Source organism: Musca domestica, unplaced genomic scaffold (genome assembly GCF_030504385.1).
Source record: "Musca domestica strain aabys unplaced genomic scaffold, Musca_domestica.polishedcontigs.V.1.1 5, whole genome shotgun sequence".
NCBI lineage: Eukaryota > Metazoa > Arthropoda > Insecta > Diptera > Muscidae > Musca > Musca domestica.
In genome coordinates this window covers 1-115782 of record NW_026712346.1, presented here as the reverse complement: position 1 = coordinate 115782, position 115782 = coordinate 1, and the positions used below count along the sequence as shown (strand labels likewise).

The window sequence follows — 115782 nt, the reverse complement described above, 5'->3', positions numbered from 1 at the left end:
TTTCACGAATTTCTGTAAAAATGTTCAGAAATATGCAACTAGCAAACAAATACATTAAAAGTCGTTCCGACAGTGGCGTATGCGATTCTGCATCATCCATTCTGCTATAAACTCATTGGTTCTATTTTTTCTATGGACAGTCAAAATTTTGGGATATCGACATTTTCACGAATTTCTGTAAAAATGTTCAGACGTGTGTAATTTGCAAATAAATGCATTAACAGTCGTTCTGACAATGGCTTATGCGATTTTGCATCATCCATTCTGATATAAACTCATTGGTTCTATTTTTTTGGAGATTTTGACATATTCACAAACTTCTGTAAAAATGTTCAGACGTGTGCAATCAGCAAACAAATGCATTAAATGTCGTTCTGACAATGGCGTATGAAATTCTGCATCATTCATTCTGCTATAAACTCAATGGTTCTATTTTTTGTATGGACAGTCAAAATTTTGGGATATCGACATTTTTACAAAATTCTGTAAAAATGTTCAGAAATATGCAACTAGCAAACAAATACATTAAAAGTCGTTCCGAAAGTCTCGTATGTGATTCTGCATCATTCATTCTGCTATAAACTCATTGGTTCTATTTTTTCTATGGACAGTCAAAATTTGGAGATATTGACATTTTCACAAACTTCTGTAGACGTGTGCAATCAGCAAACAAATGCATTAAATATCGTTCTGACAATGGCGTATGCAATTCTGCATCATTCATTCTGCTATAAACTCAATGGTTCTATTCTTTGTATGGACAGTCAAAATTTTGGGATATCGACATTTTTACAAATTTTTGTAAAAATGTTCAGACGTATGCAATTAGCAAATATCTGTATTCAATGTCGTTCTGACAATGGCGTATGCACTTCTGCATCATTCATTCTGCTATAAACTCAATGGTTCAATTTTTTCTATGGACAGTCAAAATTTTGGGATATCGACATTTTCACGAATTTCTGTAAAAATGTTCAGACGTATGTAATTTGCAAATAAATGTATTAACAGTCGTTCTGACAATGGCGTATGCGATTCTGCATCATCCATTCTGCTATAAACTAAATGGTTCTCTTTTTTCTATGGACAGTCAAAATTTTGGGATATCGACATTTTTACAAAATTCTGTAAAAATGTTCAGACGTGTGCAATTAGCAAATAACTGTATTCAATGTCGTTCTGACAATGGCGTATGCATTTCAGCATCATTCATTCTGCTATAATCTCAATGGTTCAATTTTCTCTATGGAAAGTCAAAATTTTGGGATATCGACATTTTCACGAATTTCTGTAAAAATGTTCAGACGTGTGTAATTTGCAAATAAATGCATTAACAGTCGTTCTAACAATGGCTTATGCGATTCTGCATCATCCATTCTGCTATAAACTCAATGGTTCTATTTTTTCTGTGGACAGTCAAAATTTTGGGATATCGACATTTTTACGAATTTCTGTAAAAATGTTCAGACGTATGCAATTAGCAAATATCTGTATTCAATGTCGTTCTGACAATGGCGTATGCATTTCTGCATCATTCATTCTGCTATAAACTCAATGGTTCAATTTTTTCTATAGACAGTCAAAATTTTGGGATATCGACATTTTCACGAAATTCTTTAAAAATGTTCAGACGTGTGCAATTAGCAAATAAGTGTATTCCATGTCGTTCTGACAATGGCGTATGCGATTCTGCATCATCCATTCTGCTATAAACTCATTGGTTCTATTTTTTCTATGCACAGTCAAAATTTTGGGATATCGACATTTTCACGAATTTCTGTAAAAATGTTCAGACGTGTGCAATTAGCAATTAGTCGTTCTGACAATGGCGTATGCGATTCTGCATCATCCATTCTGCTATAAACTCATTGGTTCTATTTTTTCTATGGACAGTAAAAATTTTGGGATATCGACATTTTCACGAAATTCTTTAAAAATGTTCAGACGTGTGCAATTAGCAAATAAGTGTATTCAATGTCGTTCTGACAATGGCGTATGCGATTCTGCATCATCCATTCTGCTATAAACTAATTGGTTCTATTTTTTCTATGCACAGTCAAAATTTTGTGATATCGACATTTTCACGAATTTCTGTAAAAATGTTCAGAAATATGCAACTAGCAAACAAATACATTAAAAGTCGTTCCGACAGTGGCGTATGTGATTCTGCATCATCCGTACTGCTATAAACTCAATGGTTCTATTTTTTCTATGAACAGTCGATTTTTTGGGATATCGACATTTTCACGAATTTCTGTAAAAATGTTCAGACGTGTGCAATTAGCAAATAACTGTATTCAATGTCGTTCTGACAATGGCGTATGCGATTCTGCATCATCCATTCTGCTATAAACTCATTGGATCTATTTTTTTTATGGACAGTCAAAATTTTGCGATATCGACATTTTCACGAATTTCTTTAAAAATGTTTAGACCTGTGCAATTAGCAAATAAGTGTATTCCATGTCGTTCTGACAATGGCGTATGCGATTCTGCATCATCCATTCTGCTATAAACTCATTGGTTCTATTTTTTCTATGCACAGTCAAAATTTTGGGATATCGACATTTTCACGAATTTCTGTAAAAATGTTCAGACGTGTGCAATTAGCAATTAGTCGTTCTGACAATGGCGTATGCGATTCTGCATCATCCATTCTGCTATAAACTCATTGGTTCTATTTTTTCTATGGACAGTAAAAATTTTGGGATATCGACATTTTCACGAAATTCTTTAAAAATGTTCAGACGTGTGCAATTAGCAAATAAGTGTATTCAATGTCGTTCTGACAATGGCGTATGCGATTCTGCATCATCCATTCTGCTATAAACTAATTGGTTCTATTTTTTCTATGCACAGTCAAAATTTTGTGATATCGACATTTTCACGAATTTCTGTAAAAATGTTCAGAAATATGCAACTAGCAAACAAATACATTAAAAGTCGTTCCGACAGTGGCGTATGTGATTCTGCATCATTCGTACTGCTATAAACTCAATGGTTCTATTTTTTCTATGAACAGTCAATTTTTTGGGATATCGACATTTTCACGAATTTCTGTAAAAATGTTCAGACGTGTGCAATTAGCAAATAACTGTATTCAATGTCGTTCTGACAATGGCGTATGCGATTCTGCATCATCCATTCTGCTATAAACTCATTGGATCTATTTTTTTTATGGACAGTCAAAATTTTGCGATGTCGAAATTTTCACGAATTTCTTTAAAAATGTTTAGACCTGTGCAATTAGCCAACAAATGCATTAAATGGCGTATACAATTCTGCATCATTCATTCTGCTATAAGCTCATTGGTTCTTTTTTTTCTATGCACAGTCAAAATTTTGGGATATCGACATTTTCAGGAATTTCTTTAAAAATGTTTAGACCTGTGCAATTAGGAAATCGCTGTATTAAAAGTCGTTCTGACAATGGCATATGCAATTCTGCATCATCCATTCTGCTATAAACTCATTGGTTCTATTTTTTCTATGGACAGTCAAAATTTTGGGATATCGACGTTTTCACGAATAAACTCATTGGTTCTATTTTTTTGGAGATTTTGACATATCCACAAACTTCTGTAAAAATGTTCAGACGTGTGCAATTAGCAAACAAATGCATTAAATGTCGTTCTGACAATGGCGTATGCAATTCTGCATCATTCATTCTGCTAAACTCAATGGTTCTATTTTTTGTATGGACAGTCAAAATTTTGGGATATCGACATTTTTACAAAATTTTGTAAAAATGTTCAGAAATATGCAACTAGCAAACAAATACATTAAAAGTCGTTCCGACAGTGGCGTATGTGATTCTGCATTATTCATTCTGCTATAAACTCATTGGTTCTATTTTTTCTATGGACAGTCAAAATTTGGAGATATTGACATTTACACAAACTTCTGTAGACATGTGCAATCAGCAAACAAATGCATTAAATATCGTTCTGACAATGGCGTATGCAATTCTGCATCATTCATTCTGCTATAAACTCAATGGTTCTATTCTTTGTATGGACAGTCAAAATTTTGGGATATCGACATTTTTACAAATTTCTGTAAAAATATTCAGACGTATGCAATTAGCAAATATCTGTATTCAATGTCGTTCTGACAATGGCGTATGCATTTCTGCATCATTCATTCTGCTATAAACTCAATGGTTCAATTTTTTCTATGGACAGTCAAAATTTTGGGATATCGACATTTTCACGAATTTCTGTAAAAATGTTCAGACGTATGTAATTTGCAAATAAATGTATTAACAGTCGTTCTGACAATGGCGTATGCGATTCTGCATCATCCATTCTGCTATAAACTAAATGGTTCTCTTTTTTCTATGGACAGTCAAAATTTTGAGATATTGAAATTTTCAGGAATTTCTGTACAAATGTTCAGACGTGTGCAGTTAAGAAATAGCTGTACTAAATGACGTTCTGACAATGGCATATGCGATTCTGCATCATTCATTCTGCTATAAACTCATTGGTTCTATTTTTTCTATGGACAGTCAAAATTTGGAGATATTGACATTTTCACAAACTTCTGTAAAAATGTTCAGACGTGTGCAATCAGCAAACAAATGCATTAAATGTCGTTCTGAGAATGGCGTATGCAATTCTGCATCATTCATTCTGCTATAAACTCAATGGTTCTATTTTTGTATGGACAGTCAAAATTTTGGGATATCGACATTTTAACAAATTTCTGTAAAAATGTTCAGACGTGTGCAATTAGCAAATAACTGTATTCAATGTCGTTCTGACAATGGCGTATGCGATTCTGCATCATTCATTCTGCTATAAACTCAATGGTTCTATTTTTTCCATGGACAGTCAAAATTTTGGGATATCGACATTTTTACGAATTTCTGTAAAAATGTTCAGACGTGTGCAAATAGCAAATAACTGTATTCAATGTCGATCTGACAATGGCGTATGCAATTCTGCATCATTCATTTTGCTATAAACTCAATGGTTCTATTTTTTCTGTGGACAGTCAAAATTTTGGGATATCGACATTTTCACGAATTTCTGTAAAAATGTTCAGAAATATGCAACTAGCAAACAAATACATTAAAAGTAGTTCTGACTATGGCGTATGTGATTCTGCATCATTCGTTCTGCTATAAACTCAATGGTTCTATTTTTTCTGTGGACAGTCAAAATTTTGGAATATCGATATTTTCACAAATTTCTGTAAAAATGTTCAGAAATATGCACCAAGCAAACAAATACATTAAAAGTCGTTCTGACAATGGCGTATGCGATTCTGCATCATCCATTCTGCAATAAACTCATTGGTTCTATTTTTTCTATGGACAGTCAAAATTCTGCATCATTCATTCTGCTATAAACTCAATGGTTCTATTCTTTGTATGGACAGTCAAAATTTTGGGATATCGACATTTTTACAAATTACTCTAAAAATGTTCAGACGTGTGCAATTAGCAAATAACTGTATTCAATGTCGTTCTGACAATGGCGTATGCATTTCTGCATCATTCATTCTGCTATAAACTCAATGGTTCAATTTTTTCTATGGACAGTCAAAATTTTGGGATATCGACATTTACACGAATTTCTGTAAAAATGTTCAGACGTGTGCAATTCGCAAATAAATGTATTAACAGTCGTTCTGACAATGGCGTATGCGATTCTGCATCATTCATTCTGCTATAAACTTATTGGTTCTATTTTTTCTATGGACAGTCAAAATTTTGCGATATCGACATTTTCACGAGTTTCTGTAAAAATGTTCAGAAATATGCAACTAGCAAACATATACATTAAAAGTCGTTCTGACAATGGCGTATGTGATTCTGCATCATTCGTTCTGCAATAAACTCAATGGTTCAATTTTTTCTATGGCCAGTCAATATTTTGGGATATCGACATTTTCACGAATTTCTGTAAAAATGTTTAGACGTTAGCAATTAGCATATAAATGCATTAACAGTCGTTCTGACAATGGCGTATGCGCTTCTACATCATCCATTCTGCTATAAACTCATTGGTTCTATTTTTTCTATGCACAGTCAAAATTTTGGGATATCGACATTTTCACGAATTTCTGTAAAAATGTTCAGACGTGTGCAATTAGCAATTAGTCGTTCTGACAATGGCGTATGCGATTCTGCATCATCCATTCTGCTATAAACTCATTGGTTCTATTTTTTCTATGGACAGTAAAAATTTTGGGATATCGACATTTTCACGAAATTCTTTAAAAATGTTCAGACGTGTGCAATTAGCAAATAAGTGTATTCAATGTCGTTCTGACAATGGCGTATGCGATTCTGCATCATCCATTCTGCTATAAACTCATTGGTTCTATTTTTTCTATGCACAGTCAAAATTTTGTGATATCGACAATTTCACGAATTTCTGTAAAAATGTTCAGAAATATGCAACTAGCAAACAAATACATTAAAAGTCGTTCCGACAGTGGCGTATGTGATTCTGCATCATCCATTCTGCTATAAACTCATTGGTTCTATTTTTTCTATGCACAGTCAAAATTTTGGGATATCGACATTTTAACGAATTTCTGTAAAAATGTTCAGACGTGTGCAATTAGCAATTAGTCGTTCTGACAATGGCGTATGCGATTCTGCATCATCCATTCTGCTATAAACTCATTGGTTCTATTTTTTCTATGGACAGTAAAAATTTTGGGATATCGACATTTTCACGAAATTCTTTAAAAATGTTCAGAAGTGTGCAATTAGCAAATAAGTGTATTCAATGTCGTTCTGACAATGGCGTATGCGATTCTGCATCATCCATTCTGCTATAAACTCATTGGTTCTATTTTTTCTATGCACAGTCAAAATTTTGTGATATCGACATTTTCACGAATTTCTGTAAAAATGTTCAGAAATATGCAACTAGCAAACAAATACATTAAAAGTCGTTCCGACAGTGGCGTATGTGATTCTGCATCATTCGTTCTGCTATAAACTCAATGGTTCTAGTTTTTCTATGAACAGTCAAATTTTTGGGATATCGACATTTTCACGAATTTCTGTAAAAATGTTCAGACGTGTGCAATTAGCAAATAACTGTATTCAATGTCGTTCTGACAATGGCGTATGCGATTCTGCATCATCCATTCTGCTATAAACTCATTGGATCTATTTTTTTTATGGACAGTCAAAATTTTGCGATATCGACATTTTCACGAATTTCTTTAAAAATGTTCAGACCTGTGCAATTAGTAAATCGCTGTATTAAATGTCGTTCTGACAATGGCATATGCAATTCTGCATCATTCATTCTGCTATAAACTCATTGGTTCTATTTTTTCTATGGACAGTCAAACTTTTGGGATATCGACATTTTCACGAATTTCTGTAAAAATGTTCAGACGTGTGTAATGTGCAAATAAATGCATTAACAGTCGTTCTGACAATGGCTTATGCGATTCTGCATCATCCATTCTGCAATAAACTCATTGGTTCTATTTTTTTGGAGATTTTGAAATATTCACAAACTTCTGTAAAAATGTTCAGACGTGTGCAATCAGCAAACAAATGCATTAAATGTCGTTCTGACAATGGCGTATGCAATTCTGCATCATTCATTCTGCTATAAACTCAATGGTTCTATTTTTTGTATGGACAGTCAAAATTTTGGGATATCGACATTTTTACAAAATTCTGTAAAAATGTTCAGAAATATGCAACTAGCAAAGAAATACATTAAAAGTCGTTCCGACAGTGGCCTATGTGATTCTGCATCATTCATTCTGCTATAAACTCATTGGTTCTATTTTTTCTATGGACAGTCAAAATTTGGAGATATTGACATTTACACAAACTTCTGTAGACGTGTGCAATCAGCAAACAAATGCATTAAATATCGTTCTGACAATGGCGTATGCAATTCTGCATCATTCATTCTGCTATAAACTCAATGGTTCTATTCTTTGTATGGACAGTCAAAATTTTGGGATATCGACATTTTTACAAATTTCTGTAAAAATATTCAGACGTATGCAATTAGCAAATATCTGTATTCAATGTCGTTCTGACAATGGCGTATGCATTTCTGCATCATTCATTCTGCTATAAACTCAATGGTTCAATTTTTTCTACGGACAGTCAAAATTTTGGGATATCGACATTTACACGAATTTCTGTAAAAATGTTCAGACGTGTGCAATTCGTAAATAAATGTATTAACAGTCGTTCTGACAATGGCGTATGCGATTCTGCATCATTCATTCTGCTATAAACTCAATTTTTCTCTTTTTTCTATGGACAGTCAAAATTTTGAGATATTGAAATTTTCAGGAATTTCTGTACAAATGTTCAGACGTGTGCAGTTAAGAAATAACTGTACTAAATGACGTTCTGACAATGGCATATGCGATTCTGCATCATTCATTCTGCTATAAACTCATTGGTTCTATTTTTTCTATGGACAGTCAAAATTTGGAGATATTGACATTTTCACAAACTTCTGTAAAAATGTTCAGACGTGTGCAATCAGCAAACAAATGCATTAAATGTCGTTATGAGAATGGCGTATGCAATTCTGCATCATTCATTCTGCTATAAACTCAATGGTTCTATTTTTGTATGGACAGTCAAAATTTTGAGATATCGACATTTTAACAAATTTCTGTAAAAATGTTCAGACGTGTGCAATTAGCAAATAACTGTATTCAATGTCGTTCTGACAATGGCGTATGCGATTCTGCATCATTCATTCTGCTATAAACTCAATGGTTCTATTTTTTCCATGGACAGTCAAAATTTTGGGATATCGACATTTTTACGAATTTCTGTAAAAATGTTCAGACGTGTGCAAATAGCAAATAACTGTATTCAATGTCGATCTGACAATGGCGTATGCAATTCTGCATCATTCATTTTGCTATAAACTCAATGGTTCTATTTTTTCTGTGGACAGTCAAAATTTTGGGATATCGACATTTTCACGAATTTCTGTAAAAATGTTCAGAAATATGCAACTAGCAAACAAATACATTAAAAGTAGTTCTGACTATGGCGTATGTGATTCTGCATCATTCGTTCTGCTATAAACTCAATGGTTCTATTTTTTCTGTGGACAGTCAAAATTTTGGGATATCGACATTTTCACAAATTTCTGTAAAAATGTTCAGAAATATGCACCTAGCAAACAAATACATTATAAGTCGTTCTGACAGTGGCGTATGCGCTTCTACATCGTCCATTCTGCTTTAAACTCATTGGTTCTATTTTTTCTATGGACAGTCAAAATTCTGCATCATTCATTCTGCTATAAACTCAATGGTTCTATTCTTTGTATGGACAGTCAAAATTTTGGGATATCGACATTTTTACAAATTACTCTAAAAATGTTCAGACGTGTGCAATTAGCAAATAAGTGTATTCAATGTCGTTCTGACAATGGCGTATGCATTTCTGCATCATTCATTCTGCTATAAACTCAATGGTTCAATTTTTTCTATGGACAGTCAAAATTTTGGGATATCGACATTTACACGAATTTCTGTAAAAATGTTCAGACGTGTGCAATTCGTAAATAAATGTATTAACAGTCGTTCTGACAATGGCGTATGCGATTCTGCATCATTCATTCTGCTATAAACTTATTGGTTCTATTTTTTCTATGGACAGTCAAAATTTTGCGATATCGACATATTCTCGAGTTTCTGTAAAAATGTTCAGAAATATGCAACTAGCAAACATATACATTAAAAGTCGTTCTGACAATGGCGTATGTGATTCTGCATCATTCATTTTGCTATAAACTCAATGGTTCTATTTTTTCTGTGGACAGTCAAAATTTTGGGATATCGACATTTTCACGAATTTCTGTAAAAATGTTCAGAAATATGCAACTAGCAAACAAATACATTAAAAGTAGTTCTGACTATGGCGTATGTGATTCTGCATCATTCGTTCTGCTATAAACTCAATGGTTCTATTTTTTCTGTGGACAGTCAAAATTTTGGGATATCGACATTTTCACAAATTTCTGTAAAAATGTTCAGAAATATGCACCTAGCAAACAAATACATTAAAAGTCGTTCTGACAATGGCGTATGCGCTTCTACATCGTCCATTCTGCTTTAAACTCATTGGTTCTATTTTTTCTATGGACAGTCAAAATTCTGCATCATTCATTCTGCTATAAACTCAATGGTTCTATTCTTTGTATGGACAGTCAAAATTTTGGGATATCGACATTTTTACAAATTACTCTAAAAATGTTCAGACGTGTGCAATTAGCAAATAACTGTATTCAATGTCGTTCTGACAATGGCGTATGCATTTCTGCATCATTCATTCTGCTATAATCTCAATGGTTCAATTTTCTCTATGGAAAGTGTAATGTGCAAATAAATGCATTTACAGTCGTTCTGACAATGGCTTATGCGATTCTGCATCATCCATTCTGCTATAAACTCAATGGTTTAGCAAATAAATACTTTAAAAGTCGTTCTGACTATGGCATATGTGATTCTTATCATGCATTCTGCTATAAACTCATTGGTTCTATTTTTTCTATGGACAGTCAATATTTTGGGATATTGACATTTTCACGAATTTCAGTAAAAATGTTCAGACGAGTGCAACTAGCAAACAAATACCTTAAGAGTCGTTCTGACAATGGCATATGCGATTCTGCATCATTCATTCTGCAATAAACTCATTGGCTCTATTTTTTCTATGGACAGTCAAAATTTTGAGATATTGACATTTTCACGAATTTCTGTAAAAATGTTCAGACGTGAGCAATTAGCAAACAAATGCATTAAATGTCGTTCTGACAATGGCGTATGCAATTCTGCATCATTTTTTCAGCTATAACCTCATTGGTTCTATTTTTTTTATGAACAGTCAAAATTTTGGGATATCGACATTTTCACAAATTTCTGTAAAAATGTTCAGACGTGTGCAATTAGCAAATAAATGCATTAACAGTCGTTCTGACAATGGCGTATGCGATTCTGCATCATCCATTCTGCTATAAACTCATTGGTTCTATTTTTTCTATGGACAGTCAAAATTTTGGGATATCGACAATTTCACGAATTTCTGTAAAAATGTTCAGAAATATGCAACTAGCAAATAAATATATTAAAAGTCGTTCTGACAATGGCATATGTGATTCTTATCATGCATTCTGCTATAAACTCATTGGTTCTATTTTTCCTATGGACAGTCAATATTTTGGGATATTGACATTTTCACGAATTTCAGTAAAAATGTTCAGACGAGTGCAACTAGCAAACAAATACCTTAAGAGTCGTTCTGACAATGGCGTATGCGATTCTGCATCATCCATTCTGCTATAAACTCATTGGTTCTATTTTTTTTATGGACAGTCAAAATTTTGCGATATCGACATTTTCACGAATTTCTTTAAAAATGTTTAGACCTGTGCAATTAGCCAACAAATGCATTAAATGGCGTATACAATTCTGCATCATTCATTCTGCTATAAACTCATTGGTTCTTTTTTTTCTATGCACAGTCAAAATTTTGGGATATCGACATTTTCACGAATTTCTGTAAAAATGTTTAGACCTGTGCAATTAGGAAATCGCTGTATTAAATGTCGTTCTGACAATGGCATATGCATTTCTGCATCATTCATTCTGCTATAATCTCAATGGTTCAATTTTCTCTATGGAAAGTCAAAATTTTGGGATATCGACATTTTCACGAATTTCTGTAAAAATGTTCAGACGTGTGTAATGTGCAAATAAATGCATTAACAGTCGTTCTGACAATGGCTTATGCGATTCTGCATCATCCATTCTGCTATAAACTCAATGGTTTAGCAAATAAATACTTTAAAAGTCGTTCTGACAATGGCATATGTGATTCTTATCATGCATTCTGCTATAAACTCATTGGTTCTATTTTTTCTATGGACAGTCAATATTTTGGGATATTGACATTTTCACGAATTTCAGTAAAAATGTTCAGACGAGTGCAACTAGCAAACAAATACCTTAAGAGTCGTTCTGACAATGGCGTATGTGATTCTGCATCATTCGTTCTGCTATAAACTCAATGGTTCTATTTTTCCATGGACAATCAAAATTTTGGGATATCGACATTTACACGAATTTCTGTAAAAATGTTCAGACGTGTTCAATTCGCAAATAAATGCATTAACAGTCGTTCTGACAATGGCATATGCGATTCTGCATCATTCATTCTGCTATAAACTCATTGGTTCTATTTTTTTGAAGATTTTGACATTTTCACGAATTTCTGTAAAAATGTTCAGACGTGTGCAATCAGCAAACAAATGCATTAAATGTCGTTCTGACAATGGCGTATGCAATTCTGCATCATTCACTCTGCTATAAACTCAATGGTTCTATTTTTTGTATGGACAATCAAAATTTTGGGGTATCGACATTTTTACAAATTTCTGTAAAAATGTTCAGACGTGTGCAATTAGCAAATAAATGCATTAACAGTCGTTCTGGCAATGGCATATGCATTTCTGAATCATTCATTCTGCTATAAACTCAATGGTTCAATTTTTTCTATGGAAAGTCAAAATTTTGGGATATCGACATTTTCACGAATTTCTGTAAAAATGTTCAGACGTGTGCAATTAGCAAATAAATGCATTAACAGTCGTTCTGACAATGGCATATGCGATTCTGCATCATTCATTCTGCAATAAACTCATTGGCTCTATTTTTTCTATGGACAGTCAAAATTTTGAGATATTGACATTTTCACGAATTTCTGTAAAATGTTCAGACGTGAGCAATTAGCAAACAAATGCATTAAATGTCGTTCTGACAATGGCGTATGCAATTCTGCATCATTTTTTCAGCTATAACCTCATTGGTTCTATTTTTTTTTTATGAACAGTCAAATTTTTGGGATATCGACATTTTCACAAATTTCTGTAAAAATGTTCAGACGTGTGCAATTAGCAAATAAATGCATTAACAGTCGTTCTGACAATGGCGTATGCGATTCTGCATCATCCATTCTGCTATAAACTCATTGGTTCTATTTTTTCTATGGACAGTCAAAATTTTGGGATATCGACAATTTCACGAATTTCTGTAAAAATGTTCAGAAATATGCAACTAGCAAATAAATATATTAAAAGTCGTTCTGACAATGGCATATGTGATTCTTATCATGCATTCTGCTATAAACTCATTGGTTCTATTTTTCCTATGGACAGTCAATATTTTGGGATATTGACATTTTCACGAATTTCAGTAAAAATGTTCAGACGAGTGCAACTAGCAAACAAATACCTTAAGAGTCGTTCTGACAATGGCGTATGCGATTCTGCATCATCCATTCTGCTATAAACTCATTGGTTCTATTTTTTTTATGGACAGTCAAAATTTTGCGATATCGACATTTTCACGAATTTCTTTAAAAATGTTTAGACCTGTGCAATTAGCCAACAAATGCATTAAATGGCGTATACAATTCTGCATCATTCATTCTGCTATAAACTCATTGGTTCTTTTTTTTCTATGCACAGTCAAAATTTTGGGATATCGACATTTTCACGAATTTCTGTAAAAATGTTTAGACCTGTGCAATTAGGAAATCGCTGTATTAAATGTCGTTCTGACAATGGCATATGCATTTCTGCATCATTCATTCTGCTATAATCTCAATGGTTCAATTTTCTCTATGGAAAGTCAAAATTTTGGGATATCGACATTTTCACGAATTTCTGTAAAAATGTTCAGACGTGTGTAATGTGCAAATAAATGCATTAACAGTCGTTCTGACAATGGCTTATGCGATTCTGCATCATCCATTCTGCTATAAACTCAATGGTTTAGCAAATAAATACTTTAAAAGTCGTTCTGACAATGGCATATGTGATTCTTATCATGCATTCTGCTATAAACTCATTGGTTCTATTTTTTCTATGGACAGTCAATATTTTGGGATATTGACATTTTCACGAATTTCAGTAAAAATGTTCAGACGAGTGCAACTAGCAAACAAATACCTTAAGAGTCGTTCTGACAATGGCGTATGTGATTCTGCATCATTCGTTCTGCTATAAACTCAATGGTTCTATTTTTCCATGGACAATCAAAATTTTGGGATATCGACATTTACACGAATTTCTGTAAAAATGTTCAGACGTGTTCAATTCGCAAATAAATGCATTAACAGTCGTTCTGACAATGGCATATGCGATTCTGCATCATTCATTCTGCTATAAACTCATTGGTTCTATTTTTTTGAAGATTTTGACATTTTCACAAACTTCTGTAAAAATGTTCAGACGTGTGCAATCAGCAAACAAATGCATTAAATGTCGTTCTGACAATGGCGTATGCAATTCTGCATCATTCACTCTGCTATAAACTCAATGGTTCTATTTTTTGTATGGACAATCAAAATTTTGGGGTATCGACATTTTTACAAATTTCTGTAAAAATGTTCAGACGTGTGCAATTAGCAAATAAATGCATTAACAGTCGTTCTGGCAATGGCATATGCATTTCTGAATCATTCATTCTGCTATAAACTCAATGGTTCAATTTTTTCTATGGAAAGTCAAAATTTTGGGATATCGACATTTTCACGAATTTCTGTAAAAATGTTCAGACGTGTGCAATTAGCAAATAAATGCATTAACAGTCGTTCTGACAATGGCATATGCGATTCTGCATCATTCATTCTGCAATAAACTCATTGGCTCTATTTTTTCTATGGACAGTCAAAATTTTGAGATATTGACATTTTCACGAATTTCTGTAAAATGTTCAGACGTGAGCAATTAGCAAACAAATGCATTAAATGTCGTTCTGACAATGGCGTATGCAATTCTGCATCATTTTTTCAGCTATAACCTCATTGGTTCTATTTTTTTTTTATGAACAGTCAAATTTTTGGGATATCGACATTTTCACAAATTTCTGTAAAAATGTTCAGACGTGTGCAATTAGCAAATAAATGCATTAACAGTCGTTCTGACAATGGCGTATGCGATTCTGCATCATCCATTCTGCTATAAACTCATTGGTTCTATTTTGTCTATGGACAGTAAAAATTTTGGGATATCGACAATTTCACGAATTTCTGTAAAAATGTTCAGAAATATGCAACTAGCAAATAAATACATTAAAAGTCGTTCTGACAATGGCATATGTGATTCTTATCATGCATTCTGCTATAAACTCATTGGTTCTATTTTTCCTATGGACAGTCAATATTTTGGGATATTGACATTTTCACGAATTTCAGTAAAAATGTTCAGACGAGTGCAACTAGCAAACAAATACCTTAAGAGTCGTTCTGACAATGGCGTATGTGATTCTGCATCATTCGTTCTGCTATAAACTTAATGGTTCTATTTTTCCATGGACAATCAAAATTTTGGGATATCGACATTAACACGAATTTCTGTAAAAATGTTCAGACGTGTGCAATTCGCAAATAAATGTATTAACAGTCGTTCTGACAATGGCGTATGCGATTCTGCATCATTCATTCTGCTATAAACTCATTGGTTCTATTTTTTCTATGGACAGTCAAAATTTTGAGATATTGACATTTTCACAAACTTCTGTAAAAATGTTCAGACGTGTGCAATCAGCAAACAAATGCATTAAATGTCTTTCTGACAATGGCGTATGCAATTCTGTTCAAAAAATGTTCAGACGTGAGCATTTAGCAAACAAATGCATTAAATGTCGTTCTGACAATGGCGTATGCAATTCTGCATCATTTTTTCAGCTATAACCTCATTGGTTCTATTTTTTTTATGAACAGTCAAATTTTTGGGATACCGACATTTTCACAAATTTCTGTAAAAATGTTCAGACGTGTGCAATTAGCAAATAAATGCATTAACAGTCGTTCTGACAATGGCGTATGCGATTCTGCATCATCCATTCTGCTATAAACTCATTGGTTCTATTTTTTCTATGGACAGTAAAAATTTTGGGAAAATTTCACGAATTGCTGTAAAAATGTTCAGAAATATGCAACTAGCAAATAAATACATTAAAAGTCGTTCTGACAATGGCATATGTGATTCTTATCATGCATTCTGCTATAAACTCATTGGTTCTATTTTTTCTATGGACAGTCAATATTTTGGGATATTGTCATTTTCACGAATTTCAGTAAAAATGTTCAGACGAGTGCAACTAGCAAACAAATACCTTAAGAGTCGTTCTGACAATGGCGTATGTGATTCTGCATCATTCGTTCTGCTATAAACTCAATGGTTCTATTTTTCCATGGACAGTCAAAATTTTGGGATATCGACATTTTCACCAATTTCTGTAAAAATGTTCAGACGTGTGTAATTTGCAAATAAATGTATTAACAGTCGTTCTGACAATGGCGTATGCGATTCTGCATCATCCATTCTGCTATAAACTCAATGGTTCTATATTTTCTGTGGACAATCAAAATTTTGGGATATCGTCATTTTCACGAATTACTGTAAAAATGTTCAGAAATATGCAACTAGCAAACAAATACATTAAAAGTCGTTCTGACAATGGCGTATGTGATTCTGCATCATTCGTTCTGCTATAAACTCAATGGTTCTATATTTTCTGTGGACAATCAAAATTTTGGGATATCGACATTTTCACGAATTACTGTAAAAATGTTCAGACGTGTGCAATCAGCAAACAAATGCATTAAATGTCGTTCTGACAATGGCGTATGTGATTCTGCATCATTCGTTCTGCTATAAACTCAATGGTTCTATTTTTTCTATGGACAGTCAAAATTTTGAGATATTGACATTTTCACGAATTTCAGTAAAAATGTTCAGACGTGAGCAATTAGCAAACAAATGCATTAAATGTCGTTCTGACAATGGCGTATGCAGCTATAACCTCATTGGTTCTATTTTTTTATGAACAGTCAAATTTTTGGGATATCGACATTATCACAAATTTCTGTAAAAATGTTCAGACGTGTGCAATTAGCAAATAAATGCATTAACAGTCGTTCTGACAATGGCGTATGCGATTCTGCATCATCCATTCTGCTATAAACTCATTGGTTCTATTTTTTCTATGGACAGTAAAAATTTGGGATATCGACAATTTCACGAATTTCTGTAAAAATGTTCAGACATGTGCAATTAGCAAATAACTGTATTCAATGTCGTTCTGACAATGGCGTATGCGATTCTGCATCATCCATTCTGCTATAAATTCATTGGTTCTATTTTTTCTATGGACAGTCAAAATTTTGCGATATCGACATTTTCACGAGTTTCTGTAAAAATGTTCAGAAATATGCAACTATTAAACATATACATTAAAAGTCTTTCTGACAATGGCGTATGTGATTCTGCATCATTCGTTCTGCAGTAAAACTTTTTTCTATGGACAGTCAAAATTTTGAGATATTGAAATTTTCAGGAATTTCTGTAAAAATATTTAGACGTGAGCAATTAGCAAACAATTGCATTAAATGACGTATACAATTCTGCATCATTCATTCCGCTATAACCTCATTGGTTCTATTTTTTTATGAACAGTCAACATTTTGGGATATTGCAATTTTCAGGAATTTCTGTAAAAATGTTCAGACGTGTGCAGTTCGCAAATAAATGCATTAACAGTCGTTCTGACAATGGAGTATGTGATTCTGCATCATTCGTTCTGTTATAAACTCATTGGTCCTATTTTTTCTATGCACAGTCAAAATTTTGGGGTATCGACATTTTCACGAATTTCTGTAAAAATGTTCAGACGTGTGCAGTTCGCAAATAAATGCGTTAACAGTCGTTCTGACAATTGCGTATGCGATTCTGCATCATTCATTCTGCTATAAACTCATTGGTTCTATTTTTTCTATGGACAGTCAAAATTTTGAGATATTGAAATTTTCAGGAATTGCTGTACAAATGTTCAGACGTGTGCAATTAGGAAATAACTGTACTAAATGTCGTTCTGACTATGGCGTATGCGATTCTGCATCATTCATTCTGCTATAAACTTATTGGTTCTATTTTTTCTATGGACAGTCAAAATTTTGGGATATCGACATTTTTAGGAATTTCTGTAAAAATGCTCAGAAATATGCAACTAGCAAATAAATACATTAAAAGTCGTTCTGACAATGGCGTATGTGATTCTGCATCATTCGTTTTGCTATAAACTCAATGGTTTTATTTTTTCTATGGACAGTCAAAATTTTGGGATATCGACAATTCACGAATTTTGTAAGAATGTTTAGACGAGTGCAATTAGCAAGTAACTGCATACTGGCGTAAGCGATTCTTCATCATTTATTCTGCTATTAACTCATTGGTTCTGTTTGTGCTATGAACATTCAAAATTTTGGGATATCGAAATTTTCAAATAAATGGTTTAAATGTCGCTCCTACAATGGCGTATGCGATTCTGCATCATTAATTCTGCTATAAACTCATTGGTTCTATCTTTTCTATGGACAGTCAAAACTTTGCGATATCGACATTTTATTCTGTAAAAATGTTCAGAAATATTCAATGTGACGGGCCAAAAGTCGGAACCTCGTTTTTGGGCCACAAAATTAAATAAAATATTTGAATTATAAATGTATTAATATTTTATTTGGAATCATGTTTTATGTTATGTGACACAATAATTGAATTACTAGTTATTTAAAGAAAATATATGAAATTTATGGTATTCGGTTTTGTTTTTGAAATTAACGGTCAAACTGATCCCCCTAGTGGTCATATGATAGACTAACCCTGAACAACGACGATGAGATCCGTACGGCGTCAAAATATAATCAGTCGACATCGAGCCACTGAAACAGTATAAAAGGAGGCGAAATCGACACAATCGGGACAGTCTTCTGTGGATGGCTGTTGTGCTAAGTGGGGTTTTTAACGTTCCCTTGGCAGTAAATTTAGTTAGTTTGTGTAGTCTAGAGAGTTAAGTGGGGTTTTTAACGTTCCCTTGGCGCTAAGGTTTTTGTGTGTGTGTCTCGGCTGTTGAGTGGAGTGAGGTTTTAATGTTCCCTCCCTCTCCAGACATATGTTGGTGTGGGCTTTAGAGTTGAGTGGGGTTTTAACGTTCCCTCGGCTCTAAGGTTTGTGTGAGTGTCTCGGCTGTTGAGTGGAGCGGGGTTTTAACGTTCCCTCCTCTCTCAGACCGCAGTGAGAGCAGTCGGTAGGGTTGAGTGGGGTTTTAAACGTTCCCTCGACTCGTGCTGTCATCGGGCTGCCGCTGTGCCTAGCTGCTGCCAACCTTCGTGTGCTGCCATCGGGCTGCCGTTATTCTTCGTGTGCTGTCATCGGGCTACCGCTGTGCCTAGCTGCTGCCAACCTTCGAGTGCTGTCATCGGGCTACCGCTGTGCCTAGCTGCTGCCAACCTTCGAGTGCTGTCATCGGGCTGCCGCTGTGCTTTGCTGCCGTCATTCTGCGTGCGTCGTCATCGGGCTGCTGCCTTGCCTAGCTATCGACGATCTTCGTTTGCCGTCATCGGACTGCCGCTACCGCAAATATTCGGGTGTCGTCCTCGCCGTGCTGCTACAGTGTGTTGTGTGTTATCAAAACTACAAATGTGTGAAATGAATAATTTAGTGAAATCAATAAATTTTATAACGTTGATAAAAAAATAAACAGTCTTCCTCTCTTATATGTCCCACAACATAAATAAATTCTTGTGACGACCCTGGCCCTCCGTTGAACTATCCCAGCTTCAAAGTGAAAACATGTCGTCACAATGGCGCCCGAGCAGGTACATTAAGAGAGAGAAAAAACAACAATATCTATAGACGTGTTAAATGAAAAAAAAAAAAATAAAATATTGACACCTAGAAGAAGCAAGACTTTAGAGACAGTGATAAACATTCCGTGGTGTAAAAATAAATAAATTCGTGAAAAAAAAAAACAAAGGAAAACCGAATTACAAAATAGTAAAGATGTTACGAGTATCCTGGGCATACACCTTGAAACAAGAAGATCTAGTGGGGTATCTTTTGGAATTTAAATTAGATTCTACTGGGAATGTGGACGATCTTCGTAAGCGATGGGCGAAGTTCTTAAATCAAGATCACGACGAAGCAACAAGGAAAAGATTGCATGAATTGCAAAATAAACATGAAAACGGGAACATTCCATCCACATCAACTTTCCACTCTCCGTCAAAACTGCCGATGATTACTATTTCCCCAAGTGATACTGAGAAATCAACCTACCCCGTTTATCAAACCATGGATCCAACTAAAGTGACCAGTGAAGACCGGCAAAGCCAAGAATCAACGCTGAAAACCGAGAACGTTCCTCCGTTAGCTAACCTTCCTGGAACGGAGCATAGTCCGATTCAGCGTCCAGTCAACCTGCTTGATCAAGTACATAAGTGGAACATCAAATTTAACCAGGGCAGGGATCCTATAGAGTTTATAGAACGCATAGAAGAACTAGCGCTAATTTTCGGAGTAGAATTAAACCATCTTATAAAAACTATGCCGGAACTCTTTCAGGATAAGGCTCTCATATGGCTGAGGAACAATAACGGACACTGGATAAGCTGGAAAGAATTCAAGAGAGATTTCCTAAATTTCTTTTTACCTCCAAGATATTTTGAAAAACTAGATGACGAAATCAGAAAAAGACTACAAAGACCCAAGGAATTTTTCAAGGAGTACGTCTTGGCCATCCAGAAGCTAATGCAACACGCGGAAATGACGGAAGAACAAAAGCTGGAACGTATTTTTAGAAATTCCCTAGCAGAATACCAGTGGTACATAAGACGCAAAGACTTTAACTCCTTGTCGGAATTGATTAAGCTAGCAGATGACATGGAAAGTATTCCAAATACCGTCCGACATGAACCACCACGCCATTACCAGAACTTCAATCGAAATACAGATTATTCAAAACCTAACTCTCACCGAATAGAAAGAAATTATTGGGCTACGGAAGAGCCGGTCCCAAAAAGAAATTACAAAACTTCATTTAAATGCGAGGCGAACCGACTAACCGCCACAATGGTCATTGAAGGACGACTAGTAACCGCTACAGTGGACACGGGGGCCACAAGTTGTTTTATAAAAAAGGAGTTAGCCGAAAAATTGAAGCAAAATCCAGTGTATAATCGACACCAAACAAATGTTATTCTTGCAGATGGGACCGCTGTTAATATTACCAAGTCAATTACGCTCCACGTAATTTTTGGAAGTCAAAGTACAGAAATGCCATTCCTAATAATGTCCAAATTCAAAGAAGATATCATCATTGGTCTGGAATTTTTCAAGCGATTCCCCACTACGATTTATTGTGCCGGACTCAGCGTGACACTCTACGAACCGGAACGGCAAACGGAACAGTGTATCATGGTCAGCGAGGCTAACCCTACCCAGAAAGAGGTAAGAAAAGCAGTTATATGTGGTCGACCCGCGGAAATATTACCCCAAAATAGAATAAGCAATAATCAATTAAGTGACGAGCAGCAAAGAGTCATGCAAAAATTCTTTTCAGAAGAAATACCACTTTTCGAACAGATAAAAGGGCTCTCCAATATAACTGAACATAAAATTGTCATGACGGATGATCGCCCCATAAAATTAAGGTATGCTCCCCGAAACCCAGCCATGCAAGCAATCATAGACGCAGAGGTGAATAAGCTAATTGATCAAGGATGTGTTGAACCCTCAAAAAGTCCATACAGTTTCCCTATAACTTTAGTAAAAAAGAAAAATGGAGACTGGCGAACGTGTATGGATTTTCGACAATTAAATAAAAGGTCTGTACCGGATGCCTACCCATTGCCACGTATAGACACGATATTAAATCGGCTAAGAGATGCAAAATTTGTAAGTAGCTTAGATCTGAAAAACGGTTATTGGCAGATTCCCTTGGCTGCGGACAGTCGAAAGTATACTGCGTTTGTAGTCGCCGGGAAAGGACTCTACCAATGGAAGGTTATGCCGTTTGGATTGCACTCGGCACCAGCAACTTTCCAGCGAGCCCTAGATAGTGTCATCGGGCCGGAAATGGAACCAAATGCTTTTGCGTATTTGGATGACATTATAGTCATAGGAAGAACATTCGAGGAGCATCTTACAAATTTGAGGAATGTATTTGTCCGACTCCGGGCCGCTAACCTTAAAATTAACATGGACAAATGCGAGTTTTTCAAGAAGGAGACAAAGTATTTGGGCCACGTAGTTAGCGGGGATGGTATCAAAACTGATCCGGACAAGGTGGCGGCCATCAAAGGATAAAATCCCCGACGTCAGTAAAGGAAGTACGGCGCTTCCTCGGAGTTGCATCGTGGTATAGAAGATTTGTTCCACAATTTGCAACCATCTCACAGCCACTAACCAGCCTATTAAAGAAGGGTAAGCATTGGAAATGGGGACAGGAACAACAAATGGCATTCGAAACACTTAAGGCGAAATTAACCGAGGCCCCCGTATTGGCATGTCCAGATTTCACCCAACCATTTACCCTCCAGACAGATACCAGTAATTATGGATTAGGAGCAGTCCTCACTCAAGAATTAGAGGGAGAGGAGCGGGTGATAGCGTATGCCAGCAGACACTTAAACGGGGCTGATAAGAACTATTCGGCTACAGAAAAAGAGTGCCTCGCTATAATTTGGGGCATAAGGCAAATGCGCCCATTATTGGAGGGCTACCAATTTATTGTAATTACGGATCACCTCGCGCTTAAATGGTTGAACTCAATAGAGAGTCCTTCAGGAAGATTGGCACGATGGGCCCTCGAGCTCCAACAATATTCCTTCGTTGTGAAATACCGTAGAGGAAAACAAAATGTTGTAGCAGACACACTCTCGAGGCAACCAGTGGAGATTTTGGAATTAGCCACCATCAAGGAAAGTCAGAATGGATGTCCTTGGATAGACAAATTGAAGGAAGGTATCGTAAAGAATCCAAAAAAATATCCGGATTATACCCTTATTGATGACCACGTATATCGGCATTTTCCTCGGCAAGCAAACGACGACGACTGCACTCCGTGGAAATTGTGTGTACCAATCACATCCAGGGAGAGGGTACTAGAGGAAAATCACGATAGTCTCGCCGGTGGTCACCTGGGCATGCGGAAAACTAGTTACAAAGTGGCTAACCGATACTTCTGGCCGGGTATGTTCCAGGATATAAAACGATATGTAAAAAATGTGCATTGTGCCAAAAATATAAATCAAGCCAACAACAATCGGCTGGCGAAATGTTAACTCGAGTCTCCGAGGAACCATGGGCCACAATATGTGCGGATTTCGTGGGACCTCTTCCGCGGTCGACTCACGGAAACTCGATGCTGTTGGTAATTATGGATCGTTTCTCGAAATGGACAGAACTAATACCCCTTAGAAAAGCCACAACGGATGGTCTAATCAAAGGTTGTCGAGAGAGGATAGTTTCCCGGTATGGCGTACCAAAGATGATTATTACGGATAATGGCGCCCAGTTTACCAGTGCAAAGTGGGAGAAATTCTTGAAGGAAATGGGCATAAAACACCAGCTAACAGCGCCATATACTCCCCAAGAGAACCCTACTGAAAGAACTAACAGCACTGTTAAGACTATGATTGCGCAAGTATCCCGGCAACATCATAATAAATGGGACGACGCGTTGCCTGAAATTATGTTGGCTATTAATACTAGTGCCTCCGAATCCACAGGATATTCCCCGGCATTTCTAACACAAGGCCGTGAACCTAGGCTACCACAGGCCTTATACGACCAAGTTACAACTGGAACAGGTGCCAGAATAGTTTTACCTGAAGACCGAGCACTGGAATTAAGGGAAATATTTATAATAGTCCGACGAAATCTAGCCAAAGCAGCACAAAATCAGAAACGACACTACAATCTCCGACATCGGGCATGGAAACCAAAAATTGGGGAAAAGGTTCTTATTAGATTGCACCCCCAATCAAGAGCCATCGATAACTTTGCGGCGAAACTGGCCCCGAAATATGGGGGCCCATATGTGGTGGAAAAATATAAATCACCAGTAATTGTGGTGGTCAGGGCGAACGAAAAGGACATGCGTACAGTGCATGTCAGTGGTCTTAAGAAGTATTTCGAATAAATTAAAACATTATTTCGGAGAGGCTTTATGTAGAAGATCTATAACTTAATATTCCTCTATCATTTACACCGTTTGTGTGTTTCATTGTTTTGTTTTCTTTTTTTTCTTTTAGACAACGACGGTATTAGCCAAAAAGTAATTTAAGAAAGAAAATATATAAATATAATAACAAATACGTGTTTAAGATAAGTTCTGAAATTGTTATCTACATCTCACAACACACTGCGATTATGGACGGAAATAGTCCAAAGACAAAAAAATTTAAGGAAGCGATGAAAAAAGTCCGTACCCACTTTGAGAGGGCAGAGTCACAGCGACGTCGAACCATTTTTATTGATGACGATGATATTCCGAGTACCAGCCGCAATGCACCGAGACGATGTACAAAACAACGGGATCGCCCTCCATCCCTAAGAGGCGAAGATCATATATTCTTTAGAATGGAAGAAACAGCCAATAATATCGCAGACGTACGCCCGACATTCCCAGATACACATGGCAAAAATAATGAAAAGCGCACAGAAAGGCAAGGTTCACCACGTCCGAATGATGCCACCGTACATCCTGAGGTACCACGAACACCAATATACATATCATGCAGTGAGTCAACTCAAGATAGTACCGATATGTCCGATATAAACACACCCACTACTTCCATATATTCCGAGTTGCCGATCACGCCGGGAAAGAATTTTGCCAATTACTTCGACGAACAATCCACGCTTCCACGACCACCGATGGAGACGAGCGGCGAATCATCTGTTTCAGACATAGATGAAGATGAGTGGCGTAACTTCTATGGGTATGAGGATAAGAATATTGAGAAGAAGTCGCCGATAGCACCTCCTAGTCCATCATCCACCGAGTCCGATGAAGAAAACTACAAATGCCCAAGTCCAAAGCCTAGGAAAGGTTTGGGTTTCATCGAGCAGAAAGATCGTGAGTATCGCTATTTGGGGTTCAGATGCTACGAACGAACTGTCACTGTAGAATTGCTGGTTCCGGATCAGGATAAAACACCGATACTAGCCATCAACGGAGAAGAAATTAGTAAGGCCTTATCCGCAGAACCAAGTATATATGATCAAATGCCCGATTTGGAGCCCATAATTGACAGTTCAGAAACCATAGCTGCCACCCAAGTAACAAGCGACACTGACGAGGAAGCTTCAAGATCGTCAGTAAACAGTTTCGTAACCGTTTCCGAAACCCCAAACCTGGAATGGTGGACGCAGTGGCACGCATTAGTTGGAGTAAAGACTCCATCACCTATTCGAATTTCGATTGAACCAGAAATGGCGACAGAACGGAATGTGAATGTAACTGAAAGGCCGGTAGCCGAGAATCCGAGAACGCCATTTACAAACACGAAGGGTGATGGAATAGTGGGACAAGGTTTTTCGCAAACGTCATACTCATTGGCGAGTTCATCTTCGTCACCCTCAAAATCATCATCATCATCAACTTCATCATATATACCATGCCAACTACCATTCATAATTTCCAGTAACACATTTACCAACCCGAGAGAACCATCATCCCCCACAAAAATATCAAAAGTCCCCTTATGCGCCAACGTAGCACCAACTAGCCACCACTCAAACTACCTAGAAGAAATATTCGTCCCGAATGCGGAAGAGGGTAAAGAACGTCCAAGCCAAGGCACAACTTCCATCACCGAAGGGAAGGAACAAATTAGCAACAGTCATGACACTTGGAGCCAAGTTCCCCCGGATAACTATCCTAGTGACTTGCGGGACATTATTGTCAAATTCCTGAGTAGGTCCAAAAGGGGCAAACGGGCGAGAAAATTAATCCGACTACGGGATCAACAATACCGAATTACCGTCACGGCCAATGGTGCAGTGATGGTCTTCCACAAAAATCTCTACGGAGGCCTCCAAAATTCACCCGAATTCACGCTAGGTGAAAGGACGTAGAAATTGAGGAGGCGAGAATATTAAATTGAACAATTCGCTGGGCTTCCGGCTGTTGATATGCAACAGGCTAGACGAAGCCACATAAGATGGAAAACAAATCAGGGGAGAGATGGAAGGCCTTGTGACGGGCCAAAAGTCGGAAACTCGTTTTTGGGCCACAAAATTAAATAAAATATTTGAATTATAAATGTATTAATATTTTATTTGGAATCATGTTTTATGTTATGTGACACAATAATTGAATTACTAGTTATTTAAAGAAAATATATGAAATTTATGGTATTCGGTTTTGTTTTTGAAATTAACGGTCAAACTGATCCCCCTAGTGGTCATATAATAGACTAACCCTGAACAACGACGATGAGATCCGTACGGCGTCAAAATATAATCAGTCGACATCGAGCCACTGAAACAGTATAAAAGGAGGCGAAATCGACACAATCGGGACAGTCTTCTGTGGATGGCTGTTGTGCTAAGTGGGGTTTTTAACGTTCCCTTGGCAGTAAATTTAGTTAGTTTGTGTCGTCTAGAGAGTTAAGTGGGGTTTTTACGTTCCCTTGGCGCTAAGGTTTTTGTGTGTGTGTGTCTCGGCTGTTGAGTGGAGTGGGGTTTTAACGTTCCCTCCCTCTCCAGACATATGTTCGTGTGGGCTTTAGAGTTGAGTGGGGTTTTAACGTTCCCTCGGCTCTAAGGTTTGTGTGAGTGTCTCGGCTGTTGAGTGGAGCGGGGTTTTAACGTTCCCTCCTCTCTCAGACCGCAGTGAGAGCAGTCGGTAGGGTTGAGTGGGGTTTTAAACGCTCCCTCGACTCGTGCTGTCATCGGGCTGCCGCTGTGCCTAGCTGCTGCCAACCTTCGTGTGCTGCCATCGGGCTGCCGTTATTCTTCGTGTGCTGTCATCGGGCTACCGCTGTGCCTAACTGCTGCCAACCTTCGAGTGCTGTCATCGGGCTGCCGCTGTGCCTAGCTGCTGCCAACCTTCGTGTGCGGCCATCGGGCTGCCGTTATTCTTCGTGTGCTGTCATCGGGCTACCGCTGTGCCTAGCTGCTGCCAACCTTCGAGTGCTGTCATCGGGCTGCCGCTGTGCTTTGCTGCCGTCATTCTGCGTGCGTCGTCATCGGGCTGCTGCCTTGCCTAGTTATCGACGATCTTCGTTTGCCGTCATCGGACTGCCGCTACCGCAAATATTCGGGTGTCGTCCTCGCCGTGCTGCTACAGTGTGTTGTGTGTTATCAAAACTACAAATGTGTGAAATGAATAATTTAGTGAAATCAATAAATTTTATAACGTTGATAAAAAAATAAACAGTCTTCCTCTCTTATATGTCCCACAACATAAATAAATTCTTGTGACGACCCTGGCCCTCCGTTGAACTATCCCAGCTTCAAAGTGAAAACATGTCGTCACAGCAACTAGCAAACAAATACATTAAAAGTCGTTCTGACAGTGGCGTATGTGATTCTGTATCATCCATTCTGCTATAAACTCATTGGTTCTATTTTTTCTATGGACAGTCAAAATTTTGCGATATCGACATTTACACGAATTTCTGTAAAAATGTTCAGAAATATGCAACTAGCAAACAAATACATTAAAAGTCGTTCTGACAATGGCGTATGCAATTCTGCATCATTCATTCAGCTATAACCTCATTGGTTCTATTTTTTTATGAACAGTCAAAATTTTGGGATATCGACATTTTCACTAATTTCTGTAAAAATGTTCAGACTGTGCAATTAGCAAATAAATGCATTAACAGTCGTTCTGACAATGGCGTATGCGATTCTGCATCATCCATTCTGCTATAAACTCATTGGTTCTATTTTTTCTATATACAGTCGAAATTTTGGGATATCGACATTTTCACGAATTACTGTAAAAATGTTCAGAAATATGCAACTAGCAAACAAATACATTAAAAGTCGTTCTGACAATGGCGTATGTGATTCTGCATCATTCGTTCTGCTATAAACTCATTGGTTCTATTTTTTTTGAAGATTTTGACATTTTCACAAACTTCTGTAAAAATGTTCAGACGTGTGCAATCAGCAAACAAATGCATTAAATGTCGTTCTGACAATGGCGTATGCAATTCTGCATCATTCATTCTGCTATAAACTCAATGGTTCTATTTTTTGTATGGACAGTCAAAATTTTGGGATATCGACATTTTCACAAATTTCTGTAAAAATGTTCAGACGTGTGTAATTTGGAAATAAATGCATTAACAGTCGTTCTGACAATGGCTTATGCGATTCTGCATCATCCATTCTGCTATAAACTCAATGGTTCTATATTTTCTGTGGACAATCAAAATTTTGGGATATCGACATTTTCACGAATTACTGTAAAAATGTTCAGAAATATGCAACTAGCAAACAAATACATTAAAAGTCGTTCTGACAATGGCGTATGTGATTCTGCATCATTCGTTCTGCTATAAACTCAATGGTTCTATTTTTTCTATGGACAGTCAAAATTTTGAGATATTGACATTTTCACGAATTTCTGTAAAAATGTTCAGACGTGAGCAATTAGCAAACAAATGCATTAAATGTCGTTCTGACAATGGCGTATGCAATTCTGCATCATTCATTCAGCTATAACCTCATTGGTTCTATTTTTTTATGAACAGTCAAATTTTTGGGATATCGACATTATCACAAATTTCTGTAAAAATGTTCAGACGTGTGCAATTAGCAAATAAATGCATTAACAGCCGTTCTGACAATGGCGTATGCGATTCTGCATCATCCATTCTGCTATAAACTCATTGGTTCTATTTTTTCTATGGACAGTAAAAATTTGGGATATCGACAATTTAACGAATTTCTGTAAAAATGTTCAGACATGTGCAATTAGCAAATAACTGTATTCAATGTCGTTCTGACAATGGCGTATGCGATTCTGTATCATTCATTCAGCTATAACCTCATTGGTTCTATTTTTTTATGAACAGTCAAATTTTTGGGATATCGACATTATCACAAATTTCTGTAAAAATGTTCAGACGTGTGCAATTAGCAAATAAATGCATTAACAGTCGTTCTGACAATGGCGTATGCGATTCTGCATCATCCATTCTGCTATAAACTCATTGGTTCTATTTTTTCTATGGACAGTCAAAATTTTGCGATGTCGACATTTTCACGAGTTTCTGTAAAGATGTTCAGAAATATGCAACTATTAAACATATACATTAAAAGTCGTTCTGACAATGGCGTATGTGATTCTGCATCATTCGTTCTGCAGTAAACTCAATGGTTCAATTTTTTCTATGGACAGTCAAAATTTTGAGATATTGAAATTTTCAGCAATTTCTGTAAAAATATTTAGACGTGAGCAATTAGCAAACAATTGCATTAAATGACGTATACAATTCTGCATCATTCATTCTGCTATAACCTCATTGGTTCTATTTTTTATGAACAGTCAAAATATTGGGATAACGACCTTTTTACGAATTTCTGTAAAAGTGTTCAGACGTGTACAGTTAGCATATAAATAAACTATAAGTCGTTCTGACAATGGCGTATGTGATTCTGCATCATTCGTTCTGCAGTAAACTCAATGGTTCAATTTTTTCTATGGACAGTCAAAATTTTGAGATATTGAAATTTTCAGGAATTTCTGTAAAAATATTTAGACGTGAGCAATTAGCAAACAATTGCATTAAATGACATATACAATTCTGCATCATTCATTCTGCTATAACCTCATTGGTTCTATTTTTTATGAACAGTCAAAATTTTGGGATAACGACCTTTTTACGAATTTCTGTAAAAGTGTTCAGACGTGTACAGTTAGCATATAAATAAACTATAAGTCGTTCTGACAATAGAGTATGTGATTCTGCATCATTCGTTCTGTTATAAACTCATTGGTTCTATTTTTGCTATGCACAGTCAAAATTTTGGGGTATCGACATTTTCACGAATTTCTGTAAAAATGTTCAGACGTGTGCAGTTCGCAAATAAATGCATTAACAGTCGCTCTGACAATTGCGTATGCGATTCTGCATCATTCATTCTGCTATAAACTCATTGGTTCTATTTTTTCTATGGACAGTCAAAATTTTGAGATATCGAAATTTTCAGGAATTGCTGTACAAATGTTCAGACGTGTGCAATTAGCAAATAAATGCATTAACAGTTGTTCTGACAATGGCGTATGCGATTCTGCATCATCCATTCTGCTATAAACTCATTGGTTCTATTTTTTCTATGGACAGTAAAAATTTTGGGATATCGACAATTTCACGAATTTCTGTAAAAATGTTCAGAAATATGCAACTAGCAAATAAATACATTAAAAGTCGTTCTGACAATGGCATATGAGATTATTATCATGCATTCTGCTATAAACTCATTGGTTCTATTTTTTCTATGGACAGTCAAAATTTGGATATATTGACATTTTCACAAACTTCTGTAAAAATGTTCAGCCGTGTGCAATCAGCAAACAAATGCATTAAATGTCGTTCTGACAATGGCGTATGCGATTCTGCATCATCCATTCTGCTATAAACTCATTGGTTCTATTTTTTCTATGGACAGTCAATATTTTGGGATATTGACATTTTCAGGAATTTCAGTAAGAATGTTCAGACGAGTGCAACTAGCAAACAAATACCTTAAGAGTCGTTCTGAATATGGCGTATGCGATTCTGCATCATCCATTCTGCTATAAACTCGTTTGTTCTATTTTTTCTATGGACAGACAAAATTTCTGTAAATATGTTCAGAAGTATGCAATTAGCATATAAATACTTTAAAAGTCGTTCTGAAGGTGGCGCATGCGCTACTACATCATCCATTCTGCTATAAACTCATTGGTTCTTTTTTTTTTCTATGCACAGTCAAAATTTTGGGATATCGACATTTTCACGAATTTCTGTAAAAATGTTCAGAAACATGCAACTAGCAAACAAATACCTTAAGAGTTGTTCTGACAATGGCGTATGTGATTCTGCATCATTCGTTCTGCTATAAACTCAATGGTTCTATTTTTCCATGGACAGTCAAAATTTTGGGATATCGACATTTACACGAATTTCTGTAAAAATGTTCAGACGTGTGCAATTCGCAAATAAATGTATTAACAGTCGTTCTGACAATGGCGCATGCGATTCTGCATCATTCATTCTGCTACAAACTCATTGGTTCTATTTTTTCTATGGATAGTCAAAATTTTGAGATATTGAAATTTTCAGGAATTTCTGTACAAATGTTCAGACGTGTGCAATTAGGAATAACTGTACTAAATGTTGTTCTGACAATGGCATATGCGATTCTGCGTCATTCATTCTGCTATAAACTTATTGGTTCTAGTTTTTCTATGGACAGTCAAAATTTGGAGATATTGACATTTTCACAAACTTCTGTAAAAATGTTCAGACGTGTGCAATCAGCAAACAAATACATCAAATGTCGTTCTGACAATGGCGTATGCAATTCTGCATCATTCATTCTGCTATAAACTCAATGGTTCTATTTTTTGTATGGACAGTCAAAATTTTGGGATATCGACATTTTCTCAAACTTCTGTAAAAATGTTCAGGCGTGTGCAATTAGCAAATAACTGTATTCAATGTCGTTCTATCAATGGCGTATGCATTTCTGCATCATTCATTCTGCTATAAACTCAATGGTTCAATTTTTTCTATGGAAAGTCAAAATTTTGGATTATGGACATTTTATAAAGGTTCAGACGTGTGTAATTTGCAAATAAATGCATTAACAGTCGTTCTGACAATGGCGTATGCGATTCTGCATCATCCATTCTGCTATAAAATCAATGGTTCTATTTTTTCTGTGGACAGTCAAAATTTTGGGATATCGACATTTTCACGAATTTCTGTAAAAATGTTCAGAAATATGCAACAAGCAAACAAATACATTAAAAGTCGTTCTGACAATGGCGTATGTGATTCTGCATCATTCGTTCTGCTATAAACACAATGGTTCTATTTTTTCTATGGACAGTCAAAATTTTGAGATATTGACATTTTCACGAATATCTGTAAAAATGTTCAGACGTGAGCAATTAGCAAACAAATGCATTAAATGTCGTTCTGACAATGGCGTATGCCATTCTGCATCATTCATTCAGCTATAACCTCATTGGTTCTATTTTTTCTATGTACAGTAAAAATTTTGGTATATCGACAATTTCACGAATTTCTTTAAAAATATTCAGACATGTGCAATTAGTAAATAACTGTATTCAATGTCGTTCTGACAATGGCGCATGCGATTCTGCATCATCCATTCTGCTATAAACTCATTGGTTCTATTTTTTCTATGGACAGTCAAAATTTTGCGATATCGACATTTTCACGAGTTTCTGTAAAAATGTTCAGAAATATGCAACTATTAAACATATACATTAAAAGTCGTTCTGACAATAGCGTATGTGATTCTGCATTATTCGTTCTGCAATAAACTCAATGGTTCAATTTTTTCTATGGACAGTCAATATTTTGGGATATCGACATTTTCACGAATTTCTGTAAAAATGTTTAGACGTGAGCAATTAGCAAACAAATGCATTGGCGTATACAATTCTGCATCATTCATTCTGCTATAACTTCATTGGTTCTATTTTTTTATGAACAGTCAAAATTTTGGGATAACGACCTTTTTACGAATTTCTGTAAAAGTGTTCTGACGTGTACAGTTAGCATATAAATACACTATAAGTCGTTCTGACAATGGCGTATGTGATTCTGCATCATTCGTTCTGCTATAAACTCATTGGTTCTATTTTTTCTATGCACAGTCAAAATTTTGTGATATCGACATTTTCACGAAATTCTGCAAAAATGTTCAGACGTGTGCAGTTCGCAAATAAATGTATTAACAGTTGTTCTGACAATGGCGTATGCGATTCTGCATCATTCATTCAGCTATAACTTCATTGGTTCTATTTTTTTATGAACAGTCAAATTTTGGGATATCGACATTTTCACGAATTTCTGTAAAAATGTTCAGATGTGTGCAATTAGCAAATAAATGCATTAACAGTCGTATGCAATTCTGTATCATCCATTCTGCTATAAACTCATTGGTTCTCTTTTTTCTATGGACAGTCAAAATTTTGAGATATTGAAATTTTCAGGAATTTCTGTACAAATGTTCAGACGTGTGCAATTAGGAAATAACTGTACTAAATGTCGTTCTGACAATGGCATATATAGTAGGCATGTAGATTTTTTGTTTGGATTGATTCTATTATTATTTCATTTGGCACCTCGAGAAAGTAAGGTTTGACAACCCAGATTACACGTGGATCTGTTCCACTGTCAAATAATTACATTTCACTATATTGTATTCCACCGCAATGGATGTTGTTCTATTTTTAGAATTCTGTAATTGTTCGACTCTTCATTCTTCTTCTTTTACTGTGAGGAATACGTGTAACATAGTTACATGGCTCATACAGTACTATAAGCGTTGAATCGCTAGATACTTCAGGATCACAGTAGCCCAGTGGTGATCATTGTAGACTCGTGGACAGGACACCCAGGTTCAATCCCTAGTTCGGTTGAGTTTTTTTTATTGGGAAATATTTTTTTTATTAACTCTTATTGTTTTGGTGAAATATAAACCTGAAATTACAACGATTTTTAACAACACTTATTTCGGGTAGGGAGAAATATGTCCGGCGAATTTAGTGTCGGAGGTGTTTCACCATATCTTCCCCTTTGCAAATGTGGTGAAAACTTATATTCTCTTTTGACGTAGTTTTTATTCGTTAAGTAAATACATGCACAAAAGACAAAACCATTGAATATGGCAGTAAAATTTGCTGGAGCCATTTTTAATTCTGGGAGTTTTTTGTGGTATAAGTGATTCAGCTATTTACGTAATTGAATTAGCCGAGGTTAGAAAAGCCAGTGATAAGGCAGACATCTTGATCAGTCACTTCTGCCTTTTCAATTGTGAACACCCAGAAATTATACTCGCTCATCAAAAGTATTGCGTAAAGGATTTTGTCTGTAAAAAGGATCAAACTGTTGGTGTCCTTTGAAAATTTTGCTTGAAGTGGAAGCTCAATTTAAAAATTTTGGCTTTGATTTTCTGTGGTATGAGCTACTCAAACCTAGGCATTTGCCAGCGATCATATTGGTTGGGTTGCTCCTTTTGATTTTCGGAGCTCACTTTTTTCCGTCAATTTGTTCTGATTTTTCGACAAGAATAAAATATTCTCTTGGTAAGAATGATTTTTTTACCTTAGGACATCCGAGCAGGAAGCTAATGTTTTTTTTTTGCAATCTTTCCTTTTCATCGTTTTCATAGGATTTCCTTTGATTCGATTTACTAACCCCTACAAGCGAAAAGGTGGTTATTACAAGAGCAACATGTGCAAGACCTACCCCAAACAGTTGCTTGTCTTCCATCGGGTGATAAACTAGACTCAGTTGACGGCGATTCTTGTGTTTTTCGGAGCTGCTCGCGATGATAATCGAAAGTGTTTAAAAATATCATTAAAATTGCGTAAAAGTTTCCTATAAGTTATCTTTTTTTAAACGAGCACAAAAATCCACCTCAAGTTGTGTTAATTTTCATAAAAAATATTAAGAATCTTTTTGTTAAATGTAATTATTAATTTCATTGCATTTGCCTAAATGTGTTTGTACGTGGTAATTACTGGAAACAGTTGGAAGTGAAACAGATAAAAGAACGTAAAACTATTGTTGTTGTGTAAGGCTTTGTGATCAACTCTTGCAAATAAATCGACGAAGGGGTTTTTGTTGTAACAGACAAAACAAACTTACATGGTTATGTTACTTCGTTCAGGTTGAACGAAAGCATAACAAGTGGAGAAAGATGTAAATGTTTATAAGTGCGGTTGTAAGATTTAGAAGATTTTCCAAAAGAATTTTAGTTTTATGTAATTCTTTTGTTCCTCTTCTATTGAGCTTACGATCTCGTCACTTGGGTAAAAAATGTTTTTTGTCATAGAAGTTATTTTTTTTTAAATAACTTCTGGGGAGAATATCCCAGACAAGAAACAAGGGAACTGATGAGGATTGGTGGCTCTTTCCGAAACCTAGGTATTCCCTGCCTTACCCCCTGGTAAACATTACTATCGTTCTCCACTCATAAACAAACGTTGTTTTTATAAAAACAACAATAATGGGATTTTGCCTGACGATTTTTGCAACAACAAAATACTATGGTATCCCAAACAAGCAAGCCAAACACTGTTCTATTAATAGACACAGGCACGGTCGACGAAGGGGTTTTTGTTGTAACAGACAAAACAAACTTACATGGTTATGTTACTTCGTTCAGGTTGAACGAAAGCATAACAAGTGGAGAAAGATGTAAATGTTTATAAGTGCGGTTGTAAGATTTAGAAGATTTTCCAAAAGAATTTTAGTTTTATGTAATTCTTTTGTTCCTCTTCTATTGAGCTTACGATCTCGTCACTTGGGTAAAAAATGTTTTTTTTTTTTTGTCATAGAAGTTATTTTTTTTTTTTTTAAAGAACTTCTGGGGAGAATATCCCAGACAAGAAACAAGGGAACTGATGAGGATTGGTGGCTCTTTCCGAAACCTAGGTATTCCCTGCCTTACCCCCTGGTAAACATTACTATCGTTCTCCACTCATAAACAAACGTTGTTTTTATAAAAACAACAATAATGGGATTTTGCCTGACGATTTTTGCAACAACAAAATTTAGATAAAACCTTAAATTAAAATCTAAAAAAAACTCATGCCAAGTGAACTAAAACAATGTTAAGTCCATCAGCATTATCCAGCAGCCATCGTATATATTTATCAACCTCACCCCCCTGAAAGGCCTTTCATCGTGGGAGCTCCAGCAAACCAAAAAGTAAGTCATAATATTGCATACAGGTAGACATGCATAGAGCAAATACAAATAGGTTCCACATTTGAGTTGACCGTTAGTTCTCTCTCATATAAACCGAAGTGGCAAATTCTTTTTCAACTTTATTAATTGTGAAAATATTTTTAAAAAAAATCCTGGTTTTTGGGAAGAGATTTACAAGTATTTTCTGGTTTGTATTTGCTCATATTCATGTCCGGCGGTCATATACAGTGCTGTACTAGCTGGATGGATGTGTTATTGTGTGAGCTAGTTTAATAGACAGATCTATGTTAAATCCAGTATCCTCCGTTAAATCGTTCACTGAGAAAATACAGTTTGAAAAGCTCTGCTTTCTTGTATGTGTGAATTACAGACCATTTTGGTTATTAATTTTTTGGAAGATTTTAATTACTTTAGCCACACATCCATCCTGCTATCAGTTTAAATACATTGTTTTATTATTTGTTATGTGCATTTTATAAAATTTTATCGACCAAATCGATCAAACACTGCGCTAAAATTTTAATGTAAAATTCTTGATGAACAAAGCCTTTGAGTGTGTTAGTGAACAATTGAAAAAGAGGTCAATGTACGAAACAGCTGATCGTTTTTTTTTTGTAACAATACAATATACTGAAATAATGAACGTACCTACTATTTATATGCAAGTTGATATACATAACCATATTTAAATTTTTTTTAAGCAACTGTTTCACAACCAACATTTCTATATTTTTGTCATTATTAATAATTGAATATTATTTAAATTTATAAAATATTCTTCTCAGAAACTATATTTATCTCAATTTTATTTTTAAATTACCATTGAATCACTTAATTAAAAAAATAGGTGTTAGTTTTTGAGAAAATTGGCATAGATAGTTTTCGATTTTCCTTAGTTAATACATAAATGATGTTCCTTTATAATTAATTTGGTTATTTTTAATTTTTCCTGAGGTATTAGTCCAACATTTTATATAGTTTTTGTAAGATGCTTTGAAATTTGTAAATTTTTAATTTTGCTGGGGTAATATGAAATTGTATTCAATAAATCTGATGTTTGTTATAAACATGTTTTGAATTGAGTTATAAAGGTTTGATTTAAAGGGTTCGGAAAAGTAAAGTAGGGGTATGAATATGGGTTTACCAAACAAATATTTTTATTTGATTCATTATTTGGAATTTATACGGTAAACAGGAAGGGTGGGCTCACTATGCTGACAGCATCTTAGCATAGTCCAATCGTCATAGATGAAACAGATTTTCTGTCCATTTTTCTAGGAGCTATGGGTTATCGGTGCTATTTCCAATCGTTCCGACAGTTTCTCATTTCTTCTCGTCTTTTTTATCTTTTTTCTGAATTGTGCACGCAAAAAAAATAATAACTGGTAGTTGGTATTCACATTGATGGACTATGGAAAGATCCCCCCCATTCGACGAGCAATAAGGCTGGTGATATTTGCGTGCCAGACCAAGATGTTCATCATGAAAACATTTGAAGTCTATTTTTAATAAATTACACCGATACATACTACACATATGCGATTCTGCATCATTCATTCTGCTATAAACTCAATGGTTCAATTTTTTCTATGGACAGTCAAAATTTTGGGATATCGACATTTTTACGAATTTCTGTAAAAATGTTCAGACGTGTGTAATTTGCAAATAGATGCATTACAGTCGTTCTGACAATGGCGTATGCGATTCTGCATCATCCATTCTGCTATAAACTCAATGGTTCTATTTTTTCTGTGAACAGTCAAAATTTTGGGATATCGACATTTTCACGAATTTCTGTAAAAATGTTCAGAAATATGCAACTAGCATACAAATACATTAAAAGTCGTTCTGACAATGGCGTATGTGATTCTGCATCATTCGTTCTGCTATAAACTCAATGGTTCTATTTTTTCTATGGACAGTCAAAATTTTGAGATATTGACATTTTCACGAATTTCTGTAAAAATGTTCAGACGCGTGCAATCAGCAAACAAATGCATTAAATGTCGTTCTGACAATGGCGTTTGCAAATCTGCATCATTCATTCTGCTATAAACTCAATGGTTCTATTTTTTCTATGGACAGTCAAAATTTTGGGATATCGACATTTTTACTAATTTCTGTAAAAATGTTCAGACGTGTGCAATTAGCAAATAACTGTATTCAATGTCGTTCTGACAATGGCGTATGCAATTCTGCATCATTCATTCTGCTATAAACTCAATGGTTCAATTTTTTCTATGGACAGTCAAAATTTTGGGATATCGAAATTTTCACGAATTTCTGTAAACATTTTCAGACGTGTGTAATTAGCAAATAAATGCATTAACAGTCGTTCTGACAATGGCGTATGCGATTCTGCATCATCCATTCTGCTATAAACTCATTGGTTCTATTTTTTCTATGGACAGTCAATATTTTGGGATATTGACATTTTCACGAATTTCAGTAAGAATGTTCAGACGAGCGCAACTAGCAAACAAATATTTTAAGAGTCGTTCTGACAATGGCGTATGCGATTCTGCATCATACATTCTGCTATAAACTCATTGGTTCTATTTTTTCTATGGACAGTCAAAATTTTGGGATATAGACAATTTCACGAATTTCTGTAAAAATGTTCAGAAATATGCAACTAGCAAACAAATACCTTAAGAGTCGTTCTGACAATGGCGTATGTGATTCTGCATCATTCATTCTGCTATAAACTCAATGTTTCTATTTTTCCATGGACAGTCAAAATTTTGGGATATCGACATTTACACGAATTTCTGTAAAAATGTTCAGACGTGTGCAATTCGCAAATAAATGTTTTAACAGTCGTTCTGACAATGGCGTATGCGATTCTGCATCATTCATTCTGCTATAAACTCATTGGTTCTATTTTTTCTATGGACTGTCAAAATTTTGAGATATTGAAATTTTCAGGAATTTCTGTACAAATGTTCAGACGTGTGAAATTAGGAAATAACAGTACTAAATGTCGTTTTGACAATGGCATATGCATTTCTGCATCATTCATTCTGCTATAAACTCATTGGTTCTAGTTTTTCTATGGACAGTCAAAATTTGGAGATATTGACATTTTCACGAATTTCTGTAAAAATGTTCAGACGTGTGCAATCAGCAAACAAATGCATTAAATATCGTTCTGACAATGGCGTTTGCAATTCTGCATCATTCATTCTGCTATAAACTCAATGGTTCTATTTTTTGTATGGACAGTCAAAATTTTGGGATATCGATATTTTTACAAATTTCTGTAAAAATGTTCAGGCGTGTGCAATGTCGTTCTAACAATGGCGTATGCATTTCTGCATTATTCATTCTGCTATAAACTCAATGGTTCAATTTTTTCTATGGAAAGTCAAAATTTTGGATTATCGACATTTTCACGAATTTCTGTAAAAATGTTCAGACGTGTGTAATTTGCAAATAAATGCATTAACAGTCGTTCTGACAATGGCGTATGCGATTCTGCATCATCCATTCTGCTATAAACTCAATGGTTCTATTTTTTCTATGGACAGTCATAATTGTGGGATATCAACATTTTCACGAATTTCTGTAAAAATGTTCAGAAATATGCAACTAGCAAACAAATACATTAAAAGTCGTTCTGACAATGGCGTATGTGATACTGCATCATTCGTTCTGCTATAAACTCAATGGTTCTATTTTTTTCAATAGACAGTCAATATTTTGGGATATCGACATTTTTACAAATTTCTGTAAAAGTGTTTAGACGTGAGCAATTAGCAAACAAATGCATTAAATGGCGTATACAATTCTGCATTATTCAATCTGCTATAACCTCATTGGTTCTATTTTTTTATGAACAGTCAAAATTTTGGGATAACGACCTTTTTACGAATTTCTGTAAAAGTGTTCTGACGTGTACAGTTAGCATATAAATACACTATAAGTCGTTCTGACAATGGCGTATGTGATTCTGCATCATTCGTTCTGCTATAAACTCATTGGTTCTATTTTTTCTATGTACAGTCGAAATTTTGGGATATCGACATTTTCACGAATTTCTGTAAAAATGTTCAGACGTGTGCAGTTCGCAAATAAATGTATTAACAGTCGTTCTGACAATGGCGTATGCGATTCTGCATCATTCATTCTGCTATAAACTCATTGGTTCTAGTTTTTTATGAACAGTCAAATTTTTGGGATATCGACATTTTCACGAATTTCTGTAAAAATCTTCAGACGTGTGCAATTCGCAAATAAATGTACTATTTGCGTGCCAGACCAAGATGTTCATCATGAAAACATTTGAAGTCTATTTTTAATAAATTACACCGATACATACTACACATATGCGATTCTGCATCATTCATTCTGCTATAAACTCATTGGTTCTATTCTTTCTATGGACAGTCAAAATTTGGAGATATTGACATTTTCACAAACTTCTGTAAAAATGTGCAGACGTGTGCAATCAGCAAACTAATGCATTAAATGTCGTTCTGACAATGGCGTATGCAATTCTGCATCATTCATTCTGCTATAAACTCAATGGTTCTATTTTTTCTATGGACAATCAAAATTTTGCGATATCGACATTTTTACAAATTTCTGTAAAAATGTTCAGACGTGTGCAATTAGCAAATATCTGTATTCAATGTCGTTCTGACAATGGCGTATGCATTTCTGCATCATTCATTCTGCTATAAACTCAATGGTTCAATTTTTTCTATGGACAGTCAAAATTTTGGGATATCGACATTTTCACGAATTTCTGTAAAAATGTTCAGACGTGTGTAATTTGCAAATAAATGCATTACAGTCGTTCTGACAATGGCGTATGCGATTCTGCATCATCCATTCTGCTATAAACTCAATGGTTCTATTTTTTCTGTGAACAGTCAAAATTTTGGGATATCGACATTTTCACGAATTTCTGTAAAAATGTTCAGAAATATGCAACTAGCATACAAATACATTAAAAGTCGTTCTGACAATGGCGTATGTGATTCTGCATCATTCGTTTTGCTATAAACTCAATGGTTCTATTTTTTCTATGGACAGTCAACATTTTGAGATATTGACATTTTCACGAATTTCTGTAAAAATGTTCAGACGCGTGCAATCAGCAAACAAATGCTTTAAATGTCGTTCTGACAATGGCGTTTGCAATTCTGCATCATTCATTCTGCTATAAACTCAATGGTTCTATTTTTTCTATGGACAGTCAAAATTTTGGAATATCGACATTTTTACTAATTTCTCTAAAAATGTTCAGACGTGTGCAATTAGCAAATAACTGTATTCAATGTCGTTCTGACAATGGCGTATGCAATTCTGCATCATTCATTCTGCTATAAACTCAATGGTTCAATTTTTTCTATGGACAGTCAAAATTTTGGGATATCGAAATTTTCACGAATTTCTGTAAACATTTTCAGACGTGTGTAATTAGCAAATAAATGCATTAACAGTCGTTCTGACAATGGCGTATGCGATTCTGCATCATCCATTCTGCTATAAACTCATTGGTTCTATTTTTTCTATGGACAGTCAATATTTTGGGATATTGACATTTTCACGAATTTCAGTAAGAATGTTCAGACGAGCGCAACTAGCAAACAAATACTTTAAGAGTCGTTCTGACAATGGCGTATGCGATTCTGCATCATATATTCTGCTATAAACTCATTGGTTCTATTTTTTCTATGGACAGTCAAAATTTTGGGATATAGACAATTTCATGAATTTCTGTAAATATGTTCAGAAGTATGCAATTAGCATATTAATACTTTAAAAGTCGTTCTGACAGTGGCGCATGCGCTACTACATCATCCATTCTGCTATAAACTCATTGGTTCTTTTTTTTCTATGCACAGTCAAAATTTTGGGATATCGACATTTTCACGAATTTCTGTAAAAATGTTCAGAAATATGCAATCAGCAAACAAATGCATTAAATATCGTTCTGACAATGGCGTTTACAATTCTGCATCATTCATTCTGCTATAAACTCAATGGTTCTATTTTTTCTATGGACAGTCAAAATTTTGAGATATTGACATTTTCACGAATTTCTGTAAAAATGTTCAGACGCGTGCAATCAGCAAACAAATGCATTAAATGTCGTTCTGACAATGGCGTATGTGATACTGCATCATTCGTTCTGCTATAAACTCAATGGTTCTATTTTTTCTATGGACAGTCAATATTTTGGGATATCGACATTTTTACAAATTTCTGTAAAAATGTTTAGACGTGAGCAATTAGCAAACAAATGCATTAAATGGCGTATACAATTCTGCATTATTCATTCTGCTATAACCTCATTGGTTCTATTTTTTTATGAACAGTCAAAATTTTGGGATAACGACCTTCTTACGAATTTCTGTAAAAGTGTTCTGACGTGTACAGTTAGCATATAAATACACTATAGGTCGTTCTGACAATGGCGTATGTGATTCTGCATCATTCGTTCTGCTATAAACTCATTGGTTCTATTTTTTTCTATATACAGTCGAAATTTTGGGATATCGACATTTTCACGAATTTCTGTAAAAATGTTCAGACGTGTGCAGTTCGCAAATAAATGTATTAACAGTCGTTCTGACAATGGCGTATGCGATTCTGCATCATTCATTCTGCTATAAACTCATTGGTTCTAGTTTTTTATGAACAGTCAAATTTTTGGGATATCGACATTTTCACGAATTTCTGTAAAAATCTTCAGACGTGTGCAATTCGCAAATAAATGTACTATTTGCGTGCCAGACCAAGATGTTCATCATGAAAACATTTGAAGTCTATTTTTAATAAATTACACCGATACATACTACACATATGCGATTCTGCATCATTCATTCTGCTATAAACTCATTGGTTCTATTTTTTCTATGGACAGTCAAAATTTGGAGATATTGACATTTTCACAAACTTCTGTAAAAATGTGCAGACGTGTGCAATCAGCAAACTAATGCATTAAATGTCGTTCTGACAATGGCGTATGCAATTCTGCATCATTCATTCTGCTATAAACTCAATGGTTCTATTTTTTCTATGGACAATCAAAATTTTGCGATATCGACATTTTTACAAATTTCTGTAAAAATGTTCAGACGTGTGCAATTAGCAAATATCTGTATTCAATGTCGTTCTGACAATGGCATATGCATTTCTGCATCATTCATTCTGCTATAAACTCAATGGTTCAATTTTTTCTATGGACAGTCAAAATTTTGGGATATCGACATTTTCACGAATTTCTGTAAAAATGTTCAGACGTGTGTAATTTGCAAATAAATGCATTACAGTCGTTCTGACAATGGCGTATGCGATTCTGCATCATCCATTCTGCTATAAACTCAATGGTTCTATTTTTTCTGTGAACAGTCAAAATTTTGGGATATCGACATTTTCACGAATTTCTGTAAAAATGTTCAGAAATATGCAACTAGCATACAAATACATTAAAAGTCGTTCTGACAATGGCGTATGTGATTCTGCATCATTCGTTCTGCTATAAACTCATTGGTTCTATTTTTTCTATGTACAGTCGAAATTTTGAGATATCGACATTTTCACGAATTTCTGTAAAAATGTTCAGACGTGTGCAGTTCGCAAATAAATGTATTAACAGTCGTTCTGACAATGGCGTATGCGATTCATTCTGCTATAAACTCATTGGTTCTAGTTTTTTATGAACAATCAAATTTTTGGGATATCGACATTTTCACGAATTTCTGTAAAAATCTTCAGACGTGTGCAATTCGCAAATAAATGTACAATTTGCGTGCCAGACCAAGATGTTCATCATGAAAACATTTGAAGTCTATTTTTAATAAATTACACCGATACATACTAAACATATGCGATTCTGCATCATTCATTCTGCTATAAACTCATTGGTTCAATTTTTTCTATGGACAGTCAAAATTTGGAGATATTGACATTTTCACAAACTTCTGTAAAAATGTGCAGACGTGTGCAATCAGCAAACTAATGCATTAAATGTCGTTCTGACAATGGCGTATGCAATTCTGCATCATTCATTCTGCTATAAACTCAATGGTTCTATTTTTTCTATGGACAATCAAAATTTTGCGACATCGACATTTTTACAAATTTCTGTAAAAATGTTCAGACGTGTGCAATTAGCAAATATCTGTATTCAATGTCGTTCTGGCAATGGCGTATGCATTTCTGCATCATTCATTCTGCTATAAACTCAATGGTTCAATTTTTTCTATGGACAGTCAAAATTTTGGGATATCGACATTTTCACGAATTTCTGTAAAAATGTTCAGACGTGTGTAATTTGCAAATAAATGCATTACAGTCGTTCTGACAATGGCGTATGCGATTCTGCATCATCCATTCTGCTATAAACTCAATGGTTCTATTTTTTCTGTGAACAGTCAAAATTTTGGGATATCGACATTTTCACGAATTTCTGTAAAAATGTTCAGAAATATGCAACTAGCATACAAATACATTAAAAGTCGTTCTGACAATGGCGTATGTGATTCTGCATCATACATTCTGCTATAAACTCATTGGTTCTATTTTTTCTATGGACAGTCAAAATTTTGGGATATAGACAATTTCATGCATTTCTGTAAAATGTTCAGAAGTATGCAATTAGCATATTAATACTTTAAAAGTCGTTCTGACAGTGGCGCATGCGCTACTACATCATCCATTCTGCTATAAACTCATTGGTTCTTTTTTTTCTATGCACAGTCAAAATTTTGGGATATCGACATTTTCACGAATTTCTGTAAAAATGTTCAGAAATATGCAATCAGCAAACAAATGCATCAAATATCGTTCTGACAATGGCGTTTGCAATTCTGCATCATTCATTCTGCTATAAACTCAATGGTTCTATTTTTTCTATGGACAGTCAAAATTTTGAGATATTGACATTTTCACGAATTTCTGTAAAAATGTTCAGACGCGTGCAATCAGCAAACAAATGCATTAAATGTCGTTCTGACAATGGCGTATGTGATACTGCATCATTCGTTCTGCTATAAACTCAATGGTGCTATTTTTTCTATGGACAGTCAATATTTTGGGATATCGACATTTTTACAAATTTCTGTAAAAATGTTTAGACGTGAGCAATTAGCAAACAAATGCATTAAATGGCGTATACAATTCTGCATTATTCATTCTGCTATAACCTCATTGGTTCTATTTTTTTATGAACAGTCAAAATTTTGGGATAACGACCTTCTTACGAATTTCTGTAAAAGTGTTCTGACGTGTACAGTTAGCATATAAATACACTATAGATCGTTCTGACAATGGCGTATTTGATTCTGCATCATTCGTTCTGCTATAAACTCATTGGTTCTATTTTTTCTATATACAGTCGAAATTTTGGGATATCGACATTTTCACGAATTTCTGTAAAAATGTTCAGACGTGTGCAGTTCGCAAATAAATGTATTAACAGTCGTTCTGACAATGGCGTATGCGATTCTGCATCATTCATTCTGCTATAAACTCATTGGTTCTAGTTTTTTATGAACAGTCAAAATTTTGGGATAACGACCTTCTTACGAATTTCTGTAAAAGTGTTCTGACGTGTACAGTTAGCATATAAATACACTATAGATCGTTCTGACAATGGCGTATTTGATTCTGCATCATTCATTCTGCTATAAACTCATTGGTTCTATTTTTTCTATATACAGTCGACATTTTGGGATATCGACATTTTCACGAATTTCTGTAAAAATGTTCAGACGTGTGCAGTTCGCAAATAAATGTATTAACAGTCGTTCTGACAATGGCGTATGCGATTCTGCATCATTCATTCTGCTATAAACTCATTGGTTCTAGTTTTTTATGAACAGTCAAATTTTTGGGATATCGACATGTTCACGAATTTCTGTAAAAATCTTCAGACGTGTGCAATTCGCAAATAAATGTACTATTTGCGTGCCAGACCAAGATGTTCATCATGAAAACATTTGAAGTCTATTTTTAATAAATTACACCGATACATACTACACATATGCGATTCTGCATCATTCATTCTGCTATAAACTCATTGGTTCTATTTTTTCTATGGACAGTCAAAATTTGGAGATATTGACATTTTCACAAACTTCTGTAAAAATGTGCAGACGTGTGCAATCAGCAAACTAATGCACTAAATGTCGTTCTGACAATGGCGTATGCAATTCTGCATCATTCATTCTGCTATAAACTCAATGGTTCTATTTTTTCTATGGACAATCAAAATTTTGCGATATCGACATTTTTACAAATTTCTGTAAAAATGTTCAGACGTGTGCAATTAGCAAATATCTGTATTCAATGTCGTTCTGACAATGGCGTATGCATTTCTGCATCATTCATTCTGCTATAAACTCAATGGTTCAATTTTTTCTATGGACAGTCAAAATTTTGGGATATCGACATTTTCACGAATTTCTGTAAAAATGTTCAGACGTGTGTAATTTGCAAACAAATGCATTACAGTCGTTCTGACAATGGCGTATGCGATTCTGCATCATCCATTCTGCTATAAACTCAATGGTTCCATTTTTTCTGTGAACAGCCAAAATTTTGGGATATCGACATTTTCACGAATTTCTGTAAAAATGTTCAGAAATATGCAACTAGCATACAAATACATTAAAAGTCGTTCTGACAATGGCGTATGTGATTCTGCATCATTCGTTCTGCTATAAACTCATTGGTTCTATTTTTTCTATGTACAGTCGAAATTTTGAGATATCGACATTTTCACGAATTTCTGTAAAAATGTTCAGACGTGTGCAGTTCGCAAATAAATGTATTAACAGTCGTTCTGACAATGGCGTATGCGATTCATTCTGCTATAAACTCATTGGTTCTAGTTTTTTATGAACAATCAAATTTTTGGGATATCGACATTTTCACGAATTTCTGTAAAAATCTTCAGACGTGTGCAATTCGCAAATAAATGTACAATTTGCGTGCCAGACCAAGATGTTCATCATGAAAACATTTGAAGTCTATTTTTAATAAATTACACCGATACATACTAAACATATGCGATTCTGCATCATTCATTCTGCTATAAACTCATTGGTTCTATTTTTTCTATGGACAGTCAAAATTTGGAGATATTGACATTTTCACAAACTTCTGTAAAAATGTGCAGACGTGTGCAATCAGCAAACTAATGCATTAAATGTCGTTCTGACAATGGCGTATGCAATTCTGCATCATTCATTCTGCTATAAACTCAATGGTTCTATTTTTTCTATGGACAATCAAAATTTTGCGATATCGACATTTTTACAAATTTCTGTAAAAATGTTCAGACGTGTGCAATTAGCAAATATCTGTATTCAATGTCGTTCTGACAATGGCGTATGCATTTCTGCATCATTCATTCTGCTATAAACTCAATGGTTCAATTTTTTCTATGGACAGTCAAAATTTTGGGATATCGACATTTTCACGAATTTCTGTAAAAATGTTCAGACGTGTGTAATTTGCAAATAAATGCATTACAGTCGTTCTGACAATGGCGTATGCGATTCTGCATCATATATTCTGCTATAAACTCAATGGTTCTATTTTTTCTGTGAACAGTCAAAATTTTGGGATATCGACATTTTCACGAATTTCTGTAAAAATGTTCAGAAATATGCAACTAGCATACAAATACATTAAAAGTCGTTCTGACAATGGCGTATGTGATTCTGCATCATTCGTTCTGCTATAAACTCAATGGTTCTATTTTTTCTATGGACAGTCAAAATTTTGAGATATTGACATTTTCACGAATTTCTGTAAAAATGTTCAGACGCGTGCAATCAGCAAACAAATGCATTAAATGTCGTTCTGACAATGGCGTTTGCAATTCTGCATCATTCATTCTGCTATAAACTCAATGGTTCTATTTTTTCTATGGACAGTCAAAATTTTGGGATATCGACATTTTTACTAATTTCTGTAAAAATGTTCAGACGTGTGCAATTAGCAAATAACTGTATTCAATGTCGTTCTGACAATGGCGTATGCAATTCTGCATCATTCATTCTGCTATAAACTCAATGGTTCTACTTTTTTCTATGGACAATCAAAATTTTGCGATATCGACATTTTTACAAATTTCTGTAAAAATGTTCAGACGTGTGCAATTAGCAAATATCTGCATTCAATGTCGTTCTGACAATGGCGTATGCATTTCTGCATCATTCATTCTGCTATAAACTCAATGGTTCTATTTTTTCTATGGACAGTCAAAATTTTGAGATATTGACATTTTCACGAATTTCTGTAAGAATGTTCAGACGAGCGCAACTAGCAAACAAATACTTTAAGAGTCGTTCTGACAATGGCGTATGCGATTCTGCATCATACATTCTGCTATAAACACATTGGTTCTATTTTTTCTATGGACAGTCAAAATTTTGGGATATAGACAATTTCATGAATTTCTGTAAATATGTTCAGAAGTATGCAATTAGCATATTAATACTTTAAAAGTCGTTCTGACAGTGGCGCATGCGCTACTACATCATCCATTCTGCTATAAACTCATTGGTTCTTTTTTTTCTATGCACAGTCAAAATTTTGGGATATCGACATTTTCACGAATTTCTGTAAAAATGTTCAGAAATATGCAATCAGCAAACAAATGCATTAAATATCGTTCTGACAATGGCGTTTGCAATTCTGCATCATTCATTCTGCTATAAACTCAATGGTTCTATTTTTTCTATGGACAGTCAAAATTTTGAGATATTGACATTTTCACGAATTTCTGTAAAAATGTTCAGACGCGTGCAATCAGCAAACAAATGCATTAAATGTCGTTCTGACAATGGCGTATGTGATACAGCATCATTAGTTCTGCTATAAACTCAATGGTTCTATTTTTTCTATGGACAGTCAATATTTTGGGATATCGACATTTTTACAAATTTCTGTAAAAATGTTTAGACGTGAGCAATTAGCAAACAAATGCATTAAATGGCGTATACAATTCTGCATTATTCATTCTGCTATAACCTCATTGGTTCTATTTTTTTATGAACAGTCAAAATTTTGGGATATCGACATTTTCACGAATTTCTGTAAAAATCTTCAGACGTGTGCAATTCGCAAATAAATGTACTATTTGCGTGCCAGACCAAGATGTTCATCATGAAAACATTTGAAGTCTATTTTTAATAAATTACACCGATTACATCGTAAGAAGGTCGTTACGAATTTCTGTAAAAGTGTTCTGACGTGTACAGTTAGCATATAAATACACTATAGGTCGTTCTGACAATGGCGTATGTGATTCTGCATCATTCGTTCTGCTATAAACTCATTGGTTCTATTTTTTCTATATACAGTCGAAATTTTGGGATATCGACATTTTCACGAATTTCTGTAAAAATGTTCAGACGTGTGCAGTTCGCAAATTAATGTATTAACAGTCGTTCTGACAATGGCGTATGCGATTCTGCATCATTCATTCTGCTATAAACTCATTGGTTCTAGTTTTTTATGAACAGTAAAATTTTTGGGATATCGACATTTTCACGAATTTCTGTAAAAATCTTCAGACGTGTGCAATTCGCAAATAAATGTACTATTTGCGTGCCAGACCAAAATGTTCATCATGAAAACATTTGAAGTCTATTTTTAATAAATTACACCGATACATACTACACATATGCGATTCTGCATCATTCATTCTGCTATAAACTCATTGGTTCTATTTTTTCTATGGACAGTCAAAATTTGGAGATATTGACATTTTCACAAACTTCTGTAAAAATGTGCAGACGTGTGCAATCAGCAAACTAATGCATTAAATGTCGTTCTGACAATGGCGTATGCAATTCTGCATCATTCATTCTGCTATAAACTCAATGGTTCTATTTTTTCTATGGACAATCAAAATTTTGCGATATCGACATTTTTACAAATTTCTGTAAAAATGTTCAGACGTGTGCAATTAGCAAATATCTGCATTCAATGTCGTTCTGACAATGGCGTATGCATTTCTGCATCATTCATTCTGCTATAAACTCAATGGTTCAATTTTTTCTATGGACAGTCAAAATTTTGGGATATCGACATTTTCACGAATTTCTGTAAAAATGTTCAGACGTGTGTAATTTGCAAATAAATGCATTACAGTCGTTCTGACAATGGCGTATGCGATTCTGCATCATCCATTCTGCTATAAACTCAATGGTTCTATTTTTTCTGTGAACAGTCAAAATTTTGGGATATCGACATTTTCACGAATTTCTGTAAAAATGTTCAGAAATATGCAACTAGCATACAAATACATTAAAAGTCGTTCTGACAATGGCGTATGTGATTCTGCATCATTCGTTCTGCAATAAACTCATTGGTTCTATTTTTCTATGTACAGTCGAAATTTTGAGATATCGACATTTTCACGAATTTCTGTAAAAATGTTCAGACGTGTGCAGTTCGCAAATAAATGTATTAACAGTCGTTCTGACAATGGCGTATGCGATTCATTCTGCTATAAACTCATTGGTTCTAGTTTTTTATGAACAATCAAATTTTGGGATATCAACATTTTCACGAATTTCTGTAAAAATCTTCAGACGTGTGCAATTCGCAAATAAATGTACAATTTGCGTGCCAGACCAAGATGTTCATCATGAAAACATTTGAAGTCTATTTTTAATAAATTACACCGATACATACTAAACATATGCGATTCTGCACCATTCATTCTGCTATAAACTCATTGGTTCTATTTCTTCTATGGACAGTCAAAATTTGGAGATATTGACATTTTCACAAACTTCTGTAAAAATGTGCAGACGTGTGCAATCAGCAAACTAATGCATTAAATGTCGTTCTGACAATGGCGTATGCAATTCTGCATCATTCATTCTGCTATAAACTCAATGGTTCTATTTTTTCTATGGACAATCAAAATTTTGCGATATCGACATTTTTACAAATTTCTGTAAAAATGTTCAGACGTGTGCAATTAGCAAATATCTGTATTCAATGTCGTTCTGACAATGGCGTATGCATTTCTGCATCATTCATTCTGCTATAAACTCAATGGTTCAATTTTTCCTATGGACAGTCAAAATTTTGGGATATCGACATTTTCACGAATTTCTGTAAAAATGTTCAGACGTGTGTAATTTGCAAATAAATGCATTACAGTCGTTCTGACAATGGCGTACGCGATTCTGCATCATCCATTCTGCTATAAACTCAATGGTTCTATTTTTTCTGTGAACAGTCAAAATTTTGGGATATCGACATTTTCACGAATTTCTGTAAAAATGTTCAGAAATATGCAACTAGCATACAAATACATTAAAAGTCGTTCTGACAATGGCGTATGTGATTCTGCATCATTCGTTCTGCTATAAACTCAATGGTTCTATTTTTTCTATGGACAGTCAAAATTTTGAGATATTGACATTTTCACGAATTTCTGTAAAAATGTTCAGACGCGTGCAATCAGCAAACAAATGCATTAAATGTCGTTCTGACAATGGCGTTTGCAATTCTGCATCATTCATTCTGCTATAAACTCAATGGTTCTATTTTTTGTATGGACAGTCAAAATTTTGGGATATCGACATTTTTACTAATTTCTGTAAAAATGTTCAGACGTGTGCAATTAGCAAATAACTGTATTCAATGTCGTTCTGACAATGGCGTATGCAATTCTGCATCATTCATTCTGCTATAAACTCAATGGTTCTATTTTTTCTATGGACAGTCAAAATTTTGGGATATAGACAATTTCATGAATTTCTGTAAATATGTTCAGAAGTATGCAATTAGCATATAAATACTTTAAAAGTCGTTCTGACAGTGGCGCATGCGCTACTACATCATCCATTCTGCTATAAACTCATTGGTTCTTTTTTTTCTATGCACAGTCAAAATTTTGGGATATCGACATTTTCACGAATTTCTGTAAAAATGTTCAGAAATATGCAACTAGCAAACAAATACCTTAAGAGTCGTTCTGACAATGGCGTATGTGATTCTGCATCATTCATTCTGCTATAAACTCAATGGTTCTATTTTTCCATGGACAGTCAAAATTTTGGGATATCGACATTTACACGAATTTCTGTAAAAATGTTCAGACGTGTGCAATTCGCAAATAAATGTTTTAACAGTCGTTCTGACAATGGCGTATGCGATTCTGCATCATTCATTCTGCTATAAACTCAATGGTTCTATTTTTTCCATGGACAGTCAAAATTTTGGGATATCGACATTTTCACGAATTTCTGTAAAAATGTTCAGACGTGTGCAAATAGCAAATAACTGTATTCAATGTCGATCTGACAATGGCGTATGCAATTCTGCATCATTCATTCTGCTATAAACTCAATGGTTCTATTTTTTCTGTGGACAGTCAATATTTTGGGATATTGACATTTTCACGAATTTCAGTAAAAATGTTCAGACGAGTGCAACTAGCAAACAAATACCTTAAGAGTCGTTCTGACAATGGCGTATGCGATTCTGCATCATCCATTCTGCTATAAACTCATTGGTTCTATTTTTTTTATGGACAGTCAAAATTTTGCGATATCGACATTTTCACGAATTTCTTTAAAAATGTTTAGACCTGTGCAATTAGCCAACAAATGCATTAAATGGCGTATACAATTCTGCATCATTCATTCTGCTATAAACTCATTGGTTCTTTTTTTTCTATGCACAGTCAAAATTTTGGGATATCGACATTTTCACGAATTTCTGTAAAAATGTTTAGACCTGTGCAATTAGGAAATCGCTGTATTAAATGTCGTTCTGACAATGGCATATGCATTTCTGCATCATTCATTCTGCTATAATCTCAATGGTTCAATTTTCTCTATGGAAAGTCAAAATTTTGGGATATCGACATTTTCACGAATTTCTGTAAAAATGTTCAGACGTGTGTAATGTGCAAATAAATGCATTAACAGTCGTTCTGACAATGGCTTATGCGATTCTGCATCATCCATTCTGCTATAAACTCAATGGTTTAGCAAATAAATACTTTAAAAGTCGTTCTGACAATGGCATATGTGATTCTTATCATGCATTCTGCTATAAATTCATTGGTTCTATTTTTTCTATGGACAGTCAATATTTTGGGATATTGACATTTTCACGAATTTCAGTAAAAATGTTCAGACGAGTGCAACTTGCAAACAAATACCTTAAGAGTCGTTCTGACAATGGCGTATGTGATTCTGCATCATTCGTTCTGCTATAAACTCAATGGTTCTATTTTTCCATGGACAATCAAAATTTTGGGATATCGACATTTACACGAATTTCTGTAAAAATGTTCAGACGTGTTCAATTCGCAAATAAATGCATTAACAGTCGTTCTGACAATGGCATATGCGATTCTGCATCATTCATTCTGCTATAAACTCATTGGTTCTATTTTTTTGAAGATTTTGACATTTTCACAAACTTCTGTAAAAATGTTCAGACGTGTGCAATCAGCAAACAAATGCATTAAATGTCGTTCTGACAATGGCGTATGCAATTCTGCATCATTCACTCTGCTATAAACTCAATGGTTCTATTTTTTGTATGGACAATCAAAATTTTGGGGTATCGACATTTTTACAAATTTCTGTAAAAATGTTCAGACGTGTGCAATTAGCAAATAAATGCATTAACAGTCGTTCTGGCAATGGCATATGCATTTCTGCATCATTCATTCTGCTATAAACTCAATGGTTCAATTTTTTCTATGGAAAGTCAAAATTTTGGGATATCGACATTTTCACGAATTTCTGTAAAAATGTTCAGACGTGTGCAATTAGCAAATAAATGCATTAACAGTCGTTCTGACAATGGCATATGCGATTCTGCATCATTCATTCTGCAATAAACTCATTGGCTCTATTTTTTCTATGGACAGTCAAAATTTTGAGATATTGACATTTTCACGAATTTCTGTAAAATGTTCAGACGTGAGCAATTAGCAAACAAATGCATTAAATGTCGTTCTGACAATGGCGTATGCAATTCTGCATCATTTTTTCAGCTATAACCTCATTGGTTCTATTTTTTTTTATGAACAGTCAAATTTTTGGGATATCGACATTTTCACAAATTTCTGTAAAAATGTTCAGACGTGTGCAATTAGCAAATAAATGCTTAACAGTCGTTCTGACAATGGCGTATGCGATTCTGCATCATCCATTCTGCTATAAACTCATTGGTTCTATTTTGTCTATGGACAGTAAAAATTTTGGGATATCGACAATTTCACGAATTTCTGTAAAAATGTTCAGAAATATGCAACTAGCAAATAAATACATTAAAAGTCGTTCTGACAATGGCATATGTGATTCTTATCATGCATTCTGCTATAAACTCATTGGTTCTATTTTTCCTATGGACAGTCAATATTTTGGGATATTGACATTTTCACGAATTTCAGTAAAAATGTTCAGACGAGTGCAACTAGCAAACAAATACCTTAAGAGTCGTTCTGACAATGGCGTATGTGATTCTGCATCATTCATTCTGCTATAAACTTAATGGTTCTATTTTTCCATGGACAATCAAAATTTTGGGATATCGACATTAACACGAATTTCTGTAAAAATGTTCAGACGTGTGCAATTCGCAAATAAATGTATTAACAGTCGTTCTGACAATGGCGTATGCGATTCTGCATCATTCATTCTGCTATAAACTCATTGGTTCTATTTTTTCTATGGACAGTCAAAATTTTGAGATATTGACATTTTCACAAACTTCTGTAAAAATGTTCAGACGTGTGCAATCAGCAAACAAATGCATTAAATGTCTTTCTGACAATGGCGTATGCAATTCTGCATCATTCATTCTGCTATAAACTCAATGGTTCTATTTTTTTGTATGGACAGTCAAAATTTTGGGATATCGACATTTTTACAAATTTCTGTAAAAATGTTCAGACGTGTGCAATTAGCAAATAACTGTATTCAATGTCGTTCTGACAATGGCGTATGCGATTCTGCATCATCCATTCTGCTATAAACTCATTGGTTCTATTTTTTCTATGGACAGTAAAAATTTTGGGATATCGACATTTTCACCAATTTCTGTAAAAATGTTCAGACGTGTGTAATTTGCAAATAAATGCATTAACAGTCGTTCTGACAATGGCTTATGCGATTCTGCATCATCCATTTTGCTATAAACTCAATGGTTCTATATTTTCTGTGGACAATCAAAATTTTGGGATATCGACATTTTCACGAATTACTGTAAAAATGTTCAGAAATATGCAACTAGCAAACAAATACATTAAAAGTCGTTCTGACAATGGCGTATGTGATTCTGCATCATTCGTTCTGCTATAAACTCATTGGTTCTATTTTTTCTATGGACAGTCAAAATTTTGAGATATTGACATTTTCACGAATTTCTGTAAAAATGTTCAGACGTGAGCAATTAGCAAACAAATGCATTAAATGTCGTTCTTACAATGGCGTATGCAATTCTGCATCATTCATTCAGCTATAACCTCATTGGTTCTAGTTTTTCTATGGACAGTCAAAATTTTGGGATATTGCAATTTTCAGGAATTTCTGTAAAAATGTTCAGACGTGTGTAATTTGCAAATAAATGCATTAACAGTCGTTCTGACAACGGCGTATGTGATTCTGCATCATTCGTTCCGCTATAAACTCATTGGTTCTACTTTTTCTATGGACAGTCAAAATTTTGCGATATTGACATTTTCACGAATTTCTGTAAAATGTTCAGATGTGACCAATTAGCAACCAAATGCATTATATGTCGTTCTGACAATGGCGTATGCGATTCTGCATCATTCATTCTGCTATAAACTCAATGGTTCAATTTTTTCTATGGAAAGTCAAAATTTTGGGATATCGACATTTTCACGAATTTCTGTAAAAATGTTCAGACGTGTGCAATTAGCAAATAAATGCATTAACAGTCGTTCTGACAATGGCATATGCGATTCTGCATCATTCATTCTGCAATAAACTCATTGGTTCTATTTTTTCTATGGACAGTCAAAATTTTGAGATATTGACATTTTCACGAATTTCTGTAAAAATGTTCAGACGTGAGCATTTAGCAAACAAATGCATTAAATGTCGTTCTGACAATGGCATATGCAATTCTGCATCATTTTTTCAGCTATAACCTCATTGGTTCTATTTTTTTTATGAACAGTCAAATTTTTGGGATACCGACATTTTCACAAATTTCTGTAAAAATGTTCAGACGTGTGCAATTAGCAAATAAATGCATTAACAGTCGTTCTGACAATGGCGTATGCGATTCTGCATCATCCATTCTGCTATAAACTCATTGGTTCTATTTTTTCTATGGACAGTAAAAATTTTGGGAAAATTTCACGAATTGCTGTAAAAATGTTCAGAAATATGCAACTAGCAAATAAATACATTAAAAGTCGTTCTGACAATGGCATATGTGATTCTTATCATGCATTCTGCTATAAACTCATTGGTTCTATTTTTTCTATGGACAGTCAATATTTTGGGATATTGTCATTTTCACGAATTTCAGTAAAAATGTTCAGACGAGTGCAACTAGCAAACAAATACCTTAAGAGTCGTTCTGACAATGGCGTATGTGATTCTGCATCATTCGTTCTGCTATAAACTCAATGGTTCTATATTTTCTGTGGACAATCAAAATTTTGGGATATCGACATTTTCACGAATTACTGTAAAAATGTTCAGAAATATGCAACTAGCAAACAAATACATTAAAAGTCGTTCTGACAATGGCGTATGTGATTCTGCATCATTCGTTCTGCTATAAACTCAATGGTTCTATTTTTTCTATGGACAGTCAAAATTTTGAGATATTGACATTTTCACGAATTTCAGTAAAAATGTTCAGACGTGAGCAATTAGCAAACAAATGCATTAAATGTCGTTCTGACAATGGCGTATGCAATTCTGCATCATTCATTCAGCTATAACCTCATTGGTTCTATTTTTTTATGAACAGTCAAATTTTTGGGATATCGACATTATCACAAATTTCTGTAAAACTGTTCAGACGTGTGCAATTAGCAAATAAATGCATTAACAGTCGTTCTGACAATGGCGTATGCGATTCTGCATCATCCATTCTGCTATAAACTCATTGGTTCTATTTTTTCTATGGACAGTAAAAATTTGGGATATCGACAATTTCACGAATTTCTGTAAAAATGTTCAGACATGTGCAATTAGCAAATAACTGTATTCAATGTCGTTCTGACAATGGCGTATGCGATTCTGCATCATCCATTCTGCTATAAATTCATTGGTTCTATTTTTTCTATGGACAGTCAAAATTTTGCGATATCGACATTTTCGCGAGTTTCTGTAAAAATGTTCAGAAATATGCAACTATTAAACATATACATTAAAAGTCTTTCTGACAATGGCGTATGTGATTCTGCATCATTCGTTGTGCAGTAAAACTTTTTTCTATGGACAGTCAAAATTTTGAGATATTGAAATTTTCAGGAATTTCTGTAAAAATATTTAGACGTGAGCAATTAGCAAACAATTGCATTAAATGACGTATACAATTCTGCATCATTCATTCCGCTATAACCTCATTGGTTCTATTTTTTTATGAACAGTCAAAATTTTGGGATATTGCAATTTTCAGGAATTTCTGTAAAAATGTTCAGACGTGTGCAGTTCGCAAATAAATGCATTAACAGTCGTTCTGACAATGGAGTATGTGATTCTGCATCATTCGTTCTGTTATAAACTCATTGGTTCTATTTTTTCTATGCACAGTCAAAATTTTGGGGTATCGACATTTTCACGAATTTCTGTAAAAATGTTCAGACGTGTGCAGTTCGCAAATAAATGCGTTAACAGTCGTTCTGACAATTGCGTATGCGATTCTGCATCATTCATTCTGCTATAAACTCATTGGTTCTATTTTTTCTATGGACAGTCAAAATTTTGAGATATTGAAATTTTCAGGAATTGCTGTACAAATGTTCAGACGTGTGCAATTAGGAAATAACTGTACTAAATGTCGTTCTGACAATGGCGTATGCGATTCTGCATCATTCATTCTGCTATAAACTTATTGGTTCTATTTTTTCTATGGACAGTCAAAATTTTGGGATATCGACATTTTCAGGAATTTCTGTAAAAATGCTCAGAAATATGCAACTAGCAAATAAATACATTAAAAGTCGTTCTGACAATGGCGTATGTGATTCTGCATCATTCGTTTTGCTATAAACTCAATGGTTTTATTTTTTCTATGGACAGTCAAAATTTTGGGATATCGACAATTCACGAATTTTGTAAGAATGTTTAGACGAGTGCAATTAGCAAGTAACTGCATTAAGTTTCGTTCTGATACTGGCGTAAGCGATTCTGCATCATTTATTCTGCTATTAACTCATTGGTTCTGTTTGTGCTATGAACATTCAAAATTTTGGGATATCGAAATTTTCAAATAAATGGTTTAAATGTCGCTCCTACAATGGCGTATGCGATTCTGCATCATTAATTCTGCTATAAACTCATTGGTTCTATCTTTTCTATGGACAGTCAAAACTTTGCGATATCGACATTTTATTCTGTAAAAATGTTCAGAAATATTCAATGTGACGGGCCAAAAGTCGGAACCTCGTTTTTGGGCCACAAAATTAAATAAAATATTTGAATTATAAATGTATTAATATTTTATTTGGAATCATGTTTTATGTTATGTGACACAATAATTGAATTACTAGTTATTTAAAGAAAATATATGAAATTTATGGTATTCGGTTTTTTTTTGAAATTAACGGTCAAACTGATCCCCCTAGTGGTCATATGATAGACTAACCCTGAACAACGACGATGAGATCCGTACGGCGTCAAAATATAATCAGTCGACATCGAGCCACTGAAACAGTATAAAAGGAGGCGAAATCGACACAATCGGGACAGTCTTCTGTGGATGGCTGTTGTGCTAAGTGGGGTTTTTAACGTTCCCTTGGCAGTAAATTTAGTTAGTTTGTGTAGTCTAGAGAGTTAAGTGGGGTTTTTAACGTTCCCTTGGCGCTAAGGTTTTTGTGTGTGTGTCTCGGCTGTTGAGTGGAGTGAGGTTTTAATGTTCCCTCCCTCTCCAGACATATGTTGGTGTGGGCTTTAGAGTTGAGTGGGGTTTTAACGTTCCCTCGGCTCTAAGGTTTGTGTGAGTGTCTCGGCTGTTGAGTGGAGCGGGGTTTTAACGTTCCCTCCTCTCTCAGACCGCAGTGAGAGCAGTCGGTAGGGTTGAGTGGGGTTTTAAACGTTCCCTCGACTCGTGCTGTCATCGGGCTGCCGCTGTGCCTAGCTGCTGCCAACCTTCGTGTGCTGCCATCGGGCTGCCGTTATTCTTCGTGTGCTGTCATCGGGCTACCGCTGTGCCTAGCTGCTGCCAACCTTCGAGTGCTGTCATCGGGCTGCCGTTATTCTTCGTGTGCTGTCATCGGGCTACCGCTGTGCCTAGCTGCTGCCAACCTTCGAGTGCTGTCATCGGGCTGCCGCTGTGCTTTGCTGCCGTCATTCTGCGTGCGTCGTCATCGGGCTGCTGCCTTGCCTAGCTATCGACGATCTTCGTTTGCCGTCATCGGACTGCCGCTACCGCAAATATTCGGGTGTCGTCCTCGCCGTGCTGCTACAGTGTGTTGTGTGTTATCAAAACTACAAATGTGTGAAATGAATAATTTAGTGAAATCAATAAATTTTATAACGTTGATAAAAAAATAAACAGTCTTCCTCTCTTATATGTCCCACAACATAAATAAATTCTTGTGACGACCCTGGCCCTCCGTTGAACTATCCCAGCTTCAAAGTGAAAACATGTCGTCACAATGGCGCCCGAGCAGGTACATTAAGAGAGAGAAAAAACAACAATATCTATAGACGTGTTAAATGAAAAAAAAAATAAAATATTGACACCTAGAAGAAGCAAGACTTTAGAGACAGTGATAAACATTCCGTGGTGTAAAAATAAATAAATTCGTGAAAAAAAAAACAAAGGAAAACCGAATTACAAAATAGTAAAGATGTTACGAGTATCCTGGGCATACACCTTGAAACAAGAAGATCTAGTGGGGTATCTTTTGGAATTTAAATTAGATTCTACTGGGAATGTGGACGATCTTCGTAAGCGATGGGCGAAGTTCTTAAATCAAGATCACGACGAAGCAACAAGGAAAAGATTGCATGAATTGCAAAATAAACATGAAAACGGGAACATTCCATCCACATCAACTTTCCGCTCTCCGTCAAAACTGCCGATGATTACTATTTCCCCAAGTGATACAATCAATAAATCGCCAGTAAAAGCTGAGAAATCAACCTACCCCGTTTATCAAACCATGGATCCAACTAAAGTGACCAGTGAAGACCGGCAAAGCCAAGAATCAACGCTGAAAACCGAGAACGTTCCTCCGTTAGCTAACCTTCCTGGAACGGAGCATAGTCCAGTCAACCTGCTTGATCAAGTACATAAGTGGAACATCAAATTTAACCAGGGCAGGGATCCTATAGAGTTTATAGAACGCATAGAAGAACTAGCGCTAATTTTCGGAGTAGAATTAAACCATCTTATAAAAACTATGCCGGAACTCTTTCAGGATAAGGCTCTCATATGGCTGAGGAACAATAACGGACACTGGATAAGCTGGAAAGAATTCAAGAGAGATTTCCTAAATTTCTTTTTACCTCCAAGATATTTTGAAAAACTAGATGACGAAATCAGAAAAAGACTACAAAGACCCAAGGAATTTTTCAAGGAGTACGTCTTGGCCATCCAGAAGCTAATGCAACACGCGGAAATGACGGAAGAACAAAAGCTGGAACGTATTTTTAGAAATTCCCTAGCAGAATACCAGTGGTACATAAGACGCAAAGACTTTAACTCCTTGTCGGAATTGATTAAGCTAGCAGATGACATGGAAAGTATTCCAAATACCGTCCGACATGAACCACCACGCCATTACCAGAACTTCAATCGAAATACAGATTATTCAAAACCTAACTCTCACCGAATAGAAAGAAATTATTGGGCTACGGAAGAGCCGGTCCCAAAAAGAAATTACAAAACTTCATTTAAATGCGAGGCGAACCGACTAACCGCCACAATGGTCATTGAAGGACGACTAGTAACCGCTACAGTGGACACGGGGGCCACAAGTTGTTTTATAAAAAAGGAGTTAGCCGAAAAATTGAAGCAAAATCCAGTGTATAATCGACACCAAACAAATGTTATTCTTGCAGATGGGACCGCTGTTAATATTACCAAGTCAATTACGCTCCACGTAATTTTTGGAAGTCAAAGTACAGAAATGCCATTCCTAATAATGCCCAAATTCAAAGAAGATATCATCATTGGTCTGGAATTTTTCAAGCGATTCCCCACTACGATTTATTGTGCCGGACTCAGCGTGACACTCTACGAACCGGAACGGCAAACGGAACAGTGTATCATGGTCAGCGAGGCTAACCCTACCCAGAAAGAGGTAAGAAAAGCAGTTATATGTGGTCGACCCGCGGAAATATTACCCCAAAATAGAATAAGCAATAATCAATTAAGTGACGAGCAGCAAAGAGTCATGCAAAAATTCTTTTCAGAAGAAATACCACTTTTCGAACAGATAAAAGGGCTCTCCAATATAACTGAACATAAAATTGTCATGACGGATGATCGCCCCATAAAATTAAGGTATGCTCCCCGAAACCCAGCCATGCAAGCAATCATAGACGCAGAGGTGAATAAGCTAATTGATCAAGGATGTGTTGAACCCTCAAAAAGTCCATACTGGCGAACGTGTATGGATTTTCGACAATTAAATAAAAGGTCTGTACCGGATGCCTACCCATTGCCACGTATAGACACGATATTAAATCGCCTAAGAGATGCAAAATTTGTAAGTAGCTTAGATCTGAAAAACGGTTATTGGCAGATTCCCTTGGCTGCGGACAGTCGAAAGTATACTGCGTTTGTAGTCGCCGGGAAAGGACTCTACCAATGGAAGGTTATGCCGTTTGGATTGCACTCGGCACCAGCAACTTTCCAGCGAGCCCTAGATAGTGTCATCGGGCCGGAAATGGAACCAAATGCTTTTGCGTATTTGGATGACATTATAGTCATAGGAAGAACATTCGAGGAGCATCTTACAAATTTGAGGAATGTATTTGTCCGACTCCGGGCCGCTAACCTTAAAATTAACATGGACAAATGCGAGTTTTTCAAGAAGGAGACAAAGTATTTGGGCCACGTAGTTAGCGGGGATGGTATCAAAACTGATCCGGACAAGGTGGCGGCCATCAAAGGATAAAATCCCCGACGTCAGTAAAGGAAGTACGGCGCTTCCTCGGAGTTGCATCGTGGTATAGAAGATTTGTTCCACAATTTGCAACCATCTCACAGCCACTAACCAGCCTATTAAAGAAGGGTAAGCATTGGAAATGGGGACAGGAACAACAAATGGCATTCGAAACACTTAAGGCGAAATTAACCGAGGCCCCCGTATTGGCATGTCCAGATTTCACCCAACCATTTACCCTCCAGACAGATACCAGTAATTATGGATTAGGAGCAGTCCTCACTCAAGAATTAGAGGGAGAGGAGCGGGTGATAGCGTATGCCAGCAGACACTTAAACGGGGCTGAGAAGAACTATTCGGCTACAGAAAAAGAGTGCCTCGCTATAATTTGGGGCATAAGGCAAATGCGCCCATTTTTGGAGGGCTACCAATTTATTGTAATTACGGATCACCTCGCGCTTAAATGGTTGAACTCAATAGAGAGTCCTTCAGGAAGATTGGCACGATGGGCCCTCGAGCTCCAACAATATTCCTTCGTTGTGAAATACCGTAGAGGAAAACAAAATGTTGTAGCAGACACACTCTCGAGGCAACCAGTGGAGATTTTGGAATTAGCCACCATCAAGGAAAGTCAGAATGGATGTCCTTGGATAGACAAATTGAAGGAAGGTATCGTAAAGAATCCAAAAAAATATCCGGATTATACCCTTATTGATGACCACGTATATCGGCATTTTCCTCGGCAAGCAAACGACGACGACTGCACTCCGTGGAAATTGTGTGTACCAATCACATCCAGGGAGAGGGTACTAGAGGAAAATCACGATAGTCTCGCCGGTGGTCACCTGGGCATGCGGAAAACTAGTTACAAAGTGGCTAACCGATACTTCTGGCCGGGTATGTTCCAGGATATAAAACGATATGTAAAAAATGTGCATTGTGCCAAAAATATAAATCAAGCCAACAACAACCGGCTGGCGAAATGTTAACTCGAGTCTCCGAGGAACCATGGGCCACAATATGTGCGGATTTCGTGGGACCTCTTCCGCGGTCGACTCACGGAAACTCGATGCTGTTGGTAATTATGGATCGTTTCTCGAAATGGACAGAACTAATACCCCTTAGAAAAGCCACAACGGATGGTCTAATCAAAGGTTGTCGAGAGAGGATAGTTTCCCGGTATGGCGTACCAAAGATGATTATTACGGATAATGGCGCCCAGTTTACCAGTGCAAAGTGGGAGAAATTCTTGAAGGAAATGGGCATAAAACACCAGCTAACAGCGCCATATACTCCCCAAGAGAACCCTACTGAAAGAACTAACAGAACTGTTAAGACTATGATTGCGCAAGTATCCCGGCAACATCATAATAAATGGGACGACGCGTTGCCTGAAATTATGTTGGCTATTAATACTAGTGCCTCCGAATCCACAGGATATTCCCCGGCATTTCTAACACAAGGCCGTGAACCTAGGCTACCACAGGCCTTATACGACCAAGTTACAACTGGAACAGGTGCCAGAATAGTTTTACCTGAAGACCGAGCGCTGGAATTAAGGGAAATATTTATAATAGTCCGACGAAATCTAGCCAAAGCAGCACAAAATCAGAAACGACACTACAATCTCCGACATCGGGCATGGAAACCAAAAATTGGGGAAAAGGTTCTTATTAGATTGCACCCCCAATCAAGAGCCATCGATAACTTTGCGGCGAAACTGGCCCCGAAATATGGGGGCCCATATGTGGTGGAAAAATATAAATCACCAGTAATTGTGGTGGTCAGGGCGAACGAAAAGGACATGCGTACAGTGCATGTCAGTGGTCTTAAGAAGTATTTCGAATAAATTAAAACATTATTTCGGAGAGGCTTTATGTAGAAGATCTATAACTTAATATTCCTCTATCATTTAGACCGTTTGTGTGTTTCATTGTTTTGTTTTCTTTTTTTTTCTTTTAGACAACGACGGTATTAGCCAAAAAGTAATTTAAGAAAGAAAATATATAAATATAATAACAAATACGTGTTTAAGATAAGTTCTGAAATTGTTATCTACATCTCACAACACACTGCGATTATGGACGGAGATAGTCCAAAGACAAAAAAATTTAAGGAAGCGATGAAAAAATTCCGTACCCACTTTGAGAGGGCAGAGTCACAGCGACGTCGAACCATTTTTATTGATGACGATGATATTCCGAGTACCAGCCGCAATGCACCGAGACGATGTACAAAACAACGGGATCGCCCTCCATCCCTAAGAGGCGAAGATCATATATTCTTTAGAATGGAAGAAACAGCCAATAATATCGCAGACGTACGCCCGACATTCCCAGATACACATGGCAAAAATAATGAAAAGCGCACAGAAAGGCAAGGTTCACCACGTCCGAATGATGCCACCGTACATCCTGAGGTACCACGAACACCAATATACATATCATGCAGTGAGTCAACTCAAGATAGTACCGATATGTCCGATATAAACACACCCACTACTTCCATATATTCCGAGTTGCCGATCACGCCGGGAAAGAATTTTGCCAATTACTTCGACGAACAATCCACGCTTCCACGACCACCGATGGAGACGAGCGGCGAATCATCTGTTTCAGACATAGATGAAGATGAGTGGCGTAACTTCTATGGGTATGAGGATAAGAATATTGAGAAGAAGTCGCCGATAGCACCTCCTAGTCCATCATCCACCGAGTCCGATGAAGAAAACTACAAATGCCCAAGTCCAAAGCCTAGGAAAGGTTTGGGTTTCATCGAGCAGAAAGATCGTGAGTATCGCTATTTGGGGTTCAGATGCTACGAACGAACTGTCACTGTAGAATTGCTGGTTCCGGATCAGGATAAAACACCGATACTAGCCAACAACGGAGAAGAAATTAGTAAGGCCTTATCCGCAGAACCAAGTATATATGATCAAATGCCCGATTTGGAGCCCATAATTGACAGTTCAGAAACCATAGCTGCCACCCAAGTAACAAGCGACACTGACGAGGAAGCTTCAAGATCGTCAGTAAACAGTTTCGTAACCGTTTCCGAAACCCCAAACCTGGAATGATGGACGCAGTGGCACGCATTAGTTGGAGTAAAGACTCCATCACCTATTCGAATTTCGATTGAACCAGAAATGGCGACAGAACGGAATGTGAATGTAACTGAAAGGCCGGTAGCCGAGAATCCGAGAACGCCATTTACAAACACGAAGGGTGATGGAATAGTGGGACAAGGTTTTTCGCAAACGTCATACTCATTGGCGAGTTCATCTTCGTCACCCTCAAAATCATCATCATCCTCATCATCAACTTCATCATATATACCATGCCAACTACCATTCATAATTTCCAGTAACACATTTACCAACCCGAGAGAACCATCATCCCCCACAAAAATATCAAAAGTCCCCTTATGCGCCAACGTAGCACCAACTAGCCACCACTCAAACTACCTAGAAGAAATATTCGTCCCGAATGCGGAAGAGGGTAAAGAACGTCCAAGCCAAGGCACAACTTCCATCACCGAAGGGAAGGAACAAATTAGCAACAGTCATGACACTTGGAGCCAAGTTCCCCCGGATAACTATCCTAGTGACTTGCGGGACATTATTGTCAAATTCCTGAGTAGGTCCAAAAGGGGCAAACGGGCGAGAACAACAATACCGAATTACCGTCACGGCCAATGGTGCAGTGATGGTCTTCCACAAAAATCTCTACGGGGGCCTCCAAAATTCACCCGAATTCACGCTAGGTGAAAGGACGTAGAAATTGAGGAGGCGAGAATATTAAATTGAACAATTCGCTGGGCTTCCGGCTGTTGATATGCAACAGGCTAGACCAAGCCACATAAGATGGAAAACAAATCAGGGGAGAGATGGAAGGCCTTGTGACGGGCCAAAAGTCGGAAACTCGTTTTTGGGCCACAAAATTAAATAAAATATTTGAATTATAAATGTATTAATATTTTATTTGGAATCATGTTTTATGTTATGTGACACAATAATTGAATTACTAGTTATTTAAAGAAAATATATGAAATTTATGGTATTCGGTTTTGTTTTTGAAATTAACGGTCAAACTGATCCCCCTAGTGGTCATATGATAGACTAACCCTGAACAACGACGATGAGATCCGTACGGCGTCAAAATATAATCAGTCGACATCGAGCCACTGAAACAGTATAAAAGGAGGCGAAATCGACACAATCGGGACAGTCTTCTGTGGATGGCTGTTGTGCTAAGTGGGGTTTTTAACGTTCCCTTGGCAGTAAATTTAGTTAGTTTGTGTCGTCTAGAGAGTTAAGTGGGGTTTTTACGTTCCCTTGGCGCTAAGGTTTTTGTGTGTGTGTGTCTCGGCTGTTGAGTGGAGTGGGGTTTTAACGTTCCCTCCCTCTCCAGACATATGTTCGTGTGGGCTTTAGAGTTGAGTGGGGTTTTAACGTTCCCTCGGCTCTAAGGTTTGTGTGAGTGTCTCGGCTGTTGAGTGGAGCGGGGTTTTAACGTTCCCTCCTCTCTCAGACCGCAGTGAGAGCAGTCGGTAGGGTTGAGTGGGGTTTTAAACGTTCCCTCGACTCGTGCTGTCATCGGGCTGCCGCTGTGCCTAGCTGCTGCCAACCTTCGTGTGCTGCCATCGGGCTGCCGTTATTCTTCGTGTGCTGTCATCGGGCTACCGCTGTGCCTAGCTGCTGCCAACCTTCGAGTGCTGTCATCGGGCTGCCGCTGTGCCTAGCTGCTGCCAACCTTCGTGTGCGGCCATCGGGCTGCCGTTATTCTTCGTGTGCTGTCATCGGGCTACCGCTGTGCCTAGCTGCTGCCAACCTTCGAGTGCTGTCATCGGGCTGCCGCTGTGCTTTGCTGCCGTCATTCTGCGTGCGTCGTCATCGGGCTGCTGCCTTGCCTAGTTATCGACGATCTTCGTTTGCCGTCATCGGACTGCCGCTACCGCAAATATTCGGGTGTCGTCCTCGCCGTGCTGCTACAGTGTGTTGTGTGTTATCAAAACTACAAATGTGTGAAATGAATAATTTAGTGAAATCAATAAATTTTATAACGTTGATAAAAAAATAAACAGTCTTCCTCTCTTATAAGTCCCACAACATAAATAAATTCTTGTGACGACCCTGGCCCTCCGTTGAACTATCCCAGCTTCAAAGTGAAAACATGTCGTCACAGCAACTAGCAAACAAATACATTAAAAGTCGTTCTGACAGTGGCGTATGTGATTCTGTATCATCCATTCTGCTATAAACTCTTTGGTTCTATTTTTTCTATGGACAGTCAAAATTTTGCGATATCGACATTTACACGAATTTCTGTAAAAATGTTCAGAAATATGCAACTAGCAAACAAATACATTAAAAGTCGTTCTGACAATGGCGTATGCAATTCTGCATCATTCATTCAGCTATAACCTCATTGGTTCTATTTTTTTATGAACAGTCAAAATTTTGGGATATCGACATTTTCACTAATTTCTGTAAAAATGTTCAGACTGTGCAATTAGCAAATAAATGCATTAACAGTCGTTCTGACAATGGCGTATGCGATTCTGCATCATCCATTCTGCTATAAACTCATTGGTTTTTTTTTATGGACAGTAAATATTTTGGGATATCGACATTTTCACGAATTTCTGTAAAAATGTTCAGACTGTGCAATTCGCAAATAAATGCATTAACAGTTGTTCTGACAATGGCATATGCGATTCTGCATCATTCATTCTGCTATAAACTCATTGGTTCTATTTTTTTGAAGATTTTGACATTTTCACAAACTTCTGTAAAAATGTTCAGACGTGTGCAATCAGCAAACAAATGCATTAAATGTCGTTCTGACAATGGCGTAAGCAATTCTGCATCATTCATTCTGCTATAAACTCAATGGTTCTATTTTTTGTATGGACAGTCAAAATTTTGGGATATCGACATTTTCACCAATTTATGTAAAAATGTTCAGACGTGTGTAATTTGGAAATAAATGCATTAACAGTCGTTCTGACAATGGCTTATGCGATTCTGCATCATCCATTCTGCTATAAACTCAATGGTTCTATATTTTCTGTGGACAATCAAAATTTTGGGATATCGACATTTTCACGAATTACTGTAAAAATGTTCAGAAATATGCAACTAGCAAAAAAAAACATTAAAAGTCGTTCTGACAATGGCGTATGTGATTCTGCATCATTCGTTCTGCTATAAACTCAATGGTTCTATTTTTTCTATGGACAGTCAAAATTTTGAGATATTGACATTTTCACGAATTTCTGTAAAAATGTTCAGACGTGAGCAATTAGCAAACAAATGCATTAAATGTCGTTCTGACAATGGCGTATGCGATTCTGTATCATTCATTCAGCTATAACCTCATTGGTTCTATTTTTTTATGAACAGTCAAATTTTTGGGATATCGACATTATCACAAATTTCTGTAAAAATGTTCAGACGTATGCAATTAGCAAATAAATGCATTAACAGTCGTTCTGACAATGGCGTATGCGATTCTGCATCATCCATTCTGCTATAAACTCATTGGTTCTATTTTTTCTATGGACAGTCAAAATTTTGCGATATCGACATTTTCACGAGTTTCTGTAAAAATGTTCAGAAATATGCAACTATTAAACATATACATTAAAAGTCGTTCTGACAATGGCGTATGCAATTCTGCATCATTCATTCAGCTATAACCTCATTGGTTCTATTTTTTTATGAACAGTCAAAATTTTGGGATATCGACATTTTCACTAATTTCTGTAAAAATGTTCAGACTGTGCAATTAGCAAATAAATGCATTAACAGTCGTTCTGACAATGGCGTATGCGATTCTGCATCATCCATTCTGCTATAAACTCATTGGTTTTTTTTATGGACAGTAAATATTTTGGGATATCGACATTTTCACGAATTTCTGTAAAAATGTTCAGACTGTGCAATTCGCAAATAAATGCATTAACAGTTGTTCGGACAATGGCATATGCGATTCTGCATCATTCATTCTGCTATAAACTCATTGGTTCTATTTTTTTGAAGATTTTGACATTTTCACAAACTTCTGTAAAAATGTTCAGACGTGTGCAATCAGCAAACAAATGCATTAAATGTCGTTCTGACAATGGCGTATGCAATTCTGCATCATTCATTCTGCTATAAACTCAATGGTTCTATTTTTTGTATGGACAGTCAAAATTTTGGGATATCGACATTTTCACCAATTTCTGTAAAAATGTTCAGACGTGTGTAATTTGGAAATAAATGCATTAACAGTCGTTCTGACAATGGCTTATGCGATTCTGCATCATCCATTCTGCTATAAACTCAATGGTTCTATATTTTCTGTGGACAATCAAAATTTTGGGATATCGACATTTTCACGAATTACTGTAAAAATGTTCAGAAATATGCAACTAGCAAAAAAAAACATTAAAAGTCGTTCTGACAATGGCGTATGTGATTCTGCATCATTCGTTCTGCTATAAACTCAATGGTTCTATTTTTTCTATGGACAGTCAAAATTTTGAGATATTGACATTTTCACGAATTTCTGTAAAAATGTTCAGACGTGAGCAATTAGCAAACAAATGCATTAAATGTCGTTCTGACAATGGCGTATGCAATTCTGCATCATTCATTCAGCTATAACCTCATTGGTTCTATTTTTTTATGAACAGTCAAATTTTTGGGATATCGACATTATCACAAATTTCTGTAAAAATGTTCAGACGTGTGCAATTAGCAAATAAATGCATTAACAGTCGTTCTGACAATGGCGTATGCGATTCTGCATCATCCATTCTGCTATAAACTCATTGGTTCTATTTTTTCTATGGACAGTAAAAATTTGGGATATCGACAATTTAACGAATTTCTGTAAAAATGTTCAGACATGTGCAATTAGCAAATAACTGTATTCAATGTCGTTCTGACAATGGCGTATGCGATTCTGTATCATTCATTCAGCTATAACCTCATTGGTTCTATTTTTTTATGAACAGTCAAATTTTTGGGATATCGACATTATCACAAATTTCTGTAAAAATGTTCAGACGTGTGCAATTAGCAAATAAATGCATTAACAGTCGTTCTGACAATGGCGTATGCGATTCTGCATCATCCATTCTGCTATAAACTCATTGGTTCTATTTTTTCTATGGACAGTCAAAATTTTGCGATATCGACATTTTCACGAGTTTCTGTAAAAATGTTCAGAAATATGCAACTATTAAACATATACATTAAAAGTCGTTCTGACAATGGCGTATGTGATTCTGCATCATTCGTTCTGCAGTAAACTCAATGGTTCAATTTTTTCTATGGACAGTCAAAATTTTGAGATATTGAAATTTTCAGGAATTTCTGTAAAAATATTTAGACGTGAGCAATTAGCAAACAATTGCATTAAATGACGTATACAATTCTGCATCATTCATTCTGCTATAACCTCATTGGTTCTATTTTTTTATGAACAGTCAAAATATTGGGATAACGACCTTTTTACGAATTTCTGTAAAAGTGTTCAGACGTGTACAGTTAGCATATAAATAAACTATAAGTCGTTCTGACAATGGCGTATGTGATTCTGCATCATTCGTTCTGCAGTAAACTCAATGGTTCAATTTTTTCTATGGACAGTCAAAATTTTGAGATATTGAAATTTTCAGGAATTTCTGTAAAAATATTTAGACGTGAGCAATTAGCAAACAATTGCATTAAATGACATATACAATTCTGCATCATTCATTCTGCTATAAACTCATTGGTTCTATTTTTTCTATGGACAGTCAAAATTTTGGGGTATCGACATTTTCACGAATTTCTGTAAAAATGTTCAGACGTGTGCAGTTCGCAAATAAATGCATTAACAGTTGTTCTGACAATGGCGTATGCGATTCTGCATCATCCATTCTGCTATAAACTCATTGGTTCTATTTTTTCTATGGACAGTAAAAATTTTGGGATATCGACAATTTCACGAATTTCTGTAAAAATGTTCAGAAATATGCAACTAGCAAATAAATACATTAAAAGTCGTTCTGACAATGGCATATGTGATTATTATCATGCATTCTGCTATAAACTCATTGGTTCTATTTTTTCTATGGACAGTCAAAATTTGGATATATTGACATTTTCACAAACTTCTGTAAAAATGTTCAGCCGTGTGCAATCAGCAAACAAATACCTTAAGAGTCGTTCTGACAATGGCGTATGCGATTCTGCATCATCCATTCTGCTATAAACTCATTGGTTCTATTTTTTCTATGGACAGACAAAATTTCTGTAAATATGTTCAGAAGTATGCAATTAGCATATAAATACTTTAAAAGTCGTTCTGAAGGTGGCGCATGCGCTACTACATCATCCATTCTGCTATAAACTCATTGGTTCTTTTTTTTTTCTACGCACAGTCAAAATTTTGGGATATCGACATTTTCACGAATTTCTGTAAAAATGTTCAGAAACATGCAACTAGCAAACAAATACCTTAAGAGTTGTTCTGACAATGGCGTATGTGATTCTGCATCATTCGTTCTGCTATAAACTCAATGGTTCTATTTTTCCATGGACAGTCAAAATTTTGGGATATCGACATTTACACGAATTTCTGTAAAAATGTTCAGACGTGTGCAATTCGCAAATAAATGTATTAACAGTCGTTCTGACAATGGCGCATGCGATTCTGCATCATTCATTCTGCTACAAACTCATTGGTTCTATTTTTTCTATGGATAGTCAAAATTTTGAGATATTGAAATTTTCAGGAATTTCTGTACAAATGTTCAGACGTGTGCAATTAGGAATAACTGTACTAAATGTTGTTCTGACAATGGCATATGCGATTCTGCGTCATTCATTCTGCTATAAACTTATTGGTTCTAGTTTTTCTATGGACAGTCAAAATTTGGAGATATTGACATTTTCACGAATATCTGTAAAAATGTTCAGACGTGAGCAATTAGCAAACAAATGCATTAAATGTCGTTCTGACAATGGCGTATGCGATTCTGCATCATCCATTCTGCTATAAAATCAATGGTTCTATTTTTTCTGTGGACAGTCAAAATTTTGGGATATCGACATTTTCACGAATTTCTGTAAAAATGTTCAGAAATATGCAACTAGCAAACAAATACATTAAAAGTCGTTCTGACAATGGCGTATGTGATTCTGCATCATTCGTTCTGCTATAAACACAATGGTTCTATTTTTTCTATGGACAGTCAAAATTTTGAGATATTGACATTTTCACGAATATCTGTAAAAATGTTCAGACGTGAGCAATTAGCAAACAAATGCATTAAATGTCGTTCTGACAATGGCGTATGCCATTCTGCATCATTCATTCAGCTATAACCTCATTGGTTCTATTTTTTCTATGTACAGTAAAAATTTTGGTATATCGACAATTTCACGAATTTCTTTAAAAATATTCAGACATGTGCAATTAGTAAATAACTGTATTCAATGTCGTTCTGACAATGGCGCATGCGATTCTGCATCATCCATTCTGCTATAAACTCATTGGTTCTATTTTTTCTATGGACAGTCAAAATTTTGCGATATCGACATTTTCACGAGTTTCTGTAAAAATGTTCAGAAATATGCAACTATTAAACATATACATTAAAAGTCGTTCTGACAATAGCGTATGTGATTCTGCATCATTCGTTCTGCTATAAACACAATGGTTCTATTTTTTCTATGGACAGTCAAAATTTTGAGATATTGACATTTTCACGAATATCTGTAAAAATGTTCAGACGTGAGCAATTAGCAAACAAATGCATTAAATGTCGTTCTGACAATGGCGTATGCCATTCTGCATCATTCATTCAGCTATAACCTCATTGGTTCTATTTTTTCTATGTACAGTAAAAATTTTGGTATATCGACAATTTCACGAATTTCTTTAAAAATATTCAGACATGTGCAATTAGTAAATAACTGTATTCAATGTCGTTCTGACAATGGCGCATGCGATTCTGCATCATCCATTCTGCTATAAACTCATTGGTTCTATTTTTTCTATGGACAGTCAAAATTTTGCGATATCGACATTTTCACGAGTTTCTGTAAAAATGTTCAGAAATATGCAACTATTAAACATATACATTAAAAGTCGTTCTGACAATAGCGTATGTGATTCTGCATTATTCGTTCTGCAATAAACTCAATGGTTCAATTTTTTCTATGGACAGTCAATATTTTGGGATATCGACATTTTCACGAATTTCTGTAAAAATGTTTAGACGTGAGCAATTAGCAAACAAATGCATTGGCGTATACAATTCTGCATCATTCATTCTGCTATAACCTCATTGGTTCTATTTTTTTATGAACAGTCAAAATTTTGGGATAACGACCTTTTTACGAATTTCTGTAAAAGTGTTCTGACGTGTACAGTTAGCATATAAATACACTATAAGTCGTTCTGACAATGGCGTATGTGATTCTGCATCATTCGTTCTGCTATAAACTCATTGGTTCTATTTTTTCTATGCACAGTCTAAATTTTGGGATATCGACATTTTCACGAAATTCTGCAAAAATGTTCAGACGTGTGCAGTTCGCAAATAAATGTATTAACAGTTGTTCTGACAATGGCGTATGCGATTCTGCATCATTCATTCAGCTATAACTTCATTGGTTCTATTTTTTTATGAACAGTCAAATTTTTGGGATATCGACATTTTCACGAATTTCTGTAAAAATGTTCAGATGTGTGCAATTAGCAAATAAATGCATTAACAGTCGTATGCAATTCTGTATCATCCATTCTGCTATAAACTCATTGGTTCTCTTTTTTCTATGGACAGTCAAAATTTTGAGATATTGAAATTTTCAGGAATTTCTGTACAAATGTTCAGACGTGTGCAATTAGGAAATAACTGTACTAAATGTCGTTCTGACAATGGCATATATAGTTGGCATGTAGATTTTTTGTTTGGATTGATTCTATTATTATTTCATTTGGCACCTCGAGAAAGTAAGGTTTGACAACCCAGATTACACGTGGATCTGTTCCACTGTCAAATAATTACATTTCACTATATTGTATTCCACCGCAATGGATGTTGTTCTATTTTTAGAATTCTGTAATTGTTCGACTCTTCATTCTTCTTCTTTTACTGTGAGGAATACGTGTAACATAGTTACATGGCTCATACAGTACTATAAGCCTTGAATCGCTAGATACTTCAGGATCACAGTAGCCCAGTGGTGATCATTGTAGACTCGTGGACAGGACACCCAGGTTCAATCCCTAGTTCGGTTGAGTTTTTTTTATTGGGAAATATTTTTTTTATTAACTCTTATTGTTTTGGTGAAATATAAACCTGAAATTACAACGATTTTTAACAACACTTATTTCGGGTAGGGAGAAATATGTCCGGCGAATTTAGTGTCGGAGGTGTTTCACCATATCTTCCCCTTTGCAAATGTGGTGAAAACTTATATTCTCTTTTGACGTAGTTTTTATTCGTTAAGTAAATACATGCACAAAAGACAAAACCATTGAATATGGCAGTAAAATTTGCTGGAGCCATTTTTAATTCTGGGAGTTTTTTGTGGTATAAGTGATTCAGCTATTTACGTAATTGAATTAGCCGAGGTTAGAAAAGCCAGTGATAAGGCAGACATCTTGATCAGTCACTTCTGCCTTTTCAATTGTGAACACCCAGAAATTATACTCGCTCATCAAAAGTATTGCGTAAAGGATTTTGTCTGTAAAAAGGATCAAACTGTTGGTGTCCTTTGAAAATTTTGCTTGAAGTGGAAGCTCAATTTAAAAATTTTGGCTTTGATTTTCTGTGGTATGAGCTACTCAAACCTAGGCATTTGCCAGCGATCATATTGGTTGGGTTGCTCCTTTTGATTTTCGGAGCTCACTTTTTTCCGTCAATTTGTTCTGATTTTTCGACAAGAATAAAATATTCTCTTGGTAAGAATGATTTTTTTACCTTAGGACATCCGAGCAGGAAGCTAATGTTTTTTTTACAATCTTTCCTTTTCATCGTTTTCATAGGATTTCCTTTGATTCGATTTACTAACCCCTACAAGCGAAAAGGTGGTTATTACAAGAGCAACATATGCAAGACCTACCCCAAACAGTTGCTTGTCTTCCATCGGGTGATAAACTAGACTCAGTTGACGGCGATTCTTGTGTTTTTCGGAGCTGCTCGCGATGATAATCGAAAGTGTTTAAAAATATCATTAAAATTGCGTAAAAGTTTCCTATAAGTTATTTTTTTTAAACGAGCACAAAAATCCACCTCAAGTTGTGTTAATTTTCATAAAAAATATTAAGAATCTTTTTGTTAAATGTAATTATTAATTTCATTGCATTTGCCTAAATGTGTTTGTACGTGGTAATTACTGGAAACAGTTGGAAGTGAAACAGATAAAAGAACGTAAAACTATTGTTGTTGTGTAAGGCTTTGTGATCAACTCTTGCAAATTAAAATTTAGATAAAACCTTAAATTAAAATCTAAAAAAAACTCATGCCAAGTGAACTAAAACAATGTTAAGTCCATCAGCATTATCCAGCAGCCATCGTATATATTTATCAACCTCACCCCCCTGAAAGGCCTTTCATCGTGGGAGCTCCAGCAAACCAAAAAGTAAGTCATAATATTGCATACAGGTAGACATGCATAGAGCAAATACAAATAGGTTCCACATTTGAGTTGACCGTTAGTTCTCTCTCATATAAACCGAAGTGGCAAATTCTTTTTCAACTTTATTAATTGTGAAAATATTTTTAAAAAAAATCCTGGTTTTTGGGAAGAGATTTACAAGTATTTTCTGGTTTGTATTTGCTCATATTCATGTCCGGCGGTCATATACAGTGCTGTACTAGCTGGATGGATGTGTTATTGTGTGAGCTAGTTTAATAGACAGATCTATGTTAAATCCAGTATCCTCCGTTAAATCGTTCACTGAGAAAATACAGTTTGAAAAGCTCTGCTTTCTTGTATGTGTGAATTACAGACCATTTTGGTTATTAATTTTTTGGAAGATTTTAATTACTTTAGCCACACATCCATCCTGCTATCAGTTTAAATACATTGTTTTATTATTTGTTATGTGCATTTTATAAAATTTTATCGACCAAATCGATCAAACACTGCGCTAAAATTTTAATGTAAAATTCTTGATGAACAAAGCCTTTGAGTGTGTTAGTGAACAATTGAAAAAGAGGTCAATGTACGAAACAGCTGATCGTTTTTTTTTTGTAACAATACAATATACTGAAATAATGAACGTACCTACTGTTTATATGCAAGTTGATATACATAACCATATTTAAATTTTTTTTAAGCAACTGTTTCACAATCAACATTTCTATATTTTTGTCATTAATAATAATTGAATATTATTTAAATTTATAAAATATTCTTCTCAGAAACTATATTTATCTCAATTTTATTTTTAAATTACCATTGAATCACTTAATTAAAAAAATAGGTGTTAGTTTTTGAGAAAATTGGCATAGATAGTTTTCGATTTTCCTTAGTTAATACATAAATGATGTTCCTTTATAATTAATTTGGTTATTTTTAATTTTTCCTGAGGTATTAGTCCAACATTTTATATAGTTTTTGTAAGATGCTTTGAAATTTGTAAATTTTTAATTTTGCTGGGGTAATATGAAATTGTATTCAATAAATCTGATGTTTGTTATAAACATGTTTTGAATTGAGTTATAAAGGTTTGATTTAAAGGGTTCGGAAAAGTAAAGTAGGGGTATGAATATGGGTTTACCAAACAAATATTTTTATTTGATGATTTGGAATTTATATGGTAAACAGGAAGGGTGGGCTCACTATGCTGACAGCATCTTAGCATAGTCCAATCGTCATAGATGAAACAGATTTTCTGTCCATTTTTCTAGGAGCTATGGGTTATCGGTGCTATTTCCAATCGTTCCGACAGTTTCTCATTTCTTCTCGTCTTTTTTATCTTTTTTCTGAATTGTGCACGCAAAAAAAATAATAACTGGTAGTTGGTATTCACATTGATGGACTATGGAAAGATCCCCCCCATTCGACGAGCAATAAGGCTGGTGATATTTGCGTGCCAGACCAAGATGTTCATCATGAAAACATTTGAAGTCTATTTTTAATAAATTACACCGATACATACTACACATATGCGATTCTGCATCATTCATTCTGCTATAAATTCATTGGTTCTATTTTTTCTATGGACAGTCAAAATTTGGAGATATTGACATTTTCACAAACTTCTGTAAAAATGTGCAGACGTGTGCAATCAGCAAACTAATGCATTAAATGTCGTTCTGACAATGGCGTATGCAATTCTGCATCATTCATTCTGCTATAAACTCAATGGTTCTATTTTTTCTATGGACAATCAAAATTTTGCGATATCGACATTTTTACAAATTTCTGTAAAAATGTTCAGACGTGTGCAATTAGCAAATATCTGTATTCAATGTCGTTCTGACAATGACGTATGCATTTCTGCATCATTCATTCTGCTATAAACTCAATGGTTCAATTTTTTCTATGGACAGTCAAAATTTTGGGATATCGACATTTTTACGAATTTCTGTAAAAATGTTCAGACGTGTGTAATTTGCAAATAGATGCATTACAGTCGTTCTGACAATGGCGTATGCGATTCTGCATCATCCATTCTGCTATAAACTCAATGGTTCTATTTTTTCTGTGAACAGTCAAAATTTTGGGATATCGACATTTTCACGAATTTCTGTAAAAATGTTCAGAAATATGCAACTAGCATACAAATACATTAAAAGTCGTTCTGACAATGGCGTATGTGATTCTGCATCATTCGTTCTGCTATAAACTCAATGGTTCTATTTTTTCTATGGACAGTCAAAATTTTGAGATATTGACATTTTCACGAATTTCTGTAAAAATGTTCAGACGCGTGCAATCAGCAAACAAATGCATTAAATGTCGTTCTGACAATGGCGTTTGCAAATCTGCATCATTCATTCTGCTATAAACTCAATGGTTCTATTTTTTCTATGGACAGTCAAAATTTTGGGATATCGACATTTTTACTAATTTCTGTAAAAATGTTCAGACGTGTGCAATTAGCAAATAACTGTATTCAATGTCGTTCTGACAATGGCGTATGCAATTCTGCATCATTCATTCTGCTATAAACTCAATGGTTCAATTTTTTCTATGGACAGTCAAAATTTTGGGATATCGAAATTTTCACGAATTTCTGTAAACATTTTCAGACGTGTGTAATTAGCAAATAAATGCATTAACAGTCGTTCTGACAATGGCGTATGCGATTCTGCATCATCCATTCTGCTATAAACTCATTGGTTCTATTTTTTCTATGGACAGTCAATATTTTGGGATATTGACATTTTCACGAATTTCAGTAAGAATGTTCAGACTAGCGCAACTAGCAAACAAATATTTTAAGAGTCGTTCTGACAATGGCGTATGCGATTCTGCATCATACATTCTGCTATAAACTCAATGGTTCAATTTTTTCTATGGACAGTCAAAATTTTGGGATATCGAAATTTTCACGAATTTCTGTAAACATTTTCAGACGTGTGTAATTAGCAAATAAATGCATTAACAGTCGTTCTGACAATGGCGTATGCGATTCTGCATCATCCATTCTGCTATAAACTCATTGGTTCTATTTTTTCTATGGACAGTCAATATTTTGGGATATTGACATTTTCACGAATTTCAGTAAGAATGTTCAGACTAGCGCAACTAGCAAACAAATATTTTAAGAGTCGTTCTGACAATGGCGTATGTGATTCTGCATCATTCATTCTGCTATAAACTCAATGTTTCTATTTTTCCATGGACAGTCAAAATTTTGGGATATCGACATTTACACGAATTTCTGTAAAAATGTTCAGACGTGTGCAATTCGCAAATAAATGTTTTAACAGTCGTTCTGACAATGGCGTATGCGATTCTGCATCATTCATTCTGCTATAAACTCATTGGTTCTATTTTTTCTATGGACTGTCAAAATTTTGAGATATTGAAATTTTCAGGAATTTCTGTACAAATGTTCAGACGTGTGAAATTAGGAAATAACAGTACTAAATGTCGTTTTGACAATGGCATATGCATTTCTGCATCATTCATTCTGCTATAAACTCATTGGTTCTAGTTTTTCTATGGACAGTCAAAATTTGGAGATATTGACATTTTCACGAATTTCTGTAAAAATGTTCAGACATGTGCAGTTAGCAAATAACTGTATTCAATGTCGTTCTGACAATGGCGTATGCGATTCTGCATCATCCATTCTGCTATAAACTCATTGGTTCTATTTTTTGTATGGACAGTCAAAATTTTGGGATATCGATATTTTTACAAATTTCTGTAAAAATGTTCAGGCGTGTGCAATGTCGTTCTAACAATGGCGTATGCATTTCTGCATTATTCATTCTGCTATAAACTCAATGGTTCAATTTTTTCTATGGAAAGTCAAAATTTTGGATTATCGACATTTTCACGAATTTCTGTAAAAATGTTCAGACGTGTGTAATTTGCAAATAAATGCATTAAAAGTCGTTCTGACAATGGCGTATGTGATACTGCATCATTCGTTCTGCTATAAACTCAATGGTTCTATTTTTTTCAATAGACAGTCAATATTTTGGGATATCGACATTTTTACAAATTTCTGTAAAAGTGTTTAGACGTGAGCAATTAGCAAACAAATGCATTAAATGGCGTATACAATTCTGCATTATTCATTCTGCTATAACCTCATTGGTTCTATTTTTTTATGAACAGTCAAAATTTTGGGATAACGACCTTTTTACGAATTTCTGTAAAAGTGTTCTGACGTGTACAGTTAGCATATAAATACACTATAAGTCGTTCTGACAATGGCGTATGTGATTCTGCATCATTCGTTCTGCTATAAACTCATTGGTTCTATTTTTTCTATGTACAGTCGAAATTTTGGGATATCGACATTTTCACGAATTTCTGTAAAAATGTTCAGACGTGTGCAGTTCGCAAATAAATGTATTAACAGTCGTTCTGACAATGGCGTATGCGATTCTGCATCATTCATTCTGCTATAAACTCATTGGTTCTAGTTTTTTATGAACAGTCAAATTTTTGGGATATCGACATTTTCACGAATTTCTGTAAAAATCTTCAGACGTGTGCAATTCGCAAATAAATGTACTATTTGCGTGCCAGACCAAGATGTTCATCATGAAAACATTTGAAGTCTATTTTTAATAAATTACACCGATACATACTACACATATGCGATTCTGCATCATTCATTCTGCTATAAACTCATTGGTTCTATTTTTTCTATGGACAGTCAAAATTTGGAGATATTGACATTTTCACAAACTTCTGTAAAAATGTGCAGACGTGTGCAATCAGCAAACTAATGCATTAAATGTCGTTCTGACAATGGCGTATGCAATTCTGCATCATTCATTCTGCTATAAACTCAATGGTTCTATTTTTTCTATGGACAATCAAAATTTTGCGATATCGACATTTTTACAAATTTCTGTAAAAATGTTCAGACGTGTGCAATTAGCAAATATCTGTATTCCATGTCGTTCTGACAATGGCGTATGCATTTCTGCATCATTCATTCTGCTATAAACTCAATGGTTCAATTTTTTCTATGGACAGTCAAAATTTTGGGATATCGACATTTTCACGAATTTCTGTAAAAATGTTCAGACGTGTGTAATTTGCAAATAAATGCATTACAGTCGTTCTGACAATGGCGTATGCGATTCTGCATCATCCATTCTGCTATAAACTCAATGGTTCTATTTTTTCTGTGAACAGTCAAAATTTTGGGATATCGACATTTTCACGAATTTCTGTAAAAATGTTCAGAAATATGCAACTAGCATACAAATACATTAAAAGTCGTTCTGACAATGGCGTATGTGATTCTGCATCATTCGTTTTGCTATAAACTCAATGGTTCTATTTTTTCTATGGACAGTCAACATTTTGAGATATTGACATTTTCACGAATTTCTGTAAAAATGTTCAGACGCGTGCAATCAGCAAACAAATGCTTTAAATGTCGTTCTGACAATGGCGTTTGCAATTCTGCATCATTCATTCTGCTATAAACTCAATGGTTCTATTTTTTCTATGGACAGTCAAAATTTTGGAATATCGACATTTTTACTAATTTCTCTAAAAATGTTCAGACGTGTGCAATTAGCAAATAACTGTATTCAATGTCGTTCTGACAATGGCGTATGCAATTCTGCATCAGTCAAAATTTGGAGATATTGACATTTTCACAAACTTCTGTAAAAATGTGCAGACGTGTGCAATCAGCAAACTAATGCATTAAATGTCGTTCTGACAATGGCGTATGCAATTCTGCATCATTCATTCTGCTATAAACTCAATGGTTCTATTTTTTCTATGGACAATCAAAATTTTGCGATATCGACATTTTTACAAATTTCTGTAAAAATGTTCAGACGTGTGCAATTAGCAAATATCTGTATTCCATGTCGTTCTGACAATGGCGTATGCATTTCTGCATCATTCATTCTGCTATAAACTCAATGGTTCAATTTTTTCTATGGACAGTCAAAATTTTGGGATATCGAAATTTTCACGAATTTCTGTAAACATTTTCAGACGTGTGTAATTAGCAAATAAATGCATTAACAGTCGTTCTGACAATGGCGTATGCGATTCTGCATCATCCATTCTGCTATAAACTCATTGGTTCTATTTTTTCTATGGACAGTCAAAATTTTGGGATATTGACATTTTCACGAATTTCAGTAAGAATGTTCAGACGTGTGCAATTAGCAAATATCTGTATTCCATGTCGTTCTGACAATGGCGTATGCATTTCTGCATCATTCATTCTGCTATAAACTCAATGGTTCAATTTTTTCTATGGACAGTCAAAATTTTGGGATATCGAAATTTTCACGAATTTCTGTAAACATTTTCAGACGTGTGTAATTAGCAAATAAATGCATTAACAGTCGTTCTGACAATGGCGTATGCGATTCTGCATCATCCATTCTGCTATAAACTCATTGGTTCTATTTTTTCTATGGACAGTCAAAATTTTGGGATATTGACATTTTCACGAATTTCAGTAAGAATGTTCAGACGAGCGCAACTAGCAAACAAATACTTTAAGAGTCGTTCTGACAATGGCGTATGCGATTCTGCATCATATATTCTGCTATAACCTCATTGGTTCTATTTTTTTTTTTATGAACAGTCAAAATTTTGGGATATCGACACTTTCACGAATTTCTGCAAATATGTTCAGACTGTGCATTTAGCAAATAGCTGTATTAAATGTCGTTCTGACAATGACGTATGCGATTCTGCATCATCCATTCTGCTATAAACTCATTGGTTCTATTTTTTCTATGGACAGTCAAAATTTTGGGATATAGACAATTTCATGAATTTCTGTAAATATGTTCAGAAGTATGCAATTAGCATATTAATACTTTAAAAGTCGTTCTGACAGTGGCGCATGCGCTACTACATCATCCATTCTGCTATAAACTCATTGGTTCTTTTTTTCTATGCACAGTCAAAATTTTGGGATATCGACATTTTCACGAATTTCTGTAAAAATGTTCAGAAATATGCAATCAGCAAACAAATGCATTAAATATCGTTCTGACAATGGCGTTTACAATTCTGCATCATTCATTCTGCTATAAACTCAATGGTTCTATTTTTTCTATGGACAGTCAAAATTTTGAGATATTGACATTTTCACGAATTTCTGTAAAAATGTTCAGACGCGTGCAATCAGCAAACAAATGCATTAAATGTCGTTCTGACAATGGCGTATGTGATACTGCATCATTCGTTCTGCTATAAACTCAATGGTTCTATTTTTTCTATGGACAGTCAATATTTTGGGATATCGACATTTTTACAAATTTCTGTAAAAATGTTTAGACGTGGGCAATTAGCAAACAAATGCATTAAATGGCGTATACAATTCTGCATTATTCATTCTGCTATAACCTCATTGGTTCTATTTTTTTATGAACAGTCAAAATTTTGGGATAACGACCTTCTTACGAATTTCTGTAAAAGTGTTCTGACGTGTACAGTTAGCATATAAATACACTATAGGTCGTTCTGACAAAGGCGTATGTGATTCTGCATCATTCGGTCTGCTATAAACTCATTGGTTCTATTTTTTTCTATATACGGTCGAAATTTTGGGATATCGACATTTTCACGAATTTCTGTAAAAATGTTCAGACGTGTGCAGTTCGCAAATAAATGTATTAACAGTCGTTCTGACAATGGCGTATGCGATTCTGCATCATTCATTCTGCTATAAACTCATTGGTTCTAGTTTTTTATGAACAGTCAAATTTTTGGGATATCGACATTTTCACGAATTTCTGTAAAAATCTTCAGACGTGTGCAATTCGCAAATAAATGTACTATTTGCGTGCCAGACCAAGATGTTCATCATGAAAACATTTGAAGTCTATTTTTAATAAATTACACCGATACATACTACACATATGCGATTCTGCATCATTCATTCTGCTATAAACTCATTGGTTCTATTTTTTCTATGGACAGTCAAAATTTGGAGATATTGACATTTTCACAAACTTCTGTAAAAATGTGCAGACGTGTGCAATCAGCAAACTAATGCATTAAATGTCGTTCTGACAATGGCGTATGCAATTCTGCATCATTCATTCTGCTATAAACTCAATGGTTCTATTTTTTCTATGGACAATCAAAATTTTGCGATATCGACATTTTTACAAATTTCTGTAAAAATGTTCAGACGTGTGCAATTAGCAAATATCTGTATTCAATGTCGTTCTGACAATGGCATATGCATTTCTGCATCATTCATTCTGCTATAAACTCAATGGTTCAATTTTTTCTATGGACAGTCAAAATTTTGGGATATCGACATTTTCACGAATTTCTGTAAAAATGTTCAGACGTGTGTAATTTGCAAATAAATGCATTACAGTCGTTCTGACAATGGCGTATGCGATTCTGCATCATCCATTCTGCTATAAACTCAATGGTTCTATTTTTTCTGTGAACAGTCAAAATTTTGGGATATCGACATTTTCACGAATTTCTGTAAAAATGTTCAGAAATATGCAACTAGCATACAAATACATTAAAAGTCGTTCTGACAATGGCGTATGTGATTCTGCATCATTCGTTCTGCTATAAACTCATTGGTTCTATTTTTTCTATGTACAGTCGAAATTTTGAGATATCGACATTTTCACGAATTTCTGTAAAAATATTCAGACGTGTGCAGTTCGCAAATAAATGTATTAACAGTCGTTCTGACAATGGCGTATGCGATTCATTCTGCTATAAACTCATTGGTTCTAGTTTTTTATGAACAATCAAATTTTTGGGATATCGACATTTTCACGAATTTCTGTAAAAATCTTCAGACGTGTGCAATTCGCAAATAAATGTACAATTTGCGTGCCAGACCAAGATGTTCATCATGAAAACATTTGAAGTCTATTTTTAATAAATTACACCGATACATACTAAACATATGCGATTCTGCATCATTCATTCTGCTATAAACTCATTGGTTCAATTTTTTCTATGGACAGTCAAAATTTGGAGATATTGACATTTTCACAAACTTCTGTAAAAATGTGCAGACGTGTGCAATCAGCAAACTAATGCATTAAATGTCGTTCTGACAATGGCGTATGCAATTCTGCATCATTCATTCTGCTATAAACTCAATGGTTCTATTTTTTCTATGGACAATCAAAATTTTGCGACATCGACATTTTTACAAATTTCTGTAAAAATGTTCAGACGTGTGCAATTAGCAAATATCTGTATTCAATGTCGTTCTGACAATGGCGTATGCATTTCTGCATCATTCATTCTGCTATAAACTCAATGGTTCAATTTTTTCTATGGACAGTCAAAATTTTGGGATATCGACATTTTCACGAATTTCTGTAAAAATGTTCAGACGTGTGTAATTTGCAAATAAATGCATTACAGTCGTTCTGACAATGGCGTATGCGATTCTGCATCATCCATTCTGCTATAAACTCAATGGTTCTATTTTTTCTGTGAACAGTCAAAATTTTGGGATATCGACATTTTCACGAATTTCTGTAAAAATGTTCAGAAATATGCAACTAGCATACAAATACATTAAAAGTCGTTCTGACAATGGCGTATGTGATTCTGCATCATTCGTTCTGCTATAAACTCAATGGTTCTATTTTTTCTATGGACAGTCAAAATTTTGAGATATTGACATTTTCACGAATTTCTGTAAAAATGTTCAGACGCGTGCAATCAGCAAACAAATGCATTAAATGTCGTTCTGACAATGGCGTTTGCAATTCTGCATCATCCATTCTGCTATAAACTCAATGGTTCTATTTTTTCTATGGACAGTCAAAATTTTGGGATATCGACATTTTTACTAATTTCTGTAAAAATGTTCAGACGTGTGCAATTAGCAAATAACTGTATTCAATGTCGTTCTGACAATGGCGTATGCAATTCTGCATCATTCATTCTGCTATAAACTCAATGGTTCTATTTTTTCTATGGACAGTCAATATTTTGGGATATTGACATTTTCACGAATTTCAGTAAGAATGTTCAGACGAGCGCAACTAGCAAACAAATACTTTAAGAGTCGTTCTGACAATGGCGTATGCGATTCTGCATCATACATTCTGCTATAAACTCATTGGTTCTATTTTTTCTATGGACAGTCAAAATTTTGGGATATAGACAATTTCATGAATTTCTGTAAAATGTTCAGAAGTATGCAATTAGCATATTAATACTTTAAAAGTCGTTCTGACAGTGGCGCATGCGCTACTACATCATCCATTCTGCTATAAACTCATTGGTTCTTTTTTTCTATGCACAGTCAAAATTTTGGGATATCGACATTTTCACGAATTTCTGTAAAAATGTTCAGAAATATGCAATCAGCAAACAAATGCATTAAATATCGTTCTGACAATGGCGTTTGCAATTCTGCATCATTCATTCTGCTATAAACTCAATGGTTCTATTTTTTCTATGGACAGTCAAAATTTTGAGATATTGACATTTTCACGAATTTCTGTAAAAATGTTCAGACGCGTGCAATCAGCAAACAAATGCATTAAATGTCGTTCTGACAATGGCGTATGTGATACTGCATCATTCGTTCTGCTATAAACTCAATGGTGCTATTTTTTCTATGGACAGTCAATATTTTGGGATATCGACATTTTTACAAATTTCTGTAAAAATGTTTAGACGTGAGCAATTAGCAAACAAATGCATTAAATGGCGTATACAATTCTGCATTATTCATTCTGCTATAACCTCATTGGTTCTATTTTTTTATGAACAGTCAAAATTTTGGGATAACGACCTTTTACGAATTTCTGTAAAAGTGTTCTGACGTGTACAGTTAGCATATAAATACACTATAGGTCGTTCTGACAATGGCGTATTTGATTCTGCATCATTCGTTCTGCTATAAACTCATTGGTTCTATTTTTTCTATATACAGTCGAAATTTTGGGATATCGACATTTTCACGAATTTCTGTAAAAATGTTCAGACGTGTGCAGTTCGCAAATAAATGTATTAACAGTCGTTCTGACAATGGCGTATGCGATTCTATATCATTCATTCTGCTATAAACTCATTGGTTCTAGTTTTTTATGAACAGTCAAATTTTTGGGATATCGACATTTTCACGAATTTCTGTAAAAATCTTCAGACGTGTGCAATTCGCAAATAAATGTACTATTTGCGTGCCAGACCAAGATGTTTATCATGAAAACATTTGAAGTCTATTTTTAATAAATTACACCGATACATACTACACATATGCGATTCTGCATCATTCATTCTGCTATAAACTCATTGGTTCTATTTTTTCTATGGACAGTCAAAATTTAGAGATATTGACATTTTCACAAACTTCTGTAAAAATGTGCAGACGTGTGCAATCAGCAAACTAATGCATTAAATGTCGTTCTGACAATGGCGTATGCAATTCTGCATCATTCATTCTGCTATAAACTCAATGGTTCTATTTTTTCTATGGACAATCAAAATTTTGCGATATCGACATTTTTACAAATTTCTGTAAAAATGTTCAGACGTGTGCAATTAGCAAATATCTGTATTCAATGTCGTTCTGACAATGGCGTATGCATTTCTGCATCATTCATTCTGCTATAAACTCAATGGTTCAATTTTTTCTATGGACAGTCAAAATTTTGGGATATCGACATTTTCACGAATTTCTGTAAAAATGTTCAGACGTGTGTAATTTGCAAATAAATGCATTACAGTCGTTCTGACAATGGCGTATGCGATTCTGCATCATCCATTCTGCTATAAACTCAATGGTTCTATTTTTTCTGTGAACAGTCAAAATTTTGGGATATCGACATTTTCACGAATTTCTGTAAAAATGTTCAGAAATATGCAACTAGCATACAAATACATTAAAAGTCGTTCTGACAATGGCGTATGTGATTCTGCATCATTCGTTCTGCTATAAACTCATTGGTTCTATTTTTTCTATGTACAGTCGAAATTTTGAGATATCGACATTTTCACGAATTTCTGTAAAAATGTTCAGACGTGTGCAGTTCGCAAATAAATGTATTAACAGTCGTTCTGACAATGGCGTATGCGATTCATTCTGCTATAAACTCATTGGTTCTAGTTTTTTATGAACAATCAAATTTTTGGGATATCGACATTTTCAGGAATTTCTGTAAAAATCTTCAGACGTGTGCAATTCGCAAATAAATGTACAATTTGCGTGCCAGACCAAGATGTTCATCATGAAAACATTTGAAGTCTATTTTTAATAAATTACACCGATACATACTAAACATATGCGATTCTGCATCATTCATTCTGCTATAAACTCATTGGTTCTATTTTTTCTATGGACAGTCAAAATTTGGAGATATTAACATTTTCACAAACTTCTGTAAAAATGTGCAGACGTGTGCAATCAGCAAACTAATGCATTAAATGTCGTTCTGACAATGGCGTATGCAATTCTGCATCATTCGTTCTGCTATAAACTCAATGGTTCTATTTTTTCTATGGACAATCAAAATTTTGCGATATCGACATTTTTACAAATTTCTGTAAAAATGTTCAGACGTGTGCAATTAGCAAATATCTGTATTCAATGTCGTTCTGACAATGGCGTATGCATTTCTGCATCATTCATTCTGCTATAAACTCAATGGTTCAATTTTTTCTATGGACAGTCAAAATTTTGGGATATCGACATTTTCACGAATTTCTGTAAAAATGTTCAGACGTGTGTAATTTGCAAATAAATGCATTACAGTCGTTCTGACAATGGCGTATGCGATTTTGCATCATATATTCTGCTATAAACTCAATGGTTCTATTTTTTCTGTGAACAGTCAAAATTTTGGGATATCGACATTTTCACGAATTTCTGTAAAAATGTTCAGAAATATGCAACTAGCATACAAATACATTAAAAGTCGTTCTGACAATGGCGTATGTGATTCTGCATCATTCGTTCTGCTATAAACTCAATGGTTCTATTTTTTCTATGGACAGTCAAAATTTTGAGATATTGACATTTTCACGAATTTCTGTAAAAATGTTCAGACGCGTGCAATCAGCAAACAAATGCATTAAATGTCGTTCTGACAATGGCGTTTGCAATTCTGCATCATTCATTCTGCTATAAACTCAATGGTTCTATTTTTTCTATGGACAGTCAAAATTTTGGGATATCGACATTTTTACTAATTTCTGTAAAAATGTTCAGACGTGTGCAATTAGCAAATAACTGTATTCAATGTCGTTCTGACAATGGCGTATGCAATTCTGCATCATTCATTCTGCTATAAACTCAATGGTTCTACTTTTTTCTATGGACAATCAAAATTTTGCGATATCGACATTTTTACAAATTTCTGTAACAATGTTCAGACGTGTGCAATTAGCAAATATCTGTATTCAATGTCGTTCTGACAATGGCGTATGCATTTCTGCATCATTCATTCTGCTATAAACTCAATGGTTCTATTTTTTCTATGGACAGTCAAAATTTTGAGATATTGACATTTTCACGAATTTCTGTAAGAATGTTCAGACGAGCGCAACTAGCAAACAAATACTTTAAGAGTCGTTCTGACAATGGCGTATGCGATTCTGCATCATACATTCTGCTATAAACTCATTGGTTCTATTTTTTCTATGGACAGTCAAAATGTTACATTAAAAGTCGTTCTGACAATGGCGTATGTGATTCTGCATCATTCGTTCTGCTATAAACTCATTGGTTCTATTTTTTCTATGTACAGTCGAAATTTTGAGATATCGACATTTTCACGAATTTCTGTAAAAATGTTCAGACGTGTGCAGTTCGCAAATAAATGTATTAACAGTCGTTCTGACAATGGCGTATGCGATTCATTCTGCTATAAACTCATTGGTTCTAGTTTTTTATGAACAATCAAATTTTTGGGATATCGACATTTTCAGGAATTTCTGTAAAAATCTTCAGACGTGTGCAATTCGCAAATAAATGTACAATTTGCGTGCCAGACCAAGATGTTCATCATGAAAACATTTGAAGTCTATTTTTAATAAATTACACCGATACATACTAAACATATGCGATTCTGCATCATTCATTCTGCTATAAACTCATTGGTTCTATTTTTTCTATGGACAGTCAAAATTTGGAGATATTAACATTTTCACAAACTTCTGTAAAAATGTGCAGACGTGTGCAATCAGCAAACTAATGCATTAAATGTCGTTCTGACAATGGCGTATGCAATTCTGCATCATTCATTCTGCTATAAACTCAATGGTTCTATTTTTTCTATGGACAATCAAAATTTTGCGATATCGACATTTTTACAAATTTCTGTAAAAATGTTCAGACGTGTGCAATTAGCAAATATCTGTATTCAATGTCGTTCTGACAATGGCGTATGCATTTCTTCATCATTCATTCTGCTATAAACTCAATGGTTCAATTTTTTCTATGGACAGTCAAAATTTTGGGATATCGACATTTTCACGAATTTCTGTAAAAATGTTCAGACGTGTGTAATTTGCAAATAAATGCATTACAGTCGTTCTGACAATGGCGTATGCGATTTTGCATCATATATTCTGCTATAAACTCAATGGTTCTATTTTTTCTGTGAACAGTCAAAATTTTGGGATATCGACATTTTCACGAATTTCTGTAAAAATGTTCAGAAATATGCAACTAGCATACAAATACATTAAAAGTCGTTCTGACAATGGCGTATGTGATTCTGCATCATTCGTTCTGCTATAAACTCAATGGTTCTATTTTTTCTATGGACAGTCAAAATTTTGAGATATTGACATTTTCACGAATTTCTGTAAAAATGTTCAGACGCGTGCAATCAGCAAACAAATGCATTAAATGTCGTTCTGACAATGGCGTTTGCAATTCTGCATCATTCATTCTGCTATAAACTCAATGGTTCTATTTTTTCTATGGACAGTCAAAATTTTGGGATATCGACATTTTTACTAATTTCTGTAAAAATGTTCAGACGTGTGCAATTAGCAAATAACTGTATTCAATGTCGTTCTGACAATGGCGTATGCAATTCTGCATCATTCATTCTGCTATAAACTAAATGGTTCTACTTTTTTCTATGGACAATCAAAATTTTGCGATATCGACATTTTTACAAATTTCTGTAAAAATGTTCAGACGTGTGCAATTAGCAAATATCTGTATTCAATGTCGTTCTGACAATGGCGTATGCATTTCTGCATCATTCATTCTGCTATAAACTCAATGGTTCTATTTTTTCTATGGACAGTCAAAATTTTGAGATATTGACATTTTCACGAATTTCTGTAAGAATGTTCAGACGAGCGCAACTAGCAAACAAATACTTTAAGAGTCGTTCTGACAATGGCGTATGCGATTCTGCATCATACATTCTGCTATAAACTCATTGGTTCTATTTTTTCTATGGACAGTCAAAATGTTGGGATATAGACAATTTCATGAATTTCTGTAAATATGTTCAGAAGTATGCAATTAGCATATTAATACTTTAAAAGTCGTTCTGACAGTGGCGCATGCGCTACTACATCATCCATTCTGCTATAAACTCATTGGTTCTTTTTTTTCTATGCACAGTCAAAATTTTGGGTTATCGACATTTTCACGAATTTCTGTAAAAATGTTCAGAAATATGCAATCAGCAAACAAATGCATTAAATATCGTTCTGACAATGGCGTTTGCAATTCTGCATCATTCATTCTGCTATAAACTCAATGGTTCTATTTTTTCTATGGACAGTCAAAATTTTGAGATATTGACATTTTCACGAATTTCTGTAAAAATGTTCAGACGCGTGCAATCAGCAAACAAATGCATTAAATGTCGTTCTGACAATGGCGTATGTGATACTGCATCATTCGTTCTGCTATAAACTCAATGGTTCTATTTTTTCTATGGACAGTCAATATTTTGGGATATCGACATTTTTACAAATTTCTGTAAAAATGTTTAGACGTGAGCAATTAGCAAACAAATGCATTAAATGGCGTATACAATTCTGCATTATTCATTCTGCTATAACCTCATTGGTTCTATTTTTTTATGAACAGTCAAAATTTTGGGATATCGACATTTTCACGAATTTCTGTAAAAATCTTCAGACGTGTGCAATTCGCAAATAAATGTACTATTTGCGTGCCAGACCAAGATGTTCATCATGAAAACATTTGAAGTCTATTTTTAATAAATTACACCGATTACATCGTAAGAAGGTCGTTACGAATTTCTGTAAAAGTGTTCTGACGTGTACAGTTAGCATATAAATACACTATAGGTCGTTCTGACAATGGCGTATGTGATTCTGCATCATTCGTTCTGCTATAAACTCATTGGTTCTATTTTTTCTATATACAGTCGAAATTTTGGGATATCGACATTTTCACGAATTTCTGTAAAAATGTTCAGACGTGTGCAGTTCGCAAATTAATGTATTAACAGTCGTTCTGACAATGGCGTATGCGATTCTGCATCATTCATTCTGCTATAAACTCATTGGTTCTAGTTTTTTATGAACAGTCAAATTTTTGGGATATCGACATTTTCACGAATTTCTGTAAAAATCTTCAGACGTGTGCAATTCGCAAATAAATGTACTATTTGCGTGCCAGACCAAAATGTTCATCATGAAAACATTTGAAGTCTATTTTTAATAAATTACACCGATACATACTACACATATGCGATTCTGCATCATTCATTCTGCTATAAACTCATTGGTTCTATTTTTTCTATGGACAGTCAAAATTTGGAGATATTGACATTTTCACAAACTTCTGTAAAAATGTGCAGACGTGTGCAATCAGCAAACTAATGCATTAAATGTCGTTCTGACAATGGCGTATGCAATTCTGCATCATTCATTCTGCTATAAACTCAATGGTTCTATTTTTTCTATGGACAATCAAAATTTTGCGATATCGACATTTTTACAAATTTCTGTAAAAATGTTCAGACGTGTGCAATTAGCAAATATCTGTATTCAATGTCGTTCTGACAATGGCGTATGCATTTCTGCATCATTCATTCTGCTATAAACTCAATGGTTCAATTTTTTCTATGGACAGTCAAAATTTTGGGATATCGACATTTTCACGAATTTCTGTAAAAATGTTCAGACGTGTGTAATTTGCAAATAAATGCATTACAGTCGTTCTGACAATGGCGTATGCGATTCTGCATCATCCATTCTGCTATAAACTCAATGGTTCTATTTTTTCTGTGAACAGTCAAAATTTTGGGATATCGACATTTTCACGAATTTCTGTAAAAATGTTCAGAAATATGCAACTAGCATACAAATACATTAAAAGTCGTTCTGACAATGGCGTATGTGATTCTGCATCATTCGTTCTGCAATAAACTCATTGGTTCTATTTTTTCTATGTACAGTCGAAATTTTGAGATATCGACATTTTCACGAATTTCTGTAAAAATGTTCAGACGTGTGCAGTTCGCAAATAAATGTATTAACAGTCGTTCTGGCAATGGCGTATGCGATTCATTCTGCTATAAACTCATTGGTTCTAGTTTTTTATGAACAATCAAATTTTGGGATATCGACATTTTCACGAATTTCTGTAAAAATCTTCAGACGTGTGCAATGCGCAAATAAATGTACAATTTGCGTGCCAGACCAAGATGTTCATCATGAAAACATTTGAAGTCTATTTTTAATAAATTACACCGATACATACTAAACATATGCGATTCTGCATCATTCATTCTGCTATAAACTCATTGGTTCTATTTTTTCTATGGACAGTCAAAATTTGGAGATATTGACATTTTCACAAACTTCTGTAAAAATGTGCAGACGTGTGCAATCAGCAAACTAATGCATTAAATGTCGTTCTGACAATGGCGTATGCAATTCTGCATCATTCATTCTGCTATAAACTCAATGGTTCTATTTTTTCTATGGACAATCAAAATTTTGCGATATCGACATTTTTACAAATTTCTGTAAAAATGTTCAGACGTGTGCAATTAGCAAATATCTGTATTCAATGTCGTTCTGACAATGGCGTATGCATTTCTGCATCATTCATTCTGCTATAAACTCAATGGTTCAATTTTTCCTATGGACAGTCAAAATTTTGGGATATCGACATTTTCACGAATTTCTGTAAAAATGTTCAGACGTGTGTAATTTGCAAATAAATGCATTACAGTCGTTCTGACAATGGCGTACGCGATTCTGCATCATCCATTCTGCTATAAACTCAATGGTTCTATTTTTTCTGTGAACAGTCAAAATTTTGGGATATCGACATTTTCACGAATTTCTGTAAAAATGTTCAGAAATATGCAACTAGCATACAAATACATTAAAAGTCGTTCTGACAATGGCGTATGTGATTCTGCATCATTCGTTCTGCTATAAACTCAATGGTTCTATTTTTTCTATGGACAGTCAAAATTTTGAGATATTGACATTTTCACGAATTTCTGTAAAAATGTTCAGACGCGTGCAATCAGCAAACAAATGCATTAAATGTCGTTCTGACAATGGCGTTTGCAATTCTGCATCATTCATTCTGCTATAAACTCAATGGTTCTATTTTTTCTATGGACAGTCAAAATTTTGGGATATCGACATTTTTACTAATTTCTGTAAAAATGTTCAGACGTGTGCAATTAGCAAATAACTGTATTCAATGTCGTTCTGACAATGGCGTATGCAATTCTGCATCATTCATTCTGCTATAAACTCAATGGTTCTATTTTTTCTATGGACAGTCAAAATTTTGGGATATAGACAATTTCATGAATTTCTGTAAATATGTTCAGAAGTATGCAATTAGCATATAAATACTTTAAAAGTCGTTCTGACAGTGGCGCATGCGCTACTACATCATCCATTCTGCTATAAACTCATTGGTTCTTTTTTTTCTATGCACAGTCAAAATTTTGGGATATCGACATTTTCACGAATTTCTGTAAAAATGTTCAGAAATATGCAACTAGCAAACAAATACCTTAAGAGTCGTTCTGACAATGGCGTATGTGATTCTGCATCATTCATTCTGCTATAAACTCAATGGTTCTATTTTTCCATGGACAGTCAAAATTTTGGGATATCGACATTTACACGAATTTCTGTAAAAATGTTCAGACGTGTGCAATTCGCAAATAAATGTTTTAACAGTCGTTCTGATAATGGCGTATGCGATTCTGCATCATTCATTCTGCTATAAACTCAATGGTTCTATTTTTTCCATGGACAGTCAAAATTTTGGGATATCGACATTTTCACGAATTTCTGTAAAAATGTTCAGACGTGTGCAAATAGCAAATAACTGTATTCAATGTCGATCTGACAATGGCGTATGCAATTCTGCATCATTCATTCTGCTATAAACTCAATGGTTCTATTTTTTCTGTGGACAGTCAAAATTTTAGGATATCGACATTTTCACGAATTTCTGTAAAAATGTTCAGAAATATGCACCTAACAAACAAATACATTAAAAGTCGTTCTGACTATGGCGTATGTGATTCTGCATCATTCATTCCGCTATATACTCATTGGTTCTATTTTTTCTATGGACAGTCAAAATTTTGGGATATTGACATTTACACGAATTTCTGTAAAAATGTTCAGAAATATGCACCTAGCAAACAAATACATTAAAAGTCGTTCCGACAGTGGCGTATGTGATTCTGCATCATTCATTCCGCTATATACTCATTGGTTCTATTTTTTCTATGGACAGTCAAAATTTGGAGATATTGACATTTTCACAAACTTCTGTAAAAATGTTCAGACGTGTGCAATCAGCAAACAAATGCATTAAATATCGTTCTGACAATGGCGTATGCAATTCTGCATCATTCATTCTGCTATAAACTCAATGGTTCTATTCTTTGTATGGACAGTCAAAATTTTGGGATATCGACATTTTTACAAATTATTCTAAAAATGTTCAGACGTGTGCAATTAGCAAATAACTGTATTCAATGTCGTTCTGACAATGGCGTATGCATTTCTGCATCATTCATTCTGCTATAAATTCAATGGTTCAATTTATTCTATGGACAGTCAAAATTTTGGGATATTGACATTTACACGAATTTCTGTAAAAATGTTCAGACGTGTGCAATTCGCAAATAAATGTATTAACAGTCGTTCTGACAATGGCGTATGCGATTCTGCATCATTCGTTCCGCTATAAACTCATTGGTGCTATTTTTTCTATGGACAGTCAAAATTTTGCGATATTGAAATTTTCAGGAATTTCTGTACAAATGTTCAGACGTGTGCAATTAGGAAATAACTGTACTAAATGTCGTTTTGACAATGGCGTATGCGATTCTGTATCATTCATTCTGCTATAAACTCAATGGTTCTATTTTTTCTATGGACAGTCAAAATTTGGAGATATTGACATTTTCACAAACTTCTGTAAAAATGTTCAGACGTGTGCAATTAGCAAATAACTGTATTCAATGTCGTTCTGACAATGGCGTATGCAATTCTGCATCATTCATTCTGCTATAAACTCAATGGTTCTATTTTTTCTATGGACAGTCAAAATTTTGCGATATCGACATTTTCACGAGTTTCTGTAAAAATGTTCAGAAATATGCAACTAGCAAACATATACGTTAAAAGTCGTTCTGACAATGGCGTATGTGATTCTGCATCATTCGTTCTGCAATAAACTCAATGGTTCAATTTTTTCTATGGCCAGTCAATATTTTGGGATATCGACATTTTCACGAATTTCTGTAAAAATGTTTAGACGTGAGTAATTAGCATATAAATGCATTAACAGTCGTTCTGACAATGGCGTATGCGCTTCTACATCATCCATTCTGCTATAAACTCATTGGTTCTATTTTTTCTATGCACAGTCAAAATTTTGGGATATCGACATTTTCACGAATTTCTGTAAAAATGTTTAGACGTGTGCAATTAGCAAATAAATGCATTAACAGTCGTTCTGACAATGGCGTATGCGATTCTGCATCATCCATTTTGCTATAAACTCATTGGTTCTATTTTTTCTATGGACAGTAAACATTTTGGGATATCGACAATTCCACGAACTTCTGTAAAAATGTTCAGACATGTGCAATTAGCAAATAAATGCATTAACAGTCGTTCTGACAATGGCGTATGCGATTCTGCATCATCCATTCTGCTATAAACTCATTGGTTCTATTTTTTCTATGGACAGTAAAAATTTTGCGATATCGACATTTTCACGAATTTCTTTAAAAATGTTTAGACCTGTGCAATTAGCCAACAAATGCATTAAATGGCGTATGTGATTCTGCATCATTCAATCTGCTATAAACTCATTGGTTCTTTTTTTTCTATGCACAGTCAAAATTTTGGGATATCGACATTTTCACGAATTTCTTTAAAAATGTTTAGACCTGTGCAATTAGGAAATCGCTGTATTAAATGTCGTTCTGACAAAGGCATATGCGATTCTGCATCATCCATTCTGCTATAAACTCATTGGTTCTATTTTTTCTATGGACAGTCAAAATTTTGGGATATTGACATTTACACGAATTTCTGTAAAAATGTTCAGAAATATGCAACTAGCAAACAAATACATTAAAAGTCGTTCCGACAATGGCGTATGTGATTCTGCATCATTCGTTCTGCTATAAACTCAATGGTTCTATTTTTTCGTTCTGCTATAAACCCATTGGTTCTATTTTTTCTATGCACAGTCAAAATTTTGGGATATCGACATTTTCACGAATTTCTTTAAAAATGTTTAGACCTGTGCAATTAGGAAATCGCTGTATTAAATGTCGTTCTGACAAAGGCATATGCGATTCTGCATCATCCATTCTGCTATAAACTCATTGGTTCTATTTTTTCTATGGACAGTCAAAATTTTGGGATATTGACATTTACACGAATTTCTGTAAAAATGTTCAGAAATATGCAACTAGCAAACAAATACATTAAAAGTCGTTCCGACAATGGCGTATGTGATTCTGCATCATTCGTTCTGCTATAAACTCAATGGTTCTATTTTTTCGTTCTGCTATAAACCCATTGGTTCTATTTTTTCTATGCACAGTCAAAATTTTGGGATATCGACATTTTCACGAATTTCTGTAAAAATGTTCAGACGTGTGTAATTTGCAAATAAATGTATTTACAGTTGTTCTGACAATGGCGTATGCATTTCTGCATCATCCATTCTGCTATAAACTCATTGGTTCTATTTTTTCTATGGTCAGTCAAAATTTTGGGATATCGACATTTTCACGAATTTCTTTAAATATGTTTATTTTATAATTTTGGGATAATGACCTTTTAGGAATTTCTGTAAAAATGTTCAGACGTGTGCAATTAGCAAATAACTGTATTAAATATCTTTCTGACAATGGCATATGCGATTCTGCAGCATTCATTCTGCTATAAACTCATTGGTTCTATTTTTTCTATTGACAGTCAGAATTTTGAGATATTGACATTTTAACGAATTTCTGTAAAAATGTTCAGACGTGAGCATTAGGAAATAAATGCATTAAATGTCGTTCTGACAATGGCGTATGCAATTCTGCATCATTCATTCAGCTATAACCTCATTGGTTCTATTTTTTCTATGGACAGTCAAAATTTTGGGATATCGACATTTTCACGAATTTCTTTAAAAATGTTTATACGTGTGCAATTAACAAAGAAATGCATTAAATGTCGTTCTGACAATGGCGTGTGCGATTCTGCATCATCCATTCTGCTATAAACTCATTGGTTCTATTTTTTCTATGGTCAGTCAAAGTTTTGGGATATCGACATTTTCACGAATTTCTTTAAATATGTTTAGACGTGTGCAATTAACAACTAAATGCATTAACAGTTGTTCTGACAATGTCGTATGCGATTCTGCATCATCCATTCTGCTATAAACTCAATGGTTCTATTTTTTCTATAGACAGTCAAAATTTGGAGATATTGACATTTTCACAAACTTCTGTAAAAATGTTCAGACGTGTGCAATTAGCAAATAACTGTATTCAATGTCGTTCTGACAATGGCGTATGCAATTCTGCATCATTCATTCTGCTATAAACTCATTGGTTCTATTTTTTCTATGGTCAGTCAAAGTTTTGGGATATCGACATTTTCACGAATTTCTTTAAATATGTTTAGACGTGTGCAATTAACAACTAAATGCATTAACAGTTGTTCTGACAATGTCGTATGCGATTCTGCATCATCCATTCTGCTATAAACTCATTGGTTCTATTTTTTCTATGGACAGTCAAAATTTTGGGATATTGACATTTACACGAATTTCTGTAAAAATGTTCAGAAATATGCAACTAGCAAACAAATACATTAAAAGTCGTTCCGACAATGGCGTATGTGATTCTGCATCATTCGTTCTGCTATAAACTCAATGGTTCTATTTTTTCGTTCTGCTATAAACCCATTGGTTCTATTTTTTCTATGCACAGTCAAAATTTTGGGATATCGACATTTTCACGAATTTCTGTAAAAATGTTCAGACGTGTGTAATTTGCAAATAAATGTATTTACAGTTGTTCTGACAATGGCGTATGCATTTCTGCATCATCCATTCTGCTATAAACTCATTGGTTCTATTTTTTCTATGGTCAGTCAAAATTTTGGGATATCGACATTTTCACGAATTTCTTTAAATATGTTTATTTTATAATTTTGGGATAATGACCTTTTAGGAATTTCTGTAAAAATGTTCAGACGTGTGCAATTAGCAAATAACTGTATTAAATATCTTTCTGACAATGGCATATGCGATTCTGCAGCATTCATTCTGCTATAAACTCATTGGTTCTATTTTTTCTATTGACAGTCAGAATTTTGAGATATTGACATTTTAACGAATTTCTGTAAAAATGTTCAGACGTGAGCATTAGGAAATAAATGCATTAAATGTCGTTCTGACAATGGCGTATGCAATTCTGCATCATTCATTCAGCTATAACCTCATTGGTTCTATTTTTTCTATGGACAGTCAAAATTTTGGGATATCGACATTTTCACGAATTTCTTTAAAAATGTTTATACGTGTGCAATTAACAAAGAAATGCATTAAATGTCGTTCTGACAATGGCGTGTGCGATTCTGCATCATCCATTCTGCTATGAACTCATTGGTTCTATTTTTTCTATGGTCAGTCAAAGTTTTGGGATATCGACATTTTCACGAATTTCTTTAAATATGTTTAGACGTGTGCAATTAACAACTAAATGCATTAACAGTTGTTCTGACAATGTCGTATGCGATTCTGCATCATCCATTCTGCTATAAACTCAATGGTTCTATTTTTTCTATGGACAGTCAAAATTTGGAGATATTGACATTTTCACAAACTTCTGTAAAAATGTTCAGACGTGTGCAATTAGCAAATAACTGTATTCAATGTCGTTCTGACAATGGCGTATGCAATTCTGCATCATTCATTCTGCTATAAACTCAATGGTTCTATTTTTTCTATGGACAGTCAAAATTTTGCGATATCGACATTTTTACAAATTATTCTAAAAATGTTCAGACGTGTGCAATTAGCAAATAACTGTATTCAATGTCGTTCTGACAATGGCGTATGCATTTCTGCATCATTCATTCTGCTATAAATTCAATGGTTCAATTTATTCTATGGACAGTCAAAATTTTGGGATATTGACATTTACACGAATTTCTGTAAAAATGTTCAGACGTGTGCAATTCGCAAATAAATGTATTAACAGTCGTTCTGACAATGGCGTATGCGATTCTGCATCATTCGTTCCGCTATAAACTCATTGGTGCTATTTTTTCTATGGACAGTCAAAATTTTGCGATATTGAAATTTTCAGGAATTTCTGTACAAATGTTCAGACGTGTGCAATTAGGAAATAACTGTACTAAATGTCGTTTTGACAATGGCGTATGCGATTCTGTATCATTCATTCTGCTATAAACTCAATGGTTCTATTTTTTCTATGGACAGTCAAAATTTGGAGATATTGACATTTTCACAAACTTCTGTAAAAATGTTCAGACGTGTGCAATTAGCAAATAACTGTATTCAATGTCGTTCTGACAATGGCGTATGCGATTCTGCATCATCCATTCTGCTATAAACTCATTGGTTCTATTTTTTCTATGGACAGTAAAAATTTTGCGATATCGACATTTTCACGAATTTCTTTAAAAATGTTTAGACCTGTGCAATTAGCCAACAAATGCATTAAATGGCGTATGTGATTCTGCATCATTCATTCTGCTATAAACTCATTGGTTCTTTTTTTTCTATGCACAGTCAAAATTTTGGGATATCGACATTTTCACGAATTTCTTTAAAAATGTTTAGACCTGTGCAATTAGGAAATCGCTGTATTAAATGTCGTTCTGACAAAGGCATATGCGATTCTGCATCATCCATTCTGCTATAAACTCATTGGTTCTATTTTTTCTATGGACAGTCAAAATTTTGGGATATTGACATTTACACGAATTTCTGTAAAAATGTTCATAAATATGCAACTAGCAAACAAATACATTAAAAGTCGTTCCGACAATGGCGTATGTGATTCTGCATCATTCGTTCTGCTATAAACTCAATGGTTCTATTTTTTCGTTCTGCTATAAACCCATTGGTTCTATTTTTTCTATGCACAGTCAAAATTTTGGGATATCGACATTTTCACGAATTTCTGTAAAAATGTTCAGACGTGTGTAATTTGCAAATAAATGTATTTACAGTTGTTCTGACAATGGCGTATGCATTTCTGCATCATTCATTCTGCTATAAACTCAATGGTTCAATTTTTTCTATGGACAGTCAAAATTTTGGGATATCGACATTAACACGAATTTCTGTAAAAATGTTCAGACGTGTGCAATTCGCAAATAAATGTATTAAGAGTCGTTCTGACAATGGCGTATACGATTCTGCATCATTCATTCCGCTATATACTCATTGGTTCTATTTTTTCTATGGACAGTCAAAATTTTGAGATATTGACATTTCCACGAATTTCTGTAAAAATGTTTAGACGTGAGCAATTAGCAAACAAATGCATTAAATGTCGTTCTGACAATGGCGTATGCAATTCTGCATCATTCATTCAGCTATGACCTCATTGGTTCTATTTTTTATGAACAGTCAAATTTTTGGGATATCGACATTTTCACGAATTTCTGTAAAAATGTTCAGACGTGTGCAATTAGCAAATAAATGCATTAATAGTCGTTCTGACAATGGCGTATGCGATTCTGCATCATCCATTCTGCCATAAACTCATTGGTTCTATTTTTTCTATGGACAGTAAACATTTTGGGATATCGACAATTTCACGAATTTCTGTAAAAATGTTCAGACATGTGCAATTAGCAAATAACTGTATTCAATGTCGTTCTGACAATGGCGTATGCGATTCTGCATCATCCATTCTGCTATAAAATCATTGGTTCTATTTTTTCTATGGACAGTCAAAATTTTGGGATATCGACATTTTCACGAGTTTTTGTAAAATGTTTAGACCTGTGCAATTAGGAAATCGCTGTATTAAATGTCGTTCTGACAATGACATATGCAATTCTGCATCATCCATTCTGCTATAAACTCATTGGTTCTATTTTTTCTATGGACAGTCAATATTTTGGGATATCGACATTTTCACGAATTTCTGTACAAATGTTCAGAAATATGCAACTAGCAAACAAATACATTAAAAGTCGCTCCGACAGTGGCGTATGTGATTCTGCATCATCCATTCTGCTATAAACTCATTGGTTCTATTTTTTCTATGGACAGTCAAAATTTTGGGATATCGACATTTTCACGAAATTCATTAGAAATGTTCAGACGTGTGCAATTAGCAAATAACTGTATTCAACGTCATTCTGACAATGGCGTATGCGATTCTGCATCATCCATTCTGCTATAAACTCATTGGTTCTATTTTTTCTATGGACAGTAAACATTTTGGGATATCGACATTTTTACGAATTTCTTTAAAAATGTTTAGACGTGTGCAATTAGCAAATAAATGCATTAACAGTCGTTCTGACAATGGTGTATGCGCTTCTACATCATCCATTCTGCTATAAACTCATTGGTTCTATTTTTTATATGGACAGTCAACATTTTTGGATATCGATATTTTTAGGAATTTCTGTAAAAATGTTCAGACGTGTGCAATTAGCAAATGACTGTATTAAATGTCTTTCTGACAATGGCATATGCGATTCTACATCATTCATTCTGATATAACCTCATTGGTTCTATTTTTTTTATGAACAGTCAAAATTTTGGGATATCGACATTTTTACGAATTTCTGTAGAAATGTTCAGACGTGTGCAATTAGCAAATAAATGCATTAACAGTCGTTCTGACAATGGCGTATGCGATTCTTCATCATTCATTCTGCTATAACCTCATTGGTTCTATTTTTTTATGAACAGTCATAATTTTGGGATATCGACATTTTCAAGAATTTCTGTTAAAATGTTCATACGTGTGCAATTAGCAAATAAATGCATTAACGGTCGTTCTGACAACGTCGTATGCAATTCTGCATCATTCATTCAGCTATAACCTCATTGGTTCTATTTTTTCTATGGACAGTCAAAATTTGGGATATCGACATTTTCACGAATTTCTTTAAAAATGTTTAGACGTGTGCAATTAACAAATAAATGCATTAAATGTCGTTCTGACAATGGCGTATGCGATTCTGCATCATCCATTCTGCTATAAACTCATTGGTTCTATTTTTTCTATGGTCAGTCAAAATTTTGGGATATCGACATTTTCACGAATTTCTTTAAATATGTTTATTTTATAATTTTGGGATAATGACCTTTTAGGAATTTCTGTAAAAATGTTCAGACGTGTGCAATTATCAAATAACTGTATTAAATATCTTTCTGACAATGGCAAATGCGATTCTGCATCATTCATTCTGCTATAAACTCATTGGTTCTATTTTTTCTATTGACAGTCAGAATTTTGAGATATTGACATTTTAACGAATTTCTGTAAAAATGTTCAGACGTGAGCATTAGCAAATAAATGCATTAAAAGTCGTTCTGACAATGGCGTATGCAATTCTGCATCATTCATTCAGCTATAACCTCATTCGTTCTATTTTTTCTATGGACAGTCAAAATTTTGGGATATCGACATTTTCACGAATTTCTTTAAAAATGTTTAGACGTGTGCAATTAACAACGAAATGCATTAAATGTCGTTCTGACAATGGCGTGTGCGATTATGCATCATCCATTCTGCTATAAACTCATTGATTCTATTTTTTGTATGGACAGTCAAAATTTTGGGATATCGACATTTTCACGAATTTCTTTAAAAAATTTTAGACGTTTGCAATTAGCAAATAACTGTATTAAATGTCTTTCTGACAATGGGATATGCGATTCTGCATCATTCGTTCTGCTATAAACTCATTGGTTCTATTTTTCTATGGACAGTCAAAATTTTGCCATATCGACATTTTCACGAGTTTCTGTAAAAATGTTCAGAAATATGCAACTAGCAAACATATACATTAAAAGTCGTTCTGACAATGTCGTATATGATTCTGCATCATTCGTTCTGCAATAAACTCATTGGTTCTGTTTTTTCTATTGACAGTCAAAATTTTGCGATATCGACATTTTCACGAGTTTCTGTAAAAATGTTCAGAAATATGCAACTAGCAAACATATACATTAAAAGTCGTTCTAACAATGGCGTATGTGATGCCGCATCATTCGTTCTGCAATAAACTCAATGGTTCAATTTTTTCTATGGACAGTCAAAATTTTGGGATATCGACTTTTTCACGAATTTCTGTAAAAATGTTTAGACGTGAGCAATTAGCAAGCAAATGCATTAAATGGCGTATACAATTCTGAATCATTCATTCTGCTATAACCTCATTGGTTCTATCTTTTTATGAACAGTCAATATTTTGGGATAACGACCTTTTTACGAATTTCTGTAAAAGTGTTCAGACGTATACAGTTAGCATATAAATACACTATAAGTCGTTCTGACAATGGCGTATGTGATTCTGCATCATTCGTTCTGCTATAAACTCATTGGTTCTATTTTTTCTATGCACAGTAAAAATTTTGGGATATCGACATTTTCACGAATTTCTTTAAAAATGTTTAGACCTGTGCAATTAGCAAATAACTGTATTCAATGTCGTTCTGACAATGGCATATGCAATTCTGCATCATACATTCTGCTATAAACTCATTGGTTCTATTTTTTCTATGGACAGTAAAAATTTTGCGATATCGACATTTTCACGAATTTCTTTAAAAATGTTTAGACCTGTGCAATTAGCCAACAAATGCATTAAATGGCGTATGTGATACTGCATCATTCATTCTGCTATAAACTCATTGGTTCTTTTTTTTTCTATGCACAGTCAAAATTTTGGGATATCGACATTTTCACGAATTTCTTTAAAAATGTTTAGACCTGTGCAATTAGGAAATCGCTGTATTAAATGTCGTTCTGACAAAGGCATATGCGATTCTGCATCATCCATTCTGCTATAAACTCATTGGTTCTATTTTTTCTATGGACAGTCAAAATTTTGGGATATTGACATTTACACGAATTTCTGTAAAAATGTTCAGAAATATGCAACTAGCAAACAAATACATTAAAAGTCGTTCCGACAATGGCGTATGTGATTCTGCATCATTCGTTCTGCTATAAACTCAATGGTTCTATTTTTTCGTTCTGCTATAAACCCATTGGTTCTATTTTTTCTATGCACAGTCAAAATTTTGGGATATCGACATTTTCACGAATTTCTGTAAAAATGTTCAGACGTGTGTAATTTGCAAATAAATGTATTTACAGTTGTTCTGACAATGGCGTATGCATTTCTGCATCATTCATTCTGCTATAAACTCAATGGTTCAATTTTTTCTATGGACAGTCAAAATTTTGGGATATCGACATTAACACGAATTTCTGTAAAAATGTTCAGACGTGTGCAATTCGCAAATAAATGTATTAAGAGTCGTTCTGACAATGGCGTATACGATTCTGCATCATTCATTCCGCTATATACTCATTGGTTCTATTTTTTCTATGGACAGTCAAAATTTTGAGATATTGACATTTCCACGAATTTCTGTAAAAATGTTTAGACGTGAGCAATTAGCAAACAAATGCATTAAATGTCGTTCTGACAATGGCGTATGCAATTCTGCATCATTCATTCAGCTATGACCTCATTGGTTCTATTTTTTATGAACAGTCAAATTTTTGGGATATCGACATTTTCACGAATTTCTGTAAAAATGTTCAGACGTGTGCAATTAGCAAATAAATGCATTAATAGTCGTTCTGACAATGGCGTATGCGATTCTGCATCATCCATTCTGCCATAAACTCATTGGTTCTATTTTTTCTATGGACAGTAAACATTTTGGGATATCGACAATTTCACGAATTTCTGTAAAATGTTCAGACATGTGCAATTAGCAAATAACTGTATTCAATGTCGTTCTGACAATGGCGTATGCGATTCTGCATCATCCATTCTGCTATAAAATCATTGGTTCTATTTTTTCTATGGACAGTCAAAATTTTGGGATATCGACATTTTCACGAGTTTTTGTAAAATGTTTAGACCTGTGCAATTAGGAAATCGCTGTATTAAATGTCGTTCTGACAATGACATATGCAATTCTGCATCATCCATTCTGCTATAAACTCATTGGTTCTATTTTTTCTATGGACAGTCAATATTTTGGGATATCGACATTTTCACGAATTTCTGTACAAATGTTCAGAAATATGCAACTAGCAAACAAATACATTAAAAGTCGTTCCGACAGTGGCGTATGTGATTCTGCATCATCCATTCTGCTATAAACTCATTGGTTCTATTTTTTCTATGGACAGTCAAAATTTTGGGATATCGACATTTTCACGAAATTCATTAGAAATGTTCAGACGTGTGCAATTAGCAAATAACTGTATTCAACGTCATTCTGACAATGGCGTATGCGATTCTGCATCATCCATTCTGCTATAAACTCATTGGTTCTATTTTTTCTATGGACAGTAAACATTTTGGGATATCGACATTTTTACGAATTTCTTTAAAAATGTTTAGACGTGTGCAATTAGCAAATAAATGCATTAACAGTCGTTCTGACAATGGTGTATGCGCTTCTACATCATCCATTCTGCTATAAACTCATTGGTTCTATTTTTTGTATGGACAGTCAAAATTTTGGGAAATCGACATTTTCACGATTTTCTGTTAAAATGTTTAGACTTGTGCAATTAACAAATAAATGCATTAAATGTCGTTCTGACAATGGCGTATGCGATTCTGCATCATCCATTCTGCTATAAATTCATTGGTTCTATTTTTTATATGGACAGTCAACATTTTGGGATAACGACCTTTTAGGAATTTCTGTAAAAATGTTCAGACGTGTGCAATTAGCAAATAACTGTAACAATGGCTTATACGATTCTTCATCATTCATTCTGCTATAACCCCATTGGTTCTATTTTTTTTTTATGAACAGTCATAATTTTGGGATATCGACATTTTCAAGAATTTCTGTTAAAATGTTCATACGCGTGCAATTAGCAAATAAATGCATTAACGGTCGTTCTGACAATGGCGTATGCAATTCTGCATCATTCATTCAGCTATAACCTCATTGGTTCTATTTTTTCTATGGACAGTCAAAATTTTGGGAAATCGACATTTTCACGAATTTCTTTAAAAATGTTTAGACTTGTGCAATTAACAAATAAATGCATTAAATGTCGTTCTGACAATGGCGTATGCGATTCTGCATCATCCATTCTGCTATAAATTCATTGGTTCTATTTTTTCTATGGTCAGTCAAAATTTTGGGATATCGACATTTTCACAAATTTCTTTAAAAATGTTTAGACGTGTGCAATTAGCAAATAAATGCATTAACAGTCGTTCTGACAATGGTGTATGCGCTTCTACATCATCCATTCTGCTATAAACTCATTGGTTCTATTTTTTATATGGACAGTCAACATTTTTGGATATCGATATTTTTAGGAATTTCTGTAAAAATGTTCAGACGTGTGCAATTAGCAAATGACTGTATTAAATGTCTTTCTGACAATGGCATATGCGATTCTACATCATTCATTCTGATATAACCTCATTGGTTCTATTTTTTTTATGAACAGTCAAAATTTTGGGATATCGACATTTTTACGAATTTCTGTAGAAATGTTCAGACGTGTGCAATTAGCAAATAAATGCATTAACAGTCGTTCTGACAATGGCGTATGCGATTCTTCATCATTCATTCTGCTATAACCTCATTGGTTCTATTTTTTTATGAACAGTCATAATTTTGGGATATCGACATTTTCAAGAATTTCTGTTAAAATGTTCATACGTGTGCAATTAGCAAATAAATGCATTAACGGTCGTTCTGACAACGTCGTATGCAATTCTGCATCATTCATTCAGCTATAACCTCATTGGTTCTATTTTTTCTATGGACAGTCAAAATTTGGGATATCGACATTTTCACGAATTTCTTTAAAAATGTTTAGACGTGTGCAATTAACAAATAAATGCATTAAATGTCGTTCTGACAATGGCGTATGCGATTCTGCATCATCCATTCTGCTATAAACTCATTGGTTCTATTTTTTCTATGGTCAGTCAAAATTTTGGGATATCGACATTTTCACGAATTTCTTTAAATATGTTTATTTTATAATTTTGGGATAATGACCTTTTAGGAATTTCTGTAAAAATGTTCAGACGTGTGCAATTAGCAAATAACTGTATTAAATGTCGTTCTGACAATGGCAAATGCGATTCTGCATCATTCATTCTGCTATAAACTCATTGGTTCTATTTTTTCTATTGACAGTCAGAATTTTGAGATATTGACATTTTAACGAATTTCTGTAAAAATGTTCAGACGTGAGCATTAGCAAATAAATGCATTAAAAGTCGTTCTGACAATGGCGTATGCAATTCTGCATCATTCATTCAGCTATAACCTCATTGGTTCTATTTTTTCTATGGACAGTCAAAATTTTGGGATATCGACATTTTCACGAATTTCTTTAAAAATGTTTAGACGTGTGCAATTAACAAAGAAATGCATTAAATGTCGTTCTGACAATGGCGTGTGCGATTATGCATCATCCATTCTGCTATAAACTCATTGATTCTATTTTTTGTATGGACAGTCAAAATTTTGGGATATCGACATTTTCACGAATTTCTTTAAAAAATTTTAGACGTTTGCAATTAGCAAATAACTGTATTAAATGTCTTTCTGACAATGGGATATGCGATTCTGCATCATTCGTTCTGCTATAAACTCATTGGTTCTATTTTTCTATGGACAGTCAAAATTTTGCCATATTGACATTTTCACGAGTTTCTGTAAAAATGTTCAGAAATATGCAACTAGGAAACATATACATTAAAAGTCGTTCTGACAATGTCGTATATGATTCTGCATCATTCGTTCTGCAATAAACTCATTGGTTCTGTTTTTTCTATTGACAGTCAAAATTTTGCGATATCGACATTTTCACGAGTTTCTGTAAAAATGTTCAGAAATATGCAACTAGCAAACATATACATTAAAAGTCGTTCTAACAATGGCGTATGTGATGCCGCATCATTCGTTCTGCAATAAACTCAATGGTTCAATTTTTTCTATGGACAGTCAAAATTTTGGGATATCGACTTTTTCACGAATTTCTGTAAAAATGTTTAGACGTGAGCAATTAGCAAGCAAATGCATTAAATGGCGTATACAATTCTGAATCATTCATTCTGCTATAACCTCATTGGTTCTATCTTTTTATGAACAGTCAATATTTTGGGATATCGACCTTTTTACGAATTTCTGTAAAAGTGTTCAGACGTATACAGTTAGCATATAAATACACTATAAGTCGTTCTGACAATGGCGTATGTGATTCTGCATCATTCGTTCTGCTATAAACTCATTGGTTCTATTTTTTCTATGCACAGTAAAATTTTGGGATATCGACATTTTCACGAATTTCTTTAAAAATGTTTAGACCTGTGCAATTAGCAAATAACTGTATTCAATGTCGTTCTGACAATGGCATATGCAATTCTGCATCATACATTCTGCTATAAACTCATTGGTTCTATTTTTTCTATGGACAGTCAAAATTTTGGGATATCGACATTTTCACGAATTTCTTTAAAAATGTTTAGACGTGAGCAATTAGCAAATAAATGCATTAACAGTCGTTCTGACAATGGCGTATGCGCTTCTACATCATCCATTCTGCTATAAACTCATTTTTTCTATTGTTTATATGAACAGTCAAAATTTTGGGATGTCGACATTTACACGAATTTCAATAAAAATGTTTAGACGTGTGTAATTAGCAAAAAAAAAAAAAAACATTAAAAGTCATTCTGACAATGGCGTATGTGATTCTGCATCATTCGTTCTGCTATAAACTCATTGATTCTATTTTTTGTATGGACAGTCAAAAATTTGGGATATCGACATTTTCACGAATTTCTTTAAAAAATTTTAGACGTTTGCAATTAGCAAATAACTGTATTAAATGTCTTTCTGACTCCTTGGTTCTATTTTTTCCATGGACAGTCAAAATTTTGCAATATCCACATTATCACGAATTTCTGTAAAAATGACAATGGTGTATGCAATTCTGCATCATTCATTCAGCTATAACCTCATTGGTTCTATTTTTTATAAGAAGTCAACATTTTGGGATAACGACCTTTTAGGAATTTCTGTAAAAATGTTCAGACGTGTGCAATTAGCAAATAACTGTAACAATGGCTTATACGATTCTTCATCATTCATTCTGCTATAACCTCATTGGTTCTATTTTTTTATGAACAGTCATAATTTTGGGATATCGACATTTTCAAGAATTTCTGTTAAAATGTTCATACGTGTGCAATTAGCAAATAAATGCATTAACGGTCGTTCTGACAACGTCGTATGCAATTCTGCATCATTCATTCAGCTATAACCTCATTGGTTCTATTTTTTCTATGGACAGTCAAAATTTGGGATATCGACATTTTCACGAATTTCTTTAAAAATGTTTAGACGTGTGCAATTAACAAATAAATGCATTAAATGTCGTTCTGACAATGGCGTATGCGATTCTGCATCATCTATTCTGCTATAAACTCATTGGTTCTATTTTTTCTATGGTCAGTCAAAATTTTGGGATATCGACATTTTCACGAATTTCTTTAAATATGTTTATTTTATAATTTTGGGATAATGACCTTTTAGGAATTTCTGTAAAAATGTTCAGACGTGTGCAATTAGCAAATAACTGTATTAAATATCTTTCTGACAATGGCATATGCGATTCTGCATCATTCATTCTGCTATAAACTCATTGGTTCTATTTTTTCTATTGACAGTCAGAATTTTGAGATATTGACATTTTAACGAATTTCTGTAAAAATGTTCAGACGTGAGCATTAGCAAATAAATGCATTAAATGTCGTTCTGACAATGGCGTATGCAATTCTGCATCATTCATTCAGCTATAACCTCATTGGTTCTATTTTTTCTATGGACAGTCAAAATTTTGGGATATCGACATTTTCACGAATTTCTTTAAAAATGTTTAGACGTGTGCAATTAACAAAGAAATGCATTAAATGTCGTTCTGACAATGGCGTGTGCGATTCTGCATCATCCATTCTGCTATAAACTCATTGGTTCTATTTTTTCTATGGTCAGTCAAAGTTTTGGGATATCGACATTTTCACGAATTTCTTTAAATATGTTTAGACGTGTGCAATTAACAACTAAATGCATTAACAGTTGTTCTGACAATGTCGTATGCGATTCTGCATCATCCATTCTGCTATAAACTCATTGGTTCTATTTTTTCCATGGTCAGTCAAAATTTTGGGATATCCACATTTTCCCAAATTTCTTTAAAAATGTTTAGACGTGTGCAATAAGCAAATAAATGCATTAACAGTCGTTCTGACAATGGCGTATGCAATTCTGCATCATCCATTCTGCTATAAACTCATTGGTTCTATTTTTTCTATGGACAGTAAAAATTTTGCGATATCGACATTTTCACGAATTTCTTTAAAAATGTTTAGACGTGTGCAATTAACAAATAAATGCATTAAATGTCGTTCTGACAATGGCGTATGCGATTCTGCATCATCCATTCTGCTATAAACTCATTGGTTCTATTTTTTCTATGGTCAGTCAAAATTTTGGGATATCGACATTTTCACGAATTTCTTTAAATATGTTTATTTTATAATTTTGGGATAATGACCTTTTAGGAATTTCTGTAAAAATGTTCAGACGTGTGCAATTAGCAAATAACTGTATTAAATATCTTTCTGACAATGGCATATGCGATTCTGCATCATTCATTCTGCTATAAACTCATTGGTTCTATTTTTTCTATTGACAGTCAGAATTTTGAGATATTGACATTTTAACGAATTTCTGTAAAAATGTTCAGACGTGAGCATTAGCAAATAAATGCATTAAATGTCGTTCTGACAATGGCGTATGCAATTCTGCATCATTCATTCAGCTATAACCTCATTGGTTCTATTTTTTCTATGGACAGTCAAAATTTTGGGATATCGACATTTTCACGAATTTCTTTAAAAATGTTTAGACGTGTGCAATTAACAACTAAATGCATTAACAGTTGTTCTGACAATGTCGTATGCGATTCTGCATCATCCATTCTGCTATAAACTCATTGGTTCTATTTTTTCCATGGTCAGTCAAAATTTTGGGATATCCACATTTTCACAAATTTCTTTAAAAATGTTTAGACGTGTGCAATAAGCAAATAAATGCATTAACAGTCGTTCTGACAATGGCGTATGCAATTCTGCATCATCCATTCTGCTATAAACTCATTGGTTCTATTTTTTCTATGGACAGTAAAAATTTTGCGATATCGACATTTTCACGAGTTTCTGTAAATGCATTAACAATCAATGGCGTATTTTTCTATGGACAGTAAAAATTTTGGGATATCGACAATTTCACGAATTTCTTTAAAAATGTTCAGACCTGTGCAATTAGCAAATAACTGTATTCAATGTCGTTCTGACAATGGCGTATGCGATTCTGCATCATCCATTCTGCTATAAACTCATTTTTTCTATGGATAGTCAAAATTTTGGGATATCGACATTTTCACGAGTTTCTTTAAAAATTTTTGACCTGTGCAATTAGGAAAATCCTGTATTAAATGTCGTTCTGAAAATGGCGTATGTGATTCTGCATCATTCGTTCTGCTATAAACTCATTGGTTCTATTTTTTCTATGCACAGTCAAAATTTTGAGATATCGACATTTTCACGAATTTCTTTAAAAATGTTTAGACCTGTGGAAATTAGGAAAATGCTGTATTAAATGTCGTTCTGACAATGGCATATGCGATTCTGCATCATTCATTCTGCTATAAACCCATTGTTTCTATTTTTTCTATGGACAGCCAAAATTTTGGGATATCGGCATTTTCACGAATTTCTTTAAAAATGTTTAGACGTGTGCAATTAGCAAACAAATACATTAAAAGTCGTTCTGACAATGGCGTATGTGATTCTGCATCATTCGTTCAGCTATAACCTCATTGGTTCTATTTTTTATAAGCAGTCAAAATTTTGGGATAACGACCTTTTAGGAATTTCTGTAAAAATGTTCAGACGTGTGCAATTTGCAATGCGGTTCTTCATCATTCATTCTGCTATAACCTCATTGGTTCTATTTTTTCTATGGTCAGTCAAAATTTTGGGATATCGACATTTTCACAAATTTCTTTAAAAATGTTTAGACGTGTGCAATTAGCAAATAAATGCTTTAACAGTCGTTCTGACAATGGCGTATGCGCTTCTACATCAACCATTCTGCTATAAACGCATTGGTTCTATTTTTTATATGGACAGTCAAAATTTTTGGATATCGATATTTTTAGGAATTTCTGTAAAAATGTTCAGACGTGTGCAATTAGCAAATATATGCATTAACAGTCGTTCTGACAGTGGCGTATGCGATTCTGCATCATCCACTCTGCTATAAACTCATTGGTTCTATTTTTTATGAACAGTCAAAATTTTGGGATATCGACATTTTTACGAATTTCTGTAGAAATGTTCAGACGTGTGCAATTAGCAAATATATGCATTAACAGTCGTTCTGACAGTGGCGTATGCGATTCTGCATCATCCACTCTGCTATAAACTCATTGGTTCTATTTTTTATGGACAGTAAAAATTTTGAGATATTGACATTTTCACAAATTTCTGTAAAAATTTTCTAACGTGAGCAATTAGCAAACAAATGCATTAAATGTCGTTCTGACAATGGCGTATGCAATTCTGCATCATTCATTCAGCTATAACCTCATTGGTTCTATTTTTTCTATTGACAGTCAAAATTTTGCGATATTGACATTTTCACGAGTTTCTGTAAAAATGTTCAGAAATATGCAACTAGCAAACATATACATTAAATGTCGTTCTGACAATGGCGTATGCAATTCTGCATCATTCATTCAGCTATAACCTCATTGGTTCTATTTTTTTATGAACAGTCAAATTTTTGGGATATCGACATTTTCACGAATTTCTGTAAAAATGTTTAGACGTGAGCAATTAGCAAGCAAATGCATTAAATGGCGTATACATCATTCATTCTGCTATAACCTCATTGGTTCTATTTTTTATGAACAGTCAAAATTTTGGGATAACGACCTTTTTACGAATTTCTGTAAAAGTGTTCAGACGTATACAGTTAGCATATAAATACACCATAAGTCGTTCTAACAATGGCGTATGTGATTCTGCATCATTCGTTCTGCTATAAACTCATTGGTTCAGTTTATTCTATGCACAGTAAAAATTTTGGGATATCGACATTTTCACGAATTTCTTTAAAAATGTTTAGACCTGTGCAATTAGGAAATCGCTGTATTAAATGCCGTTCTGACAACGGCATATGCAATTCTGCATCATACATTCTGCTATAAACTCATTGGTTGTATTTTTTCTATGGACAGTCAAAATTTTGGGATATCGACATTTTCACGAATTTCTTTAAAAATGTTTAGACGTGTGCAATTAGCAAATAAATGCATTAACAGTCGTTCTGAAAATGGCGTATGCGCTTCTACATCATCCATTCTGCTATAAACTCATTTGTTCTATTGTTTATATGAACAGTCAAAATTTTGGGATGTCGACATTTACACGAATTTCAATAAAAATGTTTAGACGTGTGTAATTAGCAAAAAAAAAAAAAAAAAAACATTAAAAGTCGTTCTGACAATGGCGTATGTGATTCTGCATCATTCGTTCTGCTATAAACTCATTGATTCTATTTTTTGTATGGACAGTCAAAATTTTGGGATATCGACATTTTCACGAATTTCTTTAAAAAATTTTAGACGGTTGCAATTAGCAAATAACTTTATTAAATGTCTTTCTGACAATGGGATATGCGATTCTGCATCATTCGTTCTGCTATAAACTCATTGGTCTATTTTCTATTTTTTTCTATCATTGGTCTATTTTTTCTATGGACAGTCAAAATTTTGGGATATCGACAATTTCACGAGTTTCTGTAAAAATGTTCAGAAATATGCAACTAGCAAACATATACATTAAAAGTCGTTCTGACAATGGCGTATATGATTCTGCATCATTCGTTCTGCAATAAACTCATTGGTTCTATTTTTTCTATGGACAGTCAAAATTTTGCCATATCGACATTTTCACGAATTTCTGTAAAAATGTTCAGAAATATGCAACTAGCAAACATATACATTAAAAGTCGTTCTGACAATGGTGTATATGATTATACATCATTCATTCTGCTATAAACTCATAGGTTCTATTTTTTCTATGCACAGTCAAAATTTTTGGGATATCGACATTTTCACGAAATTCTTTAAAAATGTTTAGACGTGTGCAATTAGCAAATAAATGTATCAAATGTTGTTCTGACATTGGCATATGCGATTCTGCATCAATCATTCTGCTATAAAGTCATTGGGTCTATTTTTT

General features: G+C 34.6%; 2 protein-coding genes across 3 annotated transcripts; both read left to right on the top strand.

Moving 5' to 3' along the window:
• Nucleotides 1-21181: 21181 nt before the first annotated feature.
• On the top strand, nt 21182-58971 carry LOC131805015 (uncharacterized). Of its 2 annotated transcripts, XR_009343467.1 has the most exons (3): nt 21182-21323; nt 24131-26686; nt 58871-58971. XR_009343467.1 is itself a non-coding variant. In XM_059128246.1 (2 exons), exon 2 carries the CDS (start codon nt 24249-24251, stop codon nt 25956-25958), a length of 1710 nt encoding a protein of 569 aa, XP_058984229.1. In that variant the 5' UTR covers nt 21182-21323; nt 24131-24248; the 3' UTR covers nt 25959-27357. The 2 variants fall into 2 exon arrangements, 1 of the variants encoding a protein (XP_058984229.1); XM_059128246.1 differs by lacking the exon at nt 58871-58971 and having other exon boundaries at nt 24131-27357.
• A 2160-nt stretch (nt 58972-61131) lies between these two features.
• Nucleotides 61132-65738, top strand: LOC131805059 (uncharacterized). The gene is made up of 2 exons (XM_059128302.1): nt 61132-61274; nt 64044-65738. The coding sequence occupies exon 2, from the start codon at nt 64162-64164 to the stop codon at nt 65155-65157; it is 996 nt and encodes a 331-aa protein (XP_058984285.1). The 5' UTR covers nt 61132-61274; nt 64044-64161; the 3' UTR covers nt 65158-65738.
• Nucleotides 65739-115782: the final 50044 nt, after the last annotated feature.

What these genes read in the sequence shown, in the direction of transcription:
- LOC131805059 (XM_059128302.1), top strand. Translation starts at nt 64,162, where the DNA reads ATGGACGGAGATAGTCCAAAGACAAAAAAATTTAAGGAAGCGATGAAA.
- LOC131805015 (XM_059128246.1), top strand. Translation starts at nt 24,249, where the DNA reads ATGGACGGAAATAGTCCAAAGACAAAAAAATTTAAGGAAGCGATGAAA.